At 37.7% G+C, this 113,719-nt stretch overlaps 3 protein-coding genes across 4 annotated transcripts; 1 reads left to right on the top strand and 2 right to left on the bottom strand.

Annotated features, from left to right (window-relative positions):
* Positions 1-4,788: 4,788 nt before the first annotated feature.
* On the bottom strand, positions 4,789-29,405 carry LOC139968993 (long-chain-fatty-acid--CoA ligase 5-like). Its single transcript, XM_071973654.1, has 19 exons — positions 29,241-29,405; positions 27,892-28,102; positions 26,589-26,700; positions 26,317-26,384; positions 25,632-25,733; positions 25,225-25,324; positions 23,825-24,033; positions 22,742-22,793; positions 22,124-22,197; positions 21,033-21,119; positions 15,118-15,252; positions 14,611-14,696; positions 13,682-13,736; positions 13,006-13,101; positions 7,605-7,883; positions 7,065-7,208; positions 6,198-6,299; positions 5,581-5,652; positions 4,789-5,097 (listed from the first exon to the last, which is right to left on the bottom strand). Exons 2-19 carry the CDS (start codon positions 28,030-28,032, stop codon positions 4,954-4,956), a joined length of 2,058 nt encoding a protein of 685 aa, XP_071829755.1. The 5' UTR covers positions 28,033-28,102; positions 29,241-29,405; the 3' UTR covers positions 4,789-4,953.
* A 6,231-nt stretch (positions 29,406-35,636) lies between these two features.
* LOC139968988 (tolloid-like protein 1) lies at positions 35,637-92,004 on the top strand. Of its 2 annotated transcripts, none has more exons than XM_071973645.1 (19): positions 35,637-36,731; positions 39,716-39,856; positions 59,728-59,832; positions 62,628-62,751; positions 62,884-63,062; positions 63,614-63,847; positions 64,303-64,521; positions 65,250-65,366; positions 65,617-65,777; positions 66,929-67,127; positions 67,949-68,071; positions 71,129-71,289; positions 72,807-72,990; positions 75,289-75,447; positions 78,729-78,856; positions 79,832-80,045; positions 81,492-81,577; positions 82,120-82,272; positions 82,804-92,004. In XM_071973645.1, exons 1-19 carry the CDS (start codon positions 36,584-36,586, stop codon positions 82,936-82,938), a joined length of 2,970 nt encoding a protein of 989 aa, XP_071829746.1. In that variant the 5' UTR covers positions 35,637-36,583; the 3' UTR covers positions 82,939-92,004. The 2 variants fall into 2 exon arrangements, with proteins under 2 accessions (XP_071829746.1, XP_071829747.1); XM_071973646.1 differs by having other exon boundaries at positions 35,643-36,731; positions 75,289-75,414.
* LOC139968989 (transmembrane 9 superfamily member 3-like) lies at positions 86,714-104,421 on the bottom strand. Its single transcript, XM_071973647.1, has 11 exons — positions 104,214-104,421; positions 102,331-102,526; positions 101,393-101,515; positions 98,268-98,509; positions 97,563-97,694; positions 96,814-96,980; positions 96,178-96,272; positions 95,505-95,635; positions 94,658-94,866; positions 93,658-93,888; positions 86,714-92,940 (listed from the first exon to the last, which is right to left on the bottom strand). Exons 1-11 carry the CDS (start codon positions 104,301-104,303, stop codon positions 92,796-92,798), a joined length of 1,761 nt encoding a protein of 586 aa, XP_071829748.1. The 5' UTR covers positions 104,304-104,421; the 3' UTR covers positions 86,714-92,795.
* Positions 104,422-113,719: the final 9,298 nt, after the last annotated feature.

The raw sequence follows: 113,719 nt of genomic DNA, 5'->3' as shown, positions 1-113,719 counted from the left end.
ACATGAAGCCACCACTTCTTTCCCTTCCTTACATACTGCTTCACCAGCCCTTGCCCCCTCCTTTCCCTTCCCTATCCTCCTCCTACCCTCCCCCTCTGCAATTCCGCATGTGATGTCAACGGGTCACTTCAGTATACATAATAATAATAATCAGGAGATATTTTTACGATGCTTAAGCGACCACGAATGTGGGAGAAGCCCGCAAGGGTTTATGGATTACAACTTTCACGTTGGGTGGTTTCAAATTCAACATTTTAACTCAAATTTGGAAAATTTTTAATGTAGAAAGTCGTTTCAGATGGGAAAACGGTAGATTGCTCATGGATGAAAAACCCACCTTACTATGACCCGGCCAGGGATCGAACCTCCCAATTGCTAAGCCTCATTGTTTCAATTGCCACCGCCTTTATCCACTCGGCCACAGCATCGGTTTGTGCAGCACTTGCTTGTGCTGCTAGCACTGATGTTTGAAATGAAATCCATTGGTCTTCATAAAGTCAGCTTTACTGCCAGAATTACCCCCCAAACAATAGTCTCTTTCCCCCTTTGGAAAATATGTGACTGGAAATTTTAGCGCTGCCACATTTATGGAAGTAATAGACACAAAAAATGGACTAAAAATAAAACGAAAACATGTTTTGGTTACTACAAGCAAGATGTATTTCTTTTCTCCATATAGGGACTTGTAAAATATGCTAAATTCTAACCTGAGAATATTGTTTATTTCTGTTATAGCTTTCATCTGTACATCTTATCTTAGAATAAACTTAATTCTTAAAACTATAAGTATATTTCTTTGTTAACCCTGGTAGTGTTTATTGCAGATAAAAGATATTTTGAATACTTCAGTAAACCATATAAGATAATAGGGTCATTCCATAAACTAAGGGTCTAACAGTGTGACATCTCTCATACCAAGTTAGTGCCCATTAGCCATAAAATTGCAGCCCTTAATCCATCCTCTTGGCCATATCATGGATGTCCAGTTGTCCTACCTAACTGATAAGTCATAATTCTTGCTCCCCACATTGTTTACCTTTGACTAGATTCTCTAATAGTGTTAATACTAACATGCAAACAACAAATAAATTCACATTGAAAAATTTTGGTAAGTTTACTATGGATCATGTTAGAATCAAACAGATTAAAAATATTCTATTTAGAGGACCCAGAAATCATCTGCTGAATAAGCAGACATGAACAGATGTATTACTGGGTGCACAGTAAAAGAAGGACAACCATGGTGGCCAGAGGGTGCACAGTATAAGAAGGACAACCATTGCCAGAAAGGACCTTTCATTTGTATGCAATGTGGGTGCACAGTATAAGGACAACCATGGCCAGATAGGACCTTTCATTTGTATGCAATGACCCATTGGTATTTATATGGAACCCGTTATCATATTTCCAGTGGCATATGCTTCCTGCAATATGCTTAAGTTTCTATAAAACACATTTCTGAATGATGGAACATGCAGCTGGTATATTTCAAATCTTTAAGCCAAACTGTGCTTGTATTTAAAACAAATAATTTACATTTCAACTTTAATACTATGCCAGCATTAAAACAGGAATGTAAATACTGTGTACTGCCTTAAAACACTACTTGCAAATCATGAGCACTGTAAACACTAGTATATGTTACATTTTCAATTTAAAATTATTATATTAAAAGCATCCTTTTGGAATGTGAATTCTGACAATTGTAGGCCTAATCCTTTTATTTTTTGTATTAGATGTTTATGTAAATGAGCACTGCAAAACAAAGTTATATTTTCAATTTCCAATTATTCAATGGCAACAATATGAAAATGTTAAAGCCGTAGATTTCCTTGGCATGCTTTGTTAAATGTGAGCACTGCCACAACCAAAACATATATTACTACAATTATAATTTCAATTTTCAGTTATTGTATCACAATATAGTAGAGGAATGGTAAGTAGCACTGAGTGCACATATGCAATGAACACTGTTACAACCACAATACCACTTCATCTGCTTTTACAAATTCAAAGGATAGGAATAGAATAGGAATATAGACACTGTACCTTACCTTTGTATAACTTGTATGAAACAAACACCATTCTCTGCGACACAAGATAAGTTTTCATTAATAGCAATATTGATCTGAATTATATACACTCATGCTGTTGTACTCATACTGATGACATTTTACTCATACTCCTGTACTCATACTCGTGCTGTTGCACTCATACTCATGGCATTCTACTCATACTCATGACGTTCTGCTCCTACTCATTACGCTCTCACTCTCACTCATAATTTGCACTCATGACGTTCTACTCGTACTGTTGTACTCATACTCATGACGTTCTACTCATACTCATGATGCTCTACTCGTACTCATGACGTTCTACTCATACTGTTGTACTCATACTCCTACTGTTGTACTCATACTCATGCTGTTGAACTCATACTCATGCTGTTGTATTCATACTCATGCGGTTGTACTCAAACTCATGACATTCTCCTCGTACTCATACTGTTGTACTCATACTCATGATGTTGTACTCATACTCATGATGTTGTACTCATAGTCATAATGTTAAGCTCATACTCATAACGTTGTACTCGTACTCATACTGTTGTACTCATACGTTGTACTCAAACTCATACTGTTGTACTCGTACTGATGTTGTAACTGTACTCATGATGTGGTACTAGTACTTATGTTGTTATACTCTTACTCATACTGTTGAACTTGTACTCATGACATTGCATTTGTATTCATGAGGTTGTACTCGTACCCATCCCTTGTACTCTTATTCATACTGTTGTACTTGTGCTACTAGTCTGACAAACACTTTTCAGCTTGATCTATTCAAATTAATTTCATGGAATCTTTGCCTTTTAACAGTAACTCCTTGATCACTTTCAAAAATGGATCTGATATCATCATTGATATTTCTTATAATACTTAAATATGTTGAACTTGCAATTGTAAAGAACCTTGAACATGTTTGCAACCAATCTCTGAATATAAACTATCTTCCGTAAAAATTGATTTTCTATTATAAAAATAAATGATAGTTCCAAACAAAAATGGAGTAGCAAACTTTGCATGCAATACTCTCAGGCAAAGGTTGTGACCTGTACTCAATACTGTTTGCATAGTGAGGATAACATTAAGAAACAAACATTGGCTTTGAATCTTAGAATTTCCCTGGTAAATCCATGAACCTTTCCATTAATGTTTGAATAACAAGGATGGTGTAGAGAAATACATGGCAAGTTCTGAAGATCACTAACCTCTGGGAAACAGGATTATTTGCTCAATGTTTGCTTGGATAGTGAATACTGCTAGAAATAACAAGGTTAACCTTCAAGCAATTATATGAACCATTTTAAAACTGTTTGAAACTAACAAGGGAAGAGTAAGATGAAAGGGAAGAGTAAGATGAGTAAAATGAGTAATAAGAGTAAGATGAAAGAGTAAGATGAAAGTACAAAGGAAGAGTAAGATGAACTTAAAAATACCCTCTGGCATATGTATGAACTATTGTTTAATACTGTTTGAATAGTGAAGAAAGCCTGAAGAAAAGTTATATGGTTTAATGATCTCTGTAGCAAATACATTAAACTTTATCTACCCAAGGAACAAAAACCAACAGCACCAAATAATAAGTTGACCAGAGTTTAGTTATCGATGAACTTTGGCAATGTTATGGAGTTTGTAACTACTGTTTCAAAAGCAGAGGTAATGCAGAATTGAAATGGAAACCGCTCTGATTACCGTTTGAAAATGAAGAAAGCCCAAAAAAGAAAGAAATTTGAAGTTAAAGTAAACATAGTGTCTAAATCATGATTGATTGATAATTCTACTGCTGAAATGTTTACATTTCTTAATGTCATGCTGCCGAAGGGAAAACAACCTTTAAAAACTCTAACTTTATTTCTTAGAAGTTTTTGCTTTCTTTTACATATTTTTTAAAAAGGCCAGACAAATACTGGCCCACTTTTCAGAGCTATAATTTCTTTTTAAGTAATTTCATTTTTTTAAGTCGAATTAAGTCAGCAACTTCCTGCCTCAATTTGTAATTTGACTGATAGATTAATTGATTGATTTAATATACTTCCACCATCAAAACTTTTTTTTTTTTTTTTGGTGCAAATTAATGTTTGATTCCAAATATTGATTAAGTAACTTTGAACCTGACATTTTTGATTGGATGTCAGAACTTTGAATATATAATATTCTTTTTAATGCCGTATTATTTTGAATAAAGTAAAACCACTTTGAGATTTTTATTGTCTATTCAGAAGGAAGGGAGTGAATGGGGAAAGAAAACGTAAGAAAAAGGAGAAGAAGAATGGTTAACCGCTGAGACAAAGATATCCTAAGAGATATTTATGTCACCATATATTGACTAGTTTAGAGGTCTTTCAAAACAAACACCCAATCAAATCCTTTCACCCAATGGATGTATTCTAATTGGCAACTAGTAAGTCTGGAATTGTAAAGCTTTTTGAAAGCAAGGTAAGCAACATAAATTTGAAAAACGTTGTCAGTAATCTCTACAAAACGAGAAAGAATGTTTCCATCTGGAGGCTCAGTCAATTTCAGTCAAATCAATCAGACACATCACAGGTGTAAACATAATTTCATATCAAATGATTCTCAAGAAAAAAGAAAAAGTTGTGTATGCAGAAGAGTGCAGATAAAAAGTTGAGGTAATTAACACTGAATTCTCAAAAAATATTCTCTATTAAGTTGTAATATTCTCAAAATATTTAATAAAGTATATATTACCCTGGAATCATCTGTATACTGTTCACACATTTTATTATTATTAATCAATGATATTCAAACACTCATGAAAGAATGAATACAATCATGGAAGAATTGATAAACTAGTGAGCACAAGACTGATTTCAAAGAGGGAAAGACAGACAGACAGACAGACAGACAGACAGACAGACAGACAGACAGGTTAGCACTCATTCAGATCTTCGTACATCTTATCTATGTCATCTTGAAACTCCTCCGTCAGTTGTGGTCTCTTGTTTTTCAAGGTCGGGGTTAGTAAGTTATTTTCTTGACTGAAAGGTTCTGACACGAGAATGATGTCCTTAACCTATCATCAAAGGAACAGCAAAAACAAACTGAATAGTGATTTGACACTCAAATGAGGACAACATTGTTAATCTTCATTTTGGGGTAAAAACAACAATTTTAAAGGAGATATATCCAGTGGATGCACAGCAGAATTAAAGTGACTGTGAACCTGAGGACGGAGCTGTAAGCTTTGCTCTGAGAAACAATGCTTGTTTTAACACGAGGAAGGCTTTCTGTCCTCCTTCATTTTAATTACCTAAGAATCGAGAGTCATACATAAAGTCACGTAGAGCACATTGTCGTGTAACGAAAGAGGGTAGAAGTTGGAAGGTTGTGGTAGGGAGAAAGAGTAAATGGATAGGAAACTTTCATTAACAGACAATAGTTGCATTTTATGTGTAGCACACATTGTTTAGGAATTGTTTAGGAATTTCTTTGCCCTCTTGTTAATTCATTAAATCCTGTTGTTTTAGCAAATCAAATAGATTAACAAAGTTCATACCTGTTCAAAGCCTTGCAGGCCTTCTTCCTTTCCAAACTGAAGTAATTGATCCAAGAATGCCTTTTTCAACTCCTAGTTAGAAAGAAAAAACCAAGAGTGTTATTTTTTCTTGAATATGGTTGTTTTTATAATGCAATAATTGCATGAAGGGAAGAAAGGGTCCTAATTATACAATGTATATATCTTGTTTCAATCTTTTCATTTTTATCCCAACTTCTGAGGGTAACAACTAAGAAATTGCAGCCCTCCACAACCACAGCTGTGGATCTGAATGCACCTTTCCCATCATTTTCCTCCCGCACTACTTTTTTAGAAACGAGAAGGAGTGACGTTGCCACAGAAAAACCAACTGATAAAAACAAGAGATAAATTCAATTGGATCTATTACCTTTAAACAAGAATCTCCCTCACAACAGCTGCCCAGAATAAGTATTCATAACAAGAGAGGAATTGTGAGAGCCTCTTGTCCCTCTTTCTAAAACTACACCACTCCCCTTCCCCTTCCCCCTTCCACTCAAATACTTACCTGGGCTGATATATGATAGTATATGGTATCAGCCATCTTGAAAAGCTTAGCCACAAGAATGCATGCATTACAGAATACACTCACTACTTACCTTGCGTTCACAAAGTTCAGCTAGTGTTCCTTCAAGTTTTAATTCTGAGGCAAGAGCAGGAATTTCATCGGGGTTGGGAACAATCACACCGACAAGGCTCGACTACGGAGAAGGAATTTAGTTAATTAAGTATAGGTGATATTTGAATCAGAAGTTTGTGGGAACTATACAGGCACTATTTCATGTACAGCCTCATCACCCTTACTGTTTTGCAACACCCTCCCTCCCTCCCTCTTAACAACCTTCCTCCTCCCAACACCCTCCCAACACCTTCCCAACACCCTCGCTCCCAACACACTCCCTCCCTCCCAACACCCTCCCTCGCAACACCCTCCCTCCCTCTCAACAACCTTCCTCCCTCCCAACACCTTCCCAACACCCTCCCTCCCAATACCCTCCCTCCCTCCCAATACCCTCCCTTCCCTACCCTCCTCCTCCAACCTCTATCAGCAAATAGGTTGTTTTTTTATTGAGAAACTAATTTGCTACTGAAAAATAACCCAGGCTATAACCAGTTTGTATTGATCATTTTTATCCTGGGTTCTCAATAGGCCGCTTAGAGGCCAAATTCAACCGGCAAAAAGATTACAGTAGAGCTTGCTAAAAGGATCATCCCACAGTCTTACACTAATAGGATAAATGCGGGTCAAAAGGCCTTAGTCTTGAGCACCATACCCTGTACATTGCTCAATCAAGGTATAGTGAGGTCTTGGTCTCTCACTGGTCCTTTGTTTCAACCAACTGCAACCTCTGGCCCTTGTAGAAATTTGTTTGAGGTCCCTGGGTCCATAGCATATCAAACTTAAATATTGTAACTCACTTCTTCCATGAGAGATTAATTGAAAGATTAAGGTCAAATAAATGTACCTGGAAGTAGGAACCATACACAAAGTTTTGCATGACAAATCTGTTCCTTGCATAAATGTTTTCTATCTTCTCCGGGGCGATGAATTCTCCCTGGGACAGCTTGAAGATGTGCTTTCGTCTGTCAATCAGTTGTAAGGCACCGTTCTGTCGAGGAATGATGATATATTCTTCAACAATCAACACAAACTTAGCTGCAAAACTGGGGAGCTCCTTATTAGTCGCATGGCACAAATTATTCTAAAATGATCAAATCGCAAATTATGCTAAATTTCAAATTTTGAAGCAATTTTTGTCTACCATGGCTGCTAAAATAAATTTCAGGTATATGTAAACTAACTCTCAGGCCTCATTTACTTCAAATCCAGTGTTAACCTTTATTGATCCTATATATTTCCAAAAGAGCAGATAAAACTGTTAAAAAGAAAGTGAATGGGAGGGGGAGGGGAGGGGTCAGGTTGGGGGAGGGGAGGTCAGGTTGGGGGCCACATACCAACACGATGGGTGCTTGTCATACTTCTCTAGACATCCCCGAATACTCACTGGCAGCCAGCGACCGATATCACCAGTGGCCAGCCACCCGTCTGCATCTTTGGTTTCCTTGGTTTTCTCCTCATCTTGCCAGTAGCCATCAAAGATGTTGCCTCCTCGGACGCACACCTCCCCCTGGTCCTGTTCTGCAAAGTACTTCATCTCTGGGACGTCTCTCAGTTTCATCTCCAGGCCCGGATTGACGGGACCGACGTGTCCGGCGGTTGGATCCTGTACCAGGCTGTGAGTGATGCAACAGGTCGTCTCTGTTTGGCCATAACATTCTGCTACCTGATCATAACAAAAGCAACAAACCCGACATAAAACATTACGTCCTTCTAATTCTGTTTATGGAATAATGATATGGCGAGTTTCTGATGTGAAAATGGTGAATAGCAGACAAAACACAGAGGCTGAGGAGCAGAAGACGACAATGACCAATCAACTACAAATGATGCATTTCTTTGTTAAGCAACCATCTTCCAAACCTGTCCCTCAAGAAACATTATTTCATCATTGCATAGTGTGATTGCATAGTGTGGTTGCATAGTGTGATTGCATAGTGTGGTTGCATAGTGTGGTTTGCATAGTGTGATTGCATAGTGTGGTTGCATAGTGTGGTTGCATAGTGTGATTGCATAGTGTGGTTGCATAGTGTGGTTGCATAGTGTGGTTGCATAGTGTGATTGCATAGTGTGATTGCATAGTGTGGTTGCATAGTGTGGTTGCATAGTGTGGTTGCATAGTGTGGTTGCATAGTGTGGTTGCATAGTGTGATTGCATATTGTCATTACATAGTGTCATTGCATATTGTCATTACATAGTGTGGTTGCATAGTGTGAATGCATAGTGTGATTGCATAGTGTGGTTGCATAGCGTGATTGCATAGTGTGGTTGCATTGTGTGGTTGCATAGTGTGATTGCATATTGTCATTACATAGTGTGATTGCATAGTGTGATTGCATAGTGTCATTACATAGTGTGATTGCATAGTGTCATTACATAGTGTGATTGCATAGTGTGATTGCATATTGTCATTGCATATTGTCACTGCATAGTGTGATTGCATAGTGTCACTGCATAGTGTGATTGCATAGTGTGATTGCATAGTGTGATTGCATAGTGTCATTGTTCTAATCCAATCTGTGAATAGTTTGATAATTAGGAAGTATGTGTAGCATCCCGTAACATGAGGATGCACCCTCCAGTTCATGACTCCGAAAAAAACCACGTTGCACCTAGAACCATCTTGTGTCATTATTTCCAATACGTTACACTGGCGACGAAGATAGGATATCATTTTTTTTTCGAGAAATAACGATATAGTAGTTCCACTCCGGTACTTAGGAACCTTAATACGAATCGATGGCAGCAACGATTGGCCAAATTGGCGAGTTTAGAGAAGGACAGGAGGATGTCGAGTGTTACCTCGAACGCCTAGCGTTATTCTTCCAGGCTAATAACATACGCGATGACAGAGCCGTGAGTACGTTCCTCACTGTGGTAGGTCCGGTAGCCTATGCGTTGTTAAAATCGCTATCGTCACCGATGAAACCAGCCGAGAAGTCTTTAGTCGAGTTGACGGCCATGTTAAAGGATCACTTTTCACCGAAACCACTGACAATAGCAGAGAGATTTAAATTTCATAAGCGTGATCAACGCGATAGTGAAAATATTTCGGCCTATTTGGTGGAAATTAAGAAGTTAGCAGCTACTTGTGAATTTGGGAACTTTCTTGAGGAAGCTCTAAGGGATCGCCTTGTTTGTGGGATCAACGATCAGCAGATTCAAAGGAGATTGCTATCGGTGACACGACTTACACTTCAAAAAGCGACTGAAATAGCCAACGCAATGGAGCTAGCCACCAAACAAACACTTGAATTCCAGGGTCAAGCACAATCACGCCCTGTGAATGAACCACCTCAGGTTAATAAAATAAAAGTGGGATATGGGAAATTTCAAAATCACAAACAAAATAACGGTAGGAAATCGGAAAATGTTGAAATTTACACCATAAATTTTTCAACCGGTGCAAAGAAAGACAGAGTGTATGTTGACCTGCATGCTGGTAATAAACCGCTTCGCATGGAATTAGACACCGGTGCTGCAGTATCCTTGATATCGGAGGATTGGTATCGACGAAATTGTCAGGGGCCTCTAGAGAATACTGGGATTAAACTCCGCACATACAGTGGCGAGGGAATTCCTGTCTTGGGAAAGTGGATGGCACAAATTACTTATCAGGGCCGTCCATATCAGCTACCTGCGTACATCGTCAAAGGGAAGCGCCCATCGTTACTTGGGAGGGAGTGGCTGCGGGACATTAAATTGGACTGGCATAGTATTTTTGCAGTGGAAGGCAGCCAACCAGTCACAGTGCAAGAGCTGAAAGTCAAATACCCTACTGTGTTTGCAACTGAAGGAAGACCGATTGAAGGGTTCAAGGCTAACGTCCAAGTCGCTGATGGCACCGTACCAAAGTTCTTCAAGCCGCGGTCTGTACCCTACTCACTGAAACCCAAGGTGGAGGCAGAATTGAAGCGTCTTGTTAACGAACAAATAATCACCAAGGTGGACAGAAGTGACTGGGCAACACCTATTGTTGTGGTACCCAAAGCGGATGGGGGGATCCGTCTGTGTGGGGACTATAAAGTGACTGTAAACCGTGATATTGAGAATGCTCGGTGTAACTTACTGACGGCGGATGACTTGTTTGCAACATTAGTTGGGGGGCAGGTGTTTACCAAATTAGATTTGACTCAGGCTTATCAGCAATTGGAGTTGGACGACCAGTCAAAGAAATTGTTAACCATTAATACCCATTTGGGTTTGTTTCAATTTAACAGGTTACCTTTTGGCGTATCGACAGCTCCAGGGATCTTTCAGGGTATCATGGATCAGATCCTTCAGGGTATTGAGGGTGTTGTGTGTTACCTTGATGATATTTTAATATCCTCCCCCTCCATGACACGTCATGAGCAAATCGTTGGTGAAGTGTTAAGTCGCTTAGAGAAATACCATATCAGGGTTAAGCCATCCAAATGTGAATGGTTTAAACCATCTGTTGAGTATTTGGGGCATAAAGTGGATGGTGATGGCCTACATCCTACTGCTCAAAAGCTGGAAGCTATTAAAAATGCTCCTAGCCCAACCAACGTTTCAGAACTAAAATCGTATCTTGGACTGTTAAATTACTATGGCAAATTTCTGCCCAATCTGGCTACATTGTTGCATCCATTAAATGAGTTATTGCGTAAAGACGTGTCTTGGAAGTGGACTGAAGCATGTGAAATTGCTTTTAATCAAAGTAAGGAACAATTATTGCAAAGTCAACTCTTAGTTCATTATGATGTTAACAAAGTGCTCAAACTGGCATGTGATGCATCAGCCTATGGTATTGGCGCTGTAATTTCCCACATTATGCCAAATGGCGAAGAAAGGCCAATTGCCTTTGCATCCCGTACTCTGTCGAGTAGTGAGAAGAATTATGCTCAAATTGAGCGGGAAGCATTATCACTGATTTTTGGGGTTCGAAAATTTCACAAATTTTTATACGGTCGAATGTTTACTTTAGTAACTGACCACAAACCCCTCACAACGATTTTGAATCCAAAATCACCAATACCAACTTTGGCAGCAGCACGTATGCAAAGATGGGCTTTAATTCTATCTGCCTATACTTACAATGTTGAGTATCGTCCATCAGCGGACCATGGCAATGCAGATGCGTTGTCACGGTTACCGTGTAACCACAAGGGTCATGATATGTCGCATGAGGAGACCATTTATCATTTCTCCCAGGTGAATGATCTTCCTATCACATCAACAGATATTTGTGAGGCCACCAGAAAGGACCCTGTGTTATCAAGGGTTTATGACTATGTAGCAGTTGGGTGGCCCAGTCATGTTGAAGCAGAGGAACTTAAGCCATACTTCTGTAGAAGGAATGAACTATCTATTGATGATGGTTGCCTCTTATGGGGGCTAAGAGTAATAATTCCTCCAGTGTGGAGACAGCAGTTGTGGAAAGCCTACATGAACAACATCTGGGTATGTGTAGCATGAAGGGCATGGCCCGTAGCTATCTGTGGTGGCCTAGTCTGGATGGCGCTATTGAGGGAGTTGTTAGGTCTTGTAAAATTTGCATGTCCATAAGCAAGGGACCCCCAGTAGCCCCACTACAAACATGGGAATGGCCAACTAGAGTCTGGCAGCGCTTGCATATTGACTTTGCTGAGCTGGATAGTCAACATCTGTTTATCTTAGTTGATAGTTATTCCAAATGGGTTGAAGCAATCCCCATGTATCAAACAACCACTACAAAGACCATAGAGGTGTTGCGTAACCTATTTGCGTCCTATGGTCTCCCAGAGGAAATAGTGTCTGACAACGGACCACAGTTTACCTCTGAAGCATTCCGTAATTTCATGATAAGTAATGGAATTAAGCATTCCAGGGTTCCGCCATACCATCCTGCCTCGAATGGTGCTGCGGAACGTACTGTGCAAACCGTGAAGAGAGCTCTAATCAAATTTAAGCTTGATCCTACCAAATCAGCCATGAGTGTTTCACACAAACTAGCAAATTTCTTGTTCAGTTATCGAAATGTACCTCATTCAACCACTGGACGTACCCCGGCCGAGCTTTTTCTAAAGAGACAGCCTAGAAACAGGTTATCTCTACTGAAACCTAACTTACAACAAGTTGTAAAGGGAAAGCAAGAGAAACAAAAGTTTTATCACGATGAGGGGAGAGTTCAGAGGCGCACATTTGATATTGATGATTGTGTTAGAGTCAAAAACCACCAAAATCAGAAGGTCAAGTGGCTACCTGGTAAAATTGTCAAGATCTGCGGATCCCATACCTATTTGGTTCACATACAAGGATCAGATAAAATGAGATACACACACATTGATCAGATGTTACCATTAAACAAGAGTGTATTCAATCAACCTGAAGCTGGAAACGACCTTGTGCATGAGTTTGTTCCAAGTGTGGTAACCACTCCTCGTGGAATGTTGTCAAATGCAACTTCTTCGGCTACTTCACAAACAAGAGAAGATAGTCCAGAGCAGACTAATACCTCCATTTCAGAGGTTCTTCCTATAAACCCTTACCCCACTCCAAACAGACCCATTGCACTACGCCGTTCCAGTAGAGTGATTAAGCCAAGACAGATCTTGGATTTGTAAATATTGTTGAGTTGTATTTTTTTATTTATTTTTTTTTCCTTAAAAAAAAGAAGTGACTGATCAGAAAATAAAGACATATTTAAGGAAGGAGGAGTGTAGCATCCCGTAACATGAGGATGCACCCTCCAGTTCATGACTCCGAAAAAAACCACGTTGCACCTAGAACCATCTTGTGTCATTATTTCCAATACGTTACAGTATGAAGTGGCAGGGATACTCACATAGATACCGAGTACAGCTCTCAGGTACATGATCACCTCTGGTGCAATAGGTGCTCCACCACTGAAAACTGCTGTCAATCTGCCACCAAACTGGTCCTTCATGGAACAATTAATAAATGTATGAAATATGTCAAATCATTACACAGGCTTCTTCTATATATATATATCAAAGCACAGCTCCAGTGGCAGAGTGAACACATATCTTGTGTGAGTGAGCATGGTAACAAACTAGGTCGTAATTAATAGCTACAAATTGTTTGCAATAGAAGAACAGAAACAAGAAAGTCAATCATACTTTTACTAGGATTGTGATTTCTTCATGTGGTTCCTACAAATTGATGAATATATTCCTTGCAACAAATTATAGTTTGACTATATATGTAAATTACTTTAAAAATGGCAGTAGAAAATACCTGCTAAAGTTGAACATGAGTAAACATTATTTGAGGGTTGGATGAGTGGGAGGGGGGGAGAGGTTCCCTTGCCCCACCTCCCTATATGACAAGAACATAAAGGGTTGTTAGTTTTTTGTAACCATGAACTTATAGATTCCAATTAGGGTAACTTATTGCATTTCTTGGTAATGGTTTCTTAGTAATGTTCTATGTAGGTTGGAAGAAAAAGAACTTCTACCTACCCAAAAATTGTTTAATTTTGTTGGAGAAAAGGCTCTTACCTGAACTTTATTAAAGACAAGTTTATCCCAAAATGATTTCCTCGTGACAATGCCTCTGTGAACAAGAAAAAAGGATCAAGAGCTGGTTTACCTGGAAATGTATATTTCACTTCTTGTGTTGGATTAGTATATCAAGTAGCTAGTACTTAGTTCCGTATGATAAATGTAGGCAGATTTTGTTTATTTCTTTTCCCTACTAAAAAGGTACTTATAAGTAGTAGCTAATGACAAACAATAGTAAACAACTTGCACTCTGGTTGTCATGTGCACAATACCATCAGATAGAGGGCTACAAGTAGAATTCTGTTTGGTTTGTGTAAGAGTGCAAGGCTCTAGCATGAGTACAAATACTTAGATATCCTATCCTCCTTTACTCCCATGGTAGACTTCCATAATGTCCAGATTACTGTATTATGAGTACAAATACACAAATAACGATGCTAAGAGTTTGAGTTCTAGTACCGGCTCACTACGAATATGTCTCCTTTATACACATTCTAGATCCTATGCCAAGTCTTGGTTTTCTGTTTTGGGGGGAAATTAAGAAAATTTTCTCAAGTTATTATTAAAACATAGTTGAGGTGCTAATAGCAGAATACTGTTAACTGTCCTTTAATATTTTTAATGCAGTTGGAGACCTTACAATGTTACTGCAACCAGTAGTAGGGCCTCCTACCGATACTGGCCAAAGTCAGTTCATTGTCAGAGAGGGCCTCCTACCGATACTGGCCAAAGTCAGTTCATTGTCAGAGAGGGCCTCCTACCGATACTGGCCAAAGTCAGTTCATTGCCAGAGAATTTGTCCTACACTTTCTCTCTTTTTCTGAACAGTGATCTTCTTGCGGACACATCTGATTTCATTCCGTCATCAAGCATATAAATGACACTGAAGATGTTATGAGATACCTTCAAGAGATAAATAAACTTACCTTTCCAGCATGCTATGCTTGGCTTTTAGAGCATAATTAAAAATGGCTTTCTTCAGAGCTCCACCTTGATTGACTTTGGTATTAATCTAAAAAAAGAATGAAAGCATAGGCTAAAGGGGCTTCTAAAATTCCTAATATGGTAGTCAGTGTAGATCAAGTTAAAGTAAAAATTCTCATTGTATAGTTCATTCAATACTTTCTAATTAACTTTCCTTCTTTAGAGAAGCAAACACACTTTGGGGCCAACTTTCTACATAACAATCAACTCATGAACAAACATGTGCAATTTGTGCATTGTTGGTGGTAAAGAACTACTTTTGCTTTAAACTAAATGGAATTTATTTCAATTGTTTCTACCCAGTTTTCCCACCAAAGTAAACTCAGTATAAATGCTTTCTAAAATCAATAGATGCAACAAACCAGCCCAAACCCCTCCCTCCCTTCAAAGTTGCAACAGTCAACACTGATTGATCAATGTTGAATACACAGAGAAAGACAAAAGCATACCCCATCAACAAAGCGATTGGCTACACGAGGTACCACGGGGAAGTAAGTCGGCCTCAACGTTGCAATATCTTCAAGTAACTTCTGAAGATCTCCAGAATAGACACCTATGCTGCCACCACTGGTTAAGAATGTACCCTAAAGAGATGTCAAAAACAAAGAAAGATTTAAATCAATTTAAGAAAAGTCAGCTTTGTGTTATTGAAACTGATATACATACGGTGCAGCTGATGTTGAAATTAAAACAAATGAATTGAAAGTACATGATCGTTATCTATGATGGCAATTACATCAAGATTCCAGTCCTATTGACTGGATGGTACACAGAACTATTGGAATGACCCAAAGTTTCATATCGACTGCATAGATATTGTGAACAAATACAACCTTAATAGTGTATTAGTGGCCCTTCACACCTGTAAAACTTTGTCATCATATCTTGTCATGCTGCCTTATTACTTTATTTCTTTCTGTATCATTGAAACGTACCAAATTTGAGAATAGGTTTCCAAATTCTGGAAAAGACAACTCTGTTTGTAATGGGAAGAACATGGTCGTACCTACCATTTTCTTCTGCAAACCCATATAGTTGTCCAGTTTATGCCAATCCTTTCATGGTGCTTTGCAGGACTATGCAACATAGATAACTACATTTTCAAATAGTACATTCAAATTTGGGAAAATTTCATGCATCCATTGAAACAAAATGGTCATAGGACAATAAAATATGTCATGTGACAACAATTTCAATCACTTTTCCATCATTCAGGAGAATTTTTGACTTTCAGGCCTGCCATAGGTCACAGCAAGTGACAGTATAGATTTGTCTTAACTAAGCACTTTGTAAACACTAAGTGTTGTGAAGTCATGCACTTAAGTTCTCTATAAACCCTACATATGATCGTTCTAGACCCCTGCTTCATAAAACTGCTTCCTTGGAGACTAATTTTGTGACATTTCTTGGCTAGCCACCACCCGTGAATTTCTAAGGCTTCAAGACACCCCATATGCATACTCCCTAGTGATTGATGATCTTCATATAACTACAGTACTACACAACAATAGAAGTGTAATTTTATAACCAACATGTTTTGCTCTTCTTTTTTTTAAATATTATAACAACATGCTTTGAAACATAACAAACTTTCAGCATGCATTGAAAGTCAGTAAAGAGGAAAACTTAGCATCCCAATGAAATTTGCATGCATGTCCTAACATTGTGTTTTAGAGATAACTTCAAGCTAAGTTTTGTACAAATGTGGTTGTCTGGAAAATAATATATACTGTAAGGGAACTGATCAGCAAAATTCACTAGAATTCTAAAATTACATTCCCCTATCATCAGTCATAAGCAAACTATGGTGAGATCCAGTGACTTCATCATAAACTAGTCATTGCCTTCAATTGTGGCGGGTTCTTAAGTACATCATTAAAGACATTCAAACATTGTAGATAATTTCAAAGTGTCGTCCACGAATGACATCACAAATTATAACTATTATATAATCACTAAATTTTCCAATAATATAAATAAATTTCCCAAATTTTGTTTCTCAGCAAGAGAACAAAGCTATTAAGATGAGAGTTTAGATTGACTTGTTTTGTATCATGCATTTTTTCTAAATCTTAGGGATTTGTATCTCTTTATCAAACATGTACCGTTATGGCAAACACTGCGTATTATAAATGTACAAAACAAGTTTGCATTCATGCGTATACCTATAAGGCCATTGCAAACAAAACCACTTGCTTCAAAACATTTCCTATTCAAACACATAAGGGATATTTGATATCGTTTACAAATAGGAAGATCATTTCACATATGTGAATTTCTTCCAAATAGGAGGAAACATCGACAAGTATAGTATCCTTGAAAGAAAATTGAATAGGATCATTTTTCTGTCATCATTTTGTGATATTACACATTTTTAAAGAAAGCAGAAAGAAATGAATTTTTAAATAACAGAATGTGAAAGCAGTGGCTGATGCAATCAAAGAAAAAGAGAAACATCATTAGTTTGAAGCGTTGAAATGCACGCAAATGTTTTAGCTTTACAAGATTAATTAGTTTTTAAATGATACTGCATAAGGAAATCAAAGTTTTGTACGGCAAAATGGCTAATTTTCATAGTTTGTTTAATATGACCTTGTTCAATGTAGCTAATAATTCACACACATGTGGTCATTTAGCCATCAACGTTTTGAACAATACCTTTCCCAGTTTTTTCCTCAAGCTATTGCAATTTATTAAACTTATTTTCAAGTTTGTCCAAGTTTGTTCAAATGGAAATATAAATGTAAATAAACCCACTTTCAAGTAAATTGTTCATCGCAGTCACCTCTATCACACTGACCAATGATGATGTTTGGGATTGTCTCTGGACTGAGTAGGGTGGGGTGAGGGGTAGAGTGGGGAGGGGAGGGGGAAAGTTCATGACACTTATCTCTATCACATTGACTAATGATGATGTTTAGATTTGTGTCTCTTTAAGCTTTCTATAATTTTTCGCTTTCTTTGCAAACTTTCTTTCGCTTTCTTTGCAAACTTTCTGTCATTCTAACATGCTGACTATTATGAAACAGAATTGGTTCTTTATTTCATACTGTCATAGTAATGTATGTTTCCTGGACAGTACCTTGTAGGGAAGGCTCACCTGGATTCCTGCTCTAATGATTTTCACTTATATGCATTCATCCCTGCTTTTACACAATGCTTAGTTATGCTTCATCCCTGCTTTTACACAATGCTCACTATAAATGCTTTCATTCCTATTTTACACAATGGTTAGTTATGCTTGCTCTAATAATGCTATCTTATGATTTCATTCCTGCTTTAAACAATGGTTACATATGCTTTCATTCCTTGTTTATACAATGCTTAGTTATGCTTGCTCTAATAATGCTTTCTTATGATTTCATCCCTGCTTTTATACAAAGCTTAGTTATGCTTTAAGTAGTAGAGTGTTTCTTTTCCCAACCTCTCAAATGGTCTAATTACCTCATAGCTTGCCCATGGCAGTTCAATGATAATAACAACTCTTAGCTTTGTTTATGATATCAGTGACCAATAGAAGCATAAAAAGCAGAGCAAACTGTTACAGAATCAGCCTACATGCTAGAAGTGTGTTTGAGAAATAATAAACTTTCATAAGGTTCATAACGTTTAATTATGCCATTTTTGGGTACCGATAGTGTATTTCCATGGCAACAGACATTACCATTGTTCAACATCTGCTGCAATCTGTTCTACAGAGCATGTATGCAATATCTTTTCAAATGCTTCTTGAAATGAAATGACAAAGAAAGCTAACCGAAATACATATATTTGCAGATGTGTATGTGGCTGCAAAGGTGGGTCAATTAAAGAAAAAAACAGAGTGCAAAAATGCATTGTGGTTTCGATGATATAACATGAGCAGTTTTCTTCATGAATCTGACGTAATGTATAGTGAAAAGCAGTGTGATGTGACAAACAATAAATTCACAATGACACAGGCTGTCCTGAAATGGCAATTGACCTCAACAACAGGCTTCTTATACTGTATAAATGTGATACATCCACATACTTAATATAACATTCGTCTTTGTTGAAAGACAATTTGACCCCTGGTTAACTCAAACGGTCATTGACCTCTGCCCACATTAGGATTCTTGTAATAAATGTGGTACAATTACATACCTAATATGCAATCTGTCCAAGCTTCCCTTGCGATATTATGTGTAGGAAGGTGCGTTAGTGCACAGAGACATGTAAGAGGGGAGTGAAGTATATGTTTGGCATTTGTTGACTCCAAATGACTTTTGACCTCCATCAAAAGCAATAATAGGCTCCTTAAATTTGATGTGGTACATCTACAAACCAAATATGAGATCTGTCCAAGGTTCCCTTCTTGCAATATCATGTATACAAGGTTTTTACAATTTGACCGCTGATGTCCCCAAATGACCTTTGACCTCCACCAAAACAATAGGCTTCTTGTACCTTAATGTGGTACTTTCTACACACTAAATATGAGGTCTGCCCAAGCTTCCCTTCTTGAGATATCATGTTTACAATGTTTCACAATTTAAATGACCTTAGACCTCCACAAAAAGCAATAGGTTTCTTGTACTTAATGTGGTACATCTACACACCAAGTATGAAATTGGTCCAACATTCCCTTCTTCAGATATTGTGTTTACATGCTGGGCGTCACAAACCCACACACACATACTTTATACATACATACGCCATCATGAATACAAAGGTTACGATTATCATCGAAACCAATAAGGATGTGATGATAGCAGATTCAGCCATTTTGCCAGAGAATATGATCATAATGACATTGATGTATGTATTACCTGACTCTCTCCTTGTGAAAATAACAGTTCTGTGAGGAAACAACTAAGATGTATGATTTTTTGCAGCTATGTTTTTCTTGTTGATTTTTTGCTCTTTTTTTGTCCTTTTTTTCCCTTTCTTTTCACTAAGCAGACATACTATGGTGAGTGGGGGCTTGACATCTTAAACTTTATCCACTTTTGCGTTCATGAATTCTACGCAAAGACATCTCAGTCACAAATTGTTCAATGCTACAAATTTTGCTTTACAAACTTGCACAGACCTGTCATTTTCAAGTCTGCACATGAAACAATGCTTTGTAATTTGTTTATCTTTTTTTGTTGTTGTTGTAATTTTGACGTTCGCTACCTATCTTGTCAATAACACAAGGACCTTTTACTTTTCATCATTTTGATTTTAACTTAGAAGTCAGATCTGCCTCAAAATCGAACATTGAAATATTGTCTTTTGTGTTTACATTTTTCCACTTCAATTTTTGGAAAGAAACAATTGGGAACATTGGTTGACAAAGTTCTAAATCCATAATAGTTAAACGTGGATTATATGGATTTATAACCGTAAGAAAGACGGTTGCTCAGATATGAAGATATCTAGCTATACATTCCTTTGCTTTGTGTAGTCTGACAATGAAGTTGCCGATTGATAGTTCAGTTCTATTAATAATTAATTATATTACAGTATTTAGCAGAACAGTTCAAAGGGGTGTCTGATAGTTTGAACAGACAAAGGTAATTTCAACATTAGGGAAGATACATGGGCAGTATTCTACAAACTAAAACGAAGACAACTGGATGACTGGATTTTCTGAATGTTCCAGGATGCGGATAAAACATGTCCATAATAATCCAGGTTTAATTGTTACTTCAATGAAAATGAAATCAAGTTGTCAACGATAGTTGATATTAAAGCTACAAACTGGGCCACAAAGAATATTTAACAAAATTGCCAAATATGTGAAAAAGAGAACGAACGAGAAAGTCACTTACACAGACGGAAATCTTAAACTTCTAAGAATGCGATTCTTTGCGTATTATACCCTTCTGTATCGTTTGTCTACTCTAACATGTAAAGCTAAGAAGAGAAAAGCTCCAGATAACGCTTAACCAAAAAAAAAATAGCCTGTCACCTTTGGCCAAACGTCTAGTTTACTGCCTTCACCAACACCCAACTTTTTACCTTCTTTTGTTGTTAAATTTGTCATCCTTCTCAATTTTGGGAGTTTGAAATAACTCCATGCTTTAACAAAAAACATCAAATCAAACTGCTTAATACATGTTAATTTTCTTCAAAAACCAATTACACATTTATATTATTTATTTACTTTTCCACAACAAGATTTACATATAAACATATATTTGATTAATTGCGCAACATAGTTTTGGAAAGAAACTTTTCTCAGAAGAATTGGGGCTTTAAAAAGGTAGAACACTCCAATAATGTTAAGGACAGAAGCAAACAACAAGAAAAATTAAAACTAAGACTATGCACTGTACATTGAGTAACCTCAAAAAAATACAATAGCTAATTATAATTTGAATATAATTGAATAATATTTGAATAAATGAATACTTACGGTATTGCATCTTTCAAACACATGAGGCAGCGGTAAGTAGGAGAAGTGGACTGCTGATGGTGACATAATGTTGTCTCTGTAAACTGGCTGGAATGGTATGAAAATAGTTTTAATTAATCTCGATAAGTTTGTCTTACATGCCAAAAAAAAAAAAACCATGTTCAAGTCATTACTGAAGAGTATGTTTAAAAAAATATTGAACAAGAAGCAAACCAAACTATCATCGTCGCTCAACATCTAAGAGGTATATGTGACGAACAAGTAAACTCTCATTCCAGTTAGGAGATATCACAGGTTTAATGTTCCTTCAACACACAAGACTGTAAAGGACTTGATCAAGTCTAATTATGGTATCATCAAGAAATTTATGCTTGAATAATTAATGGTTTGCTAACAATTATCACAATGTTTATTTTCTGTAAAAGAGATGAGTTTTGAAAAAAAGCTGAATGTATGTAATAAAATATGCAAGTGTTAACATGACCCTGAACATGAATGTGAAAAAAAAATAAAGTAAAAAAGAGAGAGTAAAGACGTTAAAACGCCTCATTGTGACACTTTTGACATCACAACTTTACTAAATGACAACCTCAAGGCATGACTTAAAAACTAGGATATCTCCCAAACCAAGACAAATTTTTGTTAGCCATATGGGAGTGTCGCTCATGACAAATAAGTTTATCGTGTAAGCTGAGGATTGGCTTAGCTTCTCCCTAAAGGAAGTAATTTTATTTAATGGTTGAAACGGTAAACTTACGAAGAACTCAAACTGTGAAACAACATCCTGTAGACTACGGTGGCTAAATTGCTTCTAAACCAGCTGAACAGTCACTGAGACGGTCTAAGGGGTAGTCAGTACTCCCACATATTATCCAAATTATTCATAAACAAATTATTTTATAATAGAATCGAAAAGGATTGTCAGTCTCATATAACAGGTTTTTCAGATATTTCCTCAGGAATGTACTAGAAAGTAAGACTTTCTATATCACAGCTAGATGCTTTTCTGTGACTTAGAATCAAATGTTATGATACCTTGGCCATCACAGCAAATAGATGGTATATTAAACCTTCACCTTGGTGATACCTACCTCTAAACTGTTGAAAAAGTAGGCATGGTTCGCAATAAAGTTTCTGTGTTTCAGCATAACACCTTTTGGAATTCCTGACGAAAGAAAGTGGAAAGTGATTTGAAGGTAATGTGATACATTGATGGTGAGGAAACTTGATTTAAACAATAGGAAACTGCAAAGCAAGGGCATTCAGCTAGGGTGGGCTGGGCTCGGAAAGGTACAAAATGTTTTTCAGGCTCTACAGTTTTCTGCATTTTAGCTCTGTAGAAATGAGAGTAAAGGGTGGATGGGAGAGGGGTGGATGGGAGAGGGGTGGATGGGAGAGGGGTGGATGGGAGAGGGGGAGGGCGAGGGGGAGGTGGGGGCCTGACAGCAAATTTGAAGCAACACCATGTACTTAATCATGTTTTCTGTCTGTTTTCCAAGGCTTGTAAGACGTCCTGAATTGGAAAACTTTACAAAAGCAAAAGAGTTTAAACTTTGTACAATATGTTTGTTATCATAAATTGCTATCACATATTAAATTAGCAATTATTTTTTAAAGACCTAAAGTTACATATCTACACATTAAACTTAGCGTATGACAATTAGAAAATTCTAAAATCTCAAAACAGAACTACCACAAGAAGAACTGACCAGTGGTGCCGCTGGTGAAACAAATTGTTGAAATGTCATCTGGTTTTGGCGGCTGAAACAAAGGAATAATACAAGGTAAACCATACATGTGTAAAAGTGGATGTAATACATGAATTTCAAACCAGTGACGACTTGATTTAAAAAATCATTCCTAAATTTTGTGGATCTTCATCAAATTTATTTATTTGCTTAAGTCGGAAATAACATTTTTAAACCTGAAAAACATGCAGCAATTTTTTTTTCTCCTTTTAATTTGTTTTTGCCAATGTCACTGTGTATATATTTGCAAAAAACGGTTACTTATTATTTTCTATAAGTCAATGAATAACAAACTGAGTAGGAAATTTTAGACAATGGAAAAGAGATATCCAGCGAGAGATATCCAGCCCTTCCAGAATTTGTTTTTGCCAATGTCACTGTGGATATATTAGCAAAAAATGTTAACTTATTATTTTTCTATAAGTCAATGAATAACAGTAAACAGTAAACAAAATCTTCCACTAATCAGGTACGCAGGCTTATTAAAGGACATAGGCTTTAGTATCCTACCCAGTTTGTCTTGCACATTGCTCAATTTAGGTAGACTTTGATTCTCTCTGGCTGTTTACACTAACTAATATATTCTCTCTGCCCCTCATAGAGACTTAATGCAGAATGCCAGCCATAACCATTTTGGCACAACAGCTCCTTAGCTATAGTGCTCTATTTTGCATCAGGGTGGCAACTTTGTGCATCTAAACAAGCCACATATTAAAGCAAAATTAATACTTCTTACCACACCCCTCACCCCCCCCTTCAGAAACTTTGGAACATTCTATTAATACATGTCAAAGGTCACTGAGAACTTGTAAAACTGCTCAACGTTTGTTCAATGTTTTAACTGAAACATGACCAGGTAGTAATGTTACAGGATTTCAGTAAATTTTTCCCAATTTTACCAAAATCAACTGGCAATGCTGTCTACGTCAACAGCTCATAAAACCTGAGCATCTTTGAACAAAGCCAACCATAGCAAAAGTTGGTGAATATGCTATGACCTGCTGACAAAATAAAGAAAAAAAAATTCAGAACGAAACTTCTTACCACTGCAGGGTGTAGGTTTCTTTTGCCACGATCCATCACTTCTTCAAAGGAAAATATATTTAATCCACCTTTTAAAAATTCTTTTCCCATTTGGTCGTTTGGTGTGTAACCTGTAACAATGACAGTCTGCAGGGTGGGCATGTCTGACGAATGTTTTAGGAGGTCTTTTGCTTTTGCTAGATCATCGCAGAAGATGGTTGTCATGGCAGCTAGGGATAAACAATAAATCAATCACTTATGTTTGCAAAAGCAGCTGATTCTCATTTACAGCAAAGTTACAAAACCACAGTCCACTCCTCATTAGATTCAATGTTAGGGTTACATAACCACAGTCCATCCTCACTAGATTCAATGTTAGGGTTACATAACCACAGCCCATCCTCACTTGATTCAATGTTAGGGTTACATAACCACAGCCCATTCCTTATTAGATTCAATGTTAGGGTTACATAACCACAGTCCATCCTCACTAGATTTAATGTTAGGGTTACATAACCACAGCCCATTCCTCACTAGATTCAATGTTAGATTAACATAAACACAGTCCGTTCCTCACTAGATTCAATGTTAGGGTTACATAACGACAGTCCTTCCTCACTAGATTCAATGTTAGGGTTACATAACCAGTCCATCCTCACTAGATTCAATGTTAGGGTTACATAAGCACAGCCCATTCCTCACTAGATTCAATGTTAGGGTTTCATAACCACAGTCCATTCCTCACTAGATTCAATGTTATGGTTATATAACCACAGTTCATTCCTCACTAGATTCAATGTTAGGGTTACATAACTACAGTCCTTGTTCAGATGTTATGTAGTTCTGAAGCAGTCATCGCAAATACAATGGAATGGTTTTCTCAGCAGTGAATTGGCTATTAAGCTACTCAATTTGAGCAGAAAAAGGTAAACCTAGCAAGGCATTTGCTTATATCAAGCCTGGCACCATTTTCTTGATTCAGAATCATTCTTTTTCTTCATAATGGGGAGGGGGGACCCCTCACCCTAGCCATCTCTTTGCGGTCCTTTTTCCTCGATAAAATATGGTAATCCTAACCAATCTAGTGACTAATGCAACATTCTGTATAAACAAAAGGCCATAATTATATTCCTTGGAAAAAACATACAAGTAGAGAGAAAAAGAGTTATTCATACTTTAAGACTGCTGATATCCTAAACCTACATTCTCTTCCTGCACCCGCTTTTAATTCATGATCCTATCACATTTGCCGTAGTAAGCAATTTCTTAGTCTGGTCACCGTTCATCTCATTCGGGTTCACTCGATGGATACAGATGTCGTACAGAGTTAGGTATTGCAACGCTAAACAAGAAACAGATTTTCATATAACTACACAGCTAGTATCTTTCACAAGAAACAATCAGTTAATGGAGTCACTCACTTGAATTAACGGCGTGAACAACTGCTTTCCATCCGAGAGTATCGTAGAGGGGGACGGAGATGAAATTGAAGGAGAAGCACATGATGTCGCATAACAGCCACTGTAGGAATGAAAGCTTAACATTAGTAATCAACAGCAAAAGTTGTCTGACCGTACAGTGGGTTATAAAGTTCAGTCTTTCAAGCATATTTAGTTTCAATACTGAAGTAATTCTGAGGGCAACCTTAAACAGTACATATTTACAATTGACATGTATATCTCTCAGAATACCCTTTTTGTTCCACCTTACCCTTTTGCAACCTCTCTCCAAAGTAACTTTTCTATTGCAAATGATGAAACTATGAGCATTCACATCTATTGAATGTTCTTACAGTAATGACACACATGTCTCTTTCAGGTTAACTCACCTCTACAGTGTTACGGGCATAGATTCCTATCCTGCTCTCTTGACCTGGAGAGATGCCAAGATTGATGAGACCAGATCCAAGCGCCTCTGCCTCTTGTATGCTCTGAGGATTTCATATTTCAACAACTGTTAGCACACACTGTAATTGAATTCCATAGTCTGAGTATTTGGATATCATAGAATCAACATTTTGACAAAGTAGGCCTCGTAGACACTCATAAAAGTGCAATATATATCTTGGAAACATTGTTCTCAATTAGTGTCTTTCAAGTAATCTGTTTCAATGGGTGATTGGCTCTGATTTTTTTAAACTATAAGAGTAAGAATAACTTTAATTATCCCTAAAAGGTAACTACGGTGCTCGCAAGGCAATAAACCATAAAAGAGTGAGAAATAAAATTAAAAAGAAAGAAAAAATGAAAAGCTGCAGGCTGTAGGCCTACAGAAAGACAGCCTAACATTTAAAATTAGTATTATGAATTTTAATAGCCTGAGGGATTAGAGATAAAGGATTGTGGGTTTAGGTACCCAGAAGGAGGCTGGCTGAAATGAAATTTGACAATTAAAGCCAATAACCTCATCTTCGGCCCCCCCCCCTTACCTTCACACCCTCCCTTCCCTGTCACAGCTATCTCTTCAAAGTAATTCCTGATAACCCTATTAGTAACAAATTTAATATTTCAGACCTCTGAATATGATTTCCATTGAAATTCCCCTTCACCTCCGGGTCTTTTTCCCAGGCAGGGGCCATCATCTGAAAAAAACAATGAAATGGTTAAATTTCGATAAACAATGTCGTAATTTCCACAAAATATGGATAGGAGAAATCTTTTTAATTTCAATCTCTAGAGTCAAAATGACACCAATCTTGATGCTGTCCAGAAAAATGTTCACTTCTACCCAACACCATAATTTAACATTAAGTATAAACCCAGTCAAAAAACAAACAAAAACTTACTTGATTTCCTTAGTCCTCGTTGTACTGCATCATACATCGTGTGAACATCTGGATACCAGCTATGTTTTATGAGCTCCTTTGGTAATGAAGTAACTCTAATCCTCTCAGGGCCCTATTCAAGAAACAAAACAGAGCTTCATCCTTCAGTGCTGTTGACATGAAAGGGGCTTTGGGGTCTTTCCATAACATGTTAGGTCGAACTAGTGAGAGTTTTTGGGGTCCCTATTATAACAGTCAGTGCTGAACACATTTTCTGTAAAATGTTTAATATCTCGTTTTACCCTGTAGTGATGAAGACATTTTACACAAGATAACTGTGTATAGTTCAAATGTATGCACAATGTAGGACCAAGCTACCTCACCAACTTGTTTCAGCTCCAACCATCATCCACACGCTCACTTCGCTCTAATTCATCACTGATGTTACTCATCCCTAGAGTAAAAACACAGACTAACGGCTTGAGAACGTTCACATCCAGTGCACCGTGCCTGTGGAACTCACTTCCAGAACATGTAAAAATGTGCAATACTGTTAACAGTTTCAAATCAGCACTCAAAACGTATCTCTTCACCAAAGCATACATGTTATAGTTGTTATTATTTTGTTAAGCGCTACAAGAATTATTTCATAATTTGTTTGACGCTATATAAAAATTATGTATTATTATATTATAGTGACATGACACTGTAAATGTACCTGGCTTGTTTTACATTGCAATTTCAATACATGCAACTCACAGTAGCTACTTTGTTTCAATTTAACATAAAGACGGTTGTACAGTTCTATGAATCTACTAAGCCATCATTGGGAATTAGTATCAATGAAAATTGAAAATTGAGGTTACTGTCAATAATTACTTGAAGAAATCCCTCACTCACCCCACCCCCTCCCCCCCCTCATTTATTCAAAACTGTCCATTCAGCAGTAGGTACTAGGACCCAGCATGTACTCACCACCCATGAATGGTTTTCAGTAATATTTTATAAGTCGATGGGTCAGTCTACTTGTAATCAGTATCAGGACTTTGTTTACTAAGCAATGTTCAGTTGCTTGATCTTTATGAATGGAGCAACTTTTGGGGAAAATAAAAAATCAATTAAAACTCACATAGTGATATATGTCATTGTTTTACTACATATCAGAAATGAAAACTATCATTCATGCCATATAAGGATGAATTATCGGAAGCATGGATAGGTCTGTGTTTATAAATGGAACGCAGAATCAGCTGAACCGGAGAGATTTCCAAGAGAAGTTGACATCCCATGTCACGCATGAAGAAAACAAAGTATATATACTCACAGGTAACTGCACAGACTGTTGATTTGGATCTATCAGAGTAGAATGTAGTCGAGGGCACCCGATGACTGGATTGATCCTATGTCTTATCAAATGCTTCACGGTTTGAGACCACCTTACCCACGATGTTGGATGTGACTGCATATTGGTTCCTTTGATTATTATCACTTATGTTTTCAGAGTACTTGTTTGTAGTAAATCCATAAAATTAGTCCTGAAAGGTAAGAAATTTCCTCTGATTTGATGGATCACCCTCACAATATACAATAAAAGTAATGATGAACATGTAGTGATGGCTAATGCAACGAGTGAATATAGTATGGTAGTAGAACATAATAAAGGTGGTGGGGAGGAATGGAGGTTTGGAGTAGAAAAGGTCAGATTGGATGCAGTACTAGCAACAGTGGGATTAATAAGATAACTAAGTAATTTAACTAATTAGAAAGTTGATTGAAGTAGTCTGAATATCAGCTGTGAGTTTCATTACATTGGGTAGAATACAGAGTTAATTTAGCTTTTCATATTTTGTTCACCACCAGATAACATTGGAGAACTGGCATATAGGCTTTTTGCTCAGCCTAGTTCAGTGAAGGGAAAACTTTTGCACATTTAAGGTACATTGAATCCAAGTTGTAGGCCCTAGTTCTACAAAAGGATAGAGGCAACTAGTGTAACTTAGCCCCCCTCCCACACACACCCCTCTTTCAATGCCATAAGTTAGACCTTGTCTTAAGTTAACTTATTAAATTGTGGACTGTAACTAATCAGCTTAAGTTAGGCCTAAGGTAGTTTATTAAGGCTGTTACTGGTTATTATACACTAATTAACAGAGGCTATAAGTAACTTTATTCCTTATTAACTGCTACTCTAACGTTAAGCTAGCCTACCTGAGTTAAACCAAAAGTTAAAAGTCTTATGTGAATGTAGTGTAACTTGTTAGACCTAGCCTACAAAATGACAAGTATCAATTGTTAAGTCTAAAGGTACATATAGCCTAGGCTAGGCCTATATCTGTAGGATCAACTAGGCCCTAAGTCAACTAGGCCTAGCCTAGTCAGCCATTACTGACAAAAAGGATCAGTAGGGCCTAATGTTAGGCCTAGTACTAGTACACTGCTTGCCTATTACTTGTCATCGGGGACCATAAGTATACTGAAGACTATACATATCAATCGAATTAAAACATTGGACCCTAGGCCTAACATTCTAACAATAACATGAAGGCCTACGACGACGAGGACTGGGATATTGATAAAGTTATAACCTAGTTAGGTATAACAGACCTAATGCCGGTGAGCAAAACACTATCACTATATCAGGACTAACGTTTCGGCTACGCTTAAAATGTTTACCCCTATACTTTGGTCCAGGAAAACTTATTCAATCGGTTTTAGAATCACATGTAGAACACTGGCCAGGCTGTATCGAGCGAGCACCTACCAAGTATAACGTGCAGCAAATAGTACAGTGATTTGTGTAAACAAGCAGTAACCTTGTACATGTTGATGTTGTCAAGGTCATGTCAACTACAACGCTCCTAGGTCAGCCTTTTTCCGAGTTACGTTTACAGCTTGACGTCATCATGAACATAAGCAAGGGTTGACCATAAATTTGTTACAATATACTATGCGCCACATTCGTGTGTATTGTATGTGTGTATGTATGTATGTATTTAGATCCTCCTGCAAGCAGGGACTCGCGAAGAAGCCACATTGGCTAATCAAATCCGCAAGCTGACCGAAGTCAGTCTCTCAGATTCATATTTAACGTCCATGATTATGAATTGTCAACCTGTTGAAACTCTGTTACTGGACGACATACATTAAAGGATTAGTTCAGGTATCACAAATGTTTATCTTATATGAAAGAGGACAATAAAAGAAACCCAATAGTGAAGAAATTATTCAAATATCTTTTCCGTTTAGGAGATATTCAAGTTTAAAGTTCTATCTGATTGTGTAGAAACTGCTGAAATCAGACTAACTGTGACGTCATATCCTCGCATTCCTAAAAAGTCTCTGTTATTGAATTGAAATATTTTGTAAGATTTTATGACTTACAACCAAAAGATACGTCAGGAGATCTCATATGTGTCAAGGGAAGTATTTGAGATTTAACATCTGAAGAATGTTTGATTATAATTTTTTAGATTTGTGAAAAAAAATGTTATTATTTTTTTAATGAAATATATTGACACATGTTAAGGAAGTGAGGATGTGACATCACACCCTCACAGTTAGTCTTTCTACACCAGTCATTTGCAAAGAAATTTTGAAATCTTCAAAGTGTGATATCTCCTTAACAGAGAATGCTATCATGGTAGTTTCTTCACTATTCTGTTTGTCTTTTAAAGCTTTTTTATACAAGCTAGACATGTCAGACACCTGAACCAATCCTTCAATCTTGGAGTGCCTCGAACTCGGGACCTTATGATTGAAAGGCACTGGCGTTAACCACACTGAGCTAACACTCCCATTTCATGTACACTCCCATTTCATGTACATTTCCAGCAGAAAGTTAACGCAAGAAATAGTCTGCGAATGGAATGATTGCAGGAATATGATTTCTATTAACCACTATATCAGGGTAATTTCATCGGTGGGTTATATACCTTTTCCCACTGTATGAATGGCTAAACCGAAGAAAATATGTTAAGGTATAGTGCATATCGATTTCCAGATTATATAGGCTTCTGCATCAAGAAAATAAATTTCGACTTATCATAGACCATTAAATACAAAACACGTGTTTTTTCTTAACAGCAATACAGAATAGCATCTCTTCAGAATCATGAGATGGGTTTTACATGTCGTCAATCGGACATTACCAGGGTTTTGTTTTGTTTTACACAGTTTTCGGAAGTGGTCGTCGTGGCTGCAAATGGGAAAAAATCACATGCCCTGGGTGGGCCCGTATAGCCACGGAATGGGGGGGGGGTCCTGGGGCAATGCCTCCCCATTGTTTTCTTAAAGTTTAAGGTTTCAGTAATGGACCCCTACGGTGAATCCATGTAAATGCCTCCCTCACATAAATTCTGCCCCTCAAAACAAACAAACACTCTTCCCCTTTAAATTATTTTGACAAGCTGGCTACGTGCCCGGCCATGGGGTATAGGCCTACTCGTGGGAAACACCAGGCGCGTATCCAGGGGGGCGTTGGGGGCGCGCGTCCCCCGGGTCAGAAAAAATGAGAGAAGAAAAAAGGGGAAAAAAAGAAAAGAGGAGGAAGGAGAGATAGGAAGGGAAAAGAAGAAAGAGAGAAAAAGGAGAAAAGGAGGGAGGAGAAGAACAACGCCAAGACACCGGGAAGAGAAAGAGGAGCATTGACATAATTATAGCGATGATACCTATTATATATTATTATTATTTCAGTCTCATTTCAATTATTCGAATTTGTAAAGCAAACAGCAGATATCACATCATATCAGTGAGCTGAAAATGGCGTTCCAGGATGAACAGCCTCCAAACTGTCTATATGTGTAGTGTTCGGTTTTGGAAATATCTGTAATTTTTCCATTTCCTTCAACGAAGTTTTAGTAGCCGTTATAATAGGTTTTAATATTTGTACACCAATACATGGGCGCAGATCCTGGCGGGGAAAGCGGGACGCGTCCCCACCAATTTTTTCAGTGGTGGGGACATGATATACCGTGTCCCCACAAATTTGCCTTGAACAAACGTTGCATTTCAAATTCCCCTGTATTGAACTTTGGCGCAGTTTGATCCAGCATTGTGCAAATGACATGCTATAAAAGACGAGAATTATTAACAACTCACACTGTGTGTTGCCAATTTGAGCTAGCTTCACGTCCAGTTCTCATTTTATTAGTTTATCCACAGTTGTTAAATATAGGACGGAAATCGCATTTGCGGCAGTCTATAATTGTTTTTTGGGAGAGGACCCCAGACCCATCGTATACAAAAGTCTACTTGGATTATTTATCCCCTGATTTTTTTTTGGCAGACGCCCATGTATTTCCCCAAACTAAATTTCTAAGCCATGAGATCTAAAACTTAAGGAGGTTTGGGAGCATCGTTGGGTCTGGGAAGTGTTATTTCCGGCGATCTGGGAGGTGTATTTGCCAAAAATTTCTTGGCTGCTACGCGTGAACCCATGGTCGCGCTCCGCTTACATAGTATCACAGAACAGACACGCGTCCCCACCAATATCCAAGACGGATCTGCGCCCATGCACCAATAAATTAACTGTTTCTGAATTTTCGAATATTTCCCTGACCAACATTCCTCAACAATCTTCCCCTCTATTCGTGCAATTTAGATCGGTCTGTTAGGGGTTGAAGGAGGTTTATCTATATTTTTTGTCCATAGATGAAATTTTGAGCAACATTATGTGTATGTTTTGAAGTTAATTTATTTCACGATAAATATGAATTTTCAAATTCTGAACAAATAACGGGCTTAAAACCTTGAAAAGTGGGGCTAACGGGTATTGTGGGCCGCGACGTAGAATCACCTACAAAAACAATGATTCGCAGGACATGCGATGAGGTCGAACATGACTGTGTGACTGGTGACAAACTTCAAACAAGTTATGGATGAAAAAAAAACTATTGAGAAATACTTGGTTCTCAGGCAAAAGTGTACATCTGGTTGGTCATTTACAAGCCTGAGATTTGCCATTCCCGGTGATATGGGGGGTATCAGAACCAGAAATTTTCTTGTACGCTGCGCGCCAACCAATGGTGGCGCTCCGCTTAGTTAGTAATTCGCGCCCCCGGGGTTAGAAAACCCTGGATACGCCCCTGAACACCAACATTAAAATGGCTTAATTAAGGTATGCATAAACAAGAGATGTTTGCATCTTGTGAACGAAACGTAATGCTGGACTTGCTCTTATTACCCTTCTGCAAAGTTTTCTTTTAAGCAGGCAAAACGATTGCATGACTTTATTAAATTATTTGCAGCCTCCTCCTTAAAATGAACGGTCATGCAGGGGCCTTCAAATGTTATTGTGGTAAAACTTGACTACTATCCTACATACATTTGTTTTTTGTCTCAGTTGATCATAACTGTAATAATGCTTGTATTAACATTGAATACACGTTGCCATTTTGGGAGGGGAGGGTCAGCATACTTAACAGGTTTCCCGTAAAGGGAATGAAAAGATGACATGGCGGTTTTGTCGATGAATCCAAGGAGCAACTCCCTGACACTGAAAACTGTTAATATGAAGGTAAAATTTTCTTCAGACGACAAACAAAGGATGAGAAAGAGCGCCACACTATTCATCCTGAACCGCTTTTGATATCATGTGCTGAAATTGTTTTCTTAGAATTAAACAGATTACAAATTAAAAGAAAAGAATATCTAATTGAAGCAATTCATAAGCAAGATTTTGCAGATACGTGAATAGATAAGAATATTTTTTAATAAGGAAAGTCGGGATCTGGAAACATTTGTGTCCTAAAGCTGGGATGATATTTTCAGTCATGGGATTATACCGCTATTATAAATAGACTTTCAATCAGTTCCCATTTACCGATCCCTGACCCTCCATTCGTCATTGCAACACCCTTTAAGCATTTAAAGTCTTCTAACATTATCACTGATAAGATGAAAAAATGACCGATTTCAATCAGGCAGCTTTGGAACATTACAGCTAGATAACAACGAATAATTGTGACTGGTTTTACATTACTGCCCGATAGGCCTTACAATGAAACCAGAACGAAATCAAAACTGAGCATATCGAATTGTCATAAGAAAGAATTCCTCTTGAATGTACCAAAATTGTAACCCCTCCCTGCAAAGTACCACATCCCCTTCTTATACACGCAACACCTCACCTTCGGACATCCACGACTGGAACTTAGCCTTGATCTCGGCAATGGAAAGATATACTACTAGGTGTTTATAAGGTAAACAAACTGTTTTATACAGCAACTAAAATTGTATACCATTTTTTCTGCCTTGGGCGTCGGATCCTAAAGTACACGGTTAAATTCACAATTAACAGGTATATACTTTGATGTTATAACGTCATGTTATGTAAATATTCATGTGTCTTGGGGATAAGAATGAGCTATGACAGCACTTAATAGTTAAGCCTTCTGTTTATAACGATACCTTTTCTTGGTTGCTACGTGATACCAGGATGATGAAATATTTTCTCACAACGATTGACCTCTGACCTCAAATCTCATCGTGACCTCATTACACGGACGACATAAGCACGGCCGAGTTTGTATTTATTTTCATGTTACTATAGTAGTGTAATGTATACTGAGCAGATTTGTTTATAGTGAAAAAGAAATCACTTTTTTTAAAGCTGATTCGTTACGACTTTTATAACTATGCCACCTTAAAGAGTGACGTCACTAGCAGTTACATGCGACAACATTCGGGCACGGACAATGCATGCGGAAGCCGCACAGCCTACGCAGACTTGTGCATGATACGGAGTTGCTCGGGCATGTTATTCCACACTAGATAATAACTGTGGTTGACACCATCTTGTTAGTGGACTTGAAAAAGAGAAGGAAAAAAAATATATCGCAATAAAATTTCATTGTCATTTTTACTTAAGTATAACTTAACTTGCAGACAAACATGTAAAGATACAAATGTATGTCATATATGTATAGGTCACGCGTGATTAAACGTGAGAAAATCGAACAACCAAGAAATCGACTTGGGCAAGTCTAACACTATGCGCAATAGATCACTGCTATGCATAAAATGTGAGCAAATCGAACTCACAAGAAATCGACTTTGGCAAATCTAACACTCTGTGCAATGGATCAGTGGGAAATTATCCAGAAATATCTCTTTGGCTTAACCAGGGAGGTGTTACTGGTTTGACCACCCTCAAAGTGGACACCTCCCCTCATGATTGGCATTCGTCACAATACATACTTAATGCACCTGCGTGCATTTGGGTTGGTCGCTGATGTTTCTTTCAATTCAGTAAACAAACCATAACACCTGGTCATTATATACAGTATAAAGATAACACGTTCAACTTGTCTTTTTTTCTTCACCCACTTGTGACAAGACCAGTCAATTAGTGCTCACACTTACGAAGTACAATTGAATTCAATTAACTAATTAAGCCAGGGAGGTGTGAAGAGCTCGGTTGGACATGCCTATCCACATGTAATCCGATCCAATGACATATTCAAGTGGTTTCCCTGGAAGGAGACTGCGGTCAATACAAGGAAACTATAGTATAATGAATTGCCAAGATGCAATGAGCTCTTTGTAAATCGTATTTGTAGAAGAGTTGCCTTTTAGACTCACGGAACGCCGATACTTGATAGTTCAGTTTTTACTGGAATTACCTAACACGGTCCCGTTTAATTTTGACAAAGTTAATCAGCAGGTGTCCTTGTAACTTAATGGACAACCCCCCCCCCCTGACGCTTCTCTTCTTCATGCACATCATGGGGTGAGAAAAATCCAAAAATATGTTTTGAAAGTTCAAGCAATTTGTTTAACACCATGGTTAATATAAGGGGGCAATTCTGATAACCTTATATATACATGGGTCTTAACCATAACATTTTAGGTCTTGTTTAGGACTATATAGGATTATACTTAATTATTTGATCTCTTTACCAAACGACAACTCGATTAGAGTTCATCAGTTCAAGCAATAACTTCCTGTTTCCGACCCAGAAACCAAGCAATCCGTCGACGTTATCACATATAAAGTGCTGAAATCTCCTTTTTTCCTTCTTTGCACTGGGAGCCTTATATACTTTTCATATTCGTGTGTGGTGCGTTATTCGTATATACAATCGTAACAGCTCATTAAGCCGTTTATTCTCTGCAAGACCTTATATAATGATCACACAACAATGGATGACTAACCACATCCCACCTTTACCAAGTTTGGTCATTATCTCAGGATACTCCAGGGATTTATATAGTGTATTCTGCCCACATATGTTTTAGTCAATAGGCCTACGGTTACACATTATAACCACACCGTGAGCAGAAATTATCGCACACCTCATGTTAAACCATAGATTATCTATTTTTGCAAGGGCTTTCGACCTGTAAAGGATTTTCTACACAAATCTCAAACCCCCAAAATCTGGAATTTTGTGTGCTTGCGTTTGTACTGTGTCTGCCATGTAGCTTGGGATAGCTGGACCTTCAATGACTGTCGGTACAATAACCGTTTGATAGGCTGCCGCTTCCGCTATTGTCTCGTTAACACTAAATCACGACTGCTAAGAACTCCTTTCGGTTAATTAAATACTCAGAGAACTTCATATTCAGTACTGCCAATGTGTTTATATTAAAGGATAAATATCTTAGTAGCAGCTAAATAAGCAATTGTATAGCAGGCGTAGAAAACATCGATCATACAAAACAAAACAAATTTAGGACATGAATGTTGAACTCGGTTGCACACTGGTATAGAACAAGTATTACAAGTATTTCCATACGTAACAAAATCAACATTCCTTCACGTCGGAAAGCCCGTTGCTACGGTCGCTAAGCAAACCCACCTGCCAGTTGTAGACACCTGAGGCGAAGCAGAACTCAAGTCGATTGTACCGCCCAAAGGAGAGACTAGTACGCCATCCTGATAATATAGCATTCTGTCACCCTACTCATCTACATGTGGCAGGTTCAATCCTGTAGGTTTATTACGCTCGTTATCATCGTATGCAAGGGTTTAGTTGAACTTTGCTACGCTGGGAGGAACGGACTCACAACTCGTTATGGATTATCGTAGGATACTTTCGTCAGTTTTTCTCTTCGTTTTGTCGATATTTGTTTGTCCAGAGACAGTTCAAACATTCGATCAAGGCTACGTGCATAGTATATATGCGTCGGAAATAGAAAACCTAGCGTCAGCTTGCAACGCAGGTAAGGTTGAATTTTATTATCCCCGTGATAGCTTGTAATTTGTATTCTTCTGGGTCAAAAGAACATGACTAGAAAAGTTCTCGGAACATGGAACAAAAGAAGATAGGAAAATAAATGTTTATGGGACGTGCAACTTTAAACTAAGACTTCAATTGTGATTTATCTTCAAACTGTAACATTTTGCCATTTATTAAAACTTGTAACTCATACGCCTGTAGTGATTTCGAAAACAGAAGAGAAGGGTACAAGTTGAAAGTCAGTAGACTACAAATTGTTGGGTCCTAAATCTTAAGATCAGAGATAAATCATTAATGATTCAATCGTAATGATGCTAGGTTGGGTCGATTGATTCTCTTTATGAAACACGGTACCGTATGAAAAGACGTGAAGTTGAAAACGTTAATTTGTTCGTAAACCATTCAATGTTGCAAGTGTAGCTTTTATCTTTCTTTTATTCACCCTGTTTGCGCCTGCGTTGCGTGCGCACATTCAATATAGGACTCGACTACATAACCAAGTATACCGATAGGCTAGTATTTGTAAGTTGCGTCGCAACCTTTGATCGCAATTAACTCATCTTAGATCTGTAGCGTAGCCTAGCCGCTGGCTAGCGAGGTAGTGTTAGTAATACGGACGACAGTACTAATTATCAGAGTACGCTAAAATGATTCCACCTGGGGACTTTCAAGTCACATTGCCATATAGTGTCACTTCGGTGAATTTTCACCATAATCGACAAAATCATTTGTGTTATACTTTGGCCTGTAGCAGTTTGCATATGAGGTTTGTGTAACCTATCGAGTTCTCCATTTGCAACGTGCAACCTTAGGTGGAATAGGCTAACGCAGCAGTGCTAACTGTCTATAGGCAATTGTTACAGTTATACTTTTATGTATACATCTTTGGAAGTTCTTAATTGTAATTGTTAACATATTTGTGAATCTTGCAGAGTGACATAGGGCCTAGGTTTTAACTTACTAATACTAGTACTGACAGTTTACAAGCACTACAGGAGGCAGTTTACTTGCATAGCCTTGGCTTCAGTGCCGCTCTTAAAAGGATTGTCTGGTGGCCCAAAGAAGTTACCTTAAAAAATAGTAAATAATTTTCCAAACATGTTGTCAAAGTATGAGAACGCTAATGTTGCGTTTGACAGAGAAACGATTTTTTAATCGTTATGGATAGACATTTCAAATATGATTTGAACAGTACAATACGTGACGTCAGCTCTGCCATAGCAGATTGTGTCATAACCCACCCTCTGCACAGTACCTATACGGTAATCACAAAAAAAAACGCGTTTGTATACAGATAAATTTCTTCCTTAATTTCCGGTGAAATTTCTTAGAAATTAGATATGATTTAAAAAACTCCTTAAGCTGCCATATATGTAGTAGATCGGTGGTTTCGTGGTCTTTGTGTAACACAAGATAATTTTTAACAGCAGACTCTTCGTTGTTTATGCATTGCGATATCCAGCTCCAGCGCGAAGAATGTTCGCGTGTATAGGCTACTCTAACGTTTACAATCGGAGAGTTCTGCGAAGCCCTTATAAGCTTCTCGGTGCTACATTCTGCTCTTTCGGTGTCTGTTTTTACCTCCATGGTGTAACTAATACTTTTCAAGTTTCATTTTACTGTTTATTTGATCTGTGAATTTTATTTCAGCGATTTTGAAGAACAGTTTATGAACTGTGGTTTGAGTGTGAGTGCAACGCTATACATGTACACCAACTGGGCATCGTAGGATATACGTTCGCGAGTATGTACGTTATATATATTAGGCAATCCAATGTGCTTACACGTGAGTTTATTTGCTGCGGAAATGGGAGTGCTAACTTCAAGTCGCCTGTTTTGCCTATTTGCAAGCACTACGTCAATCACCATATTGAAGCGTTCGAACAAACGGTACTTTTGGTGAGAAACTGGTGAATTTGAAAACCAGATTTCTACAAGAAGAAAATGTCGACTGGGGACAATTTTTACATGGTTTGAAAGAGAAAAATAATAATTACAAGGACAATGTATCAAATTCTTCCACCAGACAATTCCTTTAACCCTCCCCACCCCCTGCCCACCCACCTTGGTACACCCACTGGCCAGTTGTAATTCTAAAGAATCTTTTTCATTGTAGAGCAGGCCTAGACCTGCTTAGACCATGGAGCTGAAACATTCTATATAACTTAGCAAATATTGTGGATGCATAAGTATGAAAGTGTTGTGTGTCATTGTACAAGAAATTCATGTCAGTTTTGAAGATAATGTAAAGGAGTGAGATGCCAACAAAGCTTTGGCATATATCCTTTAGAAAACAGAAAGCTCGAATTTACTTTATACTTTGATATGACATTTTAATGTGCATTTATACCATATATGTTTACGTATATGTATATACATATTATTATTAATTATTTAATGTACCGGTATGCGTTTAGACAAATGATATATGTCTAGTTCTAATATTGATAGACACATCATATAGCTTTGAAATGCTTCTTGAACAGGTTACATGATACATCGTTTTGTTTTATTACTCTGTCACGACCAATACTTTGGCAGGCCATTTGAAGCAGCTTGAGTTGGTTAATATAAATAAATTTTCTTTGTGATATTTGATGGTCATGTTTCTCTTCAAATAACAAAGTAAGTATCAAACATTCTGATGTTTTCTGATTTGCTTTATTTGCATATGTGCCTAACTTACTGACATGACAAAGGTGTCAAATTAAAGTTATTGATGACTAGCTCATTAAACTTCTCTTCATGGAATAATCTTGACAGGCCTAAAAACTCAGACGTTTCACTGGCAAAATGCTAGTGGGAAGAAAAGTGATGCATTTTTCTGACAGTAGACATAAAGAACATAAACACTTGGTAAGTATGGGAGTAAACAATCATCCGTCAAATGATTTGCATTATGTCAATACTTGAATTCAAATGTATTTTTGTTCTCGATTGACCTTGTTTCGTTTCATTTCTGTTCAGTTGGTTACATTGGAGATATAGCACTTACGGATGAAGATTATAGGTACTATACCCAAGAATCAGAAAATTTACAAGATGAGAGGCAGTCATCCCAGCTAAAGGGTGACACAGGGGTGGTAACTGAAGCACCAACTCGTGAAGGTAGGTATATATACTGTAATGGTGCAGACACTGACACGTTGATGTAGATTTCACATGTATGCTAACTGTTTTATCATGTCATCATATTTTGAAGGTTCATACTGATTGTTCGATCAGTAGCTTTTTCTGGAATTTCAGATCCCATCTTGAACGATGCATCAAAGTGTTTCCTTCTCGGTCCCAAAACTCATGAATGTGATATATACAGAGAAGTGATAAACCGTTCACATTTAAGTCTTTTATAAAGCACAATGAGTTTACTAAGCAGCAAGAGCTGCATTTTATAATTTCCTTAACAGAAAGCTCTGATATAGCTGTGGAAAACTCTCTTGAATAGTTTTGATACAGTTGGGATTTCTTCATTCGTAGAAACTATGCTTTATTGGTGGGACACTTAAAACAGTACCTAGCAATTAGTTGGTAGTAAACAATACTTTCAGATTATGTGTGAAATTTCTCGAATTTTGTTTGTAGCATTTTTAGGCCATACTTTGTGATATGATACTTTGCTAGTTTGTCAAATGACATCAGGATCAAAACAGCACTGAAATTTCAGGTATGTTCATGGTTTGTTGTCATGGAAATGCACCCTAAACACTGTTAATGGGAGACCTAGTAAATCTTGAGGCTGAGATTGGCTGAGAATGGCTTTACATATTATTATAATTATGTAAACATGTGGATGTTGAAAGTACAAACATCTAGATATATACTATTGGTTGTCAGTTGACAAAATGAATATAACAATGTCTTTACTATTTCCACTTGTAGCATCAAAAAGTCTCTTTTTACCTCAGTTCTTCCCTGATCGTATTAACTTTCACAATGGCATTGTAAATTATAGACCAATGTAAAGTTGTCAAATATGAATGTCTTGGAATTAATTTTAACGTGATTTGAGTCGTAGAATAAACTTCCTAGGTTCTCAACCTTCTGCCATCCATGGACCTTATAAGGTAGGTCAACAAATCTTGAATAACATAAGCTGGAGTATCACCAATGATCTCAGTCCTGTGGTCAGGAAAATTTTCAGTTTTCTCTGCCAGAGCAGGCAATCTCTTGCTTATTCTGAGTGTCTTCACAGCGTATGTTATACAGTGGCGGATCCAGGATTTCGCCGAAGGGGGGGCCCAGATGGGAAATGCCTAATCGTCATCCTGGGGGAGGGGTCTAAGGGGAGTGGGTGCCCCCCTCCCCTTTGGGAAAATTTCACAAAATATGGAGGTCCTCGGTGCAATCTGGTGCTACTTTTCGTGAAAGTTTGGAGTAAAATTTATTTCCAATAAATCATGTATTCATGGTTTGCCGGGCATATATTTGCAATTTCGAGCAATGAGCTGGGATTTAAGTCTTTGGGGAGTAGGTGGTGATGCAAACTACTTTTTACCAGGCTACTCCAGGCCATTTCATCTTGGATGCCCCCTTCCAGATGGAGACTATTGATGCAGTCAGAGTGCCCCTCTCACCTTCACTTTATCAGAATGATGGTGTACTCTTTTTGCAAATTTATTTACAAAAAATTACACGCACAGTGGCGTAGCTAGGATATTTTGAGTGGGGGGCCATGGGGGGCTGTTCTTTCTTGTGGGGGGGGCGGAGTTTACTATCTAAGCGGAGCGCCACCTTGGTTGGCGCGGAGCGTACAGAGAAAATTTGAGATTTCAGCACCCCCCAGATCGCAGGAGATGGCACCTGTGAGGCAAAATAGCAACCAAAAAGATGTGCAACTTTGGTGACAGAAATGCAAAAAAAGTTTTTTCTCTTTCATGCTGACTGGCCTTGCCAACTCAGCCAGACTTTTAACTTGAGGGAAGTTGGCATCATTTGTCGTTTCAAGCTGTCAAGGCCTTTCTCCCAACTCAAACCCCTGTGGGCTACCGGTATATTTGCAGGATATGCCCACATGTGGACTTAAATAGCATTAGAGGAAGGGTGTGGAAGACTAACACGCATCGATGTTTCGGTAATGGTCCACATTGATGGCTCGGTGCTTATTAGGCCATTTATTGGGTTTCTTGAGGCAGCTGTCATCAGAATCTGGCTTTTTGTGCCAATCGATGACCGATAACATGTATTGGTATGTAAATTTCTTCTTCATATATCTAGCAACCCTCTAAAAACAAATGAGTGGATTGCATTCCATTGGAGTGATCACTCGGCGCACTTCAAATTAAGAGTAAAATTTAACTCTATTGGAGTTAACCCTCACTCCTAATATGAGTGAATATAACTCTATTAGGAGTTAAGATTTACTCCAATGGAGTGGAAATTCACTCTTATACCGGAATGTGCTCAGTGATCACTCCCATGGAGTGAAATTCACCTATGTTTTTATCAGTACAGTACAGTGCATATCATCATAGACGTACGTACGTACGTACTACGTACGTTCGTATATCAGACGTACTCGATACCCACGATACGATACGGTCCTGGAGAAACTATTTCCACTCATCATTTTTTAAGGCGATACAGTAGTGAGTATTGAACAGGCCCAGCCGCATGTTTGCAGGAAATTCAGAATTCCCAATATTTTATATCTCTACCAGTAATGAAAATCATGTTTCGACAGTTTCGTGGACATAAAAAGTAGTTTTGTGGAATATTCAATGACATATCAGGGGCGGATGCAGGATTTGTGACAGGGGGGGGGGGGTCTGACTGGTCCAGCCGCGCCTGAACGTAAGACTATCTAAGCGGAGCGCCATCATCGGTTGGCGGGAAGCGTACAAGAAAATTTTTGGCTTTACAAACCCCCCAGATGGCCGGAAACGGCACTTCCCGAGTATTCTAAGCAGCATGTACCTAGCCTGAAAATATGGATCTCATGTCTGCAATTTCAGGCCCCCCGTAGCTACGCCACTGATCACGCATGGGGCACTTTCCCTCGAACGCGGTAAAAAAAAAAAAAAAAAAAAAAATCAGGATTTTCAAAAAGGGGGGGCCCGGGCCCCCCGGGCCCACCGGGCCCCCCCTGGATCCGCCCCTGTTATATGTGCAATGTGAAATGTTGACGGTCATGAATTTGGCTTTTATTGACCCCAGTTTTTCTGTGGACCCCTTTCCCCTTCTCAAACTCCCCAATGGTTGCTGATTCTTATAAACTTTCATAAAATATTCCCTTGTACCCTTAATAAAATCAACATCCTTGCAGAGTTGAAATTACATTATCTTTGGACTGAATTCATTTGGTGAGAAATGTATGTATGTATGTGTGTGTATATTAGATCCTCCTGCAAGCAGGAACTCGCGAAGAAGCCTCATTGGCTTATCAAAGCCGCAAGCTGACCGAAGTCAGTCTCTCACATTCATATTTAACGTCCATGATTATGAATTGTTAATTATCAACAACTCTGTAACTGGACGACATACATTAATCTGGGAGTGACTCGAACCGGGGACCTTATGATTGAAAGGCACCGGTGTTAACCACTGAGCTAACACTCCGCAATGCTACAAGAGTTTCTTTCTTGGATTGATTGTGATCTAATTTTGAGTAACAACCAGTAGATGTTGGTAACATTACCTTAAAACAAGCAGTTTCAAGCCCCATGGCTCGATCCATTGAGTCAAATATGGTAATAAATCTTTTTAATATTTATTGACAAATCTATAATTTGTCACTTCTCCCTATATAAGTTTAGTTACATAATCTTATTCAAACAATTTGTAGGAATTTGTTAAGCTCTAGTTATACACTGCAGATTTATTCTTACCTTTGTGTTGCTATTTTTAACTGTCCTTAGTGGGTTAGGTGAAAATTGCCAGCACTTTGTCATTATTTGCAAGGTCAAAGTAACTAATGACACCTGTCATACTTCATTTCCCTACCATTTGTCAAAATATGGCTTGTTGTAAATAAAATGACAAATTTATCTCCAACCCTGTACACCCCTCCTTTGTCAGCAGGTGCTTTAAAGTTTGCCAGATAATCTCTCACTTTAACCTCAGTTTATTACAAAAACCATTTTTTAATGGACCCCTGTTAGGACCCAAGCAAAGGGTTACAAAGACACTCACATAGTGACATGGCATCCCTGGTTTTTTTTTGTCTCTTTTTTTATGATGTGATTGAAAATTGTGGACACCAGAAATACAAATGTTATGCTGGTCCTGGTACGAAGCTATGTCAGGCTCAAGGAATAACAGAAAGGAAAAGGAAACAAGATGGAAAGGAAAAAAAGCTTTCCATGCTGAAAGAGAGTGAGACAAATTGGTTAATCCTTGACAAATTACTTGGAAATTACTAGATTATAAGGGTCCCCAATGTCCTTTTTTTTGTAAGCACTGTATGCTTTCCAATTTCACTCAGTCATGCAGAGAAAGTATACAACTTTTGGTATTTAGGATATTCAGTCTGGGACTGTCATAGAACACTTTTTCCTGCTCACTGCCATCGTATATATATATATATATATATATATTTTATATCGATATATATATATAGCAAGGGATTCATATGTCTTTATATTGGAATATATGATTACCACATGTTTTTTTTTTTCTGCATTTTTTGAAAAACATCTTGTGGTGATTGGATTTGTGTCTGGGAGGAAGCAGTCTGCCTTAATAGTGCATTAGACAAATTATTTCTGATGAATGGTTTAAGATTTTGTTTATGTAGTATTACGTAATGTTTGATCAGTAAAATAAGGACAACAATATCGTGACTGTCAATTTTCAAGATCGTGAAACGCAGCGTCTATTATTAGCTACTTTCACTTGTGAGTTACTGAGTAGCTACACTTAGTACGATTTGATTCATCGCAGGAGGCACAAGGAATCAATGCAATGATGGTTGATAGGGTGTGTACATGCATGTGTGTGCTGTGGTGCCTTGGCTTGTAAACACGATGACTCATGGATCTGCCACTTGAGAACGAGGGCAGTGTTGATCCATATGCTCGGGTCAGATTTGCAATGTAATTTTATGCAGATCAGCAGTTCTGTGATTAGAACACCGTGGTTGACTGTGATTTAGAGAAGTTCAGACCCTGATGCCATCAGTGAAAAACTTGCAATGTAAAATCAGTCTAGGTTGACCCACGGTCAGCTTTGACCAGTGATATCAGCATTGACCTTTTAATTCTGTTGTTGTTTATAAATCGCCACAGTAGTAACAGCACTGTACATCAGACGACCCATGGTCCTGTGTGTCTCCTTACAAGTAGTAAACAAAGAATCAAAACGTGAGTGTAATGTAAGTGTGCAAAGATTTACAATTATTTGACCTTGTTTGTAATACTGACCACAAAGAGTGTGGGACCTGTTTCATTAAGTATAAACACTGCATAAGATGTGAAATTAGAAAACATTGCTCACTGTGTAGGCTTAATTGTTTTTCAATATTATGTATTGAGGTCAAGACATGTTTTGGTACACAATCAAGTGAATTTTCTGTTAAATTTAGTTTCACTTGATCTCAGAGCATAAGCCGAAGTATTGACCCAAAGAGTACATCGTCGTGATCGTGTGATTATTTACACGCTTATATTTTGGGATTGTACGTTACCCAAAAAAGGTAACAAAGTTTGCAAGGATACACAGTCAAGGTATCGTTGGCTACAGTCGCACATAATGCTGTGTATAAACAGACTTTAAAAAGACTCAGTAATTTTACATCACAACTGTCAAAGAAGCTGTTCATCAAGTTCTCATTTAAGCCAAGGTAATGCTGTGTCACTATCGTCAGAACACAAGTTAACTCTGGTGTTTAAGCAACCACCGAAGGGTGTGGATTTTGGGATCTGATGTAACTTCCACAATTCCTCCACAGTCAGCTGTAGGCGATTAAATCAGTTCTCTACAGAGAATTAGCACATGAATTGCCATACATAAGAATTGAAAGGAATTATTCCGGTAATTGTTACCATGGAAATGTATATTTGGACAGTTGGCCAACCGACTACTGAGATCCATCTGTGTCACAGTTTGTCGTCTGTACATGACACAAGGAAACATGGATAACCTCGGAACAGCTATAAAAGTTCAGTTTTGTCGCATACAGCTCTATCTTCATGTTGCTCTAGTTTGAGGCTTTTGCTTTCAGGGAGGATGCAACATATGGAGCTGCAATTACCATTTGTACACCTTCTGTTGTGGGTGTATTATGGCCCTGTTAGAATTAGGACAATGTGTGGGTTTTAATGCTGTAAATACATAACAACTGGGTTTGTTTTGAACCCAGGGAAGTCTTTCTTTCAATTACTGTAAAAAGTCTCTGGCTAAAAGGAAATCAGTTTTAGTGTTTATATCTGAGTCTCTGGATCTTTCCCAGACATAACACTTTTTTTGCAATAATTGTGACAATATCAGTGGACTGTTTAGCGGGATGACCACAGGGTAAGGTCAGAGAATAATCGAGCAGTTCAAATTTAGCTTAGTAGTTTAGAAGCCTCTGAACTTTGTCTCCCATAAACTATGTGTTTCATGCGTACAAACCCATTTTGCCCAGTGTTACCCCGGGGATTCGGGTGACCTAGGTATGAGCCAATATATAGGCCACCTGAGGGGTAGAAAGGAACAAAACTCAGAGCAAAATGAATAGTACAGCAACACAATGTCATATGGTATATCAATGTGTATTTACAACCCTTTAATCTAGAACATAATTGTCCTTTACAGCTCTCTGTTATATCATATCAACCTCAGTGCAACATCATGCATTTATTGATAAACAGATAAACCTAATCAACCTACACCTAACACACACTCACGCATAGACCAACAAACATATTCACCAAACTAACTGACATGACCCACACAGCTGCACACAGAAGTGTTAATATTTATTCTAACATCTTAATCCTCTGTGCACCCCTAGACTAGCAACATTTCCCTGCATGAACTAGGGAGCTAGCTTACGACTTATTATTAAAACAAAGGTTTCAATATAGTTGTACCCACACACTACCACTGCACAGGCAGTATACAGCTAATAAGAACAATATCTCTACTTGGTATAGGATTGCCATGGTAACCTAAACAATTCCACCAATCCTGTGCACCCAGACCTCTGTAGGGGGTCTACCCTATGCAGCTTACTGTGTAGCTACTTTAATCAACCCCTCTTCCAATAGAACAATCCATCTAATTAGCCTATGCAGCACAGGTTATACCTGCTAAGTAATTTGACACCATGGAACCACCTCGTTCCTGGGCGTAGCTGCAGTGGCTTCACCATATCAAATAACAATGTACCATACAGGTAACATACAGCTTAAGGCTATATTAAGAACATATAAAACTACTAGCATTGATAAAAAGGTGCACTTCAATATCTTGACATTCCTATTGAATGTTACCATGGATACTAATAAGAATACATCAGTTAGATCCTTTAACTATTAAAGATAAGAGTAATAAGTACAATAAAGTAAAAAGAACATACCTGAGGGGTAGAAAGGAACAAAACTCAGAGCAAAATGAATAGTACAGCAACACAATGTCATATGGTATATCAATGTGCCACTGACAGGTCACTTTCCCCTAACCTCTGAATGGCTGTACCACTATCTGTGAAGGTAACTTAATAAAAATTTATAGGGGCCTCTGTTTTGTTCAAATCATGTTCCTAACACCAGTTTGCATGGCCTTTTGCAATGTGATAACGAATAAATGATTTCCTTGAAGGTTGAAAAGTGGATATGAAATTACTTGTACATGTAATGTCAAGCTATATTGCTTTGAAGGATAGACGGACCCAAATATGGCCTGCATTATCAAGGCAATAGTCAAACTTTATGAACTTTTGTTTGTTTCTTTTGTTTTAAGAAGCTTGGCTAGTTTGCCAATTTTAGCAAGTCTATCAGTACTGTAATTATTCATAATTATGTAATATTCAATTATTCATAATAAGGTAACTATCATCTTGGAGATGAGTTATTCCTCCAAACAGTTAAGATAGACCTTGCCCTAGATACCCTGATATCCTAGTTTACAAAAGTCCTTTCTTCTGGGGGCAGTCATTGTGATGTCATAAATACCAATGCGGCAGCGATCATTCGTATCTTATATCCTTGTGATGAACAATTCTCCCAAACAGCTAAGGAAAACGTGTAAAATTTGTGCCTGGGGCTGTCACTATGATGTCATAGCACTTGTCAAGTGGTATTATCTGCAAGCTTTCACTTTCTCTGTTCCTATTTTCAAGAATGTTGACATTGAAGACTAATGTCATTACTATAGGCCTTAGTATAAAGAACGTCCAATAGTTTAGATGCAGCATTTCTAAACCATCTCCATTATAGTAAAGTTAACATATAGTGAAAGTAAAGAAAAAAGTTTAATAAGTAAAGCCCATTTGGCTTAAAGGCATTGAAGACTCGCCCCAAACAATGTGCCCGCCCCCCTCTGAAAAAGTTCACTTTCCGTTGAAGTGAAGTTTTTTTTCTAGTCGCTACAAAATGCAGACAGTAATGAAACGTGATACCTTGTTATCTTTAGCTGGACCTGAGATGTCCATCGCTGCTATGTACACTGTGTTGTGGGTATTGACCGCAGCTGTAATTACTGACTGTACACATGATTGAGACTCAAATGCAGCACTTTTAATATGTCATGAAATGTAGTTTGCATTACCTACGTCCCAGTTTAAAAAAAAAAAATTTTGTTTACCATTCAACCCTCAAACTTACATTGACTGTGTGTGACATCATCATTGACATGTGATGAACACCAGTGAGTGAAGCAACATATCATCATGAACAATGATGTTACAGTTTGTTCAATAAATATTTAAAACAAAGTATTTTTGTTTAGTTGAAGAAAGTTCAAATTTGTCTGGAATGGGCAGACCTGCCAGGAAGTTGGTCAGACCTCCTTGTTTTGTGTGTAATAGGGACATATTTGAAGATCATATTAACCCTTATAATTTCTTGCAGGGTGGGTTACCTCTACCAAACGTTGTGACATCATAACCATTCACCTACTATTTCTAAAGGTGATTTGTGTTTGTTCCCAAAAACATCCTTCAAAAATGTCAGTGGTGAAGTTTGATGGAAAAGCCATAAACAGAAAACTTTAGGTACTAGGATGGATTTATGACTTTAAACATTTTGAAACCCCAAGAGATTTCACCTGTTGACAATTCAGTAACCTGTATAAATCAACCAGACCATCTATTATCTATAGAGTTTTATTGTACTAGTATATGACACAGCTGACTATTTCAGTGGATATATGAACTGTGGGCTGCATAATAATATGTGTGCCTGATATATATCCGGCCTCCAGTGGTCACTTAGTGTATATAAGTATGATAACATACAGACTTTGGTGGTACATTGCAGGACACTGCATTAGCACTTCCCCCTGGGTGTAACATAAAAAACTGAAAGGTCATACATCTTACCTTCAGTTTTCAGTGTTACAATGTATACAACTTGAACTTGGTAATTGCTTAAGGTTTGGACCTTCCAAACAGTTTATGGACATTGGGGACTAGGCTCTCAGCTAGTTTGGAAGGGGTGGGAGTGGGGGGGGAGGTGGTATAGAGGGGGATGGCACTTGTGAGCTTATTGGATCAGTAGATGGGAAGAGACAGTAAAGATGAGGTGTAGATCGATCGGTTGGTCGAATGAGCTTGAGGTTACGACCCTCTACTACTGTACTACTACTACTACTACTATTTCTAGACATTTGGGATTGTTGAATAAGATAGAGACTATACACTCTCAGCTAGTTCGAGGGGGGGGGGGAAGGGGGGGATATCGTTAGAGGTAGTAATACTGACCTTTAACTGTAGTTCTGTAATGGTAGCATATTTTTTACTCCATTGGAGCATGTTAATTCTTGTGTGGTTTAATGCTTATTCATATGGCATGCCATAATTTTCAGATCACTGGGTAGTGACATAATTATATCAATTGATACTCCCCAAGCGGAGAATGTTTAGTTCATGCTCTACAACAAGTTTATGTTAGCCTGTAAATGGCCAGCTACTTGATTACAATCTTCACATTTGTAAGCTGTAACTCAAAATTTGTGAGGTATTTACACCCTTCTTTATAACCTTGCTGAGGGACAATTTCTCGATCGGTGATCGATTTGAAATATTTTATTTGGGGGTCATAATTAGTAGGGTTGATATTATTGCAGACTATAAATTTTTTTGACTTTTTAAGTATAAATCAATACTTAGGAAGTTCATTTTGAAACCATACCTATAAGCACAGACCACATACCCCCCTCCCCCCCATCCCTGCCTCTACCAGCACTCGATCCTCTCTTCTGATACTATAATATGAGGGTGTTTGTGTTGTATGTTGCCTAAACCTGAAAGGTCATAAATGCTATGGTAGGCTACAAATCTGTGCTGTGACCAGATGATCTAGGCCGACAGGATGGGTATCAGGTTATTCAGGTTTATAGTATAACACATTTACAACTTTCCAGACCAATTTTCTTTCATAAAATAAAAAGCAGAAATCCATGTGAAACTAAAAAAAAAAGAAGATATATACCCACAGATATGAGATCTGATAGGTTGAGTCTTCCAGAGCAATGCTATGGTCATGGTATGAATCATTTTTGACATTCTGATCAAAACATCAGTTTTTCAGCCTCCTTGACCTACTTTATAAATTGATTTTGATATAGTTTGAAATTTGTATGCTTCTACTTTTAAACTCTCTGGAATGCTCATAAAATTGATTGAATTGTTTTTTTTTTTCTCTTTCTTTGCATGTTTTAAACAAAGTTCTGGAAAGGAATGTAAATCTACTGTTTTTTTTTCATAAAGCAGGGAAAGTGTTTATTTACATCATATGTCTTAAAAAGTGGATCCCCACATGGAAGTAAAAACGGAGAGGATAATAAACGAGAACTGAGAAAGTAAAGTGTGAAAAAAGGAAGAAGTTTAACAAATATTGTGAGACCATATATATAGCCATATATTGTGAGACCATATATATATAGCCATATATATAAATAGCCATATATATATTAATAGTCATAAATAGCCATATAAATAACCATATATATATAAATAATCATATATATATATAGCAATATATAGCCATATATTGTGAGATCATAGCCTTGAAGTTTTCAATTAAATGGAATAAAAAATTGATTGGCGCAAAGGGCTAGATAATCAAAATCTCACTGGACCTTAGTTGGTAAGAAATAATACAAAATAATTATTAAGTACTAGAGTATTAGCATTTAGGTGATTAAATGTAGGCCTAGCATTTGTGTCTGTATCACTCTGACACAGGTGTAATCCTCAGAGGAATTGACTCAGGCTTATTTTATTTATTTTTTATTTGACTTGACTTGAAAATGTGTCTCATTTGATTTGTCTTGGGCTAACTAACGACTGTGACTTGTGACTAGTCCACAGTTGACTTGACATAAGACTTGCTATGCAAAAGAATGGCTCATTGCAATACTGCACCTTGTGAATATGATTTGTGAAAAGAATCATGAATTGTGGTATTTATAAATTACTTGCTCATAAATGTGCAAATGGTGCAAAACTGAGCTGTCTGAATTTGATGTAGTTTCAAATTTGATCGTTTATTCGTTAGGTTTGGTAAATTTGAGATAAATTGGCAAGCCAATAAAAAGGAAAGGAAAAAGGGCTTTTAAGTCGAAATCATCTTTGTAGAGTTTAGATATGTCTACGCCAATGCATGCATGATGTGTCGTAAGAGGTATTCTTTGGAATACCATACCTGGCATAACATAGCAAGATACTAGCATAAATAGATGAAATTGTTATCATTCCAATGCAGATTTAAAGATTTAGAGAAGCATACCAATAATATTTGTACATTTTTATTTTTCGGTGATTGACCTTGAAGTTACTATAAAGCAAAATTCAAACACATTATTTTTTGAGACTCCACAAGGTTGATATGGTATTTACAACCATGACAATGGGATCTTTCCATTACAATTTTTTTTGCAATATTGCACAAAACACACCTTTTCCTCTGTGTTTGTATAGGGATCCTATGAGTATGGCATGGCTTACATATATATCCTAGTGGTGGATATTAGTAGTTTAGTACATGTACTATGACATTGAAGGAGATCAAGAGGGCAGATATTGGATTAAGGATCAGACAAAGCTCTACTGGTGAAGTACCCTGATATCCAAACACCTGCTTCTTCACTAAGTCTATTCAGCCATGGTTGATACAGGAAGATCCATCTCAGCTTTCAGCTACTCCATCACACCTGTGGAATCCATTCACTAACTTTCTAAAGGACATTGGTTCTACTCATCTCTTTTGCTTTCTGGTATGCCAGCTTTTTTTTTTTTTTTGGTCTTCATACCTTGATCTTGCTTCAAAAGGGGACTTTAGACCCTTGTAAAAACAAACATATTTGTTGACAGAACCTCCTTGGGTTAGTTCCTGCTTCTAGTCGGACACCTGTGGTCTCGGATGAGATTTCTAGCTAGTACCCGATAATAACCCAATTTTTTTGGGGGAAAAGATGTTTCCTTTGGATACCTGAAGTTGAGTTAATTTGTTTGAAAGTTTGGCAAATTTACAAAGCACCTGGCCGGAGGCTAAGAGGAATTGTAGGTACTCTGGGTAATTGGTATTCCTCTTCTCAGTAAGTGGTGTGGTTGCTATCTTTAAGCTTGGCATGACTCAGATATTGTTTTCATCAGTTTCGTTGTCACTGAGTATACCTCCATATCAACAGAATCCAAGTTATGTTTGGCATTGACAAAAAGAATTTTATCTTATATGTTTTCAACATCAAATTTTGAAGAAGTTTTGGAAAAAAGCAGAGGTCGGTAGTGGGAAAGGGGGAAGTGTTGTGGGATTAGTAGGAAGGGGTAGGAGAGTATGGCAAGCCGTTTTAACATTTACCTCGCAATTAGACTTAAGTCGAATACATTTCACTTAAGTGGAATACATTCTACTTAAGTGAAATGGAATTCCACTTAAGTGAAATGTATTCCACTTAAGTGGAATTCAATTTCACTTAAGTGGAATTCAATTTCACTTAAGTAGAAATGGACATTTCTATTTCACTTAAGTGGAAATGAATTCCACTTAAGTGGAATTGCATTCCACTTAAGTGGAATTGTATTTCACTTAAGTGGAATACATTTCCACTTAAGTGGAATTGTATTCCACTTAAGCTAAATAGCCCATCTATTTCACTTAAGTGGAATACAATTCCACTTAAGTGGAATGCATTTCCACTTAAGTGAAATACAATTCCACTTAAGTGGAATGCATTTCCACTTAAGTGGAATTGTATTCCACTTAAGTGGAATACAATTTCACTTAAGTGGAATAACATCTTTTGGGCGTCAATTTCACTTAAGTGGAATTCTATTCTGCTTATGTGCTTATGCTATATGTGGCTTACATATAAATACAATTTAGGGTAATGTTCGTCGTAACGCATTCAATTGCTCATCACATATGATGATTTAGTCGATCCTCGTTGCACGTGTACATCATGGCTACGGCTAATCATTCACATCTAACATTGCTGGAATGCGATCAAATAATTGTTGTTGTTAGAGACACAATTCGAAGTGTTGTTTCCTCACTTGCACAGGGGAACAATCAGTATGATGCACAACAGAGGCGACTTACATCTTGTTTAAGTAACATAGGCAGAATTCGTAACTTTTTAGATAGTGAAACTTTTGACGAAATAAAAGATTCCATCCAAAACCCCAGATCCACAAAAAGTAAAACGTTTTCTTGACCTTGTCAATGCGTTTTCGGCTGTAGCTCCAACCACTTATAATGTATTTGCCATGGCTTTATTTTGGTAATGGTATTCGTCAGGTACCAGGTCAGGTACGTACGTACACACCTTGCACGGATGTTAAGTGCTAGCTGGATCCCGATGGACAGCCGATATTCATTGTGCACATATCGACACCACGTACGTACGTACACGTATCGCGGCAAGTTGTTTATAATTGCGCGCAAAGGCATGGGCAAAGTTTGGCGGTAAATGTACTAGCCAATCACATTCCACTTAAGTGGAATAGACTAGCCAATCACATTCCACTTAAGTGAAATAGACTATCCAATCACATTTCACTTAAGTGGAATGCATTTCCACTTAAGTGGAATTGTATTCCACTTAAGTGAAATAGACAGGACATTCCACTTAAGTGGAATTGTATTCCACTTAAGTAGAATACAATTCCACTTAAGTGAAATGCATTTCCACTTAAGTGGAATACAATTCCACAATTAAGTGAAATAGAATTTAGCTTAAGTAAAATGCAGTGACAAGTTGATGAATTCAGCTTAAGTAAAATACAATTAAGCTTAAGTGGAATGGTATTCCACTTAAGTGAAATAGAATTCCACTTAAGTTAAATAGTATTCTGCTTAAGTGAAATTGAATTCCACTTAAGTGAAATGTATTCGACTTAAGTCGAATTGCGAGGTAAATGTTAAAACGGCTTGCCATAGGAGAGTTAACTAAGGCACCCTTTGAGAGGGAAACATCCAAGGAAGAAAAGAAAAGGAAAGTCAGGAAAGCAAATAAAATCAAAACTACAGTATGAAATGGTTTGCGAAAGGTGATGAGGGCAGTATTAAAGAACTTAACATGCATAGATTCCGGATGTGTGACCTGATTAATTCACTTTGGCTTTGGATTTGAGTACAACTTTTCTGCATTCTGATGTATTGGACGAACCTAACCGTAAAAGTAGTTACAGAATTTGTGATCCGCATTATAGTCATCGCTGACTTGGCAATCCGAGTTCCCTCTCACAATTTTGCAAGGTTGGTAAGAGCGACTCCATAGTTTTCCGTTTCCGCGGAAACCAAAATGGAAGGACCACCTTTGTTAACATTTTTTTAATAAAGAAAACAGCAGCATGCTTTAAAACCCCACGTCTGAAGTGAGTACTCCAAAACTGTTGTGCTGGTGTGGCCTTTGAGTAAATGCTTTGGCTAGTAAAATTACAAGACACAGAGTAATCTACAACAATTGTCTGCAAACCATTGACCTGAGACTATAATGTAGAAACTGTCTAACCCACAAAGCAATCAAAATATTTTCTGTACATTTTAGTTAATTTACACGTGAAATTGTATATTCAACTCATATTACTGGTATAATCTGCTGGATAGGACCAATATGACCCCCCCCCCCTGTTCATTTTAGGTGCAGTGGCTTCATGAAGAACTGCATTTACAAAGGAATGGTTAGACATCACATGAAATTGCAGTACTTCTCAGAATTTTACCTGGAGCATTAATCCATACATTCCAGAGTTTCAAAAATCTTTAAAATAGAAATTACGACAGCATATTTAACACAAAAGTTCTGCAGATGAAGCTCAACCCTTACAAGTGTTTAAAATTTTGCCTGTTTTTTTTTCCTCAGTTTTTGTCATTTACAGTCGCTCCTTGCCCTGCAAACGCAGTTTTCAGGAGGATTTAGTTCAATCGTTTTAAGCGTTTAGCCATACCATACATTTAAAATCTCATATTTGAGGTCAATGTACACAGTGGACATTATATTTTAATGTATATTTAATCGTGTGTTTTATTTCCATGAACGTAAATTTAATCACTAGCTAAATTCATAAAAATAATGTGGAATTCATTATGAAGGAAACCAGAATTGAAATGACAGAAGCTTAGTCGCCAAAACGCCGACAGTTGCAATTGAACTAGTAATAAATACTAAGTTCATTGATAGTAACTTGACATTACTTTTATAATGAGGGTTATCCTCAAAAGCTATAATCATGCAGTTTTATGTTAAAAACATTGAAGACTCGCCCTGAACCATGTGTCGCCCTCTGAAAAAAGCTAACTTTCTGTTGTTTGCAAGTGAAATGTTCTTCTTGTCGCTATAAAATGCAGACAGTTATGAAACATGATACCTTGTTATCTTTATCTGGACCTGAGATGTCCATCGCGGCTATGTACACTGTGTCGTGGGTATTGACTGTAACTGCATGTATTGACTGTACACTAGTGTCTAATTACCAACGGTAGCAAGCTGTGTGTATTTTCTGGGATCGATGGTGGTGTCTAACACTTCTGTTACACCTCATTCGAAACTAGGTCAGATTACGGGCATCAGACGTTTCTTTTTGCGCGAGTCTTCACTCCCTTTAAAGATATAGTTTGCATTGGTTAATACTAACTTTATGTCATTCTGACCATGTACTGTAATGTAATATTCACATTTAGTGGGATACCTGCCAATTATACGTACAGGTAACAGGGACCCCCTTCACAGCTTTGATATTGTAGGGGGGTGGGAGATGTGGGAGGGTAAGGTAAGCAGAAGATAAAACTTGTTCATGCTCAGTTTTGTGGAAATTGAGTGTGGCAGCCCCATACCCATGTGAAATAAGTGCAATGAAAATTATTAAAGGAATAGGGGACGGTTGGGGATCGAGGGCTGTGACCCTGTGGCCCTCTGTAGTATCTGGTGTCTTGACAACTTTTTTCCATTTTGCTGCTTGTAATTTGTAGAGTTATTAATAATCCAGTGAACCACCAACCCCCCCCCCCCCTCCCGTATAGGCCTTGTGTAGATTGTTATTTAAATGTAAAACTTTAAAACTTGTTCCTATAATAGAGTAATTCACTGGTGGGATTTTGTGGGACAAGTAATTCACAACTGATGCTGTCCACTGGGTTGTGTCCTTTTTTTCTTTTGAGGTGGGGAGGGGGTTGGGGGTTGGGATAGGTTGGTGGTTTGGGGTATGGAATTACCTGACTTCGTATCACCAGGTCTTTCAGTGTTCCATCAGCTAAACTGACTCGCTTTAATGCAATCTAAGATATTATTGCAAACATTTGATAGAATGCCCTTTTTCTTTGTCATAGATCTGTCTGTCTACCTCTATGTGCCCTTTAAGTGGATCTGATTACATGTGCAGTATTTGTTTAGTTATGTCTAATACAATTGATGAATTCATACTTTTATGATTCAGGTTTCAGTCCCATCACAAAGTGACTATTTGTGGCCCAGATTCTTAAAATAGTCTGAAATGTAAAAATGTTAAGGATTAAACATTACTTTTGTTTTGTGCTTGTGTCTGAGAGACTAACATGTTAAAGCAACTCTGTGCATTTCATTTCTGAAGTTAAATTAGAATTCCCCACTATCAATCACATCAACACATTCACTAATTATCTAACAGATCAACAGATTCAGATCAACAGATTCAGATCAACAGATTCAGATCAACAGAATCACTTGTTTTTGTTATTTTACCAACTGATCCTGATGAGTCTTTCTCAAAATGAGATGGCAACTGATCATATTTAAGACATTCTCACCAAAATTTGTTTTACTGAACTGAAAGTTAATAATAAGTAAACTGTAATAAATGATTTCATTAGTTCTAAAACATTTCCCAGACAATTTTTTATCACAGGAAAAATGGAAAGTGGAATATAAGTTCAATTTTTTTTTACGACATGTTCATTAGTTGAAATGATACTTGACTATTCATAGCTTAAATGGATTAAATTGTTATCTGATATCAGTTTCAGTTGCTTGCAACCTTATTAAGGGTAATAATCGTTTGGTCTTGTGAATTGCCGACCTTGCAAACTTGAAACAGTTGCTATAAACGTCGACCTATCGTACATTCGTACTATGGATGTGACATGTGAAACTTAACCATTTAAGGCAGAATTTTCGCTATGCGATACCGTAGAAACTTATTTCTGTGAGGGGAACTGATTGACTGCTGACTTGATGTACTTTGCATTTAAGTACAACCAACTGCTTTAAATAACACCCAGTGTTTAGACAGCACTTTAAATCTGTCAACCACATCGAGTGTTTGATGACACCCAGTTGGTACAGGTAGTGTCAATTCATGTAACATACTAACCTTCAAAAGGGAAGTATTTCAAAGAAACCGTTTCCTCTTTTGACGTTTCTTTGCAAAAAGAGCCATCTGGATTGAGAGAGGTGAATGTGAACTTTTTCTGGAAAAGATGTTGAGTTGGTAATTAGTGACTGTCTATTAGATTACCCGCTTCATATGGACAGTGTTAATTACACAGTATACATTGTTGATAGTGTTGCATGATACGGTCTCTCCTCCAGATACATCAAACAGAGTTAACTCACTTGTACATTCAGGGGCGTAGCGAAGGAGTTTTTGTTGGGGGGGTGTGGAGAATTTGATTTGCCGACGGATCTGGAAGTGGTGACTGAAATTGGGGAGGGGTCTAAGGGGAGGGGGTGCCCCCCTCCCCCTTTGGAAAATTTTTAGTTTTGAAACGTCCTTAGATGCAATCTGGTGCATATTTTAAGTCAAATTTGATTTGCCGACGGATCTGGAAGTGGTTACTGAAATGGGGGAGGGGTCTAAGGGTAGGGGGTCTACCCCTCCCCTTTGGAAAATTTTTAGTTTTGAAACGTCCTTAGATGCAATCTGGTGCATATTTTAAGTCAAATTTGGCACGGAAGAAGCTCCCGTTCTCCTTTTCTCTATTCAGCTTTCCTTCTTTCTTCCCCTTCCGCTCTCTTCACCTTTTCTCCTTTTGCCGACAGTCCCAAAATTTGCCGACAGCGACCAAATTATTGGGGGGGTGTGACACCCCCCCACACCCCCCCGCTCGCTACGCCCCTGTGTACATTGATGTAAAAGGGATACAAACTATAATGTGATGGTTTTGCCAAATCTTTAATGCATTTTTGAGCACCTACTGAAAGTATAGCCATAAGCGTTTCTGTTATTGCCACACAAGAAAGTTGTTGTCGTAAGAAAATGAACTGGCGTATAGAGAAGTGGAAAAACTAAAAACTTGCAGATTGGTTAAGAATTAAGGGGATGTTTCTTGTCTAGCTTGGTAGGGACTTATAATGTATGTTCCCTGAGTATATGTCAAAGGTATCCGTAAAATTCTTTGGTATAACTAATCAATAAAATATCTAAATGACCTGATTAATCAGAATGCTTCGTGGTAACTTTGCGATAGGCAGACAAGTAACCTATGCAGTCAAGTCGGTGTGTGTGTACTTGCTTGTGTGTGTATGTATTTGATGCCTAGCTTGTAAACACGATGTCTCAAGATATTTAGGTAACCTCTGCAGTTCTCTTATTGTAAACATGATATCTCCAGATAGGAAACTATTGACTCTCATCTTTTGCATGTGGCTTCACTATAATGATTACAAGTACCCTGTTGTTTTGGGTGGAGGTCAGATGTCATTTGGGGTCAGCAGAGAGCAAAATGTGAAAATCTCCAAAATTTTGGGGTCATCAAAGGTCAAACTCTGTAAAGCCTTATGAGCACAATCCTTGTAAACACGATAAACCAAGAAAGGTTATATTAGGGAGTTGTTATCCCTGATTATATCACATAGCTAATATTTCGCATGTGTCTTTCTTATAGTGAGTACAAGAACCTGTGGGTGGAGGTCAAAGGTCATTTGGGGTCAGCAGAGGTCCAAGTGTCAAAATATCAAATGGAATCGTATTAGTTTGACTATTAAAAATGCAAATTCAGCCCTTTCTTATTAGAGTGAGCATGCAAATTAAATTACCAAACAACGTCCGTCCGTTTTCTTTCATAATATTGCGTTGTGGTATTATGTCACATGATTCCCAGTCATCAAACCATGTAAGCACTGACTCTGTTTAGATCTATACTGCTCTCCATCTGCAGTATTAACTTCAGCCAGGGTTATTGACTTGCAAACTACTCTTGTGCTGCATATGTAATGTATTTAAAGGCAAGTAACCACTGGGAGGGGCTTCCCTCTGGTATATCTTGGAAATGGCTCCTTTCAAAGTTCCTGCCGCAAACAGTTTTAATGTACGTGACCGTTAATAGCTATTTCTAGCATATGTGTAATGGAGGGAGCAGGGGGATGTACTGATCCACTTCATTGTCAATGTCATACTAAAGCTGTTGTATCCTTCCTTGCAGACGAAGAAGAACTTCACTCCAGGGTCCGCAGAGCTGTCACTTCAAGACGAGAGCGGAAGTGGCCAAATGGAGTTATACCTTATCTCATAGATGCCAATTTCACAGGTATGGAATAAATGATACTTTAGTATGTCATGTCTCATATAGATAAAAGTCACTAGTATGGCACAGTGAAATATTAACCATAGCATTTTAGAGTATGATAGTAGTCTGGTGTAGGTGGTGAGTTTATCTTGTAATGCTATGGAGGTCATTGGAAGCCATCGACAGGACATACAATTTAGAATTACATTATTGATGCACAAATTTTACCACATCATTGGGAGTGCCTGTGGAAGACAACAAATGGTTTTTGCATGGGTTAATGATTTGTCATATTGTGACAAATTTGAATAAAACTTGAAACATAAAAGCAGATGAAGTTTGTGTTATCATCTTTCTGTATCCCAATAGTTTGGTGGCAAACAAAAATGTCATCACTGTAAAGAAAATAATACAAAAAGCACTAAACTTCGGAATAATTTGGTAGCATGGGTCTTTGCAAAAAAACATGTCTAGCTGGAAAAATCAAAACTACAGTACTTATGAAATGTTTCACGATAGGAATGAGGGCGTAATTGAAGAACTTAAGCATGCATTGACTCCAAATCATGTGACCTGATTAACTCAATTTGGCTCTGGCTTTTAGTACGTTTCTGTATGCTGCCGTTCTGGACCATTCTAACCGTAATAGTAACTACCGACTTTGTTATCCGAGGTCCTACTCATAATTTTGCACGGTTTGTAAGAGTGACTCCATAGTTTTCCTCTTCGGGAAGCAAACAAGCACGACCTGCCATTAGCTGATTCTTATTAATAATAACTATAGATGCTGATCTTGCACAGATGTTTGATATTGTAATTTGATATATGATGTAACCAGACAAGGGAGGGAGATCATAATTAACAGATGTCTTTAGAAGCCTCTTCTTTGAGACTGGATGTCAGTCCAGCAACCACAAAGGAGAAAATTTTGGCTACCGTATTAGAATCATCAGGACGTTTAGGCTTTGTTAGACGTTTCTGAAAGTACTTTGTGATAGGTCCAATACCCTCAAATTCATTTCAGATACTGATTTCAAAAGGTTTTAAAGCTGATGCAATATTTGTTTTTGGCAGTGACGAAAATGACCCCATCAGGGTTTATTGAATGGGTTCTGGAAAGTTCTTCATCGGTGACCATCTTGTTTTATTTCTAGCAAGTTGGGGCAATACTGTTATCTTTATCACACGGACATAGTTTCCGACAAGACACTTAGCTTCCTGAATTTGACTTTCAATGTCCCTTCCCAATTGATGCAATGTGTACTGCAGTGTGTAATAACGATTGACTCTGTGACAGGTTAATTCATACAGACTGTACTACAACGATTGGTATGAGTAGGTTGAGCAATCTAATACACGTAGGATATGTTTAACGTTAATGCGATTCTCCAGGGAGAAAATATTTTCTTTGTTTTGGGCATTTTGTAGGTGCCATCAATATCATGACATCATTGACTAATAGTATAAATTAATACACACACTTGTTTCATAATGCATCTTTACACTGTTCTAATATTTATTTTCCCCAAAAGTAGTGTATTATTAATTTCATTTCATTTATTTTTTGTTCTATCACAACATAAGTATGACATATTAAACAAAGAAGGAGATAAGAAACAAAACTTGTGGGAAAGGGAGTGTACTACAAAACCCTATAGGGCTTGTCGGGTAGTGGCACCCTGAAAAAATACAGAACTTTACAATTAGAAAAGAGACCCCCCCCAAAAAAAAGCAGAACCACCCCTTCCTCTCCCTTTCCTCACCTACCCCCTCCCTCCCCAGTATCTTTGGGCATATAACTTAAAGAATGGAAATTCATCAAGTTCAGAAACAGTGACCTCCCATGCACACCCTGTAGCAGACAGCAAGTGTAAACTTGGTGTTTCTGTTGGATGTCCTTTTCTGTAGTATATCAGTGTTTAATCACTGTACATAAATTCACTATCCATGCACTGACTTTTAAAGGTCTACAGACACCTAGCCATTTCCCCATATATTCAGTACATTTGTTGTGAGTGATAACCTCATTCAAAGTCTGCTCAACTTTTTCGAAAAGCTCTTTTCTTATCCAAGATATGCACAGATATGAAGTTTGTATAAATCCGGGGACACTCATTAAAAAATCTACAAACTATGACGTAGAGTGTTGCATTCATCAAAATTTCTTATTTTAGCCCTTAATAAGTTAACCCTTAATTACAAGCCCACATATATTATTTGAATAATGTGATGTTCCTCTTTCAAAGAAGAAATTAAATATATTTCAGAAAAATCACCTTAGGCCACAAACCTGTATTCAGTGTCCTTGAAAATGAAGGCTTAAAAAAAAAAACCCATAACAGAAATTTAGGCGGTCACTCCCTTTACATCATCAATGTGCATAATTAGCTAATGTTTATTCATATATGAAACTAGAATTAAGGGAAGAATTGTAAAATGGTCAATCTTTGACGGATTTTGATGGGAATTGCAGCTATTTTCATGATTTCTAATGCCTATTACTGTGATTAGAACAATGTTTTTCTTAGATGTCCATAGACAGCGTTTATGTTTACTTTATGCTATACATACTTCTTTACTTGACTGGAGGTTTAAATTGGTAAACAATTAATTAATTGTTAAAAAAAAGAAGTAAAATGAACAACAGAAAACTGACTGGGAAATTATAAACAGTATTGGAAAAGAGCTAAAGGAATTCATGAACTCCTAGAAAGCTATTTGATCCTTTGACCCCTGTGGTAATGAGTTGTTATCTTTTAATGTCACAGTAGATGACATATCACAAGTTTTCTATTCCGTCTATTTCCTTGTTTCAGGATCACAGCGAGCAATATTTAAGCAGGCCATGAGACACTGGGAGAATTATACCTGCCTTACATTCTTGGAGAGAAATCCAGTCGTCCACCCTAACTACATTGTATTCACGTATGAACCATGCGGGTAAGTCTCAAGGAAGTATCGAGGATAACCAGGGGTGGGCATAAACTTGAAATGATGGGCCACAGTGAAACTTTGTACTGCCAATCAAACAAGTCTTAATTAACCTCCTCCACTCTCTTCTTCGATTCTCAGGTGTTGCTCGTTCGTCGGGATGAAGGGCGACGGTCCTCAGTCTGTCTCCATCGGGAAGAATTGTGACAAATTTGGAGTGGTCGTTCACGAACTGGGTCACGCCATCGGGTTTTGGCACGAGCACACCAGGCCCGACCGAGACGAACACGTCTCTATCATTCGACAGAATATCCAAGGAGGTAAGTAGTTTAAATTTCATTTCGGTGGAAGTTTAAATGTGATCGGTTCAATCAAGCATTCCAGTTTGTAGAGGGTTGAATCATATATTATTACTGTGTATACTCCCCCCACCCCCCCCGAGGATGTCTTTGCTAATTGGTGTAAATGGTGATGTTTGCAGAAGTATCAATAAGTAAAAACTACCTTTTTGCTCAATTCTGATATTAAAGAGCTAATTATACCAAGGCAGTTTAGAACAGGGTTTTCTTAAAACCATGATTTTTTTTTACTCTGGCTATACGTTTAGCCGGTGTTACTAAAATATTTTGACATTTTTTCCACTGATGTGCATATTCATTTTTTGCCCCTTATAAAGCAACCATAGAGAGCCTATTTATAGTTCTAAAGATACAATTTTTCATCTTAATTCAATTAACTTCATATCCTGTTACATCCTTGGCTATCCAGACGAACCAAAATAGTTCACTTTTAACCAATCAGCTTGCGCTTCAGAAATACCATCCACTCCTTTAAAATCACAAGAATATCCTGCTTTGATCTTATTTGACAGGCCAAGAGTACAACTTTGAGAAATTGGATCGCTCAGAGGTGAATTCCTTGAACGAGTCCTACGACTATCAAAGCATCATGCACTATGCACGTAACACCTTCTCTCGTGGTCTCTGGTTGGACACGGTCGTTCCTCTGCAGCACACCGAAGAAGGGGCAGTACCTGACATTGGGCAGAGGAAGCATCTCAGTCCGGGGGATGTTGTACAAGCCAATAAACTCTATTCTTGCCCAGGTATACGACGAATAGGCAACCTGACTATATATATATATATATATATATATATATATATATACCTGGACATACAATCAGCGTCCATAGCCTAGCTGTTAGGGTGTCCGCATATAAAGCTGGAGGCCTGGGTTCAAATCCCGGTGGAGTCTGGAAGTTTTTTCACTGTTCTGGATTTTCCAACTCACTACGATTTGAATAATTTTTATATTTATATGTTAAAAGAATTTACATTCAATATGAAGATTCAGATGCATGGTGATACCATTTCTTTTTCTCTTTATAGTTTTTGAAATTATTACCAGACATTGGCTATGGTTATACATTTGACATAAAACATGGTTAAATGTGAAAAAGTTTTTGATCATCATCGTCATTAAAATGCATGTTCAAATATTTATCAAGACTATTTAGCATGAGTTAGGTTAACTTCCGGATACCTTTATTGTTTATTTCAGCCTGTGGTAGGACGTTCATAGAATCAAATGGTAATTTCACCTATCCTTTGCAACGAGATGCAGCAAATATAGCAGATGAATGTATATGGCGAATAAGTGTTACGCCAGGCGAAACGATACGATTAACTATCTCCTCCTTGGACATGGTCGGAAGCAAGAACTGCTGGTATGATTACATCGTGGTGAGAGACGGCCATTGGGAATTTTCACCAGTGCTCGGTAAGTCTCTAGTCGTATCGAGCAGAAATCAAGCAACACACATCGTTGGCAAATTTCCTTTAAAAAAAATCATTGCAAATTTCAGCCCTAAACATGAAGAGAGCTTTCAGGAACTTTGTAATAAGTATAAGTCTGGTTATCTTGGAAGATGAAATGCTGATAATTGTAAATCTTTCAAAACAGTTGTCAAATCTTACTGCCTCCACTTGCTTTTAGGTTTCTGATCTGTAAATGACATCAGGAAAGTATAGAAATGAAAAATATGAATGATTAACTAAGCAAAAAGTATTCATATCCTTTCTTATCCCCAAATGATAGGAAATGGGTTGGATTGTGTTTGAAACGGAGGAATGATAAATAAGGATCAGGTCTCAAATGAGATGATCTGGATTATTCAGTCTGTAAAACAGAAGACTAATTCCAGATGTAGCTGATTTCAATCCTATATTTGTATCCAAAAAGTTTGCTTGTTCTGATATATTTTTGGCTTACCTTCCCCAATTTCTCATTTTAAATCTTTTGTTTGTCCTTTGTGAACTCTGTGATTTGCCAATTAATTATAGATTGTTTTGTTGATTTCTGTCAAAATTTCTTTCTGATGACAACATAATTTCCTCTTTTATTGAATACTTTGATGAACAGCTCTTGTGAGTGCAAAAGTGACTAACTTCTTTGAGAGTGTATTTATTTGCTAATTATTGGTATTTTGTTTCATAACTTTGTATCAGGACAATTCTGTGGAGGTAATGCCCCAGCTCCCATCGTTTCTACACGCAATAGACTGTGGGTCAAGATGAAGAAGTCCACTCACCCATTTAGTTTGGGATTTTCTGCAAAGTATGAAGGTAAGTTTTAAACCCACGATCAGGAATTTGGTCCGGATTTATGAAAATCAAGTGTACAACATTGGTGATACTAAACAGAAAATATTCTTGTGTTCCAGTGGCAGAAATTTTGACTAAAGATTTGAATGGAGTGGAAATTTGAAGTTTTACGTTTAACATTAATATTAATCATGCATATGATCGCAATTTGAACTTGCTCATTGTTAAAGACGAATAAATGAACTGCAACTTTGTCCATTTTGCCATCTAGCAATCTGTGGAGGTAACATCACCAGAAGGGAGAGAGGAGTCATTCAGAGTCCAAATTATCCGGACTATTATAGCTCCAACAAGGAATGTATCTGGGTCATCACGATAAGAAACAGAAACAGACGGGGCTACCAAGTCGGACTCAGATTTAATTCTTTTGATGTAAGTTCTCAAAAATTTCAGAAGTTTAATGTTATTTCTTTAAACTCTTTTTAAGTTTGAATGATAACTTTGTCAGGGTTCTGACTTCCATTTGTTCTGGTAATAAGTGTCATCGAATGTATTGAAAAAATAAAAAAAACATTTTGAAATGTTCTCAGTTACAATCTTTGAAATTGTTTATCAAAAGCAGGGATTGGTAAATTGCTAAGTGTTCAATGTATTTAAGGGCAGAGAACAAGAATTTTTTTCATGGTGGGGATGGGTCAGAAAGTGAATAGAACAGAAAGATTCTGCATAGTAAATCTGTTTATTTTTAAGTATGAATCAATTGTGAAGATAATAGCCATTACCAAATGCAATAACCCATATTTTTACTCCCCTTCACTGGTGCTACCAATTAAACCCTGAAACCAACTGACTATTAAATATGGAATTGGTATTCACTCTTAAATCGATTGAAGGTTGTGGTGAAGCTGCAATGAATCTGTATAAAGTGTAGATGTTTGTATTTTAGATCCTCCTGCAAGCAGGAACTCGCGAAGAAGCCATCATTGGCTTATCAAAGCTGCGAGCTGACCGAAGTCAGTCTCTTAGATTCATATTTAACGTCCATGATTATTAATTGTCAATTGTCAACAACTCTGTAACTGGACAACATACATTAATCTTGGAGTGGCTCGAACTCGGGACCTTATTATTGCAAGGCACCAGCGTTAACCACTGAGCCAACACTCCTACAAGAGTAGATTGCATGGTTTATAAGACCTTTTTAGAAACGGAGAGAGTTTAAAGCCTCTTTCATCAGAATAGCTTCAAGATAGTAACTTGCATCTCCTGACATAAAATTAGTTCAATAAAGGTTTGAAATTCTAAAAAAAATGTTGACTGTGATAGACCAACTGTGAACGAAATGATATATGTAGAAATGTATATATATATATGTATGAAAAGAAAAAGTACTTTTACCTTTCAGTGATCGTTTCTGAGAATGATGGCTGATAGAATGATATATTACACTTTATTTGATCCTATCGATAACCCCGCTGGCATATTAATGTCCAGCTGAAATGTTTACGTTTTCATGTAACGGCTCCAGGTAGTTTCCAGCTGCAGTCACGTATTGCTTCTTTTTTTTGATCGACTGTCGACAGGTGGAACGACACGATAATTGCATTTACGACTACGTGGAGGTTCGAGACGGTAGCGACATCGATTCTCCCTTACTGGGGCGTTTCTGTGGGTACACCATGCTTCCGGATGACCTCAAATCCACGGGCAATACCATCAGTGTCAAGTTCGTCTCTGACAGTTCAGTGAACAAGGCTGGATTCTCCGCAGAGTTCTTTCAAGGTATATTGGTATTAAAAAGATATTTTGTTTAATCAACTCAATTGTGAGTATTAATAACTGTCTATTATAAACAAGTAAATTTCATTTCATCATTTCTGTGCCCACTTTATTTGAAATATTACGAGGGTGTGAATGAAGTTGAGACACCACAATTAGGGGGAGTGTAGCTAGATAGATATCAGATGGGGGGGGGGGGGGAGAGCAGGAGTGTAGCATATCAGTGTGAAGAATCCTACGCTTTGAGCAATTTTATCCTAGCTGCAGTAAATTATTTAATCATGTTTTAATATTTGATGTGTTTTTTTCATTTCTACATCAAGTACAAAATGTTCTTATCTCTGAGATGACCAAAAAAAAAAAAAAAAAAAGGAGAAGAGAAGAGGAAGAATGATAAAAGCCCCTTCAAATCCAATCAAATTACATACTTGTTTGAAAAGTTTCATTTATCCTAGAAATGCCCACCCCCTTCCCCCTACCTATTGTCCTTACGTATCACCTTTTTTTTATCATCTCAAACAAATTTATCTTAATTTACCATGGACCAAGATTTCATCGGGGAATTTGTGAATTTGTGATATTTCTAAGATATTTGATATATGTTATACAGTATTTCTCATTTGATTTTCAATGCACCGATAGAAGCTGTATGATACAAAGCCAAAAGGGAGGGTTTTGTGCAAGTGAGATAAGGGAAGGGTGTGGTGGTGGGTGGGAGGGGGGAGGGGAAGAGAATATCAGAGGGGGTTGGTGAGGATATACTTTTGCTCAGTCTTATGATTTTGTATCGTTTTTGTTTATGATTTCTTTCCCCACATACACAGAGATTGATGAGTGTGCTGACAATGATGGAGGCTGTGAACACGCATGCATCAACACTGTAGGGAGCTATCGATGTGAATGTAACCCAGGGTTTACTCTTATGCGGGATGGTCTCGGATGTGAAAGTAAGTTTCCATATCCATCGTAAATCATAAACCTCTCTGTCTCTGTAAATTACATTCCAGGACAGTCCTTTATCTATACCCAACCACCTCAAGGGGGATCCCCACCCCCCACTCCCTCCGGTATTCAACCTCTCTTGCTCTGTGACCCAACTCTTTTGGCCGACCTTAAACATGGCCGTGACCCCTCCAGTTTGAATAGCAGGGGGCTATAGGCCAAGCCTTGTATCTGCTTCCAAGTTAGTTCTTAAGTGATTGTAAGTTTTTATGTGTTAAAAAACAGATGGACATTGGCCTTCCACCATAGCATAGACCACACATCAATGTAGTATCAAAAAAACAAGCTATGTAGAAATTTTGTAAAACTAAAACAAGAAGTTGAAAATAAATTTCAGGGTTAGTGTAACAGTACTTTTACAGTAAGATGCCACGTTAGGTGAGAATTAAATCCCAAAATCTAACTTCCAAAGAGGTTGTAACAAATTTTCTTTCTTTAATTGTTTTGCCTAAACTCTTTCCCCCCAGATAACATTTTAATTAAATTCAGTGCATAATAGTTTACAATGTGTGTTATTTTTTTTCTTCTCTAAACCTATCTGTATCATTTGCCTCTGGAAAGATCTATCTTCAGTTGTGCAGGAGTTGTTCCATATAAATGAGTGACCAGTTTTGAATCTTTATAGCATATTTGGTGTCAGTGTGTCATCCCTGATACATGTATCATTGTAAATTTTAGAATGGCAGGAGTAGTTAAACTTTGGCTGCCCTTTCTACCCCCCTAAAGCTGACTACAAATTGCAAAAAGGAAACAAAAATTGTTTTGATTTACGAGAGTTGCAAATGATTGTTTTGACCCAGTTTGTCAAAGTCACTGGTGGTTTAACATGAATAGTAAAAGATTTCCCTTAACCTCTCTTCATCTGTTTACAACATTTTACCTGAGACTGAAATAGCGACTTGGGAAATAGGAACTCCTGCCAAAACATGAAAGCTGTAAGGGTAACATGTTATTTGATGTAAAAGGATATGAACAAGTTAACCCAAATATGCATGTGGTAGGTAAAAGGATATACTTAAAGTCACTGTCTCTTCGATGTCGAAAGCAAATCAACTTGTCAAGATTAGGCATACATGTAGAGTTACAGTTTTTACTTTCAAATGCTTCTCTCAGATTCATAAAACAACAACAAAATCTTTTGCACATTTTGCTGAATTAAAAAAAAATTGGTATTGCAAAGAAAAATCAATTGTTAAAGCTGAATGTAATGCAGAATCAGAACCTAGATTTTTCTCAACTCAAACATTACCAGCATTATTGATCAGTGAAGTTTACCTGCCAGGCCAAAATGCTGACTAGTTAAGAATGAGGTCACATCACTTTTATTGCCACCCTGAGTCCTGTTAGAGTGGGATAACAATTCCTAGGCAATACAAAAATAATGTCTTGAAATATCTAGCTGGTCTACTTTTGATAAAAGAGTAATTACGCGACACAAACATAAAGACCATCATGTTTAATATGGGACTGTATAGTTAAGATAAAATTTGTTAGGGGTCGCTAAAATCAGGGACGTGGTGTAGATAGGTGATGGTGTTTTGAGGTGTGGGGGAGGGGGGAGGGGGAAATATATCACTACAAAGCAGGGCGAGTGAGGAATGTCCATGAGGTTATACTGTATCGTCCCTTTAACGGGGCAGATGAGACCTGGGGAAGCCTGTGGAGACGAATAGTGAATGAACCAGGAAATCATAGAACGAAACTATACCAGATATATATGTATCCTGACCCCTGTTTATGTTTACTCTTGTTTGCTCTTTTACCTTTTTGGGTATCAGAACTTCTTTGAGTTCACAAAGAAGACATTTTGGGGAGGAAATAGAAACAGGGAGATGAGAAGTATTGCTAAAATAACTCCATTGCACTTGTGAACTTCAATATTTTTGTCAACAAATAAAAACTGTGTATTTATAGCGAAATAGACCCAATGCTCAATAATCTGGTGTGGCAAAGAAAACAAACAATGTACAAAAGATAGATAGGTGGTTTTGCCAAATCTTTCTGCTTCAAACTCCAAATCTCAACACTCCCACGTTGTCGATCTATGTGTCCTGGTGCATCAACAACTTTGAAACTTTAAAGGGAGTGAAGACTCGCGCACAAAAAAATGTCTGATGTTTCATTACTGTCTGCATTTTGTAGAGACAAGAAAAAAACTTCCCTTGCAAGCAACGGCAAAAATTGGTCTTCGAGCTAAAACTGTGCCGAAATAATTATTGATGATTTGCATTTTGAAACCCTACCGTAGAAACTTTATAGGACAGAACTTGGAAAAGACAGATTTTGGTCAAATATTGTTCAATGCCATTGTGTGAACATTCTTTAATATTGAATATCACAAACAGAAGCAAAAAAAATGATAAAAAACGAAATTGCGCTAGATTGCTAAAATTAAGATAAAGTTTTTTAATGGCTTAGAATTTCTGAAGAGTTCAAATTTGTTACAGACACTCTTTAATGTCAAAGTATCATTAATAACCAAATTCAAGAAGACTTTAACCACATAGAGTTTTTCATAAATGGAACAGAAATAGAATTATTTGAAGCAGAGATTTCTGTTTGGTCAATGATATCCATCATTTAACCAAATATTTTGTTTGTTTAATATGTACTTCAAGTATAATTTCATTTGATCACCCACCTAAATGTTTGTGTTGTCATGTGGAAGAAAATAACCAAATTATTGATGATTTCCATTGGAGTCTATGAAATCCATTGGCCAGAGACTTGTCTCTTTTTTGGTATTTATCGAGTACCCCCAAACAAATAGGAATATTGGTTAATTTTTTTCTTGATTGTCTGAACCACAGCGTTATTTGGTTTTTGCATCAACTTTTGTGGAAGTCAATTTTAATGTAGATATATGTATAAGTCAATCAATAAATTTAACTATCAACTGTTAATATTTTTTCTTCAAATGGCAATTAAGATATTTTCTGTCTGATTCACCATTTTCTTCTCTCTCTAAACAAATTAAAACTCATTTTTTCCATGAATGACAGAGGCTTGTGGAGGACTAAAGACATCCCTACAGGGTAACATTAGCACCCCTCAGTACCCAAACATGTACCCAAGGGATAAGAATTGTATATGGAAGATTTCAGCTCCATCAAGTTACCATATATCATTGCAATTCAGAGACTTTCAGTTAGAAGGGACTGAGGTAAGTATAATGAGGCTTGCTTTATGAAACTTAATCATGAACCTAAACTGTATGTTGATAATGTACTGGGTTAGAAGTATGTTTGTATCACTGGATGCTCATACACCAAGCCTGTGTCATTAATATATGTCAGCATACTAGTCCATTGTTTAAAGGTCAAAACCTGCTGAAATTAAATGATATTATAAGGCTACAACTTGCTGTATTTACGTATAAAGCATGGCATGGGCTACTTCCAGGTTCCTTTCATAATTTCTATACAATTAATGTAGAATTATACAATTATAATACCCGAAATAGACAAAATGCTCATTGCAACTTCTATCATACGAAATTAGGTACACGCAGCTTTCGCAACCGTGCAACTAAGTTATGGAACTCATTAAGCAATACCGTTAAATCTAAGGCTACAAAGAATTCATTTAAGAAATGTTTAAAAAAAAGAATTGATATCATCATATTAAATTATGTAAATGAGTTATTTACTTCAGCAGTTTCTGTACATAATGTAACAAACATTCAATTTGTATTTATTAATTAATTTTTTTTTCTTTAGGGAGTCTTCCACTTTGTTAAGCTTTTAAGCTTTATGGAAGACTTCCCTCCGCTTTGTACTTCTGTGGAAAAACAAATAAATAAATAAATAAATAAAATAAATATATAGACATATAGTTGGATGTATTTGTCTATACATGGTTTATATACAATCATTTGAGCCTTTTTTACATTTTGAGAATGTATGGTTAATGGCAACATCATGTTTTCATTTTAGAAACAGTGCTCTAAGTAAAATCCCTATTGATCTAAACTCAACGTTGCATGGTTGCCATTCTCTGCAGGATGGTGGCTCGTCGGCTACTCATTTCTCTACCAAGATAGAATGGTGAAACTTTGTTACGTTCCTCTCTGTGTTCTGTACACATTATCACAGTGTTCAGTTTGGGGATTGTATGCAGAACAAATTTAAGCCTTCACTATGAATTATAGATGTTCATCGTGATATTTTTCTTTATTGCATAATGCGCCTTACTTTCGTCGTTGATCCACCTTGGGTTTCCAAATGCTGATGCGTCCTGGGTAATCTTTATGACCTCTACAGGGGAAAATAAAATCCTGATCATCCTAGGCGTTTCTCAAATATTACTAATAGTCTTGGTTGTTTCTAGTTAGTGAGTTATTAAATGTTTATACTACTACAGATAGTATGTAATTCCACAAAATGAAAGGTATGTTTTATTTTTTTTTCATTTCCAAACCTTACGCCTAACTTTATCCTCACAGTTGCAATGTTTCCAATTAGTGCTACCTTCTCTTCTTTATAAATGAACCAACAGACTGGAGTAAATTTCACAAATAATTTCAGAAGGAAATCAACGTCTGTCCCAAATTTGCAAAGTTGTATTATACCAAGTCATTTTTCGTCATGTCAAGTCAAAAGTAGTTTCATTGTCATCGCAAGTCGAGTCAAGTTACAAACCGTTCTTGTATGCCTGAACTGTCTTGTTATTCTCCTTCAGCTCTGTAAATATGACTTTGTTGAGATCCGCGGTGGATTCTCTCCGGATGCCGATCGTATCGGTAACAGGCTATGTGGTAGCGATATTCCAGAAACGGTTACATCTCCATCCAACACGCTATACATCCAATTTAAGTCTGACAGTACCGTCTCCAAGAAAGGCTTCTTTGCTACTTTCTTTGCAGGTGAGGTGTAAAGACTTGAGTAATCAATATGAGTTAATCAATATGTATGTATGTATGTATGTATGTATGTATGTATGTATGTATGTATGTATGTATGTATGTATGTATGTATGTATGTATGTATGTATGTATGTATGTATGTATGTATGTATGTATGTATGTATGTATGTATGTATGTATGTATGTATGTATGTATGTATGTATGTATTTTAGATCCTCCTGGAAGCAGGACCTCGAGAAGAAGCCTCATTGGCTTATCAAAGCCCCAAGCTGACCGAAGTCAGTCTCTTAGATTCATATTTAGCTAACACTCCAAAATGATTAATCAATATGAAGTGACCTAGCTACCCTGGAGTGTTAGCTCAGTGGTTAACGCTGGTGCCTTTCAATCATAAGGTCCTGAGTTCGAGTCACACCAAGATTAATGTATGTCGTCCAGTTACAGAGTTGTTGACAATTGACAATTCACAATCATGGACGTTAAATATGAATCTAAGAGACTGACTTCGGCAGAGTTCCTGCTTGCAGGAGGATCTAAAATACATACATATGTACATACATACCCTGAGTCTCCTTCAGAGTACCATGAAAACAAGACAATTTGTTATCTTTGATGTTTTCCAGATACATAAGTCTTTTGAGGTGAAATGACAGACATCAATACTTTGTTAGATCAGAAGATGCAAAAAGGTTCCTTGTCATCTGAAATTGACAATCAAACCTTCAATGATGTTATGTTTGGAAAAGTTTTGTCTCATTAGGTTCACCCCAACACCTCCCTAACCCCCTCCTCTCCCTCCTCAACTATCCCTCCCCAACTCCCACGCTCCTACCTGTGGTTTGTCTGGGTAGCTGTGAAGAGACAACACAATTTTGTATAGTATGCTAGGTATGCACCAGATGATCCCACCTGTGATGATAATATGAGACTATTGTTCGTGGGAAGATGAAACAGAAGCGCCTGGCATCCTCTGGGTTAAAGGTCCATCGTAACTGTCCCCCTGTGGATAGTTAATGACAAAGTGTTGAAAGGCCATGATGATAAATCTTGGCCAAAAGTTACTGTAATATATTTTAGAAAAGCAGCTTTTTGAGTTGATTTTTGGAAAATCTTTTTATGCTAAAATAACTTAGCATTGTCATCAACCATAGTAAAACTCCATGGCAAACAGTGTAGAGGTAAAATTAAGACTTTTGTAAGTTGCTGTAGAAAAAAGGTGAGGTAGCACTATTTTGGAGACAATTATTTCATGAATCCACTGGTTACTGTTACCTTCTTTTTGGTGCAGAAAACCAGGATTGGTTTTAGTGTGGTGCATTGTTTATGAATAATCTTTGACTGTTGTTAACTATGCAACCTTCCTCTTCTCTATGTCTTGATTTGTGGTGACCCCCCTTCCTCCCCTCACCCTCCCATCCCTCCCATCCCATCCTTCCCATCCCTCCCATCCCTCCCATCTCCCTCCCATCTCCCATCCTTCCCATCTCCCATCCTTCCCATCTCCCATCCCTCCTATCCCTCCCATCCCTCCCATCTCCCATCCCTCCCACCCATCCATCCCATCTCCCATCCCTCCCATCTCCCATCCCTCCCATCTCCCATCCCTCCCATCTCTCCCATCCCTCCCATCCCTCCCATCCCTCCCATCCCTCCCATCTCTCATCCCTCGCATCTCCCATCCCTCCCATCCCTCCCATCTCATCCCTCCCATCTACCATCCCTCCCACCCATCCCTCCCATCCCTCCCATCCCTCCCATCTCCCATCCCTCCCACCCATCCATCCCATCTCTCTCCCATCCCTCCCATCCCTCCCATCCCTCCCATCCCTCCCTCCCATCCCTCCCACCCATCCCTCCCATCTCCCTTCCCTCCCACCCATCCATCCCATCTCTCTCCCATCCCTCCCATCCCTCCCATCCCTCCCATCTCCCATCCCTCCCACCCATCCATCCCATCTCTCTCCCATCCCTCCCATCCCTCCCATCCCTCCCATCCCTCCCATCCCTCCCATCCCTCCCATCCATCCCATCTCCCATCCCTCCCACCCATCCATCCCATCTCTCTCCCATCCCTCCCATCCCTCCCTCCCATCCCTCCCACCCATCCCTCCCATCTCCCTTCCCTCCCATCCCTCCCATCTCTCATCCCTCCCATCTCCCATCCCTCAAGAAAAAAAAGTAAAAAGGGGGAATAATGCAACACAGCAGTTTAAGTGTCCACACTATGCTCAACCAAAAGCAAATGGAACATGACATCCAGTGAACCTTCATTAAGTGATGTTTCCCTTCATTTACAGATATGGATGAATGTGAAAATAACAACGGGGAGTGTCAGCACACGTGTATTAATACTCTAGGCAGCTACATGTGTACATGCCGTAACGGCTTCACTCTCCACGAAAACGGCCACGACTGTAAGGAATGTAAGTACCACGCCAATGGTACTTGTATTGAAGGTAGGATTTATATTCTACAGCGTGTACTCGCTGCAAGTCCTCCATCGTGCGTACCCCAGGTGACCGTTTTTACTAAACCATTCAACCATTGGTCCAGTCTGTAAGGTTTTGGGTTTTTATTCTTTCTTTCTTTTCTTATGATCTCCTGTTACATTTAACCTGAAATATTTGCATATTCGTATGGTCAATGGGGGATGTACTGTCATAAATCATTAATATTCAGATGTTAATTATGTTTAGTTTCAAGTTATGTTCATTGGACTGTTAATAATTGCATGATCATGAGGTTAGTGGTGTATGCACAGAGGGGGACGGGAGGTGGAGGGGCCTGGTGGTCATGACCCTCCCTTCTCTTTTTCCTTCATTATCAGTGGGTGGAGGGAAAATTGTTCAGTGGGTGGATTTATTTGAATTGAGTCAGTCAAGAACTATACCACTCCTACTTATCAACCTCCCACAAAAAATTCAAGACTATATTTATTAGCACAACTAGCTTGCATTTAGCCTAAAAAAACCTCAACCTCATGCACCATCTGTCATGAGAACTTAAATCTTTTTCTGTGGGTACTCCCATACCCTGCTACATGGGAGTTGTCTTCAGCACCCAGGACCACACCCCTCCTTTATTAATTCCTTCATTTGTCTCTGGCCTTTCTATAAAAGTTCATATCCCTACCTATTAAATCAGTTGGAGGAGGGGGGGGGGCGCAAGATTTAGAACTTGGCCACCCCACCTGAAACCCTGCGCACTTCACTACGTGAGGTTGAGGACAGGAGCTTAGTAACATATCATTAACATGTCTCAATGATTTGAATATTCATGACTTGTTCAGGAATTATAGCTCATTAATAACTACTATAGTCTACCATTGACTCCACAATAAACCATGTAAAGGTAATTATGAATTAATTCACCATTTCTACTTTGACAGAAACTGCATGCCTCTGGTTTTCATGATATAGGACCAAAAGGAGTTATTTGGGGAGGGGGAGGGGTTGGGATAGGTGGGGTAGGGGAGAGGGGATGGGTAAGCGGGAACTAAAAAGGAGAGAATGGACAGGAAGAGGATACTATCATCTTCCTTGTGATTTATTGGGATTAAGTAGTCCATGTTGCCAAGGAAAAAGGATATTCCTGACAATTATTCACACCTAGTTCCAACTCTCCAGCTTTGATCACCAAATAAGGCAAACCAATAGATTTATGGATGCAAATTCCTCTTTGTCAAGCACCCTTAGATATTTACTGCAAAGACAACTGCTGCAAGGTTGTTGTGCTGTGATCACACTAAAATGTTACAGTACCTCCCTAAACAATTATTTCCTAACTTGCATGTAACTTGCATGTGTCCAATTAGTCCTCTAATTCTAACTGACCCCTTACAGACAAGCAATAACCATCCAAACCACCCTATCGTAAAATCAGACCTATTGTGGTGTTATGCCCTCCTTCTATTTTTGACCACTTCAAATGTTTGATAAAATTGAAATCCTGGCAGTTTGGAATTCTTGAACAATATGCTGACTTATTTGACATCTGTATTCAGTCTCCCTAGGAATTCCCTGGTTCGTTACCATTCAGTCTTCCCAGGAATTCCCCAGTTCGTTACCATTCAGTCTCCCCAGGAATTCCCTGGTTCTTTACCATTCAGTCTCCCCAGCAATGCCCGGTTCGTTACCATTCAGTCTCCCCAGCAAATCCCTGGTTCGTTACCATTCAGTCTCCCCAGGAATTCCCCAGTTCGTTACCATTTCAATCTCCCCAGGAATTCCCCGGTTTGTTACCATTTAGTCTCCCCAGGAATTCCCCGGTTCGTTACCATTCAGTCTCCCCAGGAATTCCCCGGTTTCTTACCATTCAGTCTCCCCAGGAATACCCCTGGTTCGTTACCATTAGGTCTCCCCAGGAATTCCCCGGTTCGTTACCATTCAGTCTCCCCAGGAATTCCCTGGTTCTTTACCATTCAGTCTCCCCAGCAATGCCCGGTTCGTTACCATTCAGTCTCCCCAGCAAATCCCTGGTTCGTTACCATTCAGTCTCCCCAGGAATTCCCCAGTTCGTTACCATTTCAATCTCCCCAGGAATTCCCCGGTTTGTTACCATTTAGTCTCCCCAGGAATTCCCCGGTTCGTTACCATTCAGTCTCCCCAGGAATTCCCCGGTTTCTTACCATTCAGTCTCCCCAGGAATTCCCCTGTTCGTTACCATTCAGTATCCCCAGGAATTCCCCTTTTCGTTACCATTGTCTTTAGAATTATGGATTTTTTGTTTCTGTATCAGCCCAGCTGGAATTCTTTTCACCCCTAAGGATCATCCCTTGTTGTGCTCTGCTCATGTCTTCCACTCATTCTGATTCATCTGCCAATATATTTTGGTGATTTCTAATCTCTGATTTCTCACATATACATATACAGTTTGACAGCATACTGGCATTAAGCAACATTCAACATCAGGTCTCTTTAATACCACCTCTGACTTTAATGTTTAATAATTTCTCTATCGGTAGTAAAGACAAGATAAATTGCCATATACCATTATATAATGAAATAGTCAGGAATTTAACATTTAGTTGTACTTTGAATGATGTCATATCAGTAATGCATGTTTCAGAAGTCTTCCATTATCGGTGGGCAAGAATAGCTTTACATAACAGGAGTATACATCTAATGAAGACTCACTGTAGGCATTTAGTACTTTTTGCTACATTGTGATAATTTTTGGACCATTTGTAAAGGAAAAAATTTCCGGTTAAAATGAAAAATTTATATTTCAAGTTATATTGTGGCTAAGAGGAGATCTTTTTTGTTTACTATTTATTGACATTAACGAAGAGAGTGAGAAAACAAAAAATCATCTGTTCTCCTTTTGCAGCCGGACCTCAAGAAAACAATTTGCAGGTGTAACCCGGTTCATTATAAAAATACCTTGAGAACCTGCCAACCATATGGCAACCATTTTCAGGTCAAACAGTTTCATCATGAATATTCATAGATGCCAGCACTCTCACTGTGATTGGTTGCTATGGTGATTGGTTGCCTTAATTACTGTGTGGTTCTGCACCATGTTGTATGTAGACAACATGTAGAAACAACATAGAATATTTTTCTTTTTGTTTCTGCTTAAAAAAGTTGTATTTTGCTCTTTCTTCTGCTTTCCAAGGTCGTGGGTTTTTGTTGAATATTTTAAAGTTCTCAATATATTTTCATTGCATCATGACATTGATGACTCTAGTTGTTTGTAATAATGAGATGGTCCATATTTTAATGCCCCTCCATTCCAGCCAAATGCCAGAAAGAAATTACTGATGTCTCAGGAGTGATAACGAGTCCAAACTTCCCCGACAACTATCCAAAGAGGAAGCAATGCAGCTGGCACATCATCGCAACGCCTGGACACAGAGTAGAGCTCGTGAGTAGTAATGTTCTTATTGACAAAGGATATATCTAGGAGTGACATTTCAGAAACAATTTCCATGTCAGTCTTGGCTCTGGAAATTTGTGGCAAACAGAAGCTACAACAAGCTATTCTAATTGTTATTAGAGTCTCATAAAAGAGATAGGCCTGACAAGAGAGAGAGGGGGGGGGTGAGGGTGAGAGAGAGGGGGGGTGAGGGAGAGGCAGGGCTTACAGCCCTTGGAACCATGGCAGGGTCAATTACGGGACTCTAGAGAAATATGGGCTAAAGAATAACGTATTCTCATTTTCATAAATATACTTAAGGAAAAACCAAAACTTGCAGAAAGGGTGGACAGGACCCATAATTGTCCACATGGCCCAACCTGGCTCTCCACACACTACTGTCTTAAAGGAGATACCTCTCTTTGACATTGGAACAGCAAACGTGTTCGTATTGAATTAGGTTAAAGGCATTGAAGACTGGCCCCAAACCGCATGCCACCCTCTGAAAAAGTTAACTTTCCGTTGCATGCAAGTGAAGTTTTTTTCTTGTCGCTACAAAATGCAGACAGTAATGAAATGTGATACCTTGTTATCTTTATCTGGACCTGAGATGTCCATCGCTGCTATGTACACTGTGTTGTGGGTATTGACCGTATGGCTGTATGCAGTGAATGTACACTAGTGTCTAATTACCGACGGTAGCAAGCTGTGTGTGTATTTTCTGGGATCGATGGTGGTGTCTAACACTTCTGTTACACCTGATTTGAAACTAGGTCAGATTACCGGCATGAGACGTTTCTTTGTGCGCGAGTCTTCACACCCTTTAAGTACCAGCTGAAAGCACCATTCAGTTATCCTAGACCAAGCAAGTTATAATTCATACTGCCCAGACTACATTTGCTACTCCGTAATTTTAATGCTAAATGGGAAAGTTTTGTCTTCTGTTCTGTAGTTCTTATGGTTGTGTTTTGTTTTGTGTTTAAGGACTTTGATGAATTTGATTTGGAAGCTCACCAAGAATGTGCGTACGATCACGTGAGAATATATGATGGAGATTCAGACGAACGGCTCGGCCTAGGTACATTCTGTGGACATCACCTCCCCGACGACATCCTATCCAGTGGCAATCACATGTTTATCTCATTTTACTCAGATGCTTCGGTGTCAAGACCTGGTTTCTCTGCTAGACACAGAACTGGTAAGTTTCACTCTTATGAGGTTGGGTCAGGCGTGTAGCCCAGGTGGGGGGCACAAAGGGGGTGACCACCCCCCCCCTTGAGCATATTTTTTGTATCTGTTTATGATATCGCTAATAATTTCAAAATAGAAAATGCTTAGATGCAGCTTACAAGGCCTGGGAAGTTCCATTTCCAGCGATCTGGGAGGCATTTTCGACCAAAATTTTCCTGTATGTTTCGCGCAAACCCATGGTGGCGCTATGCTTAGATAGTTTGCCTGCAGGCTTCGCCTCTCCCTTGGCAAATTCCTCACTACGCGCCTGGGTTTGCTCTCCTAGTAATATATCCCATCAGGCTTTATTTTATATTTCTAATAATTTTCTAAATATGTGCAAATGGTCCTGTAGGGTTTGCTTGCATTGCAGGAAACTGTTGTGTTTGACATGAAACTTTGGAAACATATTTTAGATGAATTATGTTCTTCAGTAACGATGAGCAAATTGGCATGCTTCAATTCAATTTCAATTCATGCATTCCAGTATAAATATAAAAATATTTATAAAATGGAGTAATAAAAAAACAATATTAAAACAATTTATACATGGATGCACATCTAGTGATCAACTCATGTTACCACAATACTATACTACTGATGACACAAACTCCTTAGCGACAGCTTGCCAAAGTTTGCAGAACTAGATAGGACCAAAATCACAGTGCATGCCGTAGGCTGTTGATTTTGATGGCTGCTGGAGAACCCCATTGGATACCTCTCAGTTTAACTAGGAGATCTTGTATGTGCCTACAAACCAGTTGGTTGTTCCTAAATAGTTTTAGTTGCAAGCCATGTGGCCAATATCTTCCCTGATTTCAGTTTTGGCAGATTAAAAGAAATATGTTTTCATGTGTCTAGTCTTTCCTTTAATAGACTGTCTCAAAACAGTACCACCAGTTAGTATCAATTACACAAAAAAATGCAGCTTAATATCCTTAACAAAGATTTAGCTCCCACAGAGAAACAAGTTCTTGCCTCGGTATGACCAAGGTATAATCATATAGGGACAATTCAGTGTATTGAACCTAATACTTGTACACATTAGTGTCCCCTTATAGCCCCATATATATGCATTATAAATTACACAAAACTAACTGATCCCTCACTCTAAAATCGTTTATTAGTACAATTGTACAGAAAATAATGTACACAATCATAACAATTATCCACTCTTTTTCTCATTCCTCATTGGCCAATTCTCAGAGATGGAACGAATGAAAACTAAAACTAAAACCAAGGCAAAGGTGTCCGTCCATCTTTGTTATTGTTTGGTCGCGATGAAAGCTTGCATCCGATTGATGCGTATAGGTGAAAATGTTTGCATGAAAGTAGATCTTAGTGATCGTGTGATATTGATGGATTCTTTACATGATCAAATAGCCTGATAAACCCTCTGTCTTTTCATCTACAGTGTGTGGTGGAACTCTCATGGCTACCCATGGCCAACTTTCACTCTATTCTCATGCAGAGCTTAGCGATGGGAATTACCCAAGCCAGGTCTGTCTTTTTGTTGTGATTGTGCATTTTTCCATCATTTTTAAGATGAGGAGGAGGTGGGGTAGAGGAGTGGGTACTATTTGTATTGGACAAAAGTAGATTTGTATCAATTTATTTGTATCAATATGAGTATTGTTCATGCATAATCTTCTTGAGAAACATTTAGATTGATTTGAACAGACTGTACCCTACAAGTCGTTTGAATTGTGTTCACTATGCTATTTTCTTTCAATTTAGTCTCTTTCTTTTTATGACAAACCATTTACAACAATTTTTGAGAAGAGGGTATTGATCCTTGTCCCTTGACAGGAAATTTACAATTTCCCACTTTCATGCTAACAGTTTGAAACTTCAGCTATATGTGTGACTGATTGTGAAATTGGATTCATCCCACCTTTGTAATTTTTCCATGGTGGTGGGGGAGTGGTTAATAATGTTTAGAAGTGTGAAAATTTCACAGGACACATTAAGATTAAGTAGCAGATTTTGTGTCTTATTTAACATCCATTAGTATCTGGTTTCACTGTCATCTATGTTCACAGGCTGACTGTTTGTGGACGATCATTGCACCCCAGGGTTGGACAATCAGGTTCTGGTTTGTGCTATTTGACATCGAACTGGAGACAGAATGCGGTTACGACTACGTCGAAATTGAGGAAGGTTTTGAAACCCTCGGAAAGTATTGTGGGGAAAGGGTGAGTGTTTTGCATTCAGTGAATTATCCTTTCATGATGTATGAAGGCATGCTGTATGTGTATGTCTGCAAATGCTGCAAAGTTTGTTTGCCTGTAATTTGTGTCATTGGGTTGCTTGTAAAAAAGCAGTCTATCAAGAAGGGAAACTTAATATGGATAGGTCACATTCATGATAGTTTCATTTCCCATTTTGATTGTAAGAATTAAGTCTACCTTCCCTTTTTCTCATTTTTGGTTACAATGCCTAAAGGCTCAGTAAACTTTGCTGGCATGGCATGTATGCTTTCATTCACTCTACCACAGAACTTCCATATATTTCAAGAAGGAATTATATTGTTTGTGGTGTCCCATCTTGATCGACAGATGCACTTTTTCCTTAGTTGTTCTATGCACAAACAAAGATCAAATTCACCAGCCCACCGCTTTGAACTAGGTAATGGCAGTATTTCAATTGTTTCCAGTAATTACTCTTTTGTTTTGCCAAGAATAATGACAGTTGATCCCATTCGTGCTTTTGTCTCTCTCTCGCAGCTTCCACCAGATATCGTTACCAGCGGCGATGAGTTGACGATTCACTTTGTGTCTGACGATACCATACACAGGAAAGGTTTCCACGCAAAGTACCAACTTGACGACGAGATTGTTTACGACCTACCAAACGAGTAAAAATTGTTTTAAAATAAAAAGGATTAAAGTATTAAAGGTTTTTGAAAGTAAAGATTGATCGATAATGGTTAGGGTGCTGTGCGGATGCATAAAGATAGTATTTAAGTCCCAAAAGTTTGTCACGGATGAACAATTTTGGGGAGAGGAAGTCAGAGAAAATATATTAAGTTTTTTGGGTGGTAGTCGACTATCAGGTATCTTTTGAAGAATCGTAAGAGGGAATTGAGAGTTGGCTCCAAAATTCTGTGGATTGCTTCAGATATAGCTGTCCACTTGTTATAGGAAAAGATTGCTCCCAATTGTTGGATATGCTATAATTTGTTTGTTAAAGTTTCTGAAGTGTTAATACCTGTTAATAGTTTCTCACCATTCCATATTGATGAGTGGAATTTAGAAGAGACAACGTTAGTCAGTCCACCATGAGAGGTGAGGAAGAATTACTTTGTTAGTAGAAGTAAAAGATAGTCAGAGGAAAATTTATTTTTGATTGATGAAAATATGAACATATTATAAGCACATAAGTCCTGGTGAAATTTGCAAGCAATTGGAAAATAATTGATATGTCATGGATTGTACCAAAAGTGAACTTGAAGCAAACAGGTGTGATGTCATAGCTGCACACTAACACCAAAATGTTTTAGTTTTTCTTTATTGTTCAGTTTGATATGTTTTGACCCTTGGGATTGGACAGGGGGTCCAACTCACCTCACCTAAGGGATATGTGAAGTCAACTGTATGCCAACGACTGAGGTGTGTCATGAGATGTGTCTCAGTTTTTGAAGTAGAAACATAGCATTAATTTGTGACATTAATTTGTGACATTTCTGTGACATCACACCTGTTTTGCTTCATGTTCTCTTGCCATGGGTACAAAATAATGTTCAACTCATATACTGTTACGTGGCCAAACGGAACACAGGAATTGGATGCAAATTTCACCATAAGCCGATCAAAAATAAATTGTGCAGTTGATATCAAAAATGTTAACTTACTGTTCTTTTGTCTGTTATACAGATGTATCAGCAAGTTATTTATTTCTTAAATGATAACCCTTAATTTGGATGTGTCCTCATGTGTGCATGTAGAAAGTTGGTGGTGGGGGAGAGGAGGGGTGGTGGTGGGGGAGAAGAGGGGTGGTGGTGGAGGGGGTGTGTAGAAGTAGTTGTTAATCAGAGGACAGCAAAAGTAAGTTTATCTCAAGGTAAAAGCTGATAAATGTTAACATTCTTTCAAAATGAAAGCCCATGAATATCCATACGTGCATAGACAAAAAGGAAAGTATGTCCATAAATTTCTTACGAGGAAAGGAAAAGGAAGGAATATGTTTCTCTCATATGGAAAAATAATGTTTATTCGGGTTTTGTTTTCTTTCTTATAAGGAACTAGTATCTTGGTCATGGGAAAATACTTGGTGTAAAATTAAATGTGGTCAGTTTGATGCAAAGAGTCTGTCATTGTGGTGACTTTGACAAAGAATGTGGACCTTCAGTCACGCCCTAAATGAGCAGAGGGCCCCTGTCATAGCATTCCCTTCTAATTCTGTGAAACATGACAGGCTGCTGTCTCTGAAACCACTGAAAATTCCTTAATCTAACAGACACATTCCTTGGAGATTTGGGTTAATCAGTGAGTAGGTGAAATCAGGGGAAGAAATTAATATGAAACTACACTGATTGGGTTTACGCTATGAACTCTATACACAGTCATCTCAGATGTGCAGCTAGTACAGTGCTTTGGTTGATGACATTTTGAATTGGATCACATATCATACGAATCCCTAAAAAGTGAAAAAATTGCATTCAACAGCGATGAGTGAACTTGGCTCACCCTACTAATTTCAGGATTTCGGTCCTACTTCTGAGCTATGACATTTTAATTAATGGAAAGCAACCCGCAACTGCTTCCAGGAGTTGAGTTTTATCATGTTTTAGATTATATAAAGCTTGAAGTTCAAAAGATAATAAAGGGGAACAATATATCCAGTACCTTATCACACAGTGAATTGCAGAATGGGTTAACTTTGCTATACAAGTGCACAGATCTGTGGCAGTTTTGCACACACAGGCACTATAGTTTTTTACAAGAGAAACTTAAGGACTGCTACACTAAATTTGTACACTAAATTATTCCTAGCTGAATAAAAGAGAGAAGATTCTGTTTCGGGGATGATGCATTTTCTGACCATGTCTAGACTCAGGCAATCCATTAAACCAGTATTCCTGTCTGTGTGTTAATTTTCTGTACATATAAAATTATCATTCACCATCTCCAACAGAAACTTATTTTTTACCATCTAATAATATTCAGTATTCTAATCTTATCTACTGATACAATTTTTTGGACAATTGTGATATATAGTTTTTTTGGTGATGTTTTTCCTTTCTTTAAAATAATATCATAACCAATTTGTTTTTTAAGTCCTTTGTCTTTGTCAATTAAAATTTTTGATAAAATGTTTTTTTTATATGATGTTAAATGGTAATGCAATTTTGTTTCCTTTTGCATAGCCTAGTCAAGGTTTTAGAGGTTTTAACCCTATAGTAAAACTTGTAACACAACAAAATTATTTTTATCCTTTTTCAGGCGATTGTGATCAAAGATCTATTTTTGTGGAGTCCATTTAAAGACTTGAATAAATACAAGAAATCATTTTTTTTTTTCAGAATTAAATGTTGCTTCGAGGCTGTGCCATTATTTGGTTGTAAATGTGTTCTTCCCTATGCCAGATCCAGCAAAGAGGCACCGGCGAGACAAAATATTGGTGAATACAGTAAATAACTACTGAAAAGAACAGTTGGTATTAAAACCATGGCATTCAACCATTTTTTACTGAGTGACCATTTTCCCCTTGATTATTCTGCTAACCCTCCAGTTACAAATATTACTGCCTGCAGGAGTATTCCATCACATTTGAGATTTTTTAAAATAAATTAAGGGTGCTTAGTTGAAAAATGGTGTTTGATTTGGTCACTTTTGGAGTAATGTATTTTTCCACTTTTTCTACAAATATAAGCAATGTCTTTGTTTCTCCCAAATTTTTGGACGATCCTTCAAAGCATATTGGCAACCCTTAACTGGATACCGACCTCCAGTATGAAATTACCTGGTTATTAGGATACATCTTCACAAAGTATGGATTGTCTGTGGTGGAGCGAGCATGCTTCAGTTTCCACTTTGCCCCTTGTTTGATAATATATTGAGAACATGGCACCTACCCTTGCAGATCATCCTAGCAGTATATATTTCTTCTCAACATTTGATTCACTTAATGATAACTTGAAAATGTTTTCATGCAGTGTATAGCTATATTCATTTATTTATTCAAGGCGGGTTTCTTGACGTCTCAATCTGACAAAGATTACCTCTGGCAGTTTTACATTGTCTCATAACTATATATTCCAGTTCCTTCAATACAGGAGGTCTAGGGTGGGGAGAATAGGGCAGCAAGACCCATTCAGTTTGTGTAAAACAATACCACATAGCCTTCCATCCCATTCTCTCCTCCCCCCCCCATCCTACAGGTAACTTTCGAGCATCTCTTTCCCCATTCCCGAGAGAACACAGAAACTAAATTTAAAATATTGAATGCTGCTAAATGTTCAATGTCGCTCTGTCTACATACTTATGTTACTGTAAGCCAAAATGACACTTGAGTTGTGACACACACACAATACTTACAATAGTATTAACTTTTTTTTTGTGCCAGGCTGCAAAGTAAATGTTCACATTAGAGAAAATGAACAGACAGAATCAAGGAAGAGCTGAGAATTGAATGTTAAGTTCTTTAGAAGCATTTATTTTTGATTGTACAGACAATTTTGTACACATTTCAAAGGAAAAGAGTGTACTAATCGAGATGGTGAAGACAGTAAGTTCATAAAAATAGTAAGGAACAAAATATGCAGGTCTACAAAATATAAACAAAGAGAAAAAACGATAGTCAAACAATGGAGAGGTTCTTTTTTTTACAAACTTTCAACAATGTATCTACAGTACACTTTTTGACTAATATTCTGTTGTAAGTGGAGCTTTACAATGAGTTAGCTGAGGCATGGGGTCACTCGGGCCAAGGTTTCACCTTAAAATAGAAAGAACAATGAGGGGGGAGGGGAGAGAGGGGGGGGTGATAAAGGTACCAAACAAACTACTTGGTTTCAGACAGTCTTCAAATCTCTCTAGGAAGTTGGAAAGTAAATAAATTGGTTGCAGTAATCTTGAGTAGAGTCAAACTAACTACCCCCTTCTTCTTGTCTAGGTTATTTTATTCCTTCCATAAAGTTTTCACAAATTGAGAACCTTTGAGAGAATTTACTCAAATCTATGACAAATTCTGTAACATTTAACAAGGTGTCTGGTACAAATGTCAATGTTGGCATAAATATAATTGAAACTGGTTTAAAGTTGCAAATGGGAACCTGTAGGTGACTAACAGAGCAAAAACTAAAAACCTACAAACAGGACAAGAACGAGTAACACATTGGTCAGATTTAAACAATTAATAAGGAAACAAACTTCTGTTGCTCTTCTAAAGTAAATCACCCCCAGATGATATATGTTTTGTTGTTGGGGAAAAAAATGGGAAGAGAAGGGGAGAATTTCATATTTAATTGGAGGTTTGTTTACAGCTAAATGAACTGACGATACAAGCCAAACTGAAAATATATAAATAAATAAACAACATGAAAAATCCTTGAAAAAGATCCTAACAAGATGTATACTACCAAGTTATATTACAAATTTACCCATTAATCAAATTGATTACTTTTAACACAAAGCAATAACACTAATAATAATAGTCACTAATCGTAATAACATTCCTTTATTATTTTAATGCACATCCCACAAACAAAACTAAATGGAACCACCAACACTGATTAGAATGACCACAGTGCGCTCATTAAATGTCTTAATATCACAAGCACAAACACTTCAAAAGAAAGAAAGTTAAAAAAAATAAAAAACAGGGTCCAAATTCTTTATAGGTTCTTCCTCCCTGATGGAGAAAATTGGAAAAGTAAGAAGTTAGGTTTTCTACCTTATGGTAAAGAAAACAAAAATGGCTTGCAGGAAACTTAACATATTACTAATATGGTTACAGTCAAAGTATGTAAAAATGTTGTTGCTTCATCCCAAAACAAGAAAACAACGTTTGATATGCTACGCTAGGACTGTAAGCATGTAATAATGTGGGCCTAATGAGGTCACAACAACTTTCTAACGAATCAATGCTGAGTCCTATTCAATCATTGCAAGTATAAGAACAAGAGAACACTATATTCTCTCTTTGAAACAAAGCAAAATTGTAAAAACAAATCGTTCTTGATATCTATGGAAAATATATTTCATGTGTGAATTTCTATATGCCTAGGAAAGCTACACTCTTATCTGAAAATGTATGCCTAAATTCTTCTGAGGCATTACACCCTTATTGGAAAAAAAAGCTCTAGACAAAATGTTTCCATATGATCTAAGAAACAAAACAAAGTTAAATAAATATCGTTAAAGGCATTTAAAAAAAGAAGAGTAGAAAAAAAAGGTTGGTTATGAAGCGTCGATATTGGTCATTCATAACTGACGTGGAATGGATATTAAATAAATTCAACCTACAACACATCTGTGTGACTCAGTAAAGCAGAGTCAAAGATTACAAAACAGCAGTGACCCTCCCCGAAACACACTACCAACCATTCTGCAACACAAATAAGCTGATTACACATTAATGTTGGTTAAATAACAGTAATTAAGAAAATTGTTTGATTTAAAACTTTCAGGTGTCATTTGTAAACAGTTATTCTGTAATACACTATGTTATTATATGCCACCATTTTTTATTATATTTTTGTATTTTAATAAGTATTGTTTTTTAAATACATTAACATTATAACTAATAATTATAGGATTAGTCATTTTGAATGATTAATCCAGAAATGCAACAAAACCCCAAATTTTGTTCTAAAGTTACCTTCACCAAAAAGAAATGGCTTCATAGATATGTCTTTATTTTTTATTTATTTGCCTTTTTAACAATCATAATAATATCTCAGATACAACACACATGTACATAAGTTTAACTTTGAACTAAGCCTGTTGTACTGTCACAACTATGCATACATCCAGTATGGGCAAAACTGGTTAGGAATTCTACACAGAAAACTTTTTCCGAGTTGTTGGGAAACGTTTATCTTTCAGATAACCACACAAATCCAGAATTTTCCTGTTTTAAATAGCTGACTTGCAGGTAGTTCGTTTTAGAGCTTACACACTGTGCGAAGTGAAACCCAAAAATTGTTATAATAATCATGACGACAGGGGTTTGGATGTAAAAACTTATACTGGTGGTAATGTTTTTTTCTAAAACTTCAATGTTGCTATGTAAAACTGTAAACAAATACATTTATTCCTGTCAATGTACTACCTACAAAAAGATGACATAACCACTCATTTTACAAAGTGAAAAGATGAAAAAACAAGAATGACTGAATTCTAATCACATATGAAGATGAAACATAACTCACTTGGATACATTGGTTGGTACTCAATGCTAGAGGGACTGGATGGCTACTTAGTGTTTCTTACACTTGAACTTGACCTTTTATAAATTGGGACGTGGTTAAACATTTGACTGGTGTTTATAATTTAAGCCCCAGTGAAGAAGATGGATGTTGCTGTTTCAAACATGGAGCTATGGTTAATAAAGGCTTATTATATGGGAGCAGTGTAACATCAAATGCACTGTTATAACTGAAATCAAATTATCTAACTATATGTAACCATAGAATGGTACTGTCAATATGCTAGATCCATTGAAGCCAAGCTATCCGAATGCCTTCAACCAAAACATGAGGTAACCATGAGAAAACACATACATGAGTTACATATGTATCGATAAATCTATTGATTAATAAAGAAGTAAATCTAATCAAACATTCAATCTACAAATAAAAGTAATATTTCTTATTGATGACATATTTAATTACTTGAACAATCAACCTTGTGATGAATATATTCTTGATTCTAACATCAATGAAAACAAACAGCCACTATAATATCTTCAATTATTTTTATTGGTTAATAGAATGTAAAACTCAACAATGCAATTATTTCCCCATTTCATACTATATATATAAACCACCTTCCCTATTCAATCGACAGTTAGTATATATTTAGTATTCAGTTTAGAGAAGTTTTAAGCATCAATCGTACAAATCCACACAAAGAAAATTCATTATTGTTCTTTTCAAACACATTTCTTTTAATCCTACACCTGAACCAGCTTTTTCATAAGTTTATAACCAACAAACCTTGATATGGAATGCAGTATACATCATTATCACAAAATGCATTGCTCTCACAACAATGTATAACTTGATTTTTGATGTTTTTTACATTTTTTGTAAAGAATTCAATCATAATCTCCTCTGAATGACTGAGATTTTCAGCCTCCCTCTCCCCCACCCCCCCAAAAAAGAAGAGAAACTTCCCCATAAATATGAAAAAGACCTGTTTGTACGGGCGAGAGACAGTCATTTCAGATAACTCATTAGTAGCATTGATTAAGCTATTGCCATGTACACCATACCGGCTGAGGGTAAAGGTAAAAACCACAAGGGACTTTATTACAAATGTACCAACCATTGTCTACTTTGGCCTGTGTTTGGTAGAAATTGTGTCAAGAGTCATTATCTATACAAGTGACTTTCAGATACTATGCGATCTCTAAGTATGTTGTGAAAATAAAAACCAACTGGCATTAATAATTATTTGTAACTACGTGTATACATACCAACAAAACGTACAGCCTATTGAACATGCAAAAAAAAAGAACAAATGACGTTTTAACAGAAACAACTGCCCATATTCCAATCTCTGTTTACATGAAAAGTAAAAATTTGTAATTAAATTAATTTTTTAAATGTAATTTTTTTTGGTATACTTTTAAGCATAGCTTCCCTTATGGACTACATGATATTTAGACTCCTAAAACACTTTGAAAATTCTGAAGTACAGTTCAAATGTTTGATGAATTCACTCTGTACACAGTTAGCTGCATGTACTTCTTTGTTAAATCCACACAGCTGCGGGAAAACTATCGTACTGAACTGTATTAATCCCATGAAAGTCAGCTTTCAGCTTTGTACCGAAGGTATGCATGGTCTATTTTTTCTAGAGCGATGAATCATATTATGCCATTTTGAACGACCAAATGTTATCATTACGAGCACTGACAGATGTATCAAGCCCATAAATCAGTGGCATATCACTGTAAATAGACCGCAGCTGTTGCGTACAGCTGAGTACTAATGAATATCGTTGGCACTTCCACAAAGAAACAAAAAGAGAGAAAATTATGAAATATGTTTAGAGCAACTATGCTGAACTTTTTCTGATCCTTGGAAAATAAATGATTTATATTAGTAAAAGCTAAAGCTGTAATGTTTTACACTAGCACAAAGCTGTTAAATGAAACATTGAGATTCACAATTCATATGGATAGGTCTTACTGAAGCATGTTGTCTCTTTCCTGAGTAGCTTCTGACTTTTAACTGTCATATCACAACTTACATTTTCCAACGTGAATGTTAATCAGAACCCAGTTTCAACTAATTACATGGTTACATGGTGATGTGCTGGGTATTATGAAATTGCTGGAGGCTAGATTCAACAATACAGTGACCAGTGTACAGTAGGAAGTGTATCTGTATAACATCCCATAAAGTGAGATGTAGCAACCAATTGATGTAACATCTTCTTTAACAATAGGTACAATATTTGCAAGTCTGCCGATTTTTGTCAACATCACACACACTTCGATAATTATACATCTTTCAACGATATCTCAAAGAGTCAAATTTTCAGTTCTGTTTAAAAGCAACAAAGCCATGAAGCTACAATGCCTTCTGGGTATCTGTATATATATTGTCTGTCCTGAATCTGTTGTAAGTCACCCTCTCAAATGTACGAAGGAAACATTAATACTGTTATGAACAGTTCTGTCTAAAAGATATCATTAAACAACTGTATAAGGTGGCTACTACAAGATGAATCACATGTATGCAGTAGCCCAAACTTTAAAAACAAGACCCAAGAAAATAACAACAAACAGAGATGGTACAGACAACAATTTTTCCTTTCAGCTTCACCAAAGCTGCTACTTAAATATCCCACATATTTTGTGCTAACTGATTCCTACATTACCAGCTTCCAACAATATGGTAAGTAAATTTGCCAAATTAATCTTTCATTCCTCGATATTGCAATATTCGATAAAGTTATGAATATTTATAAAAGTATTAAACAAAGGTCGGTTCAAAGTGCCATATATATCTGGGATATATTTGCGGTTAATACACAAACTCAAGAAAGAAAAAAGTTTCATCGTGAGAGAGAATTCCCTCAATTTCTCACGACATCATGACCATAGAGACAGTTTGTTTCCTCATTCCAAACAATGAATCCACGAGCAGGATAAATATCCGTAAGAGTCAATGCATATTCATGATGAAAAGGAATCACAAACGAAAAAGATCCTTACCACACGCACAACATCTGGTAAATAGGAAAGAAGAAAGTCTTTGTTCGCAGTTCGACAAGACGAAAATAGCGCAATAATTTCTCTGGTGGATTCGTGGACACGGCACTCTGTAACCTCTGTTTCCCAAAGTTGATCCCCGTTTGAAGCTATCTTCGTCGGCAGGTCCAGCAGAAGTCTTCAACGTATCGTTTGGAGTAGCAGTAGCAGCCACGAGGAAATGGTCGAGTTCCTTCGCAGAGAAGTAAAGCGCTGGATGATGAAACTGGTCGAAACTCGAGAGAAAATGCACCACACTGCAGATACGTCCAAATTTGATACCGAGCTTTTAGTCTATTTTCACGGTGGAGTAAATTTTGTAAACAAAGGCACTGGTACCCGCGTAGCCCATGGTACCACACATGATGCCCAGGCCTATACTGAACACGCCCATATAGCCGAAATAGAATGTGGTCTGGAATAGCCCATACATTCTGTGAAAAGAGAGAAAGACAGACAGGTTCAATTCTTCTGGGAAGTATAACAGACCCAAAAGAAAAAAAAAACCTTGATGAAGGCATGTTCATCGCATCAGTATGTGAAAACACGATGATTAGCCAACAATCATAGATATTACCAGCATGTAGAAGTCATTCTTGTATTACATACATACATCATACCACATATCTGACCAAATGGAAACCTGATTGGGAACTTGTAATCAAACAAGTCAATATTCACTCCTCGCCACAAACTTCTTTTCACATTGTTTCTTCTTCTTCTTGAATGTTGCTAATTTTCAAGTGTAAGAATCTTTATCATGCAAAGGAAAAATATCCTGTGTCTTAGAACAAGGGATGCAACATTCAAACATAACTGGATGCTATTTATTCTTACTACGAGATCCATGTGACATACCAACATCAGCTTGCTAACATTAAGCAATTTATTAACCGTTTAGGCAAATACAGAAGATCAGGTGACCCACAAATTTACATAATGCCTGATAGTTTTCATCTGTCAACCTATGATGATGCCTAATTTAATCTTTCCTGCAGTAGCTTTGGTTTACAAGAGTAACAGATTATTATTTTCTCAGATACCTTATCTTTCCTTTGAAAGAATGATGGGAGTCTAGTAAGTAGCAGTTCATGGCAAAATCAACCGACAAAAAAAATTGCAGCTCTGAGAGATGCAGCCGTAAAACTCACTTTGTTTTGAAAATAAAATAGTAGAAAGAATAAAGGTAGACGTAGAATGCTGTCGATGCTGCGGCTAAGAAGCTTGTCCACTGCCAGCGGTAATCTTCGGCGTTTAGCAAGAAATATGTGCAGACGATGGTCACACAGACAGTGACTATGATGAGGATTACAAAGACCAGCAACATGAAACCGAAGACGTAATAAATCTTGTAAGCCCAGAACGACGTAAAGATGAAATACCTGCGATTGGAAAAGAACCGAAAGAAAATCCAAAATGGATTAAACGTTTGAATTATGACAATATTTAGTCTGAAATTGTTGAATGTCTTTAAAAAAGTCACATTCATATTCACTTGACCAAATATCTAGAATTTATTGGGAGGGTGGTGTGGGGGGGGGGGGTATAATGCTATTTCATTTATTTCCACATGTATTCTACATGCATTCTGGTCGAGTGGATAAAGGTGGTGGCATTGGAAGCAATGAGGCTTAGTAATCAGGAGGGTTATGGGTTCGATACCCGGCCCGGTCACGGTAAAATGGGTTTTTCATCCAAGAGCAATCTACGGTTTTCCCATCTGAAATGACTTTCTCGACTGAAAGGATTCCAAATTTCAGTTAAAATGTTGAACTGGAAGCCACCCGATGTAAAGTTGTAATCCATAAGCCCTTCAGGGCTTCTCCCAAATTCGTAGTCGCTTAAGCGTGGTAGAATCAACTGCCTGATTATTATTATTATTGTTTTGCAGAAAAGGATAAGGTGTTTTGTGGCTTCGTTTCATTTTCCATGTTGCGTTTCCTTGTTTTTTTTGCTATTCCCATGATTATCTATAAAAAGCATGTTTTACGAAGATTTAAAAACGGGAATCAAACTGCAAGTTCTGATCTCAAGGTACGGCTCGAAAGCTAATTTTTTCTTCACTTTTCAAACAATGAATATGATCAGCAAGCTGGGATGGTTTTTCTTTCTTCTTAGTAATTTCAATCTATATATGAAAACATTACTTACATTTCAATGAAAATGGAACCAAATGGTAGAATGCCCCCCAGTAATACGATGATGCTAGGTTCCATGAACCACTTCTTCTCGGGAATGGGCCGTGGGACGGCATTAACTCGGCAAGGAAAGTTGGGCTGTCCAGAGATGGCCCTTCCAACAATGGTCCCGACTAGTGTTAGGGGTAGGATGACAAATAGACAGATGCAGGACACAGATACCTGAGCAAAAAGAAAATAAATAAATAAATAAATAAATAAATAAAACATTATGATGACACAAAAACCAGCCAATATCAGATATTTTCAAATTCCCAACAAGTAAGGTTATTTTGGATTTTCTGCAATACGGGGATCGAGTTGGCCATCATTTAGTCTAAATCCCAAAGCTCTGATGTCTATTAAAGCACAGCTATGTATAACCAGACAATAATCAAGACAGTTCTACATCATGTGGATGCCTGTATAGAACACTCACACCCCCCCCTCTCCAACCCAACCACACCCCCATCCTCCTCCTCTCAGCCTGACTGCTCAGAAATCCTACTGCAGCAGAATTTCTTTGTACTTCCAGCATATGTTTTATTATTATTTCGTGGAACTAGCTTCATGTAGTGTCTGGAGAGTAGACACTTACAACTTTCATTTCACAACTGGCATAGACATTACTAATTAACTGTTTGGGCTTGGTTCATCTTCTTAATAGCCTCTAACAGTGTTGAAATATGACAATGGTAACTCAACCAATTAAATTCCTGATACAAAGCCCAAGCCTGGTCATGACTGTCATTCCACCTTTGGGGTGGGGGTGGACAGAAAGAATGGAAGGTGAGGGTGTGGAGGGGGGGAGGGGAACTTACCATTGTACCGAATGGTATAGCTCTGGAGGCATGGTAGTAGATTGCGATGAAGTTTATGAAGAAGGCCATGCCACAGACAGTGAAGGGAATGAGAAATGCACTGATAACCATCTGCTTGATCCACTGCTTGCCTGAAAACAATTTAATAATTAAAGCATGAAAATCCTCCCTAGGAAATTGGGTCTCTACAAGGCACGCTTATCCTCAAAATAGATTCCTGTTAACGTAAGCAAATGGTCTGTGGCTTACTTTGGGCATCAACAGCTTTATCCATGTTTGGATGCGAGAAGGTGGACTGATTCAGACCGCTGCTGTATAATATGACTAACTAGGTGTAGGATCCATTACCTTCCTCCACCCACCCCTTTTTCTCTGCCCCTACCCCTAATGCTAGATCTTGATTCACAAGCCACCACATTAAAGAACCGCAAGCAGTAACATGATCAACAGCTTTAAGTGGAAAAATAAAATAAATTTAAAGACAAAATCTTGTGGTAATGAAAAAACTGCACAGACAGCTGTGTGTATGACTTGTGACAAAATCCTACCGTCAACACATTCCCCATAGAACAATGTCGGCAAATGCAGATCCTGTACAACTACATTACCACCATACAGACTCACTGACACAACCTTACTAAGACAGGGACAACACCATAGATTAATCAAGTACCTCCCATCCTAGAGTAGAGGCCACCACCAAAGTATCCGTTAACGGGTGCAGTAGCTGCGTAGACAAAGATGGATGTACTGAGGATGGACCCTCGGCTGAAAGGAGAAAAGATTGTTGGTGGTGACGATAATACCACAAAGCATGTCCAACGCAATAAACACAAGAAGAAGTTTATCTTTGTTACTCTTACATGCTCTGAATACTACCTGCTCAACATCTGCCTTACAATTGACCAGCTAGTGGCTGAGTGCATGTACTGAAATTTAAAGTCATTTTAATAAAGCTTCCATTCAATCAATCAAACTTCAAATGTCACTAATGGAAACTGCTATTTCTGACTTTTATCTGCCTGTCTCACTGCTAAATGGTCACTAATCAAGACAGATTAGTTAGTCTGCTGCATTGGAGGTTAATTACAACAGATGAATCCATTGTTAGGTTGTTCTTTCTATATAACCCATATTGAATGGTCACTCTGTATAGAAACGACCCCACATGGGTGAATAACACCAGTACATCAGCTCGTCTTGGGAATGAAGTACAACTCCCTTCACACTACAAGGCGAAAGGAAAAACTCTCAATGGAAACTAAGAGTACTCCATGAGATATCAGGAGGGGTTTAGGTGAAGACTCACTCTACATAGAGATGACCCCAGATTGTGAACATGATAACGCTAAGGCTGACCAACATCATGTGATACCCGGAGCCAATCAGAGACGAGAAGAGGGTAGGATACGTGGCGGGTCTGAAAACGTCGCCGTGGACTTGCTTCCATCCATATTCATCACCTAAGTCTCTCTCCTGAGAAGCAAAAATTACCATGAAATGTCACACTGAGTATTTACCACAACATTAACATCCAGGACACATGTTAAGCACATTTTGGCCTATTTTTCTTTACCTAACAAGCATTTTTTTAAATAAAAATTACAATTGGTTCAACCAAGGGATCCTGCTAATTATTTTCATCAAATGAATGTTAACTTTTTAAGTCAAGAATCAAGTCTCAGTCTGCGTAAATACCGAGTATCATTTTGAGTATTAAAAAAAACAAGTATAACTTTTTATTGACCCCCAACAATCTGTTACCCTAACACTTTTTTATCAAAAAATAGGCCAAAATATCAAACTTGTTGACTTTTATTTTAATACATTTTTAATACAAAACAAACTTGACAAGACAAGCTGATAATCTATATACATGGTAAAGGATAACATTGAATAATTGGTACAAAAGGCACCCCACATAATAAGTAAATTCAGCAAATTCAAAGTAAAAAGCTACTTTTAAGTTTCAAAACAAATAAACGATGTAAACAATGGACTTTCTAGTTCCTGTCAAATCTCCCTCAAGAAATCAATTATGCTGAAAATCTGCCTTACCATGTCATCTAAATCTTCGTCTTTGCTGTATCGGGCGTAGTCTTTCCTCAGTGTCCTGAGTAGGATCATAGTGACCAGACCGACCAGAAAGATGACCATCATAAAGGAATTAAAAATGGAGAACCAATGGATCTGCAAAAACCAGAAATAAAAAAATGTGAAATTATGAAAGTCATCATGAGGTGTAGCAACTGCAGTACTGTTTGTGAGTAGACAGGCTCTTTTTGAAAGAATATTCTGGGTCACAGGCAATGTGAATCTTATATGAGAAAGAAGAATTGATCACTTCCCTATTAAAATCTTTATTAATCCTGATTATTATGATTTATCCTGATACATTTGGAATGTTTGCTTCCTCTGTAAATTTTAGAATTTCATCAAAATACAACAGTATTGTAGAAATATCCTTTTCCTCTATGAATAGGTGAGTTGAATATTATAATGAAGAACAAATGCATTTTCAGCTGAATTGCTGCGATGACATCTCACATTCTGCTGTTGCCACAAGCATTAACAAAATACCACCAAATTTCAACAATAATGGTATCTTGACCATACAAAACGCTATGAGGGTACTGTTATATCCGTTATGTCTTTTTCTTAAGCAACCAACTTCAGCTACCAGAAGTTTCTTTTTTGTCTGAAGGACCGCGATCAATTCTGACCTGTTCTTAATGGGTCCTGGTAACCAAAGCAACCACTCACCCGGTGCTGGAAGAAGCTAGGGTCCAGGTATTTGTCAAATCTTCCCTTGAAATGAATGTTGGATTTTTTCCAGATGACTTGGTACGTGAAGGATATCGGCCCTTCTGCCAATTGCACTTTGTTATCCGACGTCAGATTCACGTCTACGATCTGCGGCCCGTTATAACCGATTTCTAGCTTCTTGTGAGTCCAGATGTAATAGGTTGGAGGTTTGGCGGTATCATCAACCTCTCCGACAATTCCTTCAAACAGAAATGAAATTAAAAAATAAAAGTACAAATCGTTTCATATGTTTCCTTGCCAGCAATACAAGTCATTGTAAATGCCTTCATTTTTCTTTATTTCTTTACCCCAACTTTCATAGTTCATAAGGGATGAGTTGAAAGTGAGAAAACCTTTCAACTCCTGGACCAGGGCTCATTTTTAAGAAACTTCTTAGGTTGCCTTTCGCATTACACCTAAAGTGTAGGATTTTCCCCTTATTACAGAACGTACCAAACTGTAATTTTCGTAATTATGTTGTTTCTAACATGAATGAGGGCGGATACCTACAACCTGCTATCACTTTTGTGGGCATATTCTCATTTTTAAAGAATAGGGATTTTCAAGTTTTTGTTTGAAGTGTTGAACACTTACGGCAAATACGCTAGTTGTTCGTCGGACAACCTAAGCAGTGTTTGAGGTTGTCCAGCGTGATTTTGGTTGTCTTGGACGATCGACCAACCGTTAAATTTGAGCCCATTCAACTGGATTGTCATCCTAAATAAGATCTTATTTTCACTGCATTCTACTGTTGTCTTCATAGAGATGAATAATGGAAAACAGTTAAATTTAAGTAGGAAGACACAGTAAGATACACAAAATCTACATAATTAAAACGAGACTTCAAAGGAGGTTTAAAAGACACTTGTAAACTATTCGGTAAAGCTTGACAGTTGTGTTTATTGAAAGAGAAAAAATACAGACCAAAATAAAATATCTCTCACAAACAGATGTAAGTGGGTTGTTTGTGACTTTCATCTATGATTTTCCTTACTCTCATGCAGTTGGCCTCACAGTATGGCTAATTGCAAAAAAATATCATTGCCATTATTTAAAGTTTTGAAATGACTTTTAGTATCCTTGTATTGTTTTAGGATTGTTTGTGCATGTCTTTATAATTATATATTATTTTTGTATACTGTTTTATGTGAGCATTCATTTACCCTTTGTGAGGTTTAATAAAGTTGATCTCATCTTATCTTGTTGTAGCACCAACTAGGGCTGTGAGTTTTCGTTTAAAGACCTAAACGTTTAAACAGCCGATTTTTCGTTCGTTTAAATGTTTAAACGTTCGCAAAAATCGTGAAAAAACGCGGAGCACGCGTAGCGTGCGAGCATAAAGGCGTGGGGTCCAGGGGACCGCCCTAGGGCCCTGGTGGGGCGAAGACCCCGGAAAAGGAAAAGGAAATTTTTGCGTGTCTGGCGATAAAAAAAATTCGCAGTTGAGGATGCAAAATACTGACAACTTTTTAAATTTAAATTGTCACGAAGCTGATGAAAAAATTTAAATGACAAGTTAGAGTAGCTGTATTATGTTATAAAATGAAAAGAGATTTAATCTGTCTTACAATCTTTAAAAAGTTTAACTTACAGAACCTCCGATATTATGAAACAAAAAACGTTCGGCAAAGCCCTGTTTCTAGACTGCCTAACAATGAATAGTGAGCACTAAACGTACATCAGTTTACAACTGCAGTACGGTTTAATCCAACTTATATACTACGGTAGGATATTGTATATGTGCTCAGAATTTTCCCAGGTACCTTGCCAAACAACTGTGCGCTCATCCCCTGTCTAACACCTGTTTGTTAACATTTTTGGCACGTTTCCAAGAAACTTTTCATGGAGTACTCCCCATGATACACGAGGCACACATTCATACCATACACGCAGCACAAGATATCAAGCTATGGCCATCTTTATGAAAGTAAACCTTGTAATAAAATATGTTTTAGGCCACACGGCATGATTAACTAATGCTTAACATTATTTCCATGTTCTTGTAGAAAACGTCAAGTTCGCAAAATAGTTGTGTTTTTGTAGTTACGTGAGATCCGTAACCGACGAGGTGGTTAGGCTATTTGCTATACACTTAACTATGGTAGGACATTTTTGGAAATTCTAGAAAATACTTTCTTTTCCCTTCGCTTTACACCAGATGTGGTCGTACGGTTTATTCATAAATGGGTGTACTAGAGCCTTGTTTACATGACATTAGTTGCATTTAGCACGATATGCCAGTTTCGCGTGAATTTTTTCTAAAGTGTTTTGCTGGATCTTTCGTAAAATTTGAAAGGTGTACCAACTTACTTTTCGTACACAATTGGTAATTTCTCTAGGCTACTGATTTTCAGAGTTTTTTTACGATCTCCAATCGACACATTTCCTTTGATCATGTATTTGAACAACTATTACCAAGTCGAGTATTTGACCCGGTATTGTCTGGTGGGAGAGTTCAACGTGATGGACAGGGATTGTAATCATTTCGATCGAACATGTATTGACTGGATTATCTGCGCCGCCGCTGTCGGCTCGATATAAAGTACACTTGTGCCGCGAATCAGGAAGTTTTCACAAAAGGATAACAGCGTTCAAGTTTAAGCCATTCATATCGCCGGATACATCGGGGGGGGGGGGACAAAAGTAGGATTATGTTCGCGGTTTATGATTCGACTGATCGTAAGTTGTGTTGTTGACAAAATAAACACGGGAATTGATACACAATTTTTGCCAATAATTTAATTTTCAGTTGATATCATAGTTTCGTTTAAACGTTCATCAGGTTTTATTAAACATTTAAACAATGTTTCGTTCGTTCACACGTTTAAACGTGTAAACGGCACAGCACTAGCACCAACATATTCTTCCTGTAGCTAACCCCTATACAACTTGCCATCTCTTTTTCACATAAGCTGGTCAAATAAACATTAGTTGGCTCGGTGGATAACAGGGAGATCACTCATGTAAACAGTTGCACCCCTTATTTATCGAAAAACCCATTTGAAAATTTGGAATTGCTGTGATTCAAGTTTCCATGGAGACCATATTGCAGTACCCGCATTTGTTTACAGAGAGGTGCTTACCCCATATTGGTAGATCATCAATATACATCTGATACCAGTAATGGTTCTTCACAGCATAAACGAAAGCTCTGAGCTTCTCCTCATCCACAGTTACTTCACAATACTTGGTCTGTGGGACATCCACTGAAAGTGAGATAGGAACTAATTAGTACTTGATAATTGCTCTCACATCCTTTGTCAAAATATTGGATAGAATATGTTATTAATGTTGCATTAGTTACCACAAAAGTCGGCAAACTTGCTGAGCAACTAGGATGCCAGGTTGACCCACTACGTTGAGACCTTGCTCCACCCATAACATTAGCACATATCCAAGCTGTGGACATGGTGAATGCTCAAACAACTACATAAGTAAAGTGAATCGTATCCAACCTGATACAGCGAGAAAACACTCCAAAAAAGGGTTATCGGAAACACATGGTCCCAGCAGACTTCATCAATTAATTTAAAAACAACTTATAAGACAAAGAGAAAGTAAAGAATGAAAAAGAAAAAATGCAGGAAATTGCAAAATGTTTGTGGGATAAATATACAGAATCCATGGTCTTCCCAGAAGAATTTGGCTATGGAAGTCACCCAGCTAATGAAAAAGGTACAGGAAATGAACTATAGAAAACAAACAAAAATATATACCTCTGACAATTGCCTTGGTAGCCCATTAAAGCAACCTCTTATGATGAACTTAATTCTGTGTGATCTTGTTAATTATTCCCTCATAATGTGTACCATTATTCAACCCAATGTGTACCATTATTCAACCGAATGTGTACCATTACTCCCCAGAATGTGCACCATTATTCCCCGAATGTTTACCATTATTCCCTCAGAAAATGTAGCAATATTCACTCAGAAAATGTGCACAGTTATTTGCCGGTAGGTGCACCACCCCCAAACGTGCAATTATTGGACTTGCAAGTAAAGAAACAAATGCAGTTTACCTGTATAGTCTATGTCTAGACCGCTAAACTCCAATTCAACACCCTGGAGATTTTCTCCAAGGGTTTCATGATAATGGCTGATGGCTTCCTTCTTACCCCGACAAAATGGTAGGGAAAAATATCTGTAAGTCTCTTGTCTGTTATGGTATGGTCCCACTGTATTCATCCACAAAACCACCTCCTCTTTTTCATCATACTAAGGGAGAAAAGGAAAAGGAGTCAGTGACAAATATATATCTCACATTTGATATTGATTTTTGAAAGTAAAGTGGTAACACAAACAAATTAAAGGTTACAAACTTACAGAGATAAAACTAACTGAAAACATGATTAGGGAAGTTTATGGAAAATGATTAAATCTTGCTCTTACAACTTAAGCAAAGAAGTGATAACCTTCTGATTATGACTGAATGGCATAATTTCAGGATACCCTGCAATAATGAGCTTCAAAAACAGTAGCAGGCTTGAGTCAGTATATACACATACAGTTCACATATATCGGCATATGCCTGTACAGTAACTGATGTGTGCTGTACATCAGAGCAATGCTTGTGGGTGCTTGATTTATTATACGCTTACATTGTTAATAATTGGTTAAAAATGGTGAAATTCTAGGCTTGTCATTTACAGACCATAGCCTAGGTATGCTCGATATCGGAATATCCCACAACTCCTGAATCTCACAGATTATGATCAGAAGTCCCTTTAGTAAACAATGTAGAGTCATTTTCGAAAAGGCCTATGTGTGTCAGTTGTGGTGTATTCAGCAATTGCTCCCCAGGTGATGTATTGTTTTCAAGATGCTTGTAAATTGTAATTGTTCACGTGACAGTGTAGCGAGATGCTGTTACGACTTACGATTGAGTATTCTACTGTTACTCCGAATGAATCTGACCTACAGTTTATTGCCTAATTAAACGCAGCCCTAGGCCTTTTTGATGGTGAATGTGGTATCTTGAAATCTCTGCAGATAGCCTAATAGTTCACCAACTTCCAAATCAAGTAAGCCTTGCCTAGCCTAGGCAACTTAGGCTAGCCTAGATACTGATTCCCTTATAACAAAATCACAGGGTCAGGATCATATTCTGCTCTGTGGGCTAGATTAAGTTAGCCTACTCAAATATCTGCAACACTAACGTAAACGAATAATGGTAGGCATTGGCAGGGCTAACAGGGTGTGAAAACTTGCGCACAAAGAAACGTCTAATGCCGGTAATTTGACCTAGTTTCGAATGAGGTGTAACAGAAGTTTTAAACACCACCACTGATCCCAGAAAATACACACACAGCCTGCTACCATTGGTTATTAGACACAAGTGTACAGTCAGTACATGCAGCTGCCTGCGGTCAATACCCACAGCACAGTATACAAACGATACAGCGATGGACATCTCAGGTCCAGCTAAAGATAACAAGGTATCACGTTTCATTACTGTCTGCATTTTGTAGCGACATGAACAAAACGTCACTTGCAAGCAACAGAAAGTTAACTTGTTCAGATGGCCGCACGCGGTTTGGGGCGAGTCTTCAATGCCTTTAAGTAAAGATGTTGGCAACTTGTACTGAGAGGTATTGTTGTAAACAGGTCTAGGTTATGCCTAACCTAACTTAGGCCTATGGTGCAAATTTCGGTCTGTTACTTCAAGCGTACGAGTAACGTGAACTGCCAAACGTCCTGAATGCCTGAGACTAAAGTGGAAATGCCAATATCCTGTTCTATCGTGGTTACGTCGTGGCAGATGAGTAACAGTGTACATTATACATAGTCATTCTGCGCCTATGCCGTAGGCCTATACAGTAGAATTATCTATAGCCTAGCCTAGCTGCAGATAGGTCTACGCCTCCAACAAACATCGGTATTTGGAAGTTGTGAAGTTACTCACATTATGATCGTGTTCGTCCGCTTTAGCGGTAACCAAAACCGAGGCTAGGACAAAAAGTACCTTCCTAAAACCTTTAAATGTGCCCTTCATCTTATCATAGGCAAATTGTAAAATGATGAGAAATCGATTAGACGATTTTTTGAGGTTCTTTGCTGTCCCTTCTAGTAGAGTTTCGTGTCGACGCCACGTCACTGTATACGTTGATACAGCCTAGCCAGAGAGTGATTGACTTGCGTTATTATTCTAATAGAGGTCGCTCTTTCAGAATAGGCAGAAATTATTGTAACCTAATGTACATCTGTCCATCACTCCCGCTTATTTTTTACCACGTTCAAGTTAACACGCCAGCAACGTTACGTTCGTTCACGAGTGGTAAATTGTAACAAATAAACAGACACAGCAATTATGCTAAAGAAATTGAATCACCCATGCTCACGTTTCAACTGCACTGCCACTCTGTCTGAACATAGTTGTCTACAGTGAGATATTTAATTGTTTAAATGTCTTAAAATAGTTTAGAGCATCAGCGCCTCAATGAACTACTTTTGTACACTTCTAGCAGTTTCTAGCATGCTAATATTCCGATACTCAAACCGTGAATCAGCAATCTAAGTGTATAATATTCATCCAATGTTTATTTCTGGTGTAAATTTTCTTTAAAATGTTTTAAGACTGAACTCTGATGACCTCAAGTAACCTTTGTCCACCAAATGTACTCAGCAAGTATGAAAACAGAATACAACTTCAGCATATTTTACGTCCACAGGTATCACATGTATGACCTATTCATACTGTGATCATCACCATCATCATCATCGTCATCATCATCGTCATCATGATCGTCATCATCATCGTCCTCATCATCGTCATCATCATCGTCATCATCATCGTCATCATGTTTCAAAGAAAGTAACTATGAAAAGTAGGAGGGTAAAAGGTCGACCAGAAGTGTCGTTGGCGTAGTTGGCGTGCGTGAATTCTTGCCTATGGCCGAGGGTCTAACCACTCTTTGCGACCGACATGTGTGCAGCCACCGTCCACTGGATACGTGGCCTGATGACGCGCGTTTCGGCTTATTTCGAATGTATGGATGCTTTAAGATCCATGGTATAGCATTTTATGTAAACATGGCATACAGTTCTTAACTAACGCCATCATTTTTGTAAACTATGTATTTTATTTTTCTTCTCTTGTTTCGTCTTGGTTTGGCTCAGGTTACATACTGTAGGTACTAGAAACAGTCATTTCTAATTTTTTTATTGGTAGCCACGTAAAAACAATTAAACGTTCATGAAAGCAATAAATTTGTTCGACATCAATTCATTTGTTCTAAATGCAACTTTCGAGGAAAGATGAAAATGTTCGAACTCTTATAGTATAAAGCCATTGGACAATAAAATAACGGGAAGACGGAAGATTGATTATGACTTACATATCTTTAAATGGAGAACGTTTTCCATATGCCAAAAATTTGCTTAGTTTTTGGATTTTGCTCACTTTTTGCTGACTACTTGATTTGAGTGAAAATGAGTACAATTTGATATTAGGTTTGGTTTTCTGTTTGTTGGCAGTGTCAAATTGTGCACATGGTTTTGCCAAGAACCAAAATGGCGGCTAGATGCCCATATATGGCTATGGTGAATTTGGAAGTATTTTTACGCCAGTCACCTTTATATGCAGGCAGTGCGTAATCTAGGTTATCTACAGTAGATATGATATTTATGAGAAATATCACGACAGTCACTCTGGATTGAGGATTGAACTTTAACGTGAGAACCAAACATAAGGGGTATTGCCAATTGAACTATTGTAAGTCTGGTATTCCTGTAATACCTTGCTTATGCGAAACGCTTTGTTTCGGAAGCTCTGAGCATCTCTGTAACGTTGTTTTTATCTTGTTTGACAACTGCTCAGTGAGTAGGATGGTCACTCTCTGTCTATCAAGTAAATATGGGCATGCATGATTTCACTTTTATAAATACTATTTTACATGACCCGCCCAAACGAGAGCTCGAACTCCACGGCCCAATGAAACAAACCAACCTTCACTCAGCCCAAAATCAAAGCGATAAAAACCTCATTCCCCGTTGCCAGTTGCCCATGGATGGTTCTAATTCCATCAATGCAACTTACACTTATGTAGCGGCATACTTTCATCGTGTTACATTTTGTACTTTTCATTCGACCATTCGAAGTATTGCTGACAAAGGTCCAAGGGGACCGATGTATATATATATATATATATATATATATATATATATATATATATATATATATATATATATACATATATATATATATATATATATATATATATGTATATTACACAACGAGAAGTGGTTCAGGTGGAATCAGATTCCTGAAGGTCATCTTCTATAACAATGTGTACGGCATGTACTGGGGATCATATAACGATCGATAAGTTTATCTGCTAAGTTCACAGCAATTGGTTGTCTATGTTTATCTTCATGAGACAACGACCATATCACTGACGATACACCGTATTAGATATTAATATATATATAGACCTATTGGCTATGCAGGCTTCATCAACTTGCTGTTAACCCTTCGTTGTGGCCCCTTCACCTTTCTACGTCCCACCTAAATACCGCTCATTCCGACACTGGTTGGCTATTCTCTATGGAACCCTTACGGAATGCTGTTTTGAAATGTTACACCTCCCTCGGGCTACACATAATATTGAATAATGGAACTTGTTGTGATTACAAAACTCGAGTCTTGATTCTTCACATTCGCTCTTGTTTCATATTTACTAGGATGGTATTCTATTTTTGTTACCTATTACTGTACAAGCAATGTACTAAAGTACACTGAGTAAGTTACCGCTAGGTCTTTTAAGACAGTTCGTTATACTGAGGTACGATTAAGATCAGATCAATGATACACATGGTAACCTCTGAAAACTTGCTCACTGCGTTTCTCCGTAAAGACATGGTGGTTTGTTTTCTTAAAGGGGCTGTCACCTTAGCTCCTGAGTGATATAGTGTATAGAAGGCCTCCCTAGATCACTGTCATGTTTATAGGCCTAAGTGATATAGCCTACCATATATAAGCGTAATCCATGTGGAATTCTCAAAAGCGAAGTATAAATCAAGAATGTTCCCGATAGTGGTAATAGTCATTCAGTGTCTATAGGGTCAATGACTTTAACTCAAGTCAGAAAAAATACGGCAAGCACTGCCTCGACCTTATAATAATAAGGTAAACAACTCTTCAAATCTGTCTTGTCAAAGTCATCATACATGCACAGTAACAAGATATGATAAAGAAATTGTAACAAATTTGCATGTTGAGATTCGAACGGACGCTGTTGTTATCGATATAGGTAAGTGATGACGTAATATATTAGACCAAGAGGCGTATATCATGCAGTGTTCTCATTTAGGCCTATATGAATAAACAACCCAGAAACATCATAAGTTTACATAATATTATATGTAAGCATGTACTTCTTATAATAGAAAACTGTACCAGAATGTTACGTCATGCCTGTTAGATGAGACAGAAATTACCTTCATGCATATTGCCGCATTATTTTATATCGCAAAACAAAGGAAATTGAAAGAAAGAAAGAACCAACGAAATAGGCATCAATGTGTATAGTGATCTCCTTTGCTATGCAACGGTCAGAGCCGTTTGGCTAACCCTACTAGATTACAACTATAGTTGAACCCGTTAAGAACAATGTTCCACGAATTATAATGTAATGTAATGCAATGTTTATTTGTTCTGTTTTTCATTAGCAACCCTGCCTGATGAGATTTTATCGTCTAAGGTTACACTCCAAATCTTTTATTAACCATCTCTTTCTATTCTTTTATTAGCAACGTTTTATTTTCTAAATAGGTCGAATGTAATACGCAAAGTACAACCTTAATACCCACTTGCCCTTTGAAGTTATAAATATGATAATGACACACGACAGGTATAGATAACATCAACTAAGTGTCACCAACATCTTCTATGATGATGAAAATTGAAAATCTGTAGGTGACGAAATATTTCTACCCGTGGCTCGTAGTATGAGAATAGCATATATATATACTACGGGAATGTATACTTCGGGTAAGAGGTATATACGAATAAGAAAATAGTTCAATCACATAGTGACCTTCTGATAAGTTCGCAATTGAACCAAGCGTTGCATCGATCTTGCTACATGAATGCTTTTAAATGACCGCGGGTTGATTTCTACAGAATAACAGTGAATCGAGGGCGGTGGGGGTTGTGAGTGGGTTGGTATAGACGACACATCTCCCGAGGGCCATTTCTTATTCAGAAATAGAGGCAGTCTTGACGTTTTCACAAACCACCCCAGCATGCGATGAAACATTCCAAAATTGTTGTTTTAGGTAGCGTGGTAACGCGACATGCATAGCGAAAAAGTTCCTTTGGGGGGGGGGGGAGTTGGGTGGGGGTAAGAGTGGGGGAGAGGATGTATGCTTGAATATGGGTTTAAACTGAAATGCCTCGTAAGTCTGCGTCGAAGTGACTGTTGCATTACGGGAACTTAGTAGAAATCTAAGTGTGCTGTGGATAAACCCTATACTATCGAATTATCAGATTTGTCAGTTTAATCGCCAGCAGGTCGCCTTTTCTAAAACTGATGATTTTGGCATTTTATATAGTCCTATCAAAGAAAGCATGTAACGGCTTATTAATTGTGTCAGGCGTCGAGGTTCGGTTCATTAGCTATTGAAATTTTCCTCTTTTAATTTCGTGATGTAATAACAATAATAAAGCCGTGAATCTAGAGTTTCAAGTTTAACACAAGTTTTTCCTGAAAGTTCATCAGAAATGCTCCAATTTTGCTAGGCTCACTTCCGTCAAAGTTCCAAAAGTACATTCTAATTTGTTTAAACCCTGCAGGTTGAAGGGTTTACACGTATGTTGATGAATTGAGGATGTTCGAATTAACAGGTTAACCGTATCAGGGAATCAGAACCTCACCGTCACAAGTTAATCGATCCACGGCGAATATCCAAACTATCTCCCAGCAATCATCTGTTTTTACCTTCATTCAGCAATGCACTTTGTTTTGTATTTATCATGCATGAAAGAATCTCTTGTAGTTACGCAATGGGCGCCATTTGTACACCCTTCCTACCAACCTTACGAATGTTCAAGTCTTCAGCTCAGCTAGTACAGGGGGGGGGGGGAGTGAAGAAAAGGGGAGGTGGTGGGTAGTATACGGAGCTGGGGGGAGGGGTTAGGAGGATGAGCAAAGAATATGCGTGCATAGTTTGGAGTCATAATCACGTAGTTTTATAACCCAGAGGGAAATCGTTTAGCTTTTACGAATAACTTACTGTTTTCCTTAAAGATGTGTACCTAAACTTCCCAGTGAGGCCTTATTCGTACTCATAGTATATCAGAGTTTCCTGTACTCACCTTCACGAAGTTGTACTCCTGGCTAGGGGCATTTGGAAAATTACTGTATAGAATATACAATGCAAACTTTACATATACAATTCCGGGTTGTCTCAATGCGGTTATAGGCTAATGACCTTTTGATTAACCATATCCGACCTACCAAGAGCACTTCTAAACTTTCGATCATACGGAACAAATATTCAGTCGAGTGGAAAATAAGATGGTGGAACCCCCCGCCCGCCCGCCCCGCCCGCCCAGCCCCGCCCCGCTAACCTCCACCACCCCTTCCCCAAAGAACATGGCTGATATTTTATGAACAATGATACTCCGTTGACGGATTCAATCTCTAATACATCCGTTTAAATGAACCACATTATATATTCATACATACATTGTTATTTACCCTCAATATTTGTATTTAACTTTTCCCTTCTCTGAGATGACCTCGAAGGCTTCATGGACTGAATTGTAATGCAGCGTCTATTTACCATCCGTCCGTTAACAGCCCCTCCTCCACTTCTCAATCTGCCCCCCCCCCTCTCCAAAATTTAATGATCGTCTTCATTTAATAATCTAATGAAGATGTACTTCCTAGTACCTCGAACAGATACTCTCCTCTTCAGTAAAATAAGTTTAGTGACCCGTAAACACTTCTGTCTGTTTTTATAAAGTACATTGTACTTCTTGTATAGGCCCGACTGCAGTGTAGGGCCACTCTACAGCGACTGTTCGATACATGATATGCTTGATCAAGCATATACACCGGTAATCCTTGCCAATGAGCCGTAACGTTTGGCCTTCTAAGGCTGTCCGGTATATAGTTACTCAGCTTATATCAGCTTCGAATACAAATCGGCAAAGAATATCGAATTTCATTTAAATTTAAAGTTGACCGCAATGCCGTAAAATATCAATACCCTTCGTTTTCTTTGATAAACACTCGCTAAATTTGTAACGTTTCAATACACTCTTAAAATCAGCCGTTTACATTTTGATTTCAAGTAGATCTGTAATTTTACCACCCTTTTAAAAGTAGTACTCGCAAATAGTCGAGGGGGGGGGTGGGGTGGGGTCATACCCCCACCTCCGATCGTCAGTCGGTGGAAATGTTTCGGTTGGGAGATTTTTTCACATTCATCCAGGGAAGGGTTGAAGCTCTACTATACGGGTATAACCTCTCTCTGCCCCTTCTACAACCTCAGATAAAGTACTTATAGCAAAACCTACTTATACACCTCAGGAAGCACCATTTGACATCAATTTTCTTTCTGGAGAGGACCCCAGACCCACCTTCATGGTAGTCTGCTTCAAGGACCCCAATGTAGGACACTCTTTTATAAAATCCTTCATTCATCTCTGGCCTTTCCACAAAAGTTCGGCTCTCCCTTTCCGTAACTAAATCCGTTGGGGGAAATTTTTTATTTTTCAAACTTGTAAGTTTTACTTTATAATTTGCGATGAAACTTGACAAGTGAAGTTCGTGGCCATTGTAATGGGATTTGGGTTTCGAATAGCATTCAATGCGTCATCGAAATCAACAGAAAAATAAACTGCCTAATTTAAACACTTGAAATACGCTAATGGCTTCCATTTATTTCAATGAAAGCGTAACATCTTGCACAATAATTTCAATAAAACTTCCTACCACTTGTGACAAACTTTGTGACCCGTGTGAGACTAAAACACACTAAAACACGTCCTCACCCTGCATGGTGACGAAGACATTCTGCATATATCCTCATGGTCATACTTTGTCTCTTATCCGAAGCACATCTGAAAGCTATACAAATGAGTCAAAATTGGGAACAGAATTCCTGAAGTAGTATCTTAATCGATCACTAAAACATGAGAATGATAAGTAAAGATAATTAAAGATATTGAAATATAATGAAAGATAATGAAAGAAAGAAAGAAATATTATCGTAATTTGTCGAATTCAAAATTTTACCAGAGAGTGGCCTTAAAGGCATTGAAGAGTCGCCCCAAACCGCGTGCCGCGCTCTGAAAAAGTTAACTTTCCGTTGCTTGCAAGTGAGGTTTTCTTCTCGTCGCTACAAAATGCAGAAAATAATGACACGTGACACCTTGTTATCTTTAACTGGACCTGAGATGTCCATCGCTGCTATGTACACTGTGTTGTGGGTATTGACCGTAGCTGTATGTATTGACAGCACAATAGTGTCTCATTACCGACTGTAGCAATCTGTGTGTGTATTTTCTGGGATCGACGGTGGTGTTTAACACTTCTGTTACACCTCATTCGAAACTAGGTCAGATTACCGGCATGAGACGTTTCTTTGTGCGCGAGTCTTCACACCCTTTAATCTTATCTCTGCTGCGAAGGATAATAAAGTGCTTGGGTACAAAAACCTTGCTGTCCTCTGATGAACCATAATTGCCTGTCTTAATCCCTTCCGAGACCCAATTTCGCACTTTATACGCAAGATTTACCACAAAGACGTACTAATACAAACACATATACATACATAAAGTTCTTTGTCCCCTTACATATGAAGTCATTAACACCTTTGCATCAATAAAATAACATCCCGGCACAATATTAAAAATTACTGCATGAATAACTAACGATATCAAAACGTAAAAAAAATATTTTTCATTTCCCCACTTCCGTATCACTAGTGTTAATTAGAGTAACCTTTGAAGACATCAAGTTTTGACACATCCAACGCACTTTATGAAGGTTGTACAAAGGTTACAGCCTCAACTTAGTTAAGTAAGTATTTGCTCTTCAGTTTGGGTGTTTGTGACTTCTTTCATATAATTCATAACAAACTGAAAACTGAAGAAGTTTAAATGCCTATATATTACTGGCCAGGAACTATGCATAATCAAACAGATTTATCTAATTTCTCCCTAGTTAACATTTCTTTTGTGAAATAAAATATCTATAGAAGGATGTGTTAGTGTGATTAAGCTTGGAAACACTCGCTAGGTAAAACTTGGTGAACCTGACACATTGTTAAAGAGACTTTAAAAAATTGTTTTATGTTATGACTTTCAACATTATGTAAATCCTTTGAATTATCAATTCCATAATATCTTCGTCACACTTTTTTCTTTTAATGTTATGAGCAGCAAGAGCGACACTGGGAGACTTTTAACCAGGCCCCTAGCCAGGTCGGGGTGTAGGAGGTTCCCCTCCTCATGCGGACTACTCCCCCCTCCATCTATGCCACCGTCATGTGTACAAGTTACAGGACAGGTATTGTGACCTTCCTTGAACTGCTATAGTGCCCCTCCTCCAATTATTGGTGCCCTTCCAACTCAAAATTCAAAACCATTTGTCATTGCCAACGTTTGTAGTACACTGTTAACATCTTGTTCAAGGTGATAAACGTCTTATGTTTTCCTATTGGGTTTTGTGGTCCATGACGTTATGTTTTGCCCGTTAGAATAACTAATCCAGCCGCTTTAATTGATTAGCCTCAGATGTTTAAAAGGGTAATTTCTCACAACCTTAAAAGTGGTATTGAAATACTATCTGGAATAAAAGCAGTGCACATTACCGGTCTCCATCATATCGACAATAATTGTATGCCATGCGACATCCTTTTAAAGTACTCGACTCCGTAAATCCATATATGTCGATTATTGATCAATATATTGATTGTGATAGTCCTTGTATTGTGATCTTGAACCACCGTTATCCACGCATGCGCATTGTACACCGTGAAAACAAGTTATCCTTCAGATTTTACGTTTTTTCCCCCTTTATTACAAATCAAATTATGTCGCTTTATTAACATTAACCTCACAGTATCGACCGGTAAAGTGCACTTCTTTTAAACAAAATGAGAAAAAAAATATCAAAAGTTAATCACACTCAAGGTTAAATCGATATACAGGTATAACAGAACTAAAACTTTATTCTTAGCTATAGTATCATGGAATTAGTTGCATTACTCCATTAGCCAGGATCACTAAAAGATATATACCTGATAAAGATATATTTCTCGCAAGAATATCTTTTCAAAACAAATTGAATTGAGAAATTGAATTATCTGTCTCTCTCTCTCTCTCTCTCTCTGACGTGTACTTTTGTACTTTAAATCGTAACGAGAACAAAATAATATCTGAAAACGCAGCAGCTT

The sequence above is a fragment of the Apostichopus japonicus genome, chromosome 6 (assembly GCF_037975245.1).
Source record: "Apostichopus japonicus isolate 1M-3 chromosome 6, ASM3797524v1, whole genome shotgun sequence".
NCBI lineage: Eukaryota > Metazoa > Echinodermata > Holothuroidea > Aspidochirotida > Stichopodidae > Apostichopus > Apostichopus japonicus.
Note: the sequence above shows the minus strand (reverse complement) of the source record. Positions and strands in the feature narration are given on the sequence as shown.

Excerpts from the sequence above, each read along its gene's own strand:
- LOC139968988 (XM_071973645.1), top strand. The coding sequence starts at position 36,584 with ATGGATTATCGTAGGATACTTTCGTCAGTTTTTCTCTTCGTTTTGTCG. Across the intron at positions 65,367-65,616 it reads ATTTTCTGCAAAGTATGAAG|CAATCTGTGGAGGTAACATC; the intron begins GTAAGTTTTAAA and ends TTTGCCATCTAG. Across the intron at positions 78,857-79,831 it reads CTGGACACAGAGTAGAGCTC|GACTTTGATGAATTTGATTT; the intron begins GTGAGTAGTAAT and ends TTTGTGTTTAAG.
- LOC139968993 (XM_071973654.1), bottom strand. The coding sequence starts at position 28,032 with ATGCAGTCACATCCAACATCGTGGGTAAGGTGGTCTCAAACCGTGAAG. Across the intron at positions 26,385-26,588 it reads ACGAGGACTAAGGAAATCAA|ATGATGGCCCCTGCCTGGGA; the intron begins GTAAGTTTTTGT and ends TGTTTTTTTCAG. Across the intron at positions 22,198-22,741 it reads TTTCACCAGCGGCACCACTG|GAATTCCAAAAGGTGTTATG; the intron begins GTCAGTTCTTCT and ends TTCTTTCGTCAG.
- LOC139968989 (XM_071973647.1), bottom strand. The coding sequence starts at position 104,303 with ATGAAGGGCACATTTAAAGGTTTTAGGAAGGTACTTTTTGTCCTAGCC. Across the intron at positions 96,273-96,813 it reads TGGGGTCATCTCTATGTAGA|CCGAGGGTCCATCCTCAGTA; the intron begins GTGAGTCTTCAC and ends TTCTCCTTTCAG. Across the intron at positions 94,867-95,504 it reads CTATACCATTCGGTACAATG|GTATCTGTGTCCTGCATCTG; the intron begins GTAAGTTCCCCT and ends CTTTTTGCTCAG.